Below are 121,896 nucleotides of genomic sequence, written 5' to 3' on the forward strand. Positions count from 1 at the left end.
TGTGTATATGTATGTACATATATATATAATGGTAAAGGTGTCCTCAGGGCAAATCTGCCTCAGCCCTGGTAGTGAAACACCAATGACCTTGCTTTTGTAAAATGAAAGTGAAAATACATATTCTTCTTGTTCGCTGAAGCTGTAGTGAAAATGCACACTCTGCCCTAGGTTTATTGAGTGCAGAGGGATCTGAAATTATAAACCACACTGCACATGGTGAGTAGAATAGCTTTATTCAGAGCATTATTATTATTATTATTATTATTATTATTATTATTATTATTATTATTATTATTATGTTCAATTGTCATGGTCCTCATTGGATTCATCCTCCCCATCATGAGAATCTGAGCTCCAACACCAAAACCAGCAGGCGCACTTCCACTTCTGACGCTGAGCAGGCTCAGGGATGTGTCTGGCCAGCTCCTCAGCTGGCCAAAGGAAACTCCTGCAGGTCCCACAATATCCCCGAGCTCCCCTCGTGTCTCACCTGGAGCTGCACACCTGCTACTGCCCAGAACTGCCCCGTGCAGCCCAAAACCAGGAAACAGGAGCAGAGGGAACAAATGGCTGCAATTGCAATTTTGGGAGGCATCTGGGAGCCCTGCTGTCCCCAGAAGGGACATGCAATGAAACAGAAACAGAAAATGCAAGCTACCTATGTCCTTCACCCTGAATGGGGACGGCAAGGCAGGAATGCTGCCTTGCTGGCTCTGTTGGGAATGTATAAAAAAGGGTGGTTCTAAAGCCTACATTGTATGTGCACAGCCAGCAGACAGAAAGCTGCTTTCTTCACTAGGAACTGGATTACATTTTTATAACTAATCCGCAGCTCTCTGACTGAAAAGATTTGCTAAGCCCCCACTTGCTTTTTCTTTTAGGTCTGTGCACTCCAAAAGCTTCCTTCCACCCTCTTCCTCCTGCTTCCCAAAAGTAAATGCATGGCTATTTGTCTGAACTTACAGTACGTACCTTTGTTTGTGCCTTGCATTGTTAAACAGGATTCACAGACGGGGAAAAGACCCAACACCCAAACAACTCAGTGCTTCACTGATCCATAAAATCATTATAGGCAACATTTCAGTTTCAACAAGTGCCAAAAATTCTCCTCCCTCCCCGAATATAAAAATAAAGCAGAAACAAAAATAACAAGGCTATTAATCTTTCATTAAGTTAAAGGGATGAAAAGGAATCGCTTAAAGTATCATTCTTTACTTGCACCACAAGATTGGATGCCCCCTGCTAACTTCAAAGGCTCTAAAAGAAGCTGGTTAATATTGTTGGCACTGAACCAGATTGTGGTTTATTTTAGTTTTTCTGATTTTTTTTCAACAAAAGAAAACATTAAGGGTTGGACACTGATTGCTGAGGAACAGCTATTGAAAGAGGGGGCCTTTTGTGCTGCTACCAGTAATATGTCAATTTTCAGACATGCAAAAGCTGCCCAAAAAATCATGTCAGTCTCTGCACGAGGGCTGAAGTCTGTACCACTGCTCCTGTTTGCTCTGTGCTTTCAGCTCAGATACAAATCCCGACTTTCCCCAGGTGCCACAGCAGTAGCTCTGGTGAAATATGGACTTTATGCATCCCAAGAGCAGTAACAGATCCCCCATAAGCCACAAAGTCCCTCACCTGGCCCTGCGGCTCCGTTTCCATTCCTCCCCAGCGCCGAGGTCTGTGTGATTGCAAACAGAGCTGATTGCTGCTGAGTGACAGTTCTGTGGTGCTCTGTGGTTAGGTCTGTGTGAGCTGCAGGCTGTGCCCTGCCTGGCACAGAGCAGCCAGGAGCAGGCAGGGCACAGCAGGTGCCTGGCACGGGTTGGGGATGGGCTGGGAGGGACTGGCACGGGTTGGGGATGGGCTGAGGGGTGCCTGGCACGGGTTGGGGATGGGCTGAGAGGGACTGGCACAGGTTGGGGATGGGCTGGGAGGGACTGGCACAGGTTGGGGATGGGCTGAGAGGGACTGGCACAGGTTGGGGATGGGCTGGGAGGGACTGGCACAGGTTGGGGATGGGCTGGGAGGGACTGGCACGGGTTGGGGATGGGCTGGGAGGGACTGGCACGGGTTGGGGATGGGCTGAGAGGGACTGGCACAGCTTGGGGATGGGCTGAGGGGTGCCTGGCACGGGTTGGGGATGGGCTGAGAGGGACTGGCACGGGTTGGTGATGGGCTGAGAGGTGCCTGGCACGGGTTGGTGATGGGCTGGGAGGGCCTGGCATGGGTTGGGGATGGGCTGGGAGGGACTGGCACGGGTTGGGGATGGGCTGAGAGGGACTGGCACAGGTTGGGGATGGGCTGAGGGGTGCCTGGCACGGGTTGGGGATGGGCTGGGGGGGCCTGGCACGGGTTGGTGATGGGCTGGGAGGGACTGGCACAGGTTGGCGATGGGCTGAGGGGTGCCTGGCACGGGTTGGGGATGGGCTGGGAGGGCCTGGCATGGGTTGGGGATGGGCTGGGAGCTCAGTGCAGCTCTGCAAACCCTGCTCAGGTGTGGCACAGGCAGAACACATTGCCTGAGAGGGATTCCCTCCCTTTTCAGAGACAGAAACAGCTCAGGGCCCATCACACACAGCTCCAGCCTTGTCCCTCAGGGGCAGAGGGAGGAAATGCAGCTGTGACCATGCAAGGTGGGGTCCAGGTCCTGCCACCTGCTCTCCCTGTCCTGGCTGTGAGAAAGTTCCAGCTGAGAATTTTATGAGGGAAATGTTCAGTGCATCTAAAAGGAGCAGGTATTTTAAAATGCAAACTGTGCAAACACAGGGTAATTGGAAGTATCTGCTTCATTTGATCCGTTGTCATTCAGTCCCCTAAGGCAGCACTCCTGGATCTGCCCTTTCCAATCCGTATTACCAAATAAAACAGATATATCCCATTTGTCCCTGGGAAGGTTTTTTTCTTCTTACATCAGGCAGAACAACTGCAAATAAATTTGGCTACATTCCCCAAAGTGTATTTCACCCAACATCTCCCTGTCATGCTTCTATCCATTATCTCTGCCAACTATTCCCTCTGGGCCACATTCAACATTCATCACAAAATTTCCATGTAATCCAGAAGTGTTTGCATAAGGTGTAGATACATTCCTGCATGTGCCAGATATGACAGATGTCTTAAATTCCTCCTTCAAAACCCTTCTCAGGAGAAGTCTATTACACTGTTGCTGTGATGGATAATGTCCCCCTGACTTCTAATAAACGATGGCTTTTATTTGTCTGAGCTAGTCCATAAATTTCTGGGGCAGGAGGAAAGGGCATGGCCATTATCCCTTTTGGGTGTTTTTCAAGAGGAAGCACACGTTTCCTGACAGAACAGCAAATGGAGCCAGCTGCACTGCTGGCAAGGCAGGTTGCCCAATGCCTCCTATTATGAGCCACCTTTCAGCTGCTCACAGTCCTGCCAGGCTGTGTCTGTTTGTCCTGATGTGTGTGACCTCAGCCTACTGCTTCAGTCATCTCTGGCACTGAGGTGAAGGATCACAAACATTCTGGCAAAGTGGCAACAGTGCTGTTATTTGTCTGAAAGTGAGAGCTGTGAGTTTAGAATAAGTGCTGCAGGAGTATCCGTTAGGGAAGGAACAATCCTGTCCCAAACCTGTCAGAGGGGTCCATGAAGTGGGAGGAACACTGGAGATACAGGGAGGCCCTGAACCACTGGGGGAGGCCTGGCTTCTCTGGACAAAATGCAGTTATGTAATTTTAACTCTGCCATAAGGTGTGAACAGCAGGAAGCTAATGCTGCTCCGCCAGCAGCACAGCTCCTGGCATTTTCTTGTTTTTAAGTGCCTCAGTTCAACCTGAATTATTTTCTTCCAATGTGTTCCTCTGTGTGTGTAATAAATAGTGGCAACCAATGCAAACAATCCAAAATGCAATTATTCCATTTGAGCAGCTGTGTGAACTGCATCTGTCTCAGGTGGAATGGCTCCTACACAACAAAAGGAATTCCTGCCCTGAAAAATTAATTTGCTCCATCTCAAACTTTCTGGTGGAGTTCCCAGTTGGACAGGACAGGGAAGAAATTCTCCAGCAGAGTCTGTGCCAGAACCTGAGCAGGGCTGCAGGACAAGAACGTCCCCTGGGTGTCCTGCCTGGACGTGGGGCTTGTGCAGTCCCACCAGCAGGGTTCATTCTGCCTTTGCCCTGGCAGCCCTGGCACAGGCACAGCTGCAGCACCAGGCCCCGGGATCAGCCCTTGGCCAGGGGGGTTTCAGCATCCCCTCTCCAGCCTGGCTGCATCCCTGCGCCTGTCACTGAATGCATGCCTCGCCTTGGGCAATGTCTATCTGGAAAAGAAGGGGTTTAAGCTTGGCAGAGCAAAAAGACTTTGCAGGAGGGGAATGGCTGGTTCAGCTTGAGACAGCTGCCTGTTAAATGTTCTATTAATGATAAATCCTAAAGGAGCTGGTCAGGGGTGAGCAATCTTGCTTTCCTTCCTTACACTATCTCTGCTGAAGTTTCTTTTCCACTTATAGAGAAGGGGAACAGTTTTCTTTTACTTTCTTTTTTCTTTTTTTTCCAGTTTTTTATCACCAGCTTCAACCACAGGGTCAGCTTTGATTTGGGTGAGTCAGAAACATATTTATCTCTGAAATTCTCCTCTGTGCCTGGGAATGAAGGGTTTCTCCTCATCTCAGAAGAAAGACACATACTTTAAATAACAGCAGTGCCAAAAAAAGAAAATAAAAGGTAATAATAGCATTTGTTTTACTTGCTACGTGGTAGGCCTGATTTATATGTTGCTGGTACATGTATGATTTTAAGAGACTTCTTCAGTTTCTCTGTGACAATGTTTTATAGTTTGTTTATAGAAAGAGATCTGTACTCCAGACTTTGTTCTAGCTCTGCTCAGCTCCAGCAGCTGCAGCAGATAGATTGACCCAGTCCTCACCCTGTTTAAGATGTGTTTTATTTTTGCAGGCATTCCATATTTGCAGGAAGCACTCAAGCCTTAATCTGGACCACTTGTAGGGTAGTGAAAGGAGAAGAACAACTCTGGGAGCAATCCTCCTGGAAAGCTGTCCCTGGAGGGCTCAGCAGTGCCTGCCTTTAGGAGCTATCTCCGTGTTTCTTCATGGAGTCCCATTAAGTTCCTGCCTGCACAGTTTGCATGGTGACAATGACTTCAAGAAGTCAATTTTGCTCAGTTCTGAAATAGATTTCCCTTCTGTCACTTTTCTGTTAGATCGATTTCAATTTAATTAAGTGGTCAAAATTTAAAGTATATTTTTTCCATCTTGAAAAATAAATCCTTCATTGCAACTTTACAGAAAGTTGTCTATCTAGGTCTTTATTTTTCATTTGGAATAAGTCTTGAGTTTTTACACTCCTGAGAGATTGTTTAAGGAACCATCTCACTTATCTGCTGTAAAAACAATATTTTAAAGATGCAATTTTCTGTGAGAGAAGCTGGTTCAGCATGTAACTCTCTTCTGTCTTTGATGGATCATTTGCTCAGACATAATGAATTCTGCTGGATCTGATATCTTTATTGCTCATGAAGTAATCACAGTGAAATAATGAGTTACTGTATCATCATTTCTGCTTTGTTTCTCACTGCTTGCCTTTTACACTTGAAACAAGTCCTTGAGTTCTTGATTAGTCTTCTTGGCTTAAAGGACCTGTCTTTTGCCAGGCTGAAAGAAAAAATTATTCAGATTCTTTACTTTTGATTCACCATTGCTCTGAAATAATGAATGCTAGCCTTCCTTATAATGACCCAGAACATCAAGGGTGGCTTCCTCCTCAGTATGAAAAGACCCAGGTCCAGCTTTTTCATTGGGATAAAGAACTTGTTAATAAAATCAGCACAGTGCCTCAGACACGTTCCCCTGCTAGACCTCCGACAGCAGAGGCACAGATCTTAAGAAGAAGAAGAAAGGGAAGGAGAAACAGAGATTCATGGGAGAAAAAAGGGGGGAAAATGTGATTTCAGATGGTATCAAACAAAAGAAAAGAATGATACTGTCAGTCCTCTCCCACCAAATTTGCCTCTGCCCAGTTCAATGCTGGGCACTGCTCAGGTCAGGAATTTATTAAAATGCAATAAAGTGACAATATTTCTGAAAACACAGAGCCATGGTGGAGCTACCTGAAGAATTCTCCTTAAAGGGACTGATTCCAACCCAACCAGGATCTTCTGCATTGATTCCAAGAGGCTTTCAATTACACCAGAACCCTGCAGGGTTGAAACAAATGCTGAGCAGGTTGTTGGCAACGTGTGGGAGGGAAGGCAGCACTGCTGCTGCTCAAATGGAGTTTGTCACACACAGGAACACACCAGCACTGCTCAAATGGAGTTTGTCAGGACAGGAACACACCAGCACTGCTCAAATGGAGTTTATTGCCGACAGGAACACACCAGCACTGCTCAAATGGAGTTTGTCACACACAGGAACACACCAGCACTGCTCCAATGGAGTTTATTGCAGACAGGAACACACCAGCACTGCTCAAATGGAGTTTATTGCAGACAGGAACACACCAGCACTGCTCAAATGGAGTTTGTCAGGACAGGAACACACCAGCACTGCTCAAATGGAGTTTATTACAGACAGGAACACACCAGCACTGCTCAAATGGAGTTTGTCAGGACAGGAACACACCAGTACTGCTCAAATGGAGTTTGTCACACACACGAACACACCAGCACTGCACTCACTGGCACCCTCTGCCCAGGAGCTCTGTGCAAAGAAGTCTGGCACAGGCCTGAGCTTTGTGAAATGCTTGAAGAGTTAAAATTCCTCACAAGTTTCAAACCTTTGTATCAAAACTTCTCACCCAGTCCATTTTACAAGTGCATGCCCTTTCCAAATGCCCTTGCACGTCCTATTCCCAGCACTGACCTCTACTGTCTGTGCTGGACCTGGGTATTATTTTTGACTAAAATGAGATCTCTTTCATCAGCTTTCAAAACATTGTGAACTGAAACTGCTCTTATTTAAAAGTTTAACTTTACTTTCATCAATTTATAATCAGAGTTCCTCTGGTATGTTTGATTCCTGACAAACAAGGATAAAAGTCTTGTGCCCCCATTGCTAATGAGATGATAAAACAGCAGGGATCAAGTTTTTAATTACTACAGGCTATGCACTGGAGAGGTACCAGTGATATTTTCTATTGCATGTCTAAGTTGTAACTTCAGGCTTATGACAGTCATGCTGTGTTCCTCTGCCTTTGATGATCACTCATCTTTGTCTCCTGAGAACATACAAAAATTTCTGAGCTGGGCTCCTGGGGGGCTGCAATTATTGCTGTAACCTGGCCCAGGTTGCAGGGCAGCAGCAGAGCTGCTCAGCCAGGAGAGGAGAGCACACACAACATGGGCAACTTTTCTTCTCACACAATCTGGATTCTCAATCTAGTTGTTCCTTTAATAATTATGCTTTTAATTAAGAGGGAGAATAATTTAATATTGTTCCCGTTTTTGCTTTTAGAAGCACAATCCATTACCTTCTCATACATAAAGCATCAGGGCCACAGGCACTCAGCAGTGCACGTTTTTGGCACTAGGGGACCCAGGTCTCGGAAAATCGGCAATACAAGCACGTTTTTGGAAATGATCATCATTCCTACCCGTGTTTATAAGCTTGTGGAGTGAGTTTTGTTTCCTTGAAAAAAATTAATATTGATGCAGGAGATCAAAATGCATTTCTAAGTAGCAAATCATTTCCTTGCTGGACAGAGAGCTGAGGCTGATAACGTTGCAGACCTGTCCCCCTCCCCAGCTGCAGATCTTCAGCACACCGATCAGCCTGCAGTGGCAATGATTCCACTTTTCACACGGGGCCTGCAGGGATGTGGCCAACACTGTGAAGTGAAAAAGGCGATGATTCCACTTTTCACACTGATGGGCCTGCGGGGGACATGGTGAAGTCCACTTTCACAGAAAAGCCTGCAGTGGCAATGATTCCACTTTTCACACGGATCAGCCTGCAGTGGCAATGATTCCACTTTTCACACCGATGGGCCTGCAGGGATGTGGCCATAACTGTGAAGTGAAAAAGGCAATGATTCCACTTTTCACACCGATGGGCCTGCAGTGGCAATGATTCCACTTTTCACACCGATGGGCCTGCAGTGGCAATGATTCCACTTTTCACACCGATGGGCCTGCAGGGATGTGGCCATCACTGTGTTATCCCAAGGCCTCTCTTGCGGGCCGTTCTGTGTCTCAGAGGAGGGAGCATGTCCCGGGAGGAGCCCTCGGTGGGCTGGGCTGCCCTGGGGACACCTGCAGGGCACCTGCAGATCACCTGTCCCAGCTGGCCCTGGGCCGCAGCGCTGCTCAGAGCACCACAACTGTGGGGAGGAAACAGCTCAAGGAAAAACACTGCAAGTATCTCCTCACTACAGCTCTGTGAGCTTTTCTCTGAGTACAAAGTCTATCTTCTCATGAAGGGGTTTGTGAAATCTGAGGCTGAGCCCATCAGGATTTTCAAATCAAGCAGAGGCTGTTTCCACTCAGGCCATGTACCCCAAAACTTCCTCTGAAGCCACCACTGCTTTTCTTCTGCCACAGCTGCACAGCTCTGCCACTGTTCCATGGCATCCTACAGACATCATTTCCTCTAAATTCCTTTATGCTGAGAGAGCACTCTGTGAAAAATTATTTCATCCCTATTTCGTGTTGCCTCTTCTGTTTAATCTCTGCTTGATGTGAGAGAGAGGTATGTCTCAGCCTTTTATCCAACTAAAATGAAGCTGCCATTCCTTTCCTCAGTTCCTTCAGTTCATACTTCCTCTCTGCAGCTACATCCCAACCCAGGAGAGAGTTTTCCCTCTGGGGCAGGAGTGAGGAGCACAGAAGCAGTGACATCTCCAGTGCAGTCAGCAAGGGGAAAGGACGAGCCTGGATTCAGGAGCAGGAGTCCTCCTTGAGAGCTGAAATACAAAAAATAAGGAATTACTTTTTCTCTGCCTGAACTAGGATTTGACAGTGGCATCATTTTTGCAAGGGTAAAATGCCAAAGGACGTGCTGGTGTGCAGAGGTATTGTAAAATACCCAGTGTGAGCAGCCCTCAAGGAATGTATTCATTGCTGTGAGAGCTGGGAGCTGGGATCTGACTGGGGCTCTCCGGGGACTGCATGGCAGGCATGCTGCAGAAATCAAGAGCCCAGCTGACCCACTTCTCTCTAGCTTGAGGATAAAACCCCACTGCTTTGGTAGCCCCATCCAGCCTGGCTGCAAAGAATCATTCTTAAGGAAAACACGGGGGTAACACTCACTTCAAAAAGTACTTCACAAATCTGAAACTTCTATTAAGTAACCAACCATGATTAATGCACTTGGCTGTAGAAATCAATTATGTTTTAAAAGCAAATCATGAAGGAGACTTCATCCTTGTTTTCTCTTACAACTGATATGACAGATCAAAATGCTAACACTACAAATACTGCACTGACTGGGACCCAAATAGACTGAAATGCACAGATTTATTTCACAAATGTAGGACATCCAAGTAGCAGACTATTGTTGTGTGGAGGAAATCCATGGCACTGCAGAACTTACAGCTCATGTCAACCCCAACCACTGCATAAACAGAATCGAGAGACATTTACTATGCTGCATAATAGAACTTGAAATGAAGTTGACCATAAAATGTGTGTAATCTAAACTGCAGAAATCCCTCCACTCTAATGATCTGTTCCCTGAAAGGAAAATGTAAAATGTTTAAAAGATTTAGCAAAATCTCTGCATAAATTGAATGAATCATCATGGTATCAATTATATCTTTAAAATGGTGTTCAGCTCTTATAACATCAAGGACTGGTTTTAATTATGGCTTCTGTGTAACTAATATTTTCTTAATTTTAATGACTGTTGTCCTATTATAGGATTAACTTGTGATGAAGCTGAAGAAGCCAGAATAATTTTCAGTGAAAAGAATTGCAAAGACCTTTGACAGGTACACCAATAACAGCAGATTGTTTTGAAGTACGTTGGATTTTGGCCCAAATGCTGTTCCAGTTTCTGACTCAGAGAGTCATCCCCTGGCAGTATGGCAAGTGAGACTTGGCCTTTTTTCCAGAAGTGCAGAAAGTAAATATTGCAGTGGGCTGCAAGGGCAGGGCTGTAGTAAATTCCTGCCTGTACCTGAGAGATCTGTGTAACTGAAATGATCCCAATACATCGCTGCAATTCTGACTGGGCAGGCACATCAGTGACTGCAGCCCTGCAGGTTCCTGAGCCCAGCTGTGGCTCCTGTTCAGTTTTATTTACATCCAGTGAGAGCCCCTCTGAGGGCACTGATGGAGCAGCAGAACTCCAGCAGCAAGGCAGGGTGTGCACTGGAATATTGGGTAAAGCTCAAAGAACCGCCTGGGGGGCTCCTGAATCTAAAACAAAACAAAACAAAAAAACCCTGACTTTGCACTTCTCATAATTTCAAAGCATTTTAATGTTTTATTATTGAGGAGGGATAGAACATAGGGAGCTGCAACCAGGGCAGAGAACCAGGGGTTGAGGAGTGCCAAGAGCCCATTTGTGGGCACTCAGAGTGTCCCCTCTTTGCCTGGCACACCCAAAGGTGACCATGGCCAACTCCTGCTGTTATTTCCAGGATTTTTATCTGGATCCCTCTTAGGCTACTGGCCATGAATGAGCTCTAATGTGGGACATAAAGGAGCTGGGTTTGTGATCCACACATGACTTGTGGGCAGAGCTGGGGTTGTGTAAACACGTGAAGTGTTTGTGCAGAGATTAGCGGTCAGCACTCGGCCTGGAAAATGGGCTGTGAACACAGGAGCAGGAACTTCATCTTGATTTTATACTGAGACTCTGCTGCTATGAAATTCAAGTAAGAATTCCAAACCGAAATATTCATGTTCTCAGAGCAATGAATGCAGTTCTTGAGGCTACACTCACCTCAAGCCTCGTGATTTCTGCGTGCTACAGACAGAAACATTTGCATCTGGCATCTCATTTTTCTTCAGCAAATTTATATCCTGTGCCTCTTTCATTAGAAGAGCTGTAGCGTGTATCAAGAATATTATTTTGCTTATACAAAAGGAAAACTGGATAATAAGTGCTTTTTATGTCTCCTGCTGCTGGAGAGCCATAATATTTAAGTCATAAATGGGCAAATGTCAAAGCAGGTGTCCCTCTGTGCCTGACTCCCTCTAATAATTAGGCGCTGTTTTATTGTTCTGGGGCTGAGTTGTGAGTCCAGCTGTCAGCTGACATAACTGGTAATGGAAGGACCACATTCCTCACAACCAGACAGCTCCCTTCAAAATCCATGGCATATTTACAGCCCTCAGGTTTGCAGGGTCAGGTTTCATGCCATAGCTGTGCACAGCAAAATAACATCTCAGCCCGTGTCACTGCACTCCTAAATGCATGAATCTGACTGCAAGGATTTATCTTCATACAAAATAAGGAGGAGCAGACTTTCCACCCAGCTGTGAGTGGGCCTTGCCTTTTGCTCCCCCATCCATGGAATCAGAAGGAAGCCCCATGGGAAGAGGACCTCTGTGGTTCCCAGCCACCACAGTAGACATTTGCCGCAGCAACCGACTAAAAAAATTCAGCAGCTTGCCAAAAAGGAGGAAAAAATGGTAAAAGTCACCTGCAAAGGTTGTTGGGAGCATACCCAGGCTCTGATTTGTGTTTGCCAAAGGAAAACCCAGCAGCCATTTGTGCCTCACCTGTGTTGGAAAGGTGTTTCACCATCCTGCCCCTTGTCAGGCTCCTGTGAACTCCTGGGGTCCCTGGGAATGAGGGGCTGGGGTCCCTGGGAATGAGGGGTTGGTGTCCCAGGCATGGACATAGAAATTATACTAAAAAATTTAACTGAAAAGAATGGTGATCTCTAACTCAGTAAATTCTAGGGGTTTACTAACAGCCATATATTGACCCTGGTGAAGATGTTAATTCACTTTAGTGTTATACGAATAGGAAAAAAGCACAGTGAAAAAAAATGAGAGAAAAAAAAAGAGGAAACAACGTAAGATATTTTTCTGCTTTTTAAACACTAACTGATCAATCAGCTGAGTTTTTGCTAGATAAGAAGTTACAGTGGTGGCTATTTGTAAGATACTTAATGCACAGAGACCTTTTCTAAAATTATTTTTGCCCAGGAGACAAATGTGTAACCATATGATTTTTCCCCCTGCTATGTTAAAAATGCATTTATATTTTTTTAAGCACACCCCTATTAAAGAGGGCACATCTGTTTTAAGTCCTTCTTTATGAAAATTACTGAGCTTCCTCTGAAAGCTTATCTTTTAATTTCAAAATTCTTTGTAGCAATAACTTAGATAATAACCAACCATATTTCTGTCTTCTTTAGAGGAGGAAAAAAAAAAGAGAGAGAGAGAGAGAGAAAGAAAGGAGCATTTGGAGCTTTGAACTCCCCCTCCCTGGGCTGGCCGGGTCTCTTTGAAAGGCCCCCCTCATTTGCGTTTGAAATGGATGTTCACGCGGGTTGATTAGCGTTGGTGCGGGATGGGAGCGGGGCGCAGCTTGAGCGTGCGGATTATTCATCAGCGCCCCGGCAGGGGAGCGAGCGCTCGGCTCTGCTTTCCACCGCCTTTCCCTCCTTTCCACCAAGCTGTTTCTCTTTTTATTTTATTTTTTCCCTCTCCCCCATGAAGAGGTTCCTTGTGTCCCAAGGCCGGGTCACCCCGGACAGCAGCGCCGGCCCTACTGACCATATGTCTGTCTGTCTGTCTGTCTGCTCCAGCCATTGTTCACGGCAAACATCATTTAAATACCTAAACTGGGACCTGGAGAGCTTTGTCATCATGGCCATAGTATGGCACCTCCTGTGTTTCTGCTCTCCTGGGTCTGACTGGGCAGTTGTTCACCCTTTATTCATTAGCAGAGCTGTAGAGGACGTTGGGCTGGGTCTATATTAGCAGGATTTCATAACTTTTACCATGGCTGCTGCCAGCACTTGGAACGCCAAGTCTGAGCCAGCTCTGAGCAGACTTTTACAAACCTGTTACCTGGCCTTGGCTGCCTGTGCCTGTTTGTGATATGTGGGTGCTGTTATTCCATCCCCACTGAGATGATGCCTCGGGACCAGTGAAAGGGGGTTGTCCTTGTGCAGAACAAAAATAAACAGCAGGTAATTTTGTGTGCCTGAGTTGTAGCCCAGATCTGTGTCCTCTGAGCTCACCAGGGAGGAGTTCTGGGCTCTCCCAGCCCCACTGTGGGCACAGGAGCCCCAGTGCTCCATGAAGGGCTGTCCCAGACCTTGGTGAGTGACACATCTCCCCTTGCCAAAGGCAAGCCTCCCTCCTGGAGCATGGGCACTCCGCAGGAAATTGTCACATCTACAGACAGGCAGAACGACTGTCTGAGCCCTGCCCATCTAAAGCAGGCACGAACTTTGATGATAGTTTTGTAGAATCTGTTGTTGATGGGAAGAAACCAGCACCTGCAGAATGTGGCCATCCACACCAGTACTTACACAGGAGAAGAATATCCTGTATTTGTGTGTGTCCTACTCCCATTGATGGGGCACACAGACCGGGTCTGGGGCCAGCTCAGCAGAGAGCTGGGAACTGACACTGAGCAAAGGAACCTCAGCACGGGAGAGCCCCGGGAGCCCTGAGGGTCACTGAGCTGTGCCCAGGCATGGGACGCTCCAGAAGCTTTGTCCACACCGCCGCTGGTGCCAAGCTCCTCCAGGTGGGATCTGCCCATCCCAGTCCGTGCCAGTGCAGCCAGGCACATCCTCTGCTTGAGAGCAGAAGTGCATTCCAATATTCAGTGTATCTGAAATGCATTCCAATATTCAGTGTATCTGAAATGCATTCCAATATTCAGTGTATCTGAAATGCATTCCGATATTCAGTGTATCTGGTACGTGCCAGGGTGGCAGCACGGCTCAGAATCCAGGCCAGAACAGGTTTTAAATAAAATGCAGTTGTTACACCTTAGATTACTGTTCCTGACGCCAGGATCTTCACCACCATAACCTCACCCTTTCCCAAAGGAGTCCATGTGCAAAGCCACTCAGCAGGAACATTCGTAACATGGGCCATGACATTTTAGAAGTTAAACAAACCAGAATTTTTTAAGTCAGTATCCACTGACAAATATTCCAAGGGAAGCAAGTGAAAAGGTGACAGATGTTCTGCATGTAAGCAAATACAAACTTGAACACAACATAAAAAATGTGAGAATGATTTAAACTCTATTGCAAAATTAATTATTGGAGGTTTAAAATAGTAAAGTACCATTTGGTCTTTAAAGAATGTTCAAAATAAAGAAAATAACCCAGGTATTTATTGTTTTGCTTCAATTGACATTGATGCTATAAATAGCTGACAAGAAATGATGACAAATCAGCTATTGTAACCCTTTGGGAGTTTATTAGGTCATTTGTGAGAGGTCTGAATAGAGTCATTTGTTGCCCTCAGGTGTTTGAGAGTCTCTTTACCCTTGGGAAAGGAATTTAACAAAGGAGTGTATTTCAAAGCAGGCACTCTGTGTTTTCCACCCTTTTTCTGAAGTGTTTTCAAACACACTCCAAGCTAAAAATCCTCAGAAGTGAGAAAAGGAGGTGTATATCAGATGACCCCTGAGGCAGCTGACAATCCCGGGAGCAGAGGTAGGGTCATGTTTTAGATGCTTGAATCCCAAATGCATTTTCACTATAGGAGGCCCTGATTTATTTTTGCCCCACCCACTGGGTGCAAATTTTGAAATGCACAATCCAGAGGCGTTGGACTAATGCCCTGCTTGCATTTTTTTATTTGGCTGAAATGTGACATGTCTTATTCCTTGTCTGCTTCCAAAAACACAGGGCAGGCCCTTTGTGACAAACAGACATTGCATCTGCCCTAACCTGTGCATCTCCTCAATCAGACACAGCATCAGCATTTGTCCAGGCTGCAGTGAAACCGGCAATAGCAACACAGCCATCAAAATGAACCTGGCAAACAGCTCTGAGGAAACCAACAGCTCCAGGCTGGACTGCCAGGGAGCGCCAGGGAAGCTCTGCCCCAAAAGCCACAGCCCAGCAAGGCCCCTCGCGGGATGAAGGAGAAAGGAAAAACGGAATTTCATCTGTGTCTGTGGGGTTTTTTTGGTCAGGGCAATTTTGTTCGGGGTCCCAAACAGGGCAGCATCACCCATGCTCTGCAGCTCGGGGCTCTGAGTGCAGGGGCATTCCTGACCCGCACCGGGAGCCGAGCACTGCCGGGGTGTGCACATAACTCATGGCAAAACTGTCCTGCTGGGGCAGGGGTTTGTGCATCCCCAGCAGCCGCCAGAGCTGCTTACAGAGCTTCCAGTGATCCCAGACACGGTCCTGCACGTCTGGCTGCTGTGCAGCTCTTCTGTCCCCACTTCCAGTAGAAACCAACCAAGTATCACAAACTTTACACCCAGTTTAGGGTCCGGGTGGAATGAATATGGGTGCTACAGTAAATGAGACTCAGGAGGAGTCCCAGACTGGCCAGCCTCACATCTTGTCCCCATCCTCTGTCCCCATCCCAGTCCTGGATGGACCCAGGCTGGCACTGCCAGGGAGCTCTGCAGAGCAGCACCAGGGGCTGCACAAGGCTCAGGGCTGTGCCACCACTCTCAGAAATGATTTCCTGCCCTTCTTCAGGGCTTCAAGAGCCAACTGTCATCCACTTGGACTCCACTTGAACCCTCTCTCAAGTGAATGCCCTGCAGCTCTTGTCTTCAAACAGTGCTGTCCATCCTTTTTGATCATCCCAGGCATGCAGATTTTTCAAAGGCAGAGCCGAGCTCACAGCCCCTCTCCTCTCCTGCTTGCTGATTTCTTGACTGGACTCACTGTGCATTCAGCTCACAAGCCATTCATGCAAATAAGGCACTGCCTGCTCAAAAGATGTCCAGGATGAGCAATAGCTGAGATCAGACTGCCCCTATTGGAACAATTCATGTAGCCCACGGATCTTTTGCTTAGGCTAAATTTGAGACCATACCAAACTTGCTTGTCAGTGGGCAAATATTTTAACTGTGACTGCAGCTTATTCTGGCTGCCACTCATTCCTGCTTACTCTATCTTTTTATGGGGCTTCCCACAGCTTGCCCCATTGTCCTGGATGTACCCACAGCCCACATCCATCCAGCCTGGAGAGACTCACTGACTCCTAAGCAGCCTCTGGTGCAAAGAACCTGAGGAGATTTGTCAAGCCAGTTTTTGTGCTGGAGAAGTGCAGAAGAGTAACTTGGAGTGCCTGAGGAAATCTGTAACCAAAAAGTTCTGTGCATTTGAAATTAGGCACCTTCAAGGACAGAGAGAAGCTGAGCAGGAGCTTCCAGCATCAGCCTGGTTCTCAGTTCAGATGACAAATGTGACTTCAAGTCTTGATAGACTTGAGGGAGGGAGAAATCAGGAACTTTGCAATGTCTTGGACACACTGCAGTGAAGTCTCTGAAAGCAATGAACCCTCATAGAAAGTCAACAACTGCTGGCCAGGATCTGAGAGCATCCACCAGTCTGGAATGGCACAGAACTGAGGGTGGGTCTGGAGGGCATTAAATGCTCACCCTGGCGTGGTATCACTGCAGCAGGGAATTCACAGGAGCCTGAACTAGAGCCAGTGCCCTGACAGGCAGCGGGGATGGGCTGTGCCCTGAGCACACGGGTGTCTCTGCTTGTGCAGGTGACAGCCCCTCTGCCTGCCCCTCTCAGCAGCTGCTCTGGGAAGCGGCACCTTACCCCTGCTGCACGAGTACCCCACGTTTTCAGGGGACAGCAGTCTGTTTGGGCACTGAATTGTCTCTGCATCCCCTGGTGAATGGAGCAGCAGGACAGGAGTCAGTTCAGCCACGCTGGAAGAAGTAGAGGCTCAAAGGCAAATTCCTCTGGAAAAGGTCAGGGAGCACCAAGTGCTGGGATTTTATTTTCCTCCTAAATACAAGAGCAGTTGCCTTGGTGCAATGAAATGCTCAGCTGAAATAATGGGAGCAGAGCAGAGGGTGTGTGGTTTGGCTGGGGCAGTAACCAGGTGCACAGGGCGTGCAGGAACGTGTCTGGCTGAGCTGAGCTGAGCTCTCCCACCCTCCCCAGCCCCACAGCCCACACCTCAGCAGCAAAGGGCTTCTGCTCACACTTTGCTGCTGCCCCGAGGAATCCCCTCTGCCTTTTGTAACTCGGGTATCACTCCTGATTCGTGCCCTTGCCATGGGTGTGTGCCTGTCAGAACCCGAGCCGTCTTCCAGAAGCTCTGGGAATAACAAAGCTGAGGATTCCCTGGCTCAGGCAGTGCTCTGGCTGTGCCCTGGCAGTGCCACCAGCCTGCCCTGTGCCATGCCCAGCCCCAGTGCCACCAGCCTGCCCTGGCAGTGCCACCAGCCTGCCCTGTGCCATGCCCAGCCCCAGTGCCACCAGCCTGCCCTGTGCCATGCCCACCCCAGTGCCACCAGTGTCTGGCAGTCCACAGGCTGTTCTGGCAGTGCCACCACTGCCCTGTGCCATGCCCAGCCCCAGTGCCACCAGCCTGCCCTGTGCCATGCCCAGCCCCAGTGCCACCAGCCTGCCCTGGCAGTGCCACCAGCCTGCCCTGTGCCATGCCCAGCTCCAGTGCCACCAGCCTGCCCTGTGCCATGCCCAGCCCCAGTGCCACCAGCCTGCCCTGGCAGTGCCACCAACCTGCCCTGTGCCATGCCCAGCTCCAGTGCCACCAGCCTGCCCTGTGCCATGCCCAGCCCCAGTGCCACCAGCCTGCCCTGTGCCATGCCCAGCCCCAGTGCCACCAGGCTGTGTCTGGCAGTGCCACCAGGCTGTGTCTGGCAGTGCCACCAGCCTGCCCTGTGCCATGCCCAGCCCCAGTGCCACCAGCCTGCCCTGTGCCATGCCCAGCCCCAGTGCCACCAGCCTGCCCTGGCAGTGCCACCAGCCTGCCCTGTGCCATGCCCAGCTCCAGTGCCACCAGCCTGCCCTGTGCCATGCCCAGCCCCAGTGCCACCAGCCTGCCCTGGCAGTGCCACCAACCTGCCCTGTGCCATGCCCAGCTCCAGTGCCACCAGCCTGCCCTGTGCCATGCCCAGCCCCAGTGCCACCAGCCTGCCCTGGCAGTGCCACCAGCCTGCCCTGTCCCGCCCCAGTGCCACCAGCTCTCCTGGCAGTGCCACCAACTGCCCTGTGCCGCCCAGCTCCAGTGCCACCAGCCTGTGCCATGCCCAGCCCCAGTGCCACCAGCCTGCCCTGGCAGTGCCACCAACCTGCCCTGTGCCATGCCCAGCCCCAGTGCCACCAGGCCACTCATTCTCGTGCACAGCACTGGCAGAGGTTTCCACAAAAACATTTCAAAAATGATTTTGCAACTTAAGAAAACATACTTCAGCAATTACCATTTCCTTTACCATGAAACCAAATTCACTGTACATTACAGCTTTAAAGCTGAGATCTAAGGTTCAGATCAACTCTTTAATCCTGACTGTGGCTTTGGGTACTTCCTGATATTTATGAGAAATGCTCCAGGCCTGCAGCTGGGCTTTGAACAAAAAAATAATGAACTTCGTTGACTGTGAACAAAGTTCTACACTATTTTAAAGAAAGTTAAGCTGTGACATTTTTTAATCCAACACTAAATCACATAACCCAAATTCTCTGCATAATTCAGGAATGTTCTCAGCAATAAAAAGACAATTAGATCAAACTGGGTTGCTAAATGAGCTGAAATCAATCTATCTAAACTTGAGAATTCTTGTCAGCCTCTCCCCTGAAACACTCCCATTTTACTGTATAGTATCTGAATCAAAACACTGTTCTATTCTAACATACTCCACACACCAACTCTCCATCTCCTCTTGCTAAAAATATAGGTAGTAAAGGATATCTTACAGAATACACACCTTACGGTATTTAATATTACCTATTGAATATGGTTCACAAATCTAATTACAGTATTAACATCTGGAGGCCTTGTTCCTGTCTGTGTACTGTGACCTCTCCATCTAATACAGCTGTTATTGAGAACATGCCAAATCACTTCTTGCTCACTTCATGCAGGATTTGCACACAAAATAAATGTCAGCTAGGCCTGATCTGAATTGTTAATATAGCAGGGAAAACCAAAGTTGAAACCTTTATTTTCTCTCTTCTTGAGAGAGTGCTTCCATGATATTTGTTATGCAGTTGTGTATTATCTCCTCAGTGGCAATTTTTTCTCCTTTCTGTCACATGCCTTTTGCTCTGTGCTTTGGGAGGCAAACACTGCCTTGCCTGTCCCCACACCCCAGCCAGGGCAGGGACATTGGCTCTTCTGTCCCAAGCTCCATTACAGGAAAGGTAATGTGTCCTCAAAACTTGCACTGGCAGAAGCAAGGCTGTTAGCTCATGTTAGTACTTCAGATACCACACAGTATCTGAACTTTGCCTCTCTCACTTTAGGAAAAAACAAAGTACAAGCTTTGCCTCTCTCACTTTAGGAAAACCTAATGAAGAATGTAAAAGCACTGTGGTCCAGACTCACAACCAGTTAATACCAACCACAGGAACATGAGTTCCAATGCTTATTTTTGAGAAATTCCTATTTGAAAATTTCTTAACAAATGCTTAATTAGATTCAGGTGCACCATGTTGGGCTTCTGAGAACCTGGCTATGCATGCAAGGTACTGAGTGCTGTTCTGAAGGATTCCTCTGGCTTCAGCACAGCAAATAATGGGGTTTATTCTTCTGTCTGGAGATGGTGCCTTCTCTGGGGTTGGAACAGAAAGAGCTGGTGGTGTCTGGTCATGGTGCTGCAAGAAATACACGAAGGGAAGAGTTCAGCCTTCCTTGTGAGGCATTTTAATACACTTCAAAATTCCACTAAAGGCAGTGAAGTGTTTTCCTCCCTGTGTGCACTGGAGTTTCTCCTTTATTTGCCATTCAGGAGCCCAAAGTGCTGCTCACCACGCAGCTGTCTGCTGGTACAGTTCCTGCCTCTTACCTCCTCAGGCAGCTTTTTCCTGTTTATACTTGTACATCAAATGGGCCTCTGGAAAAATCCCTGATTTTCCTTTGTTCTGTGCTCTTTGTTGTGTTTCCATGCAGTCCTTTCCCCTTTAGAGATGACATGGATGGGAAATGGCTCATTGTAGCAACAGGAGACAACAACAATTGCATCACGGTAAAGCAAACATCAAAGCACAGTCCACGCCAAAGAGCTGGGGGAAAAATTCATATGTGATACTCTGACGTGTGGAAGTCCAGCTTGGGAGGGTTTTTGGCAACGCAGAAATGAAGTGCAAGCAGTTACCATTTTCCAAACCTTGTTTGTCTTGGTGTTTCTGTGCAGCAGCCTGGGCTGAGGACACGAGGGACCTGCAGCCTTTCCACATTCCCTGTGACTGTGATGTCCTCTAGGGCCACCTGCACAGCCAGGCTGAACTGGATGGAATTGTTTAAAAAAAGCAGCTCTGAAAGACTGAACCAAACTGGAACCTGTCTTTCACTAAGCACTAATTAACTGTCTGACAGCCCACGTATAAAAATTAGAGTGCTTATTGTTGATGTTTATTTTCACTTTAATAAGGAATTGCTGTAGGTAGCCAGCCTGATTAAGTATTTTAACAACTCCCTTCTGAAGGTAATTAAGTTCTGCAGTGAAATGTAAGGAATTTGGCATCAAAAAACCATTAAGCAGGCAGATATTTTAAATGAATAAACAAACATAACTCTTTCCAACACACACATTCTGCTTTCTCATGATTTACATAACGCAAATGACTTTGACAACATCTTTATATTCTGTTTATCTTAAAATACTGCTGAGCCAAAAAAATCTGCATATTGTGCTTCTGCAGCTGTAAACCTCTGACCCACTGGAGAGTTCTGCAGGCTACAGAGCAATAAACGTTGCCACTGTGGGTGAAGAGCCCACGGCAAGGAGTAATCACTGCTCTTAAAAGCACTGAACGTGCCACATCTAAGTGTATGCATTGAGTTTGTTAAATGTTTATCCAGATTTATATGTGAATGATGGAGATCACATGCTAAAAGTACTTCAGCCGTCTTTAAGCAGCAACATCCACACTTCCACAGTTGGAAACCTCTGCTTTTTAACTTCTGAGAGAACCGAGTGGGTTGCTGGGCTGTCATAGTAAGCACAAGAAAACTGGCTTTGAGGGCAGACTGACAATATAAATGAAACAAAAAGAGATATCCCTGTTACTTAAGTATTAATGTCAATAGTATCACCCACTTCTACCTGGAATAGCAGAGAACAAGGAAAAGGAGCCTTGTTCACTGCAGGAACCTCAAAAACTGTAAATGACCTCACAAGGTCAGAGTGGTCTTTCACAAAAGTGAGTGTTTATTAGGGAATGTTCCCTCTGTCCCTTGAAGTCAGTGTCTCCAAACACACCACGGCCATTTACTCTTTAAGCAAAGGCACACTGACAAACAGAAACGGTGCATGTGAGCCCTGGTGCCATCTACACATCCTGCTGCTCATGGAAACGCTTGCTGGAGAGTTCATTCCACTTCTGACCGCTTCCCCCAACGCTAAGGTTTTCTGGTTCTGTTGTGAAGCCCAAAATACAAGTTCTGGTTCTCTGTCACAGCCACGGCAATTGGGTCAGCCTCAGCACTCAGCAAAAGGAGCTTTTGCCCTCTGTGTGGTTGCTGAATGTCCCTCTGGGCAGGAGGGGCAGCCACGGGGTTTGAGCTGGGGTGCAGCAGCAGGCTGTGTCACATCCCTCCTGGTGACAGCTTGCGCCACGCTCAGCTCCACTGCCACGGGGTCTGTACCGCCGTGGCAGCGAGAACAGCTTATGCTGATTTTTATTTATCATTTAATAAAGCCTCTAATGTAGTCAAAGTAAAAACATGTTTTAATAGATCTTATGGTAAGGGCTGTGTTTCATTGTTTCATAGTTCCATGTCAGTTTGATTAGTCACTTAAGAAATCACAATTTCTAGGGACTGATATTTATTTTATTGCTGTGGGATAGAGAGCATTAAACACATGCATGTTATGGGCATTAATTTGAAGCACTTTAAAATACTTTAAATGTATCAACAGGTTTCCATGTACCGCATCTGATTGATGTGAAATTTTCCAAAATATATTAATTTGGTAAATGTAGATTCTACCAACATAAATAAAGTCAGGGCTGATGGCAGGTCACTGGGGAGTGTGTGAGCCGCAGGCAGCGCAGCCCCGGCTCCCAGGGCGCCGAGCGAGCGCCCTTCGCTGGACAGCCAAGTTTCATTTCTTGTTGGACTGCTCCATCTCCTGGCGAGCCGAAATTCAGAATTCCACCGGCGGGACAGGGGAAATCCCTGCTAGCGGGACCGTGCTGCTCCTGCCCGGGACCGCTCCATCTCCTGGCGAGCCGAAATTCACCTTCGCACCGCCGGGACAGGGGGGAAGCCGCTCCTGGCGACCGTGCTCACCGGGCTCCTCTGGCCCGGGACACCCGGAGCCCGCCCGCAGCGGGGACAGCGCCCGGGGCCGGGGAACCTCGCCGTGCCGGGGCGCATCCCCGCTATCCCGGTGCATCCCCCGCCATCCCGGGGTGTATACCCCGCCATCCCGGGGTGTATACCCCGCTATCCCGGTGCATCCCCCGCCATCCCGAGGTGTATACCCCGCTATCCCGGTGCATCCCCCGCCATCCCGGGGTGTATACCCCGCCATCCCGGGGTGTATACCCCGCTATCCCGGTGCATCCCCCGCTATCCCGGGGTGTATACCCCGCTATGCCGGTGCATCCCCGCCATCCCGGGGTGTATACCCCGCTATCCCGGTGCATCCCCCGCTATCCCGGGGTGTATACCCCGCTATGCCGGTGCATCCCCCGCCATCCCGGGGTGTATCCCCCGCCATCCCGGGGTGTATACCCCGCTATCCCGGTGCATCCCCCGCCATCCCGGGGTGTATACCCCGCCATCCCGGGTGTATACCCCGCTATGCCGGGTGCATCCCCCGCCATCCCGGGGTGTATACCCCGCTATCCCGGTGCATCCCCCGCTATCCCGGGGTGTATACCCCGCTATCCCGGTGCATCCCCCGCCATCCCGGGGTGTATACCCCGCTATCCCGGTGCATCCCCCGCCATCCCGGGGTGTATACCCCGCCATCCCGGTGCATACCCCGCTATCCCGGGTGCATACCCCAGGGTGTATGCTATCGGGGTGTATACCCCGCTATCCCGGTGCATCCCCCGCTATCCCGGGGTGTATACCCCGCTATCCCGGTGCATCCCCCGCCATCCCGGGGTGTATACCCCGCTATCCCGGTGCATCCCCCGCCATCCCGGGGTGTATACCCCGCCATCCCGGGGTGTATACCCCGCTATCCCGGTGCATCCCCCGCCATCCCGGGGTGTATACCCCGCCATCCCGGGGTGTATACCCCGCTATCCCGGGGTGTATACCCCGCCATCCCGGGGTGTATACCCCGCTATCCCGGGGTGTATACCCCGCTATCCCGGGGTGCATCCCCCGCCATCCCGGGGTGTATACCCCGCTATCCCGGGGTGTATACCCCGCTATCCCGGGGTGCATCCCCCGCCATCCCGGGGTGTATACCCCGCTATCCCGGTGCATCCCCCGCCATCCCGGGGTGTATACCCCGCTATCCCGGTACATCCCCCGCCATCCCGGTGCATCCCCCGCCATCCCGGGGTGTATACCCCGCTATCCCGGTGCATCCCCCGCTATCCCGGGGTGTATACCCCGCTATCCCGGGGTGTATACCCCGCTATCCCGGTGCATCCCCCGCCATCCCGAGGTGTATACCCCGCTATCCCGGTGCATCCCCCGCTATCCCGAGGTGTATACCCCGCTATCTCGGCGCACCCTCGCTATTCCGGGCCCGATCCCCGCCATCCCCGCGGGCAGGGCCGCAAGGGGCGGTGCCGCGAGGTCGGGGCAAGCGCCTCCCTTCGGCTCCCTCCGGCACTCTCCGGCAGCTCTCGGCAGCCAATCGGCGCCGCGAGCGCCTTCCCGCCTCGCCCCGCTGTCGCGTGCCGTGCGGGCCCGGTGCTGAGGGCGCGGCGGGGCCGCCGCTGTTCCGGGGTTGTCCCGGGCCCGGCCCGCGGCAGCGGCTCCAGTGGGGACAGAACCGTGCGGGGGCTCGGGGAGGGCGGCTGGCTGTCTGCGGGCGGCTAGGAGCAGTGTCCCCGTGCGGCCCGAGGGCGGGCGGAGGTAAGGCCGCGGCCTGGTGCGGCCCTGGTGGGGTTTTGGCCCCACAGGCTGCGCGAGGCGGGCCGGGCCCGGGCCGGGGCTGGGAGTGCAGGAGATGGGCAGGGCCGGGCCGGGCCGGGCGGCACCGAGCAGGCCGCAGCGCCTCCAGGCACGTGCTCTGGAGAAGGAGCTCTGCCCCTGGGGTAAGGGAACGAACCGGCCTGAGCCCAGCCTCCGGGGGAGCCTGGGGGAACGTCCGAGGGCCTTGGGTTACCTCGGCTGAGGCCGCAGCTCTGACTGACTCGCAGCTTCAGCTTTGAGGCGGCCTGAGCCGGTCCCTGCAAACCTGACTGAAGGGCCTTGCCCACGCTCCCCTGATGGCTCTGTCAGTGTGGAGATCCCCGAGCAGCCAATTCTGCAGGGATGGGTGTGTTCTGCTGAGCCAGTTGAGATTAAAGCAGGGCAGATGCTCTAGTGCTGCTCATAGTATTTATTGGAATAAGGGTGGCAAGATAAGATAGAACACTAATGCTGTAGGTTGCTTGTTTTAGAAGATGACTGGAAGAGCTAGAGCCAGAGGAAGGCCTCCCAGGCAGACACCACTTCCAGCTGCGGTAGGAGATGCACCTGTGAGTTGGTCTTGTCTTTTCTTTTCTTTTCTTTTCTTTTCTTTTCTTTTCTTTTCTTTTCTTTTCTTTTCTTTTCTTTTCTTTTCTTTTCTTTTCTTTTCTTTTCTAATTTGAGATTCACCCCTCACCTACTTCCTATTTCAATATCAGGTAGATGTGTTCTATGTTTTATGTGTGTGTGCATATATTCTGCTGGGTGTACAGTTAATATAACTGTTTTATTAAGGACATTTTATTAAGTTTCCAGTAACATGAAATTCTGAATTGTGGGATTGCTCATGGCTTAAGGTTGCTGTTCTTCCAGCCACGACACTTTTTAATGTAACTTACTCACCAGCCACTAAAACTACAAAAGAAATTTTTATAGAATAACTAGTCAGTTACTTGAGGTATCAGAGGGACTGTAGAAAATGAGAAGTCCATAAATTTTAGTTAGAGCTTGGAAAGAGGGGATTAGTTAAATGAATAATAACTTTAAAAGTTTCTACACTCCAGTAATTTTGAGTTTCAGCTGTAGAACAGTAACACTGCTACTTAGTATAGGACAAAAAGGGTTTAAATGTCCATAACATAAATGCACATGAATGGGTTAGAATGTGCATCCCTCGTGCCTGGAGTGTGTGGATTCTCTCCTCAGTGAGTGCTCTGTTCCCCCAGTGGCAGGTCCAGCAGGACATGCCTGGCCCGCTGCGCGGCCGGCGGCACCTGCAGCAGCAGCAGCAGCTCCAGCACCCACAGCAGCTCCAGCAGCAGCTCCATGTTCCTCCAGCACAGTCGGAAGACCCCGGGGGCCACGGGCACCTGCGTGGCTGTGAGACCCCCCTGCAGGAGAGGAGGCCAGAAGGTGAGAAAGGCTGGGAAATCCAGTGTCCACAAGAGCACCTGTTCTGGAGAGAATCCAATTAATGCATACTTTAGACTGTGTTTGTGGTTTTTTTCTTTTCAAAATGAGATTTGAAAGATGTTTGCTACATAGTAAAATCTGAAATCTAGCATTTTCTGATTACATTTAAATTTGTCTTAATGCCTTTCAAGATTTAATTGCATTATACATTTTTATTTGTTAATATGTGATAGTATATGTGTTATTTATTGCTTAGTTGTGATTTTAAACAATAGGGTTACAGGTTTCCTCGGGACTCCAGGATTTGTCTCTAAGAGATAGGGGTGGACATCGCAGAGATTTCCATGACCTTGGGGTAAACACTCGGCAAGCCATGGTGCACGTTCAAGAATCCAAAACTGGTATGTTTAAATTAGACTCTAGACATGTAAGCAGTTTGAAATGGAGGGATTTCCTTTATTTCTGCTCTTAGTTTCCCCTAAAGAGCCAAGTAAAAAGAATCTTCAGAGTGTATTAGAAAAAGATAAGGAGTTGTTGCTGGTAGCTGAAGAGGAGCACAGAGCGTTGTCCTGGCAGCTGAAGCCTGTACAGGAAACTCCAGAGGGCAGATGAGTGTCTGATAACAGCGAGCCATAGCTCACGGGGTTAGAGCAGATCAGGATCACCACTGACCTCTAATCTTTGTCTGCCTGCCCTAGCTTAAAGAACTGTCTCAGCACTGTTGAATGGCTGTGAAGTGGTAACATTCTGTAACTGTTACCACGGTGGCTCTCGTTTCAGGTTTTTCAGGAAAAATGATCAAGCTGACCACCAACCACTTCCGCCTGACGTCGCGCCCGCAGTGGGCGCTGTACCAGTACCACGTTGGCTACAGCCCCGAGATGGAGGCGCGGCGCCTGCGCTCCGCCCTGCTCTTCCAGCACGAGGAGACCATCGGCAAGACCCATGCCTTTGATGGCTCCATACTGTTCCTGCCAAAGAAACTTGAGAACAAGGTATGATACGAGAATGCTGTTTGATTTTTTATCGTGACTTGCAGTTTGTTCTTGTTTCTCACTAGCTAGGTGAGGTTAGGGAATTGATGTTCCACCAGCAGTGTTTAGTTGGATTGAATATATCAGTATAAGCTAGTTTGTGTAGAGAAACTTGGTAATAAACTTCTGGTTCTAATGGTTAATTTCTAGAATCACCCTCTGCACAGAAGTGATAGTACATACAGTGTTTCTCCTTTTGTTTTCTTTGTACTTAAATCTTTTCATACCTTCTGTATTTTAACACCCCACATAATTGAAAGGGTGGATGAGTTGGGTGTATGTGGCAAGGTTTTGGTAGCTGGAGGGGTCAGGGTGGCTCCTATGGGAAGGGGTCAATGTCAGCCCTGTGTTGCACAGTCTTTGCCAGCCAGATTCAGAATGAACCCATCACAGGCTAAAGCTGAGCCCATCAGCAAAGTTGTTGGCACCTCTATGTATTTAAAAAGCAGGGGGAAATTGCAGAACAAAGAAAGATCTGAGAAGAAGGGAGCACCAGGGGGAAAACACCTCTGTACTGGTGGTAATCCCTGCCCTCTGTGCTGTGTGCCACTCCTTGCTTCACTGCAGGGACTGGGTGTAGCCAGTGCTGTTCACAGAGGGGCCAGAGGAGTCTGGAGTGAAGCTGAGTTTGGAAAAGGGAGAGGGGAAGAAGTTTTCACTGTGTGTGCTAATCTTTGTCTTTTTGCTTCCCAGTATCTGAATCAGTAATTAAATATAGATTAGTTGGCAATATGTTAGCTTATTTCCTCAAGCTGAGTCCTTTTCCTGTCATGGTAATAGGTAAGTGATGCCCCTGCCTTCGTCTCGAGTTCAGCTGCTCTGGGGAGAGCCCCATTCTACCCTTGAGCTGTCTTCTCCCTGATGAGCAGAGTCTTGCAGGTTGTAGTTCACAGTCCTAGTGGGAGATTGAATCTACATTTCAGTTAGTCTTGAATTATTGCTTGGAATAAAAATGGCAAAGTCCAGTTTTATATTACTGGAGCAAAATGCAGAGACAGCGCTGTTTGCTCTGGTTTTGTTAACCTCATTTCACTTTCTCAGGTTACTGAACTCTTCAGTAGGACTCGAAATGGGGAGGATGTGAAGATAACAGTCACACTCACTAATGAGTTGCCACCCACTTCACCTACTTGTCTGCAGTTTTACAACATCATTTTTAGAAGGTTTGCTGTACAAGTTATGTCTTTATAAGAAGTTACTCTAAAAAAGTTTTTGCACTCTGAGGAATAGCATACAACAAATAAGTATTGTAAATATAAATTTTTAAGCCTTTCTGGCTACTGTTACTGTGGGGCCAGCCACATCTGGCAATACTGTAAAGTGCAGTTGTGTGTATTTCTGGGCCATGTTAGTGTGAAAGGAGTTCATGCTGTTGTAGGCAGTTACAACACCCCACCTCCTTTTTGTGTGTGGGTTTGCCTCTTAAAGCAAATTACAGAGCAGGACACTGAACTGGAAATGTCCTCCTTTGTGACTGTAGTCTTCGCTCTTGACCCTGGTACCTGGCCTGTGTGGTTCACCTGAAACGTAGCCTGTTGGGACTGCTGCTTTCAGCTGGTTGGTGAAGGGTGGAGTTGGACATGAACTTCTCACCTGATTATTGTTAATATGTGTCCATGACCTTTATATTGAGTTTAATGAGAAGTTCATATTTTACATAACCAGATGAGCAATGAGTTTGTGCATAGGGATTGGACCATGCATGATTTGATGATTATGATGATGATGATAATAATAGTAATAATGCTAAAGGATATCAATTTTTCTATTTTTAGGCTTTTGAAGATGCTGAATTTGCAGCAGATTGGACGTAATTATTACAACCCCAGTGATCCAGTCAGCATCCCTAACCACAGGTTAGGCAGAACCCCTTGGTTTTGAGAGGGGTGCAGGGGCGTGGCTGATGGAAGGAACTGGGCAGTGTCCAGCTGGATAAACGGCTGGTCTTTTTGTTCTAAAAGTCTCCTGAATACCTACACACTTTGCCTCACACTTTATGAGATACTTAACAGCATGAAATGGATTTCTTAGCTGACTAAGATAGCTACCTGTAAAATATTTTTGATTTTGTTAACCTTCAAGAGCTTGTTTGTATTTGGATGATGGCTTCATTGTGCCATCACTGCTCTCTGGTGTCTGTGAAAGTGGGCAGGAATAAGGGGTCAGAATAAAGATGCTCTAAAGCACACTAAGATTTTGTGTGTTCTCTTTTGCCAGGCTGATGGTGTGGCTGGGCTTCACAAGTTCCATCCTGCAGTATGAGGAGAACATCATGCTGTGTGCAGACGTGAGCCATAAGGTTCTCCGTGGGGAGACAGTGCTGGATACTATGCACAGCCTTCACTCCCAGGTTGGAGAGGAGAGATTTAGAGACGCCTGTGCTAAAGAGCTGATTGGTTTAATTGTTCTCACAAAGTAAGTCTTCTTGGACTTTTGTTGTCTTGGAGAGTTCTTCATGCTCCATGTTCTGGAGTAGGCAATAAAACATCAGAAAGCCAGAAAATACTGTCATTGTGAAGCTAGCAACCTGTTCAAGGTGACAGCATTTGCAAAAGCAGGAAGTACACACTGGTTGTCTTTGGTTTTATTACAGTTTAGCTTGTGGTAGAATTGAGAACCTATTACAGTTGAAAACTTGAAGGTATTAATTCTGAAAGGGGCAAAACTTCCAACTAGCATGAGTACTGACAGTAACTTTGTCATCCCAGTGTATTTCTTTTCTATTTGAGTTAAGATTTAAACAAAAAGTGATGAAATGTTTATGTAGGTACAATAACAGAACATACAGAATTGATGACATCGACTGGGATAACAATCCAAAGAGTACCTTCAGAAAATCAGATGGTTCTGAGATGAGCTTTGTGGAGTACTACAAAAAGGTATGAAAATTTAACTGTGTGTTTTATGCTTTAACTTGGAATGTTCAGTCATCGTTATGGGTTTACTTAGGATGCATGGGTTTCTAATTCAAAGTATTTTAATTTAACAGAATTTTGTTTAAAGGCCACTGTGCAATCTGAGATCAGTAACTAACCTGCACAGCATGGTTTCGTGAGAGTAGTCCATCCCAGGGAGTGGTTGGTCAGGCAAAGGGCCAGGAAGGCTGCTCAGATGAGCACGGAGCTCTTGGGAAAACTCAGAAGGGAAGCTTTGGGAAGGTGGGAGCAGAGCCAGGTAATGTGGGAGGTACACAGATACATTGTCACAGCGTCCAGAACTGAGGTTGGGAAAGCCAAAGAGCCACGGATTGAGTGTGTCTGTCATGGGTGGACCACTGAGGCCTCCCTCTCTAACTGTCAGGTCTTCATGCAGACCAGCTTCAGCAGAAACAGGGTGGAGCTCAAGGTTATGGGAAGGCTCAATTTCAGAAACTTCACTTGGCAGCCTTGTTTGATTCTTGTGATTTCTTAAATTCAGTTGCTCTGTAGGGCAGGAACTTTGTCCATTGCTGAAGTGGAAGGAGCATCCCAGTATTGAGTTAGATACTCCAGATGATACTGCCTCAAGCAAGGCACAGGCTTTGTTTCTGTTGTCTCTTACACGTCAGTAGTTTGATGGCATCAGTTGAGAGAATAGCGCTTCCCTGCTTTGCCTTTTCTGGCAAAACCAATTCTTCTGAGATGTGCTAATTGAAAAAGGTTACCTGGTGGCTTTTGGGTTTATTTTAGGAACAATACTTGTTTTCTAAAGTGAGCATTATTATTCAGAAATAATAATGTTTGTTATGAGTAACTTGTTTGTTTGGAGTAAATTAACATGCAGTCTATATTTCTGATACAGCAATATAACATAGAAATTAGTGATTGGATGCAGCCCGTCCTGATCAGTCAGATGAAGAGGAAGAGAGGGAACATACAAGGATCTGTGGCTCTGATTCCAGAGCTGTGCTCCCTAACAGGTACTATAGCATTTTTCCATATCAAAGCATCTGTCAAACCATAATGCCTACTGAAAGAGGTATTTTGACAGCAGCTTTCTGCAGAGTTCAGGGGAAACTGTTTTGTCTGTATAAATGTGAGTTTAGGAACACATTTTGTAGCTACAAGATTGGATATTTAAATGGGACTGGAAAGCTTGAGGAGGTTTGTTGTTGCATAGTGTTTAGTTATGGTGTTCAACATCAGAACTCTGAAAAGTTGTAGAGTTTTGGTCGTAGAACTTCTGTTGGAAAAGAGCAATTTACTAGAAAATGATGATAATTTTGTAAGATACATAAATACATGTTTTGCACTAGCAGTACCTGAACATCTCAGCACTGTTTGTTTTGATTTGAAAACGGAACTGAAGAGCTGCAATGCCTTGTGTGGTTTCCTCTCAAGTGCAAAAATCCAGGATTTTTTTTCATGCCAATGGGAATGTATGTACAGGAAGCAACTGGAAACTTGGGCTACTATTGCCTCCACTTCCTGTGTCTGCAGGACATGTAGCACTAATCTGCACGAGCAGCAAGTTTAATTTTTACAGTCCTTCATCTTAATTTGGACTCAGAAAAGGCTTTGTTGTTGGCAGGGCTGACTGACAAGATGCGCAGCGATTTCAATATGATGAAGGACTTGGCCATCCACACACGGCTGCCACCTGAGCAGAGGCAGCGCGAGCTTGGCAGGCTTCTGAACTACATCCAAAAGTATGGCACCTAACGTCCTCTCTGTCTCATGAAAGATGTTATAACAAAGTTCTTGCAGTGAAACTTCTGAAATCTTGCTAGTTTTAAAAAAGTCAGCAGGAACAAATTTCTCACATTTTTCATTTATATCTTGTTTTTAAACAGAGATGACAATGTTCAGAAGGAGCTCCGAAACTGGGGTTTAAGCTTTGATAATAAATCAGTGTCCTTTACAGGAAGAATTGTTCAAGGAGAAAAGATCTTTCAATCAGGAGCCATGGTAAATAATAAATCAACTTCTAAAATCTTCTGGATGTCTCACTGATTAAACAAGTTCTTAAGGAAGGAAATAGTACTTTTTGGTTTATAAGTGAAAGATAGAGAGTGAAAATGTTATACACAAGTCTTTGTCCAAGCAGGAGATTTGCAGATTTCTTAAGTTGTTCCCAAGCTGTGGTTAGAAACCCTTGAAGGCACTCTATCACAGTAGGGCTATCCTTGGAGGACAGTCCTTCTGGTCAGGCACACAGTCCAGGAGAGCAGAGATGTTTGCCATTAGTTTCCGTCTATTAAAGAGGAGGTGCCAAGGCTTTGCGGTGAAAAGCCACTAATGATTTCAGCTCGGTAGCTAGAACACGGGCAGTGTGTGTTCAGGCACAGGTAGGATGAGCCATATGAGCAGTGGAGATGTGCATTCAGTCAGAGGCTGTTGTCAAACATGAGCTCTTTGCTCTGCAGTTCGATTACAACCCTCAGTTTGCTGACTGGACCAAGGAGACGCGCGGTGTGCCCCTGATCCGCTCCATGCCCATGGACAGCTGGCTGCTCATCTACACGCGCCGCAACTACGATGTGGCCAACACCCTGCTGCAGAGCCTCTTCAAGGTCACCCCCTCCATGGGCATCCACATGAACAGGCCAAGCATGTGAGTGTCCTCACTGAGCTGAGGGAAACTGTCACCATGTTGGGCTGTTCAGCGAGGGGAGGGTGTAGTGTGTCACACAGCCGATGTGTGGGAGGTTTTCAATAAAGCAGAGTTGCTTTCAGTATGCAGATTGTTCTGTTTTCTCTTGTGATTGGCTTTCCTTACTCATACTTCTATTTCTGAGAGCTTTTCATATGCCAAAACTAAGAGGTCTCAGACAGACAGTCATTGAGCAAACCCTTCTCTAAGGAGTATTTTCTGCTGACTTAGGATGTATTCTGATTCTGATCTGTTCTCCTTGCAAATATCCTCCCTTGAGTACCCGTACTTGCTTTTAATTTTGAATTTCATTGTGTTTGGAAGCCTAAGTTTGGAGGTGATTCCTTTTAATCTTCAGATGTGTGAAAGTGGTTTGCTAATAGCTGTAAATGTGACATTTCATATACTATTGATGCGTAGTGAGCTTTTATGCTTTTGGTGAAGTTTCAGTAGCTGTTAGCTGTTCTTTTTCTGTAAGAATTTTCTCTTTCTTTTCAGGATTGAAGTAGATGATAGAACAGAAGCATATTTAAGGGTTTTACAGCAAAGGGTTACCTCTGACATAAACATAGTATGTATTTAAATCCATAATTTCAAATCCTGTTTCTCTCTGTAACTGGTGTTTAGTGGGATTTGCTCTCAGAACTGCAACTTTGGGCTCCTGAGAATCCACTATGTACCTACTAATCCTCCTGTGCAAACCTAACAGTGACCATGGGTATCCTTCTGGATAAGAGCCTTTGGTTCTGAAGTACAGACACTGACACTTTGCAGTTCTTCCTTTCACTGTGAACATTTGAATATTTCTCTTGCGCATAAGAGCTTTTTCCTAAAGAACTGTTTAAGTGCTGTATAGCTCTGAGAATGCAGCTTCTTACAAAGATTTTTTTTCCTTCAAAGGTAGTTTGTATCTTGTCTAGCTCCCGAAAGGATAAATATGATGCCATCAAGAAATACCTGTGCACAGACTGCCCCGTCCCCAGCCAGTGTGTGCTGGCTCGCACTTTGAGTAAACCGCAGACTATCATGACTGTGGCAACAAAAATTGCCTTGCAAATGAACTGTAAAATGGGTGGAGAGCTCTGGAGTGTTGAGATCCCCGTAAGTATTTTCTTAGAATGGTAACTGCTCTTTATGAGGCTTTATTTCAAAAGCAAGGCCGGTATGCACCAGGTCCATGCTGTGTGTATTGCCTTGCAGCTGAAGCAGGTGATGATTGTGGGCATTGATTGTTACCATGACACTGTCTCTGGGAAGCAGTCCATCGCGGGCTTCGTCGCCAGCCTCAATCAGTCACTCACACGGTAAGAGCAGGCTGCCACAGGTAAAAAACCCCAAAACAGTAAAAAACCCTTTCCTTTGACTGAAAAACAGCTTCAATGGGGTGGTCCATCAGGAAAATGCAAAATTGGTTTGCTGTAATGGTTAATGTGAAACATATTGTGAATTTTTCCCACTGCACCCCTTGAAGGAGTGACATTGTCCCACATTGCTTGAGAGAGGGGTCAAGTGGTGGGATGAATAGAGAGCATCAGGGTGACAGGGTCTTTCCCCTTTTGTGTTGACTTGTGTGAAAGGCTGTTCTTGGTTGAGAAGAATTTTAAGTCATGCTGTAGCACTTTTACCGTGTTTTTATTTAGGGGGAATATTCTCCTAGAACCCCAGCTCTTCCTTGCCTGCATTGACTCACAACACCCATAAAGACTAAGTGGTCATGGGCATTTTAAAAATAAACTCATTGCAGTAAGCCTGGGAAATGCTTTGAAGGTCTCTTTCATTTTGTTCTTCACAGGTGGTTCTCCCGCTGCGTTGTTCAAAGTCGTGGGCAAGAACTTGTGGATGGAATCAAAACCTGCTTGCAAAGTAAGGGAAGGAGTTCTTGTAGAGCCAGATCTAAGAACTGACAATTCAGCTTCCTCAAAGCCCTCCTCTCCTGCTGGCCTGAGGGGAGGCTTTACCAGCCTGCACTTGGATAACAACAGATTAAACATTCTGTTATAAGTACTGCTAAAAATGAATAGCATCTTGTGTAAATCTTTCAATGATTCCCACATTCTTTTGCAATAATTAAAAACTACTGAGTAGTGCACTTCCAAGAATGCTTTAAGGGAGTCTGATTTCAAGGAGGGCAGCTCCTGCTATGAGAGAGGCCAGCAGAGCAGGTGTGTCCTTGGGTCCTTTCTGTTTGTGGGTGCACAGACAGGTGCAAAGCAGAGCTCTTCCTTGCAAGTATGTTTGTGTAGCTGGATGCTGACCCATTTCAGGTTACTGAAGGATTGAGGACCTTACTTTTCCAACTTGCTGGTTTTCTAGGAATAAAAATCTGTTTCTGTTTTGGAATGAATTGTCATTACAACTAATGGCTTTTACTCTTGTTTTTTTAAGCTGCTCTGAGGAACTGGTCTAAATGGAATAAGTCTTTGCCCTCTCGTATTTTTGTGTATCGTGATGGTGTTGGAGATGGACAACTCAATACTTTGGTTAATTATGAAGTGCCTCAATTTCTGGATTGCTTGAAGAGTATTGGTACTGACTACAGGTAAATCTGTTACTACCAACCCTCTTCTTTACACTGGCAGAGAAATAAACACTGGGATACAAAATGAGGCTATTTGTCTAAAGTTGTGAACAATGTCTTATTTAATCTGAATCAGTAAAGACTTACGTGTGAAATTAATGCCCTGGAACTCCAGAGAATCTATTCCTGAAATACTCCTAGTTCAGTTTTCTAGGAGAGTATTGGTTCTTTCCTTTTTCCTTTCTTCTAGCCCGAGACTCACTGTGATTGTGGTGAAGAAACGAGTGGGTGCCAGGTTCTTTGCGGAGATTGGGGGAGGACTCAAAAACCCACCCCCAGGGACTGTTGTTGATACAGTGGTGACCAGACCAGAGTGGTGAGTTCCTGCAGAGGTAACACACACTGCTCCAGCCTGGGCAGAAAGATAGATCCAACAGTACATGGACTGTAGGATCAAGTGTAAAAATACTTCCCACACTTGTGTGGCTCAGGGGCTGGAGAAAATGAGCAGTGTAAGCTAAGGGCATGTACAGGGTGGTTATCGGGAGGAAAGTGGGATAGAACAAATAGTTGAGGTTTATTATATGGACCAAGACTTGGTCCATATAATAAGGTTTATTCACGTTCCTCCAGGTCTCCTGGCCTTTCAGACACAGAGGAAGCTTTTGTGGCCAGAGCCTAGGCATCCTCCTGGGGTGCACTCAAGAAGCATGAAGTGAAGAAAACAAGCCAAATAACATGGGGACTGGCATTTTTCCAAGGCACACAGCCCTCTCAGTAACAGGCTGGTGGGGTGTTTCCTGTGGCAGGTATGATTTCTTTGTGGTGAGCCAGACGGTGAAGAATGGCTGCGTGGCACCCACCCACTACAACGTGATCTACGACACCAGCCAGCTGAAACCCGACCACGTGCAGCGCCTCACCTACAAGCTGTGCCACATGTACTACAACTGGTCGGTGAGTGCTCCTGCCAGGGACAGCCTGCATGCAGAATTGAAATCATTTCTTACCTGCAGAAGTATCTGCTCCTTTATGGAGGTGGAGCTGTGCTGCTGCATTGCCTTGAGGCCTCTGCTGCACACCCAACTCAGCACGCACTCAGCTCTGAGTGCCTGAGCTGTGCTTCAGCTTTGGCACTTCAGCAGCTGCACATATCAGACACGATATGTCCTACCTTCTGCAAGGCCCAGCACTGAATGTAAACCTGTGAAAGAGGTGGCAGGAGGGCACTGGCGTTGGGAAGTTTGGGGTTTTTGCATCTGTTCTTCTGTTGTGTTGGGGGTATGTAAAGGTATTTTCACAAATCAGCATACAGGCAATACAAATTTTACAAGTATGCAGACTTCAGAGGTCCAGGGGTCTTTGGTGCAGCGACTGCATGCTTATTTAAATTACCTGAAAATAAAGGCCTTCTTTTTCTTTTTTCCCCTTTCTGCAGGGCATTATCAGAGTACCTGCTCCTTGCCAGTACGCCCATAAATTGGCTTTCCTTGTGGGTCAGAGTATTCACAGAGAACCAAACCTGATGCTTTCAGACAGACTGTACTACCTTTGAAGCTGAGTTACCAGCCAAACAGAAGGGAGCAGTTCCTCTCTAGAGAATGTAGAATTGTCTTGGCTTTTGGTTTAGTTTTGGTTTTTCGTAAGAGACGTGCACAGGATATGCGCAGCTGTGGAAGTTATTTTATTTTCACTGTACCAAGGAAAAGCTTGAGATTTGCATTTTGAACAGGTGTCTGCTTGCTAGAATAACTAAACAAATTTTTATGATATTTGATACTTATTTTCTAAAGTTTTTCTCAGATTCTTCCCAAAGTTTATTGGTTGTTCTTATTTACATTTTGATAAGTCTTACACAGAATTACTTCTTGCATGGGAGATAGAGAGTTATGCAGACCAGAATCCCAACTCTTCCAGCTAGTATTTACCCTTCTGATTTTCAAAATGCTTCAATATTGTTGATTCCTTGTTTTTCTTGGCTAAAATGAGGGCCAGCTTTGTCTCCTGAGCTGTTTCATACCTTAAGAGGAGCTGACCAGGTGCTCTTGGTTACCAAGGCTTTGTCTGCAGGCCGCACAGCGATGCAGAACCTTGGCAGGGTTTTGAGCAGTTGTCATTGTGAGGGATTTGCACACCAGCCCCAAACTGTGGTGCTGCCCAGGGGCAGTGAGGGCTTTGCCAGGCTGGGCACTGAGGGGGAGTGCTGTGTACAGCTCCAGGGGCAGTGAGGGCTTTGCCAGGCTGGGCACTGAGGGGCAGTGCTGTGTGCAGCTCCAGGGGCAGTGAGGGCTTTGCCAGGCTGGGCACTGAGGGGCAGTGAGGGCTTTGCCAGGCTGGGCACTGAGGGGCAGTGAGGGCTTTGCCAGGCTGGGCACTGAGGGGCAGTGCTGTGTGCAGCTCCAGGGGCAGTGCTGTGTGCAGCTCCAGGCTGAGGGCTCAGCTCTGCAGAGCCTCACACAGCAGGGGAGGGCTCGGGCTGCCTGTGCTGCTGGAGCAGCTCTGGGGACAGGGACTGTCCTGGGGCCCTGCTTCTGCTTGGGCTGGACCTTCATGGTCACTGCCTGGTGGGAGGAGAGGGCTGGAGACAGCTGAACTGCTGGGCTGCTCCTGTTCAACACAGGCTCCTTAACTGAGAAATAGATTTCCATCAAGGAATATCAGTGCACTGGCAGGCTTGGGGTTTTTGGTTTTGTAGTTCCAAACAGTGGGAAGCAGCCCTGGTTTGTTCATGTCTGAGGTTTTCATTGGTCACTGTTCTGCAGTCCATTTTGTGAAACTAACAGCAGGGGTGGAGATGGAGGTTGATTTCAGATTTTTGCAGTAGCAGAGTCAAGATACTGCACGTGGAGAAATTCAGATTAGTGCTGGTTTTCTTAACCACCTTGTTGTGAACCTTGTTGCTTTTCTTTGTGAGATTTAAATAAAGTTGTTGCTGTAATCCTTGCCCGTTTGAGCCTGTTCTGTGTATTTCATGCTTCACCACTGGGTTTTGGCACAGATGGGAGAATTGCTGGAGTAACTTTGCGACCCTTTTTTACCTCTGGGAAGCCCTTGCAGATGGAGGAGCTTTTCTTTATTCTGCAGTGAACTTCAGTGGCCATGGACAGTTCTGCAAAAAGGCTGACACAGGAAGGCAGCAGCTGACACAGGGGATTTATAAAACATACTGCACTCTACAAAATATCAAATTATTTATTTATATAAAATATAATACACAACGACTGTACACATGCACACACCCACACAGTACTTTACCACAAATGTAGGCCAGTTATTTTCTTTAATTAAATGTTGTAATCTAGCACACAGTATTTTACAGTAATTTACATTGTTATCTGAAGACACAATGGGGAAGCTTTGATCATTCATTTATAAACCTTCCATAAATTACAAAAAGAAAGGCAGTCTGAAAAGTATGTATAAACAGTAAAAACAATTTACAAATGGACAAGAATTACAAAATAGTAACAGCCAATGACTGCCATCAGTGTGGAGGATTGGTTTTTGTGATATGCCAATGTTGCAATTGGGGTTTGCTAGAGCCTGGTGCAGCCTCATGGGGCTGTGGCTGTAACACTTTGTCCTTTCACTGCAGATGGACTTGCCTCAATCTGACAGCAGCAGAATGAAAATGCCTTTTAACCTAGGACTGAACCTCCACAGGAAAAAACTGGGGACTAAAGGGGTTTTGGTGTGCAGTTGGGTTTTTCCCAGTAGCTTAGAACAGGGAACCAGGAACCCCAGAACTGGAGGGTGGAAACGGGGTGAGGTTCTGAGTAACTTACACTGCCTGGTTCCCCTGGAATGAGAATGGCAAACCAGTCCAGGGGTTTGGTTTTTACTGGGGGAGCAAAAACTGAAAAGGGTTTAGCACAGCACTTGCACACTGCCAGGAGTCCATCAGACAGGGCTGGGGCAGTACCAGTGTTCATCTGGAATTACTGGTGGAGGGAGGATGGACACAGCTGCATACACAGTACATACAAAGTATACGCTGCATATTTATTAGACAGTACAAATCATTGTGCATTAATAAGGCAAAACATCAAGGCTGATTCAACTAGGAGTTTCAAGACCATTTTTGTTAATGAGTGGATCCAGTGGGGTGATCTCTGAACTAGCAATCAGTGAAGAGTTTTCTCCCCCCACTCATGGTTAAAGGAGAATAAAGGCTGAGATTTTTCCAATGGAGTTTGCAGGTGTTGAGATGACTTCAAATAAAACCATGTTCTTCTGGTCTTAATCCCATACCTTTTTTTTTTTTTTTTTTTTTTTTACTTTTTAAAAAATGTTTTTGCAACAACAAATCCATTTCCCTTTTTTCCTTGCTGTTTTGATTAAGCAATTGGCATGACTCTATTGATGTCAGAGTTAAAAATGCAACGGTCTGGTAAAGTACTGCATAGTCATGAAAGCCCTAGTTTTGACTTAAAAAAAAAAGGTACACAGACTGGAAGCTTTACAAGTTGTCCAGGAGCACAGGACTCATTTCACTGCACCAAGCCTTTTCAGCAGTTTCTTGCCTTTGGAAAGCAGCCCCTTTTTCTTTTTCGAGGCCATATCCCTGCCTCTCCCGGGGCTACCAGAGCCCATCACAGGTGACGGAGGAGACCCGGAATGGAGATGAACTGTGGGGGAAGGTGCTCTCCGGGAGGTACCTGTATTCTCAGGAGGAACCTAGTAGGTACATTGTTATCATTTATTCAATCTTTGAAAGCTTCAAAGCCATCAGCAGCAAGAAACTTGGTAACATCACTTGTCCCATTACCCACTTAAACAAAAGGGCTGGTTTCTTTCTTCTCTCTGGCTCAAAATACTGCGTGGGCTTATGGAAAATACATCAATTTAGAGAAAAAAAAATATTAATCGAAAACCCACCAATAAAGCCCAGTTTTGGTTATGCCTTTTTAAAGGAATTGTTGGATACGCTTGCTTTGCCAGAATTCTGGCCATAAAAGCCACAAAATTGGCTTTGGTTTTTCATTTCAGTACTCTGATAGTACTAAAATGGAGAGGGATACTTTCAGCTATAGATTTAAGAAAAATAAACATGTTAATTACTACAGATTAGCAATCTATAGAAGCCAAACTCTTTTCAGAAGAAAATACTTAAAATGCTACATGATCACTTACTTTTTAATGTCCTTTAAATGCCTTTTCTTTAAAATTGGCTAGCAAACTTTATGTACAGATTAGAGAAGATGGCACACTGGCTTAAAAAAAAAAAAAGGAAAAAGAAAAAGCTAAAATGAACCTTAATTGCAATCAAAGAAAGCTTAAAGGCCCTGAGTGCTTGATGTGTATGCTGCAGCTATGAGGTTGTTAGATGACAGCATTCCTAAATATTTTGAACAGCGTTTTTTTTTTTCCAGTCATCAAAAGCACTTGGATGAAAATGCTAAAATTACATATACTCAGCCTATCCTAAGTACAGTGGCCAGCTGGCAAAATAGTTGCTATCAATTAAGATGATATTTTCACAGTAGAATCCATGCTGTAGGGAGGCCTGCTGGCTTTGGTTGAGGTTAAAACGTCAGCAATTTACTGCCTTGTGCAACAGTGAGTTAAGCAAAGGGGCTTCAAGCCTACTTTGATTTTAATTCAAGGTCTAATTCTAATGAAAAAAAAAACCAAAACAAACCAAAACAACTTGGTAAAGCACCCCAACGTACACCTGAAGATACCAGATATGGAGTCTAATGCATTCATTCAGTGAGCTGCATGTTTCAGGTCGAGACTTTATTGCATTGGTAAACCAAACAGTTGCTAATATTGCAAACGTACGCTGCTAGGAAAATCCAGTGACTTGTACCACAGGAGGGGATTCTTTTCAGAAGTGTTGAATAGTTGGTCTTAGGCAAACTGGGGTATAATAGATTGTGGAAAACACATTTTAAGGCAGACAATTTAAGTAGCTGTGTTTGAGTGTAGTGAGTTCAGAACCAACTATCCCCTTGTAAACTACCGTCCGTGCCAGCGGCACTGCTGGTTCTGCAGGGGCTGCAGCTTTGTGCTTTTCTCTTGACACAGGAGCTTGGAATTTTTACATCCCAGCTTGGCTAGCAATGCAATATGCAGCTTTGTTTGTAGGGTAGTTAGACATCAAACTCTCCTCTCTATGTAAACATAAACATTGAGCTCGGGAAGAAATATGTTCCAAACGCTGACCTTCGTACAGGGAGGGCTGATGGATTTCAGAGGCTCCTGTTTTAAAGGATTTGTCTCCCAAGAAAGGAGTGGACTTGACTAGGTACAGCAAAGGCATACAGCCTGGTCTTCGGTGGCCAAGGGGTTTGGAGACATATTTCTTTTCTTTTCCCCCACAATTAAGTTTCAAGACTTGCATTAGATAGCCAGGTAGCTTTAATTGAAATCTCTATTGGTATCTTCAGTTGCTCACTTACGTGAAGGCTACATTGCCTTATTAAGGTGTGAAATGAACACTCTTCTTCTGTTTCCAAGCAGATGAGCAAAGAAATAAAAATATATATAAAATATATAATATATAAAAGTATTGCAGTGATGAAACAAAACCAAAAATGAGATACTCTAAACATGATTAATTCTTTCATGAAAGAGAAGTCTCTGAGCAATTAATTATCACCAGTTGGAACAGGAAGTTGTAAGGATTAAGAGACGACCACTGTCAGTCCATCAGCTGCAGTTACAGTTTGTATTTAGAGGAACACTGGTACCAGGCTTTTGTGCACAAGAACCTTTTCAGTAAGAGCAATTTAGAAGCTTTGGAAAATAAGTATCACCAGGAAAGAGCTGCTCAAATTCAGGTTATGAAGGGCGGTACTGCAATGACTGCAACCAAACAGTCCGTTCAGTTTCTCCATTTACAAACGTAACGAGCTGGCGAAGGCTAAAGCCATTTTCCCTCAGGATTTATTTTATATATTTGAAAGATAATTTTAAATGGGCAAATGAATTTAAACGTAATGTTAAAAGTAACGTCTAAATGATACGTGAGACAGAATGGAATGGCAGATGGGAGTTTAGGTGCTCCTTAGGGGCTGCTTACCCGTTTAGCCTTGGCTCGCATGGGCGCCGTCGGGGGCGTAGCGCGAGGGCGCGTCGGAGAGAAACACTTCCACATCGTCAGGCACTTCTTCGAGGAAGTTGGAAGGAACCAGCCCCTTCTGTCCATTGAGCTCCCCCTGCCAGCACAGGGAAGGAGCAGTGAGTGCTTTCATCCCACCACATCTATTCCCAACGAGGCAGGGACACATTTCTGCCTATTTCAAAGCTGGCGAGGAAGAGGAAATTCCCATCTCCGGCCCCTGGGGAGGCTGAGAGCTCACACAATTCCACATCCCCTCCCCAGGCTGGTGTTTGCTGGAGCTGGGAGCAGTTTGGGCTGAGCCAGCAGACCCAACTTACATAGTAAAATCCATCTTCATCGATCTCACCAAAGACAGTGATGATGTCCCCAGTGCAGAAGGTCAGCTCAGCCTGCAGGGGAGGAGCAGGGACAGGCAAAGATCAGCCTTTCTTTATTGCTAGGGAATCCATTCAGATTTCCCCCCACTCCTCCATGTTGTCACAGGTGAAACTAAATTGATCTTTGACAGCCAAACCTCTTGCTTTTTCCCTTGGGGTTTTTTCCTCAGCTTGCTATGCCCAGCGCCTGTCCCATTGTGTGTGGACACCCACAGGACTCCCTGTGACCAACAGGTGAGACATTCAGGCCTTGAAGAACCTGCACAAGCTTTGAGGCTTTGACTTGCAGCTTCAAAGGGTCCCTAAATCCATCCTGGTGGAGGGGGAGCAGCTCAGGGAGCTGCTCAGGGCTGCGAGGGAGCTCTGGGCATCGCCCAGCCCAAGCCCTGAGGCACAAGGCTCCTGCACTGCAGCTGTGCTGGATTGTCTTCAGCAAAACCTTCACAGTGGGCAGCTCCTCTCTGATCAGCACCCAGTGCACTGGGCTCTTTTAATTGCCTGTGGCTTAAATGCAATTAGGGTGGGCCTTTTAAGTTACATTTAATTTCCTTTGGCCATGGGAGAGAGAACAAACAAAATCTTTGCAATACATCAGCACAATTTATTTGATTTGTTGGCCAAACTACTCTGAAACACCATAATTTAGAAAAAGATTTGGTTCAATAATAAACAGAAAACAACCCAGGCTGTGTTTTAAAGCACCATGTCCCACATATTTCAAAATTTGCCTTCTCCTTCTACAATTGCCCAGTTAAAACCAAAACCAAACAACACTTTAGAGCATGACTGAGGGAGCTCACAGGCTGTGTGCCCCCAGCCCCACAGCTGTGCCCCTACCTCCACATCCACGTTGGGGGAGCTCTCCCTGGGGTCATAGTCGTAGAGGGCCACCATCCTGCGGGTGGTCAGCGGCTGCTGCCGGCCCCCGCGCCGGCCACGGGGCTCTGCTGGGGAGAAGAGCGAGAGTTACTGCCACGGGCACTGCAGGTGATGATAAATGTACTGCAGGTACTGCCATGGGCACTGCAGGTGATGATACAAGTACTGCAGGTACTGCCACGGGCACTGCAGGTAATGATAAATGTACTGCAGGTACTGCCATGGGCACTGCAGGTACTGATACAAGTACTGCAGGTACTGCCACAGGTACTGCAGGTGATGATAAATGTACTGCAGGTACTGCCACAGGTACTGCAGGTATTGATACAAGTACTGCAGGTACTGCCATGGGCACTGCAGGTGATGATAAATGTACTGCAGGTACTGCCATGGGCACTGCAGGTGATGATAAATGTACTGCAGGTACTGCCACAGGTACTGCAGGTATTGATACAAGTACTGCAGGTACTGCCACAGGTACTGCAGGTGATGATAAATGTACTGCAGGTACTGCCACAGGTACTGCAGGTATTGATAAAAGTACTGCAGGTACTGCCACGGGCACTGCAGGTATTGATAAAAGTACTGCAGGTACTGCCACGGGCACTGCAGGTGATGATAAATGTACTGCAGGTACTGCCACGGGCACTGCAGGTACTGCCACAGGCACTGCAGGTACTGATAAAAGTACTGCAGGTATTGATACAAGTACTGCAGGTACTGATAAAAGTACTGTAGGTACTGCCACGGGCACTGCAGGTATTGATACAAGTACTGCAGGTACTGCCACAGGTACTGCAGGTGTGCATACAGGTACTGCAGGTACTGCCACAGGTACTGCAGGTATTGATAGAAGTACTGCAGGTACTGATAAAAGTACTGCAGGTACTGCCACGGGCACTGCAGGTGCTGATACAGGTACTCAGGTGGTGATAAAGGCACTCAGGTATTGATAAAAGTTCTGCAGGTGTTGATAAATGCACTGCAGTTATTGCCAAAGGCACTGCAGTTATTGATAAATGTACTGCAGTAAATATTTCAGGACACAAAACCCACTTTTTTTTTTCCTTTTTGTTAATCAGAAAAGAAAGCAACAAGTGGAGCAGTGAAGCTGCAGGTCCCCATTTGCAGCCAATGCTATCACCAGGATTAAATATTAGTTCTATAAAGTCATCCAGACTTTACCCTGACCCAGAATGCATCCCCTGGAGCAGTAAATGACTGCAAAATGTGGACGCATCTGCATAAAAACAAGAGGCAAATGCAGCCAAGCTAAGAAAGCCAAGAGTCTGCAGGGAAATGTCTGTATTTCCCCTTACCTAGTTTCTCAATTGGAGTGTTCAAGGGAAGGAAACCTTGTTTAAGGAGCTGATCCATCATCTCTTCATCATCTGCCTGTATCTCAGAGACCATGTTACAGGGGATAAGGCCAACTCTTGCACAGGTTTCTCCACGGTAAAACCCATCAGCATCTTTGTCCCCATAAACCTGATATTCAGAGAAGGATAATATTGGTCAAAAAGGTTTTAGCATTTGGGAAGCATTTGGAAAATGCAGCAGCTCTGCTCTGGTACAACACCAGCACTTCTGGGGTTCCTCTGCAGCAAAGCTCCTCCCTGCAGCAGCCCTTCCTGCAGGGTTTGTGCCAATGGAACTTCAGAGTCACAATCTTGGGCTTAACCTAAACCTTTAATAAAGACTGGCCCTAACTATCCACAGCAAATTCGAGACTTTTGCCCATTTTTGTGATCATTTTTAAGCCCTCAGCACTCGATATTAATTGCCAGGTCTGGTGAGATTTACCCCTGAGCCTCTGAAGGAAAAGCCCCAGGGCTCTGACCACACAGGCAGCGTTCCCCCAAAGGAGAGCTGTCTGGAGAAGTGTTGTGGTTCCCTGCGGTCTCACGTCTCACCTTAATGATCTGTCCCTCCTTGAAGGGCAGCTCCTCCTCTGCAGCATCGGGGTTCGGGGACATGGTCAGTGGGTCGTAGTCAAAAAGTGCAACAAATATTCGAGTAGAAAGGTCTTCTGTGCCAGGGTCTGTTTCAGACTCCTCGTAAATGTCTGGGGAAAGGCGGTCATGGCCACCGTAGCCATCTGTGACAGCAAATCCAGGAAAGAACAATTCAGTAATACAAGCTGGCCTCATCATCCAACTCTCCCAGTTAATATTTAAACATGTTTGGCATTTCAGTGAAAAAACCCCAAACCTCACTGCATGTCCTATAAAGCTTGGTGGGTTTTTTGTTTTGTTTTATTTTTTATTATTAGCAAGTTGCTATTTTAAAAAAAGCTTATAAAGGCTGCACTGGAAGCTGGGCTGATTTCCTGTACCAGACTGACATTTGCACAGCTCACGTAGGAAAGCCATTTTTGTTAGGTTTGCAAGAGTTTGCCATGAATTAATGAAAAGAGTAGCCAAGAGAATGGCAGGTGCGCACAAATGACGGCTGATGGATGGCAGGATGCACGGCTGGGGGAGGCCTGCGTGGCCACACTGATTCACTGGCCAGCAGATTTCCCTGAGCTGAGACCAGCTGTGTGTGAGCTGGAACCAGCTCAGCAGGCGCTGAGCGCAGTGCCAGGCTCCCAGCAGTGCCAGGGACTGCCCTCACACCCCGGGCAGCCCCAGCCCTCCCGTCCAGCAGAGCTCAGTGTCTGCAGCCCATCTCACCCCCCGCAAACCAGGAGCAGCCTGGCTCCACACCAAGCCTGCTGCTGGTTTTTAATGCTTTTAACGCTTTTAATGCTTTCCTCCCCAGGTGTGAGGCTGCGAAGAACAGGAATGCACGGCTCTGTCCAACTAACCAATGGAGGGGACCAGCAGGGGCCGAGACCTTTGTGGCACTGCACTGCCATGGGAGGACCTTCGCCCTGCATGCTCCGCCCTGTCAGGCCGTCCTGCAGAGGCTGGGTTACCTAAAAGCTAAAAAACAACAGAGAGAACAGGCTCGTCAGTTCCATGCATGGCAACATCCTGCTCACACGGCTGGACACGAATCGGGTCAATCACAATCGGAAGCATAAGCTCTAAAGGCAACTAAACTTAGCTTTTAACTGAAAGGTTAGCTGAAAAGTGAGCACTGCTGCCTGGCAGACCTGCGAAAGAAAAAAAATGGTTCCCTGATTTATGGCAGAGCTTTGTAAACCAGCAGTCGCACGTCAGAACAAAAAGAAAAGAAAAGAATAATTTCTGAAATATTCTTTTGCCTTTGTTGTTGCGGCTAAGGTGGCGTTTGAGTGTCCTGAAGAGTGGCACGGGCAGGCTGAGGGCTGGGCAGGTGGGGCTGCCCTGGCAGCCTGGCACACCTGGCAGTGCCAGCCCTGGAGGTGCAGCAGGAGCCAGGCTGGCTCCTGGTGGCGCTGGGCACTGCTCCTGGCCCTGGGCACTGCTCCTGGCCCTGGGCACAGCTCCTGGTGGCCCTGGGCACTGCTCCTGGTGGCCCTGGGCACTGCTCCTGGCCCTGGGCACTGCTCCTGGCCCTGGGCACTGCTCCTGGTGGCCCTGGGCACTGCTCCTGGCCCTGGGCACTGCTCCTGGCCCTGGGCAAGTGCAGGAGGGCTCAGACTCCCCCTGGGCACAGCTGCTCTGCTGCCTGGGCACTGCAGGGGCTGTGGGAGCTCTCCAGAGCCCGTCCTGCTGCCACGGGCACCAGCACAGCCTGCTCACCACTCCTGCTGGGAGGAACTGTGGGGTCACTCCAGCCCGAGCTGGGAGGCTCCAGGAGCAGCAGCTGACCTCTGCTCTCTGTGGAACACGTGAGAATTCAGCGTGCACCCGGGGCTGCAGGCAGAGCTGGCTCTGCTCTCTGTGGAACACGTCAGGATGGAGGGTGCACCCTGGGATGCTGCAGGCACAGGGTGCAGAGCTGGCTCTCCTCTCATGTGGAATGTGCCAGAATTCAGTGTCACCCCAGGGCTGCAGGCAGAGCTGGCTCTGCTCTCTGGGGATGTGTCCCTCCCTCACACCTGGAGCTCCTCTGGACGTGAGTGGGCAGAAATGCAAACAAGGTGGTGCAGAGCATCCCTGGCAGGTGTGCATGGCCCTGGGCTCCCCTTGGCAGCAGCTCTGTGCCTGCATTCTCTGCAGAGATGCAGTCTGCAACTTCAAAGGCAAGAAGAGATGGTCTGACAAGGACGGCAGCGTGGTGACAGTGCGGAGATAAGGCAGAAAATAAAAATGATGAAGCTGTGACTCCATAAATCTGGGTCACTGTCACACTGGGGGAGAGTCTTGATTCTTGTCTTGAGGTGTTCCATGATAAAGAGCATATCCTGAAAATTCTGGGAATGAGATGAATAAAAACAACATGATGAAATGAATTCCTTGACAATAATTTAAAAAAAATTAAAAATATGGATGAAACATTTCTCCAGTTAAAAATGTAGTTGTTTTTTTTTTTTTTCTTTTAGAGCAACATTCAGATGGGCAAAATAAAGAAAAGCAATCTTTTGGAAAAATTATAGTTCAGCTAACCCTTAATTAAAATTTAGATTCAGTTGTCCTTTAATAAAAGCAGCCATTATTGTAATTTGTTTGGGGGGAAAATCATTGCAAAGCAAATTAATCTGATTTCAGCATGACTCAAAAGAGGGCCATAAATGAAAATGCAGAGTAATAAACCAAAATGAATGGGGAAGGAAAAAAAATGGGGAGAAAATGTAGCAGATGGGTCCAAAGGACGGAGTTTAAAAATCAATTTGGGAAAAAAAAAAAAAAAGAAAAAAGAACAAAAAAAAATGAAGAACAAGAAATAAAGAGAATAAAGAAACCAGACTGATTTGGCAAGCAGATGTTAGAAGGAAGATATTTCACACACCAGGGAGCCTTGTGCATCTCTGAGGGGTGGCTGTGCAAGGCCAGCAGCTGCCCTAGGCTCGGCTGCTCTGGGGAGGCTCCTCCAGCCCCGCGGCCGCTCCTGCTCGGCTCTGCGGGGAGCGCCGGGCTGCTCCAGCTCCCCGAAATCCTCCTCGATGCTGCTCTGCCGGGTCAGGGTCCTCCTGCGGGACAGCAGCGGCCGCGGGCCCCGCCGGCACGGACAGGGATCGGGGTCCCGGGGGGCTCTGGCACCAAACTGGGGCTCCTCTTCATCACCGCCCCTTTGGGCTCTGGCACCCAGCCGGGGCTCCTCTTCCTCGCTGCCACTCCTGTGTCTGACACCCAACCGGGGCCGCTCTTCATTGCTGCCACTCCTGTGTCTGAAGCTGGGCCGGGACTCCTCTTCCTCACCGCCCCTTTGGACTCTGACACCGCGCCGGGACCGCTCTTCATCGCTGCCCCACTGGGGTCTGACACCAAACTGGGGCTCCTCTTCCTCACTGCCACTCCTGTGTCTGAAATTGGGCTGAGGCTCCTCTTCCTCACTGCCCCATGGGGGTCTGAAATTGTGCTGGGGCCGCTCTTCATCACTGCTCCTTTGAGCCCTGATACCAAACCGGGATCGCTCTTCATGATTGCCCCTTTGGGGTCTGCCACCAAACCAGGATTGCTCTTCATCACTGCCCCTCTGGGGTCTGAAACTGTGCTGGGACCGCTCTTCATCACTGCCCCTTTGGGGTCTGAAACTGTGCTGGGACCACTCTTCATCGCTGCTCCTTTGGGCTCTGACACCGAACCGGGACCGCTCTTCATCGCTGCCGCTCCTGTGCCTGCCAGCACACCAGGGCTGCTCTTCATCGCTGCCCCACGGTGCCCTGCCGAGCCGGGGCTCCTCCTCCTCGCTGCCGCAGTCCAGCCCGCTGTCGGGGCTGCGGGACAGGGCCTGGCTGGATTTCCCTCCTCTCTCCTCCAGCTCCTGCAGCCCCGGCCCTGCCCTGGCCCGGGCCGGGTGCCTGGGGCTGTGCTGCTGCTCCTGATGGCAGGGCCTGCCAGCTCTGGGGCCTCTAGCTATTCGGGGGTTCTTTCTATAGGGCATACCTAAACCCTGCTTGTACAGCACTTCGGGGTATTCACCGTCCTCTTCAGCCACCTCTGGGATACTGAAAAGCCTTTTACTGTGGCGTGTCTGCTGGGGAAAGCCAGGCTGTTCCACAAAAGTGGCTTCAGTGGTCTTATTCTTATCGTACTCCTTAAGATTATGTCATGTCAAAAACCAGACAGAGAACAAAGAGTGTGTGACAAAAATAAAATGGGAGGGAAAAGGAAGAAAAGAAAAATAAAGACAGAATTAGTTTTAGAGCAATGGCAAACGTAAGACATGCAGCTTATATTATGAAAAGGATGTCATGCTTTGAATGAGGCTCTGTGAAAAATAAAGACGTGGTTAAGAAGTTGCTGGGTGCCAGGTACAACATGAGAGGTCAGCACAGACAACTGAGGGATGCTCTTAACAAGAATAAACTCATGCATTTGAAACGGAGTCATGGAAGCCACGTACAGGGTCCAGCATGGTGGATGAGAATGGCACTGAAACTCCTTCCTGCCCCGTGCCAAACTGCCATCTGATCTCCTCTGTAACCAGAACCCACAGCTGAGAATGACAGCTCTGCCCCAGCAAGCTGGCTTGCTTTGCATCTCCTAAAGCTTCTATGTAAGTAGTAAATATCTTCAGTCTCCTGTCAGAGGAGAGCTATTCCACAGCCATCATTAAGGGAGTTCTGGTTTCCTCCCTAAAATTCTAGAAAACCTGCACCATTTTTAAAGCTTGGCTTCCAGGGAAAGCCCCAAGGGACACAGGCTGCTCTCTGATGCACCTGGTCTGCACTGCCACCAAACCTCATCATGGTCTTGTACCTGCTCCATAAAACCAGTGCTTGCACATCAGCCTGGAGCTCAAGTAAAAGTCTCTGTTTGTGCCAGAAGCAGGTAAAAATCATCCCAGCAACTATTCTGGACATGCAGATACGTTTAGCAGTTTTCCTATTCCATTTGCACAAAGCACTGGGAGTGTCCTGGCTGGGCTCTGGGAGAGGGAAGGGAGCACAGGGCAGGAGCTGCTGGCTCTGGCTGCCAGGATTACTGATCCTGCATCAGAGATCATCTCTCCTTGTGCCTAATGCCCGGATCAGGGGCACCTCTGGGCTCAGGAGCACCCAGAAATAACAGCAGATCCTCCTGGAGATGTCAGCAGCAGCTCCCCCTGAGCGCTCTGCACTTGGCTGCGTTTGGACCTTGTCCCCTTCCAGGCAGAGGGAACTTTCCAAGTCACTTTAGACTGTTTCACCTATTTTCCTTTGTTTTAAAAATGTGTGTAACACCTGTGAAACTTGAGATAAAGCGCCACAGAAGTGAACGAAAGGTCAGCAAGCATGAACTACATCGAGAGAAGCCTGCAAACCTTAGCAGGTCAAAACAACTTCCCACAGCAGTTAAGGCTCTGGATCTTTCTCAATATCAACACTGGTAATACGATTTTAAATCCAAGAAGTAAATACACCCTCTGAGGCATAAAGAACAAGAACAGTCTGGGGGTTATTCTTTTTGCCAGGGGAAGGGGATACAATGGGCATGCAGAAGGATTTTGGTTTCAGCCTTTCTGCTGGTGCAGCAATACACACACTGGTAATTTCTGACACTGAAAAAGTACCTGTCTCAGTGCAGACAGTATCAGAATAAAAGGACTGAATTCACAGCACATGAAAGCAGTCATAGCAACGGTCAGAATTCTTGTATGCATGACAAAGTAGTACTGATTTTAGTTAAATAACAATCTACTGGGGAAAAGGTTAACCTGTGAGTTTGTGCTTTCTAAGAAAACCCAGTTTTGTGTAATTACTACACACATAAAGCAAATACAATTCACATGCACAAATATAATATGGCAAATATATATTCAGTACTGGGTGTGCTCAGTGTTCTGCATATGCTTTAGTTGTTATACTGAAGTTTCTTTCATGATGAATATTCCTGTACTAAAGCAATATTTCTGGAATGTATTTCCTGCTCTCTCTGGTGATTCCCTAAAATTCAGAGCACAAGGAGTTCTGATAACACATTGATCAAACAAAGCTGAAACAACTCCCTTTCTCACAGGAAGGCTTTAAGCCTGTGGAAGGGATGGGACCAGCACTGGGTACATGGACAAATCACTCACACAGGAAAAACAGAAGCTGCTTTGTAAGTCTTTACAAATCTCCTTGCTCAGAAACAACTCATTTTTCAGGGTGGCACATGCAGTATATCCTCACAGAGACAGGGGAAGGCCCCCAGATGCAGAACAGAAATTGCAAGGGCAACGATCACATACAGGAAAACAGTCTGTCAGTTAAAAGTTTATCTATCAAATAATGAAAAACACCTAAGGTAATAAATGCATTAAAGCAGCCCAGCTCTACCCTCCAGCACAGAGTGAGCTTTGGTGTCTGCAGCCTCTGGGGCAGCTGCAGGATCCCCAGGGCTGCACCCAGGGGTGCCCAGGCTCCGGGGTGGCTGCAGGAGCTCTCAGGGGTACCCAGGCTCACTGGGGGTGGCTGCAGGAGCTCTCAGGGGTGCCCAGGCTCCGGGGTGGCTGCAGGAGCTCTCAGGGGTGCCCAGGCTCACTGGGGGTGGCTGCAGGAGCTCTCAGGGGTGCCCAGGCTCCGGGGTGGCTGCAGGAGCTCTCAGGGGTGCCCAGGCTCACCTTGAGCGCGCCGTGCGAGCCCAGGCTCAGGCGCCGCCGCCCGCCCTCCTCCAGCTGCATCTCGGAGTAGAGCTCCTCCTCATCCTCCTCCAGGATGTCCGACAGGTCCGAGCCGCGGCTGCTCTCCGTGTGGTACTCGTCCCCCAGGCAGTAGTGAGCCTGGGAGGGCACAGAAAGCTCTGCTGAAGCTGCTAATCCTGCTGAGCCCCAGCAGCCCCGAGGAGCCGCCGCAGCCACAGCCCGGGCGGGCTCGGCTCTGCTGGACACATCCCTTGGAAATTCTGTCTGCCCATTTATGATTGTAATTCAAGAAACCCAGTCTCAATCCCTGTGGAAATTCTGTGCAAATTCTGTTTTGCCCATTCTGTTTTGCTCTGCTGGAGACATCCCATGGAAATTCTGTTTTGCCCATTTATCATCCTAATTCTAGAAATCCAGCCTCAATCCCAGGTGATGCAATAAAGGACCTCTCCATTCACAGCACCAAATCCAGTTTTAGTCTTGATTAAATTCCCCTTATTAAAGAGGTCCTTCATGCATCAATGGACTTGCTGATCAAACTGTAAAAGCCTGAGGATAATTCACATATCATCTGTTCTTTGCAGCTGTTTGTTACATCACATTATAATTTCAAAGTGGTCAGCATTTAATTCTTGCAGCATATTGCCACCATTGTGGACCCTCAACACAGGAGGCCAGGTCCTTGGCTACAGCTTTTTAAACTATGCCAACACATAAAAAACCCATCTCTTTTCTAGAATTTACATCTCTCTTGAAATGAATGTAATAAATTATCTAATAGTTGTTTTCAGTGGGATCAGACTAAAAGCCGGGCAGTTGTGCGAAACACAAGGAACAGGAGCATCCCTGCCCACGGCTCGGCCTCACCTGTGTCACCACCTGTGTCACTGTGTCACCTGTGTCACCTGTGTCACTGTGTCACCACCTGTGTCACCACCTGTGTCACCACCTGTGTCACCTGTGTCACTGTGTCACAGCCTGTGTCACTGTGTCACTGTGTCACTGTGTCACCTGTGTCACTGTGTCACCTGTTTCACCACCTGTGTCACTGTGTCACCTGTGTCACTGTGTCACCACCTGTGTCACCACCTGTGTCACCACCTGTGTCACTGTGTCACCTGTGTCACTGTGTCACCTGTGTCACCACCTGTGTCACCTCCTGTGTCACTGTGTCCCAGCCTGTGTCACCTCCTGTGTCACTGTGTCACCTGTGTCACTGTGTCACCACCTGTGTCACCACCTGTGTCACTGTGTCACCTGTGTCACCACCTGTGTCACTGTGTCACAGCCTGTGTCACTGTGTCACCACCTGTGTCACCACCTGTGTCACTGTGTCACCACCTGTGTCACTGTGTCACCTGTGTCACCTGTGTCACTGTGTCACCACCTGTGTCACCTCCTGTGTCACTGTGTCACCTCCTGTGTCACTGTGTCCCAGCCTGTGTCACTGTGTCACTGTGTCACCTGTGTCACCTGTGTCACCACCTGTGTCACCACCTGTGTCACTGTGTCACCTGTGTCACCTGTGTCACCACCTGTGTCACCTCCTGTGTCACTGTGTCCCAGCCTGTGTCACCTCCTGTGTCACTGTGTCACCTGTGTCACTGTGTCACCTGTGTCACCACCTGTGTCACCACCTGTGTCACCTCCTGTGTCACTGTGTCACCTGTGTCACTGTGTCACCACCTGTGTCACCTCCTGTGTCACTGTACCTCCTGTGTCACTGTGTCACCTGTGTCACTGTGTCACCTGTGTCACCACCTGTGTCACCTCCTGTGTCACTGTGTCCCAGCCTGTGTCCCCAGCCCAGCCCAGCCCTGGGAGTGCCCTGCCCGAGCTGCCCTCCAGGAATCCCTCTGCTCCTGCTGAGCCCCTGGCACAGCCAGGCCAGCTCCTCACCTGCCTCCCAAGCTCTGACTCCTTCAGGAACTCGTCCACCGAGGCTCCCCTCCGCTTCACCCTGGGGGAGTCGTAGCCATCCTCCTCCTCCTCGTCCGAGTACGGGGCTGCGCTGCTCCTCTCGCTGAAAACGCTCCTCCTCTCCATCTGGGGGACAACAGAGGGACACTGGGGACACCGGGGACACTGCCAGCGACACAGATACACATACAAACACTCCTCCTCTCCATCTGGGGGACAACAGGGAGCTGTGAGGGACACTGCCTGCGCCCACAAATACCAATATAAACACTCCTCCTCTCCACCTAACAGAGCCAAGAGCAGTGAGGGACACTGCCCTGCGCCAGAGACACAAAGACCAATATAAAGACTCAAGCACACAGCATTTAAAAGCTCTCACAGTTTAAAGCGCTGTCAGTTCCCCCTGGCTGGAACCCTTGAGGAGTTTTCACTAGGTATTTGCCTGTTTTATTACCCTCACTCTTTGGCAATTACCTGACTCTGTGAGTTTATCAGCTGAGCTGCCAGCTCTCCTCCCTGTTCCACTCCCCAAAATTCCGGTATTGCACTCAGAGGCTGCCAGCAAAGATGCTCCTTTCCCTGGCAGAGGCAGTGGATGCTCAAACCACAACAGCATCTGTGGCCCCAGTACAAAAAAGCCCCGGGATGAGGCTGTGGCTCGTGCTGTGCTCCAGGAGCCTCTGGTGACAGAGCCCATCAGCCAGCAGCAGGCAGGGCGGGCTCACAGCTCCTTCTGCAGCACTTACCACGAGTGAACAACTTGTACCACCGGGGACTGCCAGGATTTGATTTAATTTGGAATCAATTTGTCTGTAAACTTCTGTCCAGATTCCTGAATAAATCATTTCAGGCATCACTTAAACTAATGTAACCAAACATGGTTCAGAGCACATGCTGTGTCAGCAATTTTCCAAACCAGAAAAAGAATTTCTGTTCTCTTTCCCTGTGTGGTTCTTAAATGAACTTTCACCTCATAGGGCCAAAGAAACCAATTGTCTTTTCTCCCTCTATTCCATTCCAGTCTTATTTATAAACAAAAGGGAGATACATACAGATGCATACATATGTATTTATCAGACCTATTATCATTGATCCAGAATTATTCAGGTTCTCAAAAGCTGGCTCGATTTACCCACTGGACCAAATGCATCCCAAAACAGGAACAGCCAATCAGCTGGGGCTGCTAAAGCATGCGTGAACTGTCCAAATTAATGGAGCTATTTTGGAGATACAATGGGAGACTGAAAACCAGACATAACTGATGACTGCCAGATGAAGCACCAAGAAAATCTATGGAGTAAGAGACACTTGCAAGAAGTAACAGACAGTTGTGAGCAGCGTGTGATGAGAAAGTAACTGCCCAGGGCACTGGGAGTATTTCAATATTGCATGTTTGTGTGGAACACCCACAGCACGCTGTCAGGGTGCATCCACACCAGCTGCACTGACCCAGGAGCCCCACACGTGGGATTTAAATCAACTGGCAAAGACCTGAGCCAGTGCACAGCCTTGGGGCAAGGTGGTCCCAAAGCAGGGGTGTCCTTGGGCAGGGACACTGCTGGCAGCTCCAGGAGCAGCTGGAGGGAAAAGCAGCTGCAAACCTGAGTGAAAAGGGAGCCCTGAGAAGGGAAAATGTGTAAAATTCCCTGTGGATCCACGACAGCAGACAAAGGAGGGCTCTGCCAGCCCAGAATTCCAGCACTCTGCTTCTCAAGCTGTGGATCTTCAGAGCTGAGCAATGATCACCCACCCCCTGAAGCACATGATGAGCAATCTTTGGTGGCAAGTGCCACAGAGCCCAGCCCAGCCCAGAAAAGCCCCAGTGCAGGTGCCACGGAGCCCAGCCCAGCCCGGCCCAGCCCAGCAGGAGTTTGCCTTTACCCTGTTGCTCTCTGCCACCCTCTGTGCAGCTTCTCTCGCCATGGCTTTTGCGACGGTGTTGGGGACCGGAGCGCCCTGAGGCTGGGGCAGGATTCTGTTGGGGGATGGAGATCTCCTGCCCTGGAGGGGGCCGTGGAAGGCGGGTGGCTCCAGCATGTGTCCGTGCACGGGGGACACCGAGCGAGTCTGCTCCCAGGACTCATCCCGTTTGAAATGCGGCCCGAAGTGTTCTTCTTTGGTTTCTGGGGCTCCGGCACTTGCTAATGGCTTGGGTTTGGGAGCAGTCCTGGGGTGGGGGGGCGGAGGCACCAGGAGCTCAGGGGGAATGGCAGCAGGGGCAGAGTCCAGGGACTCGCCCTGCGCGGAGAGCGTCCGCACGGTGAGCTCGCGGGCGTCCAGGGCGACGCAGCCGCAGCAGCTCCAGCGCCGTGCCCTCCGCGGCTGGCAGGGCCACCTCGCACACCTGGGGACAGACAGACACTGTGAGCAACCAGCTGGGACAGACAGACACCTCTGAGCACCCTGTTACATGTCAGCACTGCGCCCTCCGCGGCTGGCAGGGCCACCTCACACACCTGGGGACAGACACACAGACACCTGTGAGCACAGACACCCGTGAGCCCCCAGAGCGGGGTTACATGTCAGTGCCATCATGTTTGCTTCTCCTGTGTTTTGCTGCTGTGGAATGTGGCTGGAGATTGTTTATCCAACGGGTGATTGTTCATTAGTTTCATGTGAATTGTTTTGAGTTAACGACCAGTGATGGTCAGGCTGTGTCAGACTCTGGAGAGTCATGAGTTTTTCATTAGTATCTTCCAGCCTTCTGTCTGCATCCTTTCTCTATCCTGTAGTATAGTTTAGACTTTATACTTTATAGTTTTATATAGTGCAGCTTATACTTTTTATAGCATTCTTTAATATAACATAGATCATGAAACAATAAATTAGCCTTGAGAACATGGAGTCAGACTCATCATTCCTCCCTACATGGGGGACCCAGGAAACACCCCACGTCCCTGGCAGCAGGATGCCAGCAGAGGTGACAGAGGTGACAGGGGTGACAGGGGTGACAGGGGTGACAGGGGTGACACAGTGACACAGTGACAGAGTGACAGGGACTCACCCGCTGCCCTTTGGCATAGACCCCGTAGCCTGTGACGCTGGCACCGTGGGACGTGCCCGTGGCTGACAGAGCTGGGGGCTTCCAGCACACCTGCAGCGTGCCCGGGGCGCTCCCTGCCCGCACACACACCTCCTGAGGCGGGGCTGGAGGACCTGCGAGAGAGGGCACGGCTCAGATGGAGCTCAGGGCAGGGCTCAGGCACGCTCCACAGCTGGGTACAGGACAGCTGGGCTCAGCCCTGCCTCTGCACTGAGCCAAAAACACACCCAGAACCTCTGAAGGCATTTAGTGTGTGCCAGTGTGACAGCACACCAAATACCTCCTTAATTAACAGGCAGGACCCTGCTGTAAATAGCTCTACTTTGGCCAGAAAGCCAAAGTAAAAATATCACAGAGATTATTAGTTCATGAATTTTTCAAGCATCCTGTTGTGTTAATTGAAGCAGCCGGCCCTGAGCAGAGGCTGCTGCTGCTGCAGCAGGGCTGGGCTGGGCTGCAGCCACTCTGCAGGGCAGAACACAGAGCCCAGCAGCTGAGATTGCTTCTCCCAGCCAACCAAACACAACCAGATCTGTTCATCCACCAAAAAGGCTGCAAATACTTCAAATGTGCTTGATACAGGTGCAAATATCACACCAGGCCCCTGGCGAACTGCCGGTGCATTTCACTGCTTTGCTGCCACTGAATTTCATCTCTAGTGGACGTGGAAATGAAACCATGGTCATGTTCAGGACAGTACAGGCACAAGGAAGGCCTTGCTCATACCATCCCTGCATCTATAAAGTATTTTTATCTTGCAAGTTGAGAGTATGCAAATTGACCTAATGCTATTCTTGGCCAAGAGAGATTTTGGTTCAGGGCTGAGTTTCAGCTTTCCTGGCCATCCTGTTTTACTGCCAGCCAGCACTCCCAATTCAGCAAGGCTGCTCAGCTTGCAAGGAAGAATGCATCGGATCTAACCCAGCATCTTGCCATGGCAATGACATTAATCTGCAGGAGAAGTCACCTTCCTTCCATCCTCCCACAAGCAAACAATCCCCAGGGTGTCTGTCTCGACCTTCCCAGGCTGTGCAGAGATAGGTTTAATAAACTGCAGTGCCCCAGGCTCAGCGTGGCTCCTATTTCCTCCCATCATTACATGGGAAATGATTCCTGGTGATTTTCGATGGCCTTGGTCATCAACATAAATGTTTGTTCTGGAATTCTGCTACACTTTGCTCCTCATGGGGGTTTTTACATAAATTAGCTCCAAAAACTGCAGCAGCCACATTGGTCCCAATCCTGTGCTTATTTCTATTTTTAGATCTGAGTGCCCAAGAGAGAAACACTTGTATTTTTATGTGAGCAATTCCATTGCCTTGATGAATCCAGATGAGTTCAATTGCATGACACTCTGTGATGGCAACTCCCATCACTGACCCCGAATTCATCTTTTCCTCTGCTCCAGTGACTCTGCAATCAGCCATCAGCCCCTAACGAGTTCACCAGCTGCTGTTTTGTTTTCTCTACACAGCCGTGGAAAGCTGGCCCGTTTCTCTAGAAGTGCTCCCAGTGGAATGAAGCAGTGGGGAAGGTTCTGGGAGCTTCACTGCGCCTCAGCTCTGAGCAGAGAGCAGCTCTGCGCTGCTCAGCAGGCTTCGCAGCTAGAGGGAGGCACAGCATGGGAAGTGCTTGGCCTGGAAAAACCTCACTAAGGCCTTTCCTAAAGAGCAACGTTGAAATAAATTCAGGCCAGCACCCAGGCAGTGCCTCCCACATCCCAGGGGTAAATGTCCTCTCCTCCCTGCACTGCCACCACTGCCACTGAGCGACCCCAGGACAATCCCAGGTGTGAAATGTCCTCTCCTCCCTGCACTGCCACCACTGCCACTGAGCGACCCCAGGACAATCCCAGGTGTGAAATGTCCTCTCCTCCCTGCACTGCCACCACCCCTGAGTGACCGCAGGCTGAAGAGCAGTGTGTGAGCAGAGGAAATCCCCCCTGGAACTGCGCTGGCACCCAAACAGCAGGCACAGAGCTTCACTCCCCCTGCCCAACAGCCCTGCTGCCCTCTCCTCTCCTCACCCAGGCCAGGGAGGGAGCAGGATGGATGAATTCCTGCCCCTGGCTGGGTCACACTCTGCAGGGACTGAGCAAACCCAGCTCAGGGGGCTGCTGATGCTTCACCTGCCAGGGGCCACTTGTGCCTGAGTGTCCCTCCAGAGGCACCCAGGGTCTGAAATACTGAATATCTGAGGGGGTCTCATACTTGGCCATGGTTAGATGACCTTGGGTAGGTGAATCTATAAGGAAAGGTACTCAGATTTTTTCAGGTGCTGCCACACACCCACAAAATTATGAGATTATCCTCCAAATTCACTGCTTTATTTCTGCTCTAGTTTTCAACACTGCTTCAATGTTCCTGAATAATGGCAAATGACTGACAACACTTACCAACACTCCTAATGCAAAAGCCAGGTGGGAAAAGACCTCAGACTTTCCAAAACACAACGAATCTGTTGGCTTTACAAATTCAAATTGTACAATGAGGTTGATTACACCTTCACAACCAAAATGCACTTACATCCCCTAAATGCTGTGTAGGTAAAGTATTTTATCTAGTATTTTCAGAGAATTTCAACTGAAGAATTTTGGGGCAGGGAGGAAAATATCAAACCTGCTGGCAACGTAGAAAATTCCACAAAGGCTTCCTTTTTCTCTCGTTGCTCCAAGGGAAGCTGCCAGGGCATCTGGTGGGGCTTTGCCATGACCTTCACCTTGTAGGCCATATTGGGCTTCAAATTAAAAAAATGGTACTTGTAGCTAGCAGCCTTGACAATGTCAAACTCCTCCTCGTTGAGGAAGATGACGTGACTGTAGTTGCTGTTTGTGGGGAGCCAGGAGAGCTCCGCAGAGATCTGGGTGATGTTGTCCACGCGGAGGTTGGAGGGGGCCACGATGACGTCCTTGCCCACCAGCAAGGTGCACTGCAGCTCGTCGGAGCTGCCCTTGCTGGTGATGCTCTGGATGGATATCCTGTAGGTGCACGTGGAGGTGTTGAGCTTTTCTATCAGGGCTTTGGTCCTGCTGCCCAGGGCGATGTTCATCCTGACCTCCTTGTCCACCAGCACGTTGTAGCTGCTGACGGTGCCCCAGCCGGGCGGCACCAGCGGCGGCTCCCAGCCCACGATGACGCTCTTGGCCAGCTGCTTGATGAGGGTGATTCTCCGGGGGTAAGGCACAATGTCTTCTCCGATCTCGTCGATGTTGACGTCCAGGGTGCCCGCGCCGTTGCTGAGCCCGCTGCTGGGCTCCAGGAGCCCGGGGGGGCTGAGTTCCAGCTCTGCCTCCAGCGCAGCCCCCGCGCGGTTCAGCGCGTTCTGCTCCTCCACGCTCGACAGCCGCGCCTCGCTGTCCTGCACAAAATCCACAAAGTTCGAGGGCACCAGTCCTCTCTGCCCGTCCAGAAGCTCTCCTGGAGAGAAAGAGCAACGCCATTAGAAACTCTGAAGGAGAATCTCGGGGTCTCTGCTGCTCAGCATGACCCCGAGATGTGTTAGAAAGTCTCTTTTCCCAGCCCGGCACATGAAGAAGGAGTCAGAGCCCTTAATTTCTCAGTGTCAAGGTTGTTTATTGTTTCTTATCTATAAAATCCTTTCTCCTGTCCAGCCGAGGTCCTCTCAGCGAGACAGTCAGAGGCACTCTGCCTGCCCCGGGGTCATGTTATCTTCTTATATTGAAAACTACGTGTGCAATATTTACCATAACTTCCCAACACCTATCACCTGTGTTAGACAGTGAGCTTCTACTCTAAACCAAACCCAGAGTGCCAGCATCACCCAGAGGATGGAGGCCAAGAAGAAGAAGAAGAAGGAGAAAGGCTGGACACGCCCAGATCCCTCCATCTTGCCTCCTGAACCCCCATTCTAAAAACCCCAAAATCTATTTTTTCACCCCATGATAAATTCACTATCATTCTACTTAAACTGTCGTGGCTTGTAATTCTTCATATAAGGTTGGTAATTTGCTCCATCATCCATAATGAAAACCACAGGGGTCTTGGGCTCCGTGCCAGGGTCTCTGAGCCCCCTGGCAGGGTCCTGGCAATCCAGGACAGACAGAGGGATGTCCTGAGTTCCGACAGGAGAACAGCTCGTCCATGGCAGTGCCTTGGGAGTGGCCAGGATAAGGGGCAGGGGATGAGTGACAGTGCATAAACAACATCCCCAGCTTGGGAGCAGAAAGGCTTATTAAGGGAAATACCAGAACTGCCAGTAAGCTTTTTTGTCAACTTCAGTCTTGCCAGTAGGAAAAGCTGACACTATGAAATATTTTATAATTAGCTCTGCCTGCAAGGAGCGGCTTTGCTGGTGCAGAAACTCTTTTAATTAACACCACGACGATAAAGCCAAATTTAGCAACCGGTTTCGGAGCAGAGGAAGGAGCGAATTTGGAGCGTGCTTGACAGAGGAGCTGATTTCAATCTGCATGAATTAGCAGGAATTCAGGGGCTCAGTAAGAAGTACCTTCATAGAAGCCATCCTCGTCCATGTCCCCGTACACGTAGAGGTACTTTCCTGCCGTGAGAGGCAGCTCGGCCTCGGGGTTCTCGTTGGGTCCATCGAAGGGGTTGTAGCTGTGGGGACAGACACAGAGCTGCTCAGCTCAGGGCTGCAGCTCCCCCGAGGGCTGCTCCCCCAGGCAGAGCCTTTGCATCCCTCCTGAGGCTCCTCCTCAGTGGGTCTGGGGCAGTCTGTGCCTGGGAGGTGCCTCTGTCCCTAAACCCACGTCCCTTCCTGCAGGATGCACTTAGACACTTCTCACTTAGGGCTCTTGGAAAACACTGGCCACAATTATCTTTATTTTCTAGAGTGAATTGAAATTTCTAGAGCGAATTAAAGCAAACTCAGTTGTGGAGGTCTTTTCCAGTCACTGTATCCAATTTTCTGTTCTTTTCACACAAGTTCATTAAACTTCTACAGAGGCAAGGTAAAAGAAGACAAAACCACTGAGCTACATCTAAGAGAAGCTACTGAGAGACAAAAAGTACTTGTGAAGTACTTAAATCTATATCCATCCTGAAAGAAACTCTTAGCCACTGAAATTTTTATCATGACAGTCCTTCATGCCTGAAATTTTAATGTGCAAAGCAGTGATGGACTTCAAATCTCCTCTTGCCTGAAGAAGTGATTGAAAAGAAGAGATTGAGACTCCTGTCTAGAGCAGGAGGTGCCCATTTATTTAATGTGATTTAGACACTGGAGGGATGCAGGGGGGCGGGAGAGCTTAGCTCCCTCTGCCAGCTGGGGCACAGGGACAGGCTCTGCTCTGCAGGTAATAATTCCATGCAGTAATTCAGTGTATGAATGAAGGGGAGCCAAAGCTGGGACAGGCTCTGCAGGCAGTGAAAACTGCACAGGCTCTCCAGAGCACCCTTTCCATGCAATAATTCAGTGTATTGCATGAATGAGGGGAGCCAAAGCTGCTGCTGAATGTTACAGCTGAGCGTGGTGTCTGTCAGGAGATGGGGCTTTACCTGTAACGGGCAATGCAAAGATGGACTTTCCCAGAATATCTCTGCTTTGAGGTATTGGAATTCTGATCATTATCCATCTGTGGGGAGGGGGGAGGAGAAAAAAGACAATGTGGTTACTAAAAAAAGAAGAATGAACAGTTTTCCTGGCAGGTGCTATCAATCAGTGAACACACAATATCAAGGAAAAAAGTTAAATTCTAACATGGAGCACAACTGGCTAATTTTACTTAGAAGGGCAGAATCCAGTGACTGAGTACTTAAAACAAATGCTGAGTTTAGAACTGGTGCAAGTGTCAACCTCCAAACACCTGGAAACCATGAATATCACACAAAATATACCCCTGGCCAACCCAATCCAACCCAACCCAACCCAACCCACAGCATCAGCATCTCTTGAACACCACCCTTTCCACTAACTGAAGGAAAGAACATATTTTCTTCAGAATTTCACACCCCATTGAATCCAATCCTGCACAGCCACACATTTATTCTATTACAAATGTGGTCCACAAAGCCTGGAGATTTAATTGTGGTGTTGAATCAACACAGACTCTGCCTGTTTCAGCTCTGCACGAGGTCTCTCACTGGTAAAACAATAATTTCAGCTGTGCTTTCAGCTAGCAGAGGTTCTAAAGTGAGGGATGAACTTCCCTCCACTTACTGTACAGTTTGCTGGGAGCCATTTCTGACAAAATTACCAATTTTTTGCCTGAGCTTGAGAGAGCTTTAATTAAGGCAGAAATACTGTGTTAACGATGGGATCAAATGAAATAAACTGTCCAAAAACAGAGCAAAATTTTACAACCCAGCCAGAGAGAACACTGAGCTGCAGCTCCCAGGTGTGAGCTGGTCCCTGCCAGGAGCTCTCCAGGAAAATTCCCAGCGCAGAGAATTTCCCTCTGAGTTGTCTCCTGAGGGTGGTTTAGCCCAGCAGGCAGCTCCAGCACCAGGAGCCCATGCAGCACGGGGGGATCCAGGAAAATCTGCCAGGATTTCCCCCTGGTACCTTCACATGGGATCCTCACTGAGCACACAGCCAGGAGTGGCCATTCCAGAAGGCTTTTTAACAGGAACAACCAGGGCCATTGCAGAGTATCGCTGATTTATTGATTGACTGATTGATTGCAGACTCCCCAGCATTATGTCTCATTTTTTAGATTTTCTTCACACGCCCTCCCTCGGGTCTGGGTATCTCTAAAGGGGAATGGAGCTTAATTTCTGTGTGCTTGCATAATGTGAGAGTGGATCACATAATTACACTCCAGAAGGCACAAAACGTTCAGCTCTGCAAAAGAGGGCTTGGCATTCTCAGCCAGAGATAACTCAAAAATAATAGAAAAGGGGAATTAAATTTGACGTTTGCTTCTCCTGTTCCTTGCTGTTAGTTCTGCTTCCCTAAGTCTCCTTGCTAAGCTGCTTTTTCTGTGGCCTCTTCAAAAAGCAGTGAATGTTTCCATTTTTCAATAATGCTGTTACACAAATATACACAAATATTTCCCCTGGATAATCCTCAGATATGCCCACGGAATTCCCACTACACAAAAATTCAAAAGGACTCACGTCTGAATCAAATCTGCATCTTGGGGTGCCAGATCGTGACTTGGGCAGGAAGGTGGGTTTGACAGACAGCTGCTCTGGCTTGTCCCCAGAGATCTGCAGGGGCCTGATGAACTCTGAGATCACACAGCGACTTCCAGAGGGGCTCTCATGGCCTGGCAGGGACACAGCACACAGGGTCAGCGGGTGCCCAGCACAGCAGCGGCTCACTGTCCCCTCTGGGCAGAAAGCACCCAGGCTGTGCTGGGCACACTGCACAGACTTTGGTACGCTGCTGGAACCAACAGCATGGAACAAAATCACACACAAAGCGGAGGCACCTCCATCCAAAGAGCCCAGAGGTGAAGTTTCCCCGGTGAAATAATCCACCTTGGTGCGCCTGGGGAGGCTGAGGGATGCTGTGTAACACACCCAGCACTGCTGCTGCTGCAGCCTCTGCTTCTCTGGGCACTCTGTCATAACCTGGAAATCAGAAGCAAGCCATGCATTTCTCTCCTAAAAGAGAGACTGGAATGCCAAGGGTGCAGCCGGCAGGATGTTCATTTTGCAATGAAGTTGTTTGGCTTTTGGCAGGCAGGGAGTGCCAGCAGCACTGCCTGGGGTTTCCTGGGAGCTCCTCCCTGACACCAGCACCAAACCACACCGATCTGATCCCAGGGCCATCCCTCCAGCTCCTAAAACATGGAAACTCAGACTGCGCAGAAGGAAACATCTCCTAAAATCCTTCTGGAATATTTCAAAAAGAGGAAAGGCAAATAGAGATTGTACTGCACATGCAATAGGCTCACAAGAAGCCGAACTCTTTTCTCTCCTCCTGACTCAGGTGGAAACCAGAGGGGAGAGAAGCCAAAGGAACAACGTGGTCTGTTCCAGGCTGCCAGAGAGGCCAATAGAGCTGAGTAAAAGCCACTTGCCCGTTTTCCCTTTGATGGCTGGCTTAGTCCCCGAGCAGGAGCTGGATTTGAGCAGGAGCTGCAGCGGGCACAGCGCTGCTGCTGCCAGCTCACATGCGCATCCTGCCTCTCATTAACACAATGAGCCGGTGCTCTAATTACCCAGCCCCTGAGCACGTGTAGGTTCAGCATTTCCTCTCCTGTTCTGCCAGAAATCTGGGCAGCAACGTTTTCACTGAATTTCAAGATTCCCAGTCCAGGTCACCAGGAATTATCAGAGGAACCTCTCTGTTCTCACTGCAGAGGAGAAAAAGCCCCAAGAATACCATCCGAGGGTTTTCTGCTGTGCTCATTAGCCCAATATGATTAATTTTCTCTGCATCACTGTAATTTACAGCGGGCCAGCTTCAGCACATTGACAGCAGGGAAATATACAACTCACCACACAAAAGATTAATTACAACCAGCCCCACTTAGAGCAATCCCCAGGCTGGAAAAGGGCACATTTTTTATTCTTGGAACCTTCCTCACGTCTACAACAGGGAAGTCCTCCCTGTTCAGGAGCCTTTAGCCAATTTAGCTCCTTCTGTTTGCTGTTAATGTGTTTGCCATCTCAGCCTGCCAGTGCCAAGCCATAAATAATTGGGCCAACTGTGATTATTCACTCACTGGAAGCCTCTGGTTGGTCTCAGACCTCCTGCACCCTCCAGGCCTTCTTTTCAAATTGCTGGCACTGGCTACAGAATGTGGAGGAAGGTTCTAGGAAGGGTCTAGGAAGGTTCTGGGGCCGTGCAGCCCCCGCTCTGCAGCCACACAGGATAACAAGCAGCACAGGAACACACGTTATCAGGAACCCCAGGAATACCAGGGGGATGGAAGGTGTGGGTCTGGTTCTTTCACCTGGGAAATAAGGTACAGAACATTTACCCTGAGTCCTTTAAGGACAGAAAGGTGTGTGGGGGCTGCGAGGGCACATCCCTGGCCCCAGGTAATTGCACTTGTGCTTTGGAGAGCGTGCTCTACTCTGCCACCATCACTGACAAAGGCTTGATCTCAATAATTGGTGCTGAAGCCATGAGAACAACCTGAGCACTGCTCCTTTGCAGGAGAAATGGAAGTGATCCAGCCTGGGTGATGCTGATCACACTCCTCACATGGAATAACACACAATTCAACCTGTGATTGACATGGAATAACACACAATTTAACCTGTGATTGACACGGAATAGCACACAATTTAACCTGTGATTGACATGGAATAGCACACAATTCAACCTGCGATTCACATGGAATAGCACACAATTTAACTTGTGATTGACATGGAATAGCACACAATCCAATGTGTGATTGATTCACATGGAATAACACACAATTTAACCTGTGATTCATATGGAATAACACACAATTTAACCTGTGATTCACATGGAATAACACACAATTCAACCTGCGATTCACATGGAATAGCACACAATTCAACCTGTGATTGACATGGAATAACACACAATTTAACCTGTGATTGACATGGAATAGCACACAATTTAACTTGTGACTGGCCTGGACTAACACATAACCTGTGATTCACATGGAATAACACACAATGCAATGCTGGAATTGATTCACATGGAATAACACACAATGCAATGTGGGATTCCCAAGGAATAACTGCACACAGACCCCTCCCTGCCCAGCAGAGACACTGAACATCCAGCAGCAGGAGGGAAGAGCAGATCTCTGTGCCCTTTAAATACTAGAGAAGAACCCTATAAAGCCCCACAAATTTTGTCCATGAAGTCTTTTCATATCTATATGTGCCTAAAATGGCCTTTATTTTCCTGACTGACAACTGTTTGTTAAGGGAGTCTGAAGAACACCCTATCAAAGAAAAAGGAAGAGCACCAGATCGAATTTAAATGTTTCAGGAGAATGAAATCTGTCTATGCTTACATTACAGTTACACTCTCCATTTTATTTATTGCAGTTGCAGATTCCATATGGACTACCTAAATTGTCTAGAAAGACCATTTAAATGAGCCTCTTAACTGATGAATAATAAATCTTAAGGCTTCTATATCTGATTGTGACATTACTGTAGGTTTAAAGTGAACTTTTTATGCTCTAATCCATCCTGGCTGGGTTTATTTCATTTCCTGATACATTCAGACATCACCAATTAAGGCAAAGCAGCTGGTCATAAACTGATCTCATTTCCATCATTTGCTTTGCTTTAAAGCTCTCCCTGTGTTCCCTCTCGTGTTCTTTCTTCCCCACACATAATAAAAATAATTTCACTTCTGGTTTGGAGAACTTGCTGTACTCTGCCATCAATCCTGAGGAAGGGCTGATTTCAGCAATCAGAAATCCTGCCCCTGGCTGTAATGTGGCTTTATTGCCATCAGTAAAGTGCATTCACAGGGAGCATCAGTGGTGTCCAGGCAGTTCTGATGGTCAGACACAAGAGCTGCAGGCCCTGGATTCCAAATCCCACAAAAATCAATGGGTTTGGAGAGAAGGCTCAGGGAGGAAGGCCCTGGAACGCCCTGGGTGCAGACCTGGCTGTGCTTGCTGTGGTTTTACTCAAGGGTTACTGGGAGAGCTCAGTTTGGCACCTTTGGAAGGTTTTAAAAAGGTTTTCCATTAGCATAAGAATAAGAATAAATTAGCTTGGAGAGTTTGACTGAGCACCTAAAAGATGTTCAGCTGATTTCCATTTTTCATTAAATCAATCTCAGTGATGCAGGCTGGACTTCCACTTCTGCCTGAAGGACAGCTCAACACCTAATTACCTTTCCTTTTAAATTAATTGTTGTGTGATTCACATGGAATAACACACAATTAAACCCGTGATTGACATGGAATAACACACAATTTAACCTGTGATTGACATGGAATAGCACACAATTTAACCTGTGATTTACATGGAATAGCACACAATTTAACCTGTGATTGACATGGAATAGCACACAATATAATGTGTGATTCACATGGAATAACACACAATTTAACCTGTGATTGACATGGAATAGCACACAATTTAACCTGTGATTGACATGGAATAGCACACAATATAATGTGTGATTCACATGGAATAACACACAATTTAACCTGTGACTGACCTGGAATAACACACAATCCAATGTGTGATTGATTCACATGGAGTACCACACAATTAAACTTGTGATTCACATGGAATAACACAATATAACGTGTGATTGACATGGAATTTGTTTTTAGCTGTCCTCAGGTAACTCCTGCCTGGTCTTTGTCCTCCTCCTATGAATAATGGATGGTTTACAAAGCTCTGCACCTGGAGCCGTTGCCTCTGGCAACAGGAGATGTCCTGGTGAAAGTTCAGCACAGCTCCTGGGTAAACACTCGCTGTTGGCTGTGCTGGGGACTGCAAGTGTAAGAACATCAATACAGATACAATTTTTTTCTCCTCATTCAGCAGGAGAGCAGAGCTGCTCCTGTGCCGGGGACAGGGAAGGGCTCCCAGCAAAGCCTGGCCATGCAGACAGGGGCGTTTTTACACGGAGAACAGGCAAATTCAACTCTGAACAGGTCTCCCTTCGCTACACTCAACAACAATTAGAGAGAATTTTGTTTGCAGTGAAGTCTGGAGAGGCTGAGCTGGAACAGAGGCTGGGCAGAGCTACAGGAATAAAGTAGGGCTCTGTGCTTTGTCTGTCTGTCCGTCCCAGGGGTGCTCTGTGTGTCCATCCCAGGGCTGTGTCTGTCCATCCCAGGGCTCTGTCTGTCTGTCTGTCTGTCCATCCCAGGGCTCTGTCTGTCCATCCCAGGGCTGTGTCTGTCCATCCCAGGGCTCTGTCTGTCCATCCCAGGGGTGCTCTGTCTGTCTGTCCCAGGGCTGTGTCTGTCTGTCCCAGGGGTGCTCTGTCTGTCCATCCCAGGGCTCTGTCTGTCCATCCCAGGGGTGCTCTGTCTGTCCGTCCCAGGGCTCTGTCTGTCCGTCCCAGGGCTGTCTGTCCGTCCCAGGGGTGCTCTGTCTGTCCGTCCCAGGGCTGTCTGTCCGTCCCAGGGCTCTGTCTGTCCATCCCAGGGGTGCTCTGTCTGTCTGTCTGCCCCAGGGCTATCTGTCCATCCCAGGGCTGTCTGTCCGTCTCAGGGGTGCTCTGTCTGTCTGTCTGCCCCAGGGCTATCTGTCCATCCCAGGGCTGTCTGTCCGTCCCAGGTGCCCCAGCCCTGCTCTTACCTTTGCCGATGGAGGTGGCGATGCCGTTCATCAGCTGTGCCAGGGATTTCCCGGGGGGCCCCGGGGGGGCCAGCGAGGAGGAGGAGGAGGTGCCCAGGAGCTCGATGGTGCCCGCCTGCTGCCGGAACCGCTCCAGCTCCCGCGACAGCAGCTTAAACTGCTCGCTCTGCGTCCGGCATTTCTGCTCCAGCTCCCGCACCTTGGCCTGGGACAGCGGGCACTGCTCAGACGGGCCGGGCAGGACAGGCCCGGGGCCGGGGAGAGGCAGGACTGGGGACACACAGCCCCCCAGGGTGGGGACTGGGGATGGGGATTTGGGACACACAGCCCCCAGGATGGGGATTCAGGACACACAGCCCCCCAGGATGGGGATTGGGGATGGGGATTTGGGACACACAGCCCCCCAGGATGGGGATTCAGGACACACAGCCCCTCATTCTGGGGATTTGGGATGGGGATTTGGGACACACAGCCCCCCAGGATGAGGATTCGGGACACACAGCCCCCCAGGATGGGGATTTGGCACACACAGCCCCCCAGCTCTGGGGTCCCTCCCTGGCTGCAGGCAGGACCAAGGGCATGGGCAGCTCTGGGGGGTCTCCATGTCTGACTCAAAGACAGCAAGAGCAGTGGAGACACTGCAGCAGGGAGCCCCTTTATCAGACCTGCACACTCACACACAGCCACATGAGGCTGTGATCATGTACCCATGCCAGGCTGGTGCTCTGTGGTGAGCAAACATCACCCTCCTGCATTAAACCCCTCTGCTGCTTAGCTCAGCAGCTGTACCAACAAAGCAAGTCTGGATGGCAATTAAACTCCTTCAGCTGAACTAAGAGCTTTGGCTTTCTACAGGAAAAAACATTCTCTGTTCGTGTAAAAAACCTGTACATTTTATATATCAGGAAAACAACCTGTATTACACAGCACCTATAAAGAGCTCCTAGCTGAAGGAAAATGCTGACAGCACCCAGAAGAACCCAAAAATCCAAATGTTCTACTATACAAGGTGGCACTGTTTGTTCCTCTTCTAACAAATACTTTTTCTAAATTTAGAGTCAATTTTAAAGATATAATTTCCTTGCATTCATAACACACAAATTAATTTATTTCTGCAAAAGAAATCTCAGGGTGTCCATCTGACTGAATATGAAACCAAGAACAGCAAGGGTCAGACATTGTGGGAGTTTTGCACAAACATGAAATGCTTGGGGTTTTTGTCTTTCATTTTTTTGCTGTGGTTTTGAGCAAAGAACAGTCTGAATTCACATCAGCCTCAGGAGCAAATAGCACCTGAAACTGTCCCTGCATTAGCAAGGAACAATCTGAAACAATCTGAATTCACATCAGCCTCGGGTGCAAATTTCACACAAAACAGTCCCTTCATTAGCAAAGAACAGTCTGCATTCAGACAAAACCCAAAAGGCAAAGAACAGTCTGCATTCAGACAAAACCCAAAAGGCAAAGAACAGTCTGCATTCAGACAAAACCCACAAGGTTACAGCCTTGAGGAAAGCACCAAGCCACTCCTGCTGGGCATGCTGGTGAGGGGCCGGCTGCAAACCAGGATGGGGCCCCGGTCACACCATGCCCAGGCTCATTCCTTGCACAAAAAGGATCCTGCTGGGGATGATTTGGTGCTAGGCAGTAATGCACAGCATGCTGGCATAGCAGCGGTTCCAGCACACATCCATGCAAGGTCAGGCAGGGCTCTGGTCCCATTCCAGGGGAGAAGTGCAGGGTTCAGGACAGGGAAAGGAGAACTGGCGCCCTAAAATACCTGCATGCTGTCCAGGGTGCTCTGGGTGAAGGGCAAAGCAATAAATCCCAAACAAGACACAGTGAACAAAGAGATGTGAAATAAACAAAGAAATAAAAACAGTTCTGGGTAATTTTTTTACATTTCAAAGCAGTCTCTCAGAAGAGCTACACGTGTAAAAACATGCACCGACACAAACAGCACTGCTGATCTGACACTGCACACGAAACAAAACCATCTGAAACTGCAACAGGCACACAAGATAAAATGCTAACAAACAACGTGCTGGTGGCTATAAAAAGCAAAAGCTTTGGAAATCTCGTTGGGGTTATGCGAATCAGAGGTTGCAGACAAATCAGCTAAATCAGAATTGTGCTCAGCTTGGGGGGTTAAATAATCTGCTTGTCTTGTTTCTGTTTTCCTGTGTCAAACACTTTGCAGCAGGCATTAAATAAAAACTTCAGCTTACAGTCTGGAAGCCAAAACAAACTTAATCTAAATGATGCTAATGAAAGCCTATGAGTAAAACACACCCTGTGCGAATATTAACTTGTATAGATAATAACAAACCACTGCTTTAATTTATTTTTTAAAAGTTGATCAATGCAGCAGGAAAAGCCCACTTTTCACTGAGGCACAGCCAGCAAGTACATCCAGAAATACTGTGGGAAGGTAAAAGGACTGGAAATGGCCTTGAGATAACAGCAAATCTCTAAATGGAATATTGCCAATGCACGTGCTATTATCTATCATATTTTGCACGTTCTTTAGGATATGGACATTAACACTTGGAACCATTGCATGCCTCTTCCTCAGGCAGAAAATGAAGTGCTCTCTTTCCACCTCACCCTTTGAAGGTTTCTGAAGTATCTCAATTCTTTCATTAGGTTTACAGTTTCTGCTTCTTTGACACGTTGCTTTATGTTCATTAGACAGTATTTAATTAGGAACCCTAGGTAACTGATTGATATTTGCTGCTGTATTTCCAGCCTAATAAATCAAAATTCTCATCATTAATCACTCCCTTTAACAGTATTTCACAAAAAATGGTACCAAAAGAGAAACACACATCACTTCCAACAGCTCAGCTTAATGCCCTCCTAACTGAATTATAAATCTTATAATTATAAGGATGCAATTATATCAGAAGAGAGAAAAAAACCCTCTTTGCCTGCACATTCCTTGAAATGCTCACAAGTGATGATTCTGTAAACTACCCTGCTCAGAAGGGAGCTGAACAAGCCAGGGGAGCCCAGGGGATCTTACCTCTAGCAACTGAACTGCTCCTTCATGTTCCTTCTTGGCTTCAACCTGAGCCTGGGTTTGTGGGAGAGGAAAGCGGAAAAGAGAGGGCAAGGAGGAAGAAGGAGAAGCAGTGAGTCAGGGCACACAGAGCCTGCTGTGAGCACACCAGCAGCGCCCTGAGCCCGCTCCCAGCGGCAGGGCGGCTGTGCCAGCCCCGCTGGGCACTCCCAGCCTGGCAGGGATGCTGAGCTGGGGCTGCGTGTCAGGGCAGGGGGATCTGCTGAGCTGGAGCAGCAGCACATGGGCTCCTGAGCACTCCCAGCCTGGCAGGGATGCTTATTTGGGGGCCTGGTTCTCAGGGATGCTGGCCTGGAGCAGCTCCACACTCTCCACACTGCCACATCCACTCCCAGGCTGGCAGGGATGGTTATTTTGGGGGGCTGGCTCTCAGGGCAGGGGGATCTGCAGTGCTGGAGCAGCACCACACACTCCCCATGCTGCCACATCCACCCCAGGCTGGTAGGGATGATTATTTTGGGGCTGGGTGTCAGGGATGCTGAGCTGGATCAGCACCACACGCTCTCCTGGGCACTCCCAGGCTGGCAGGGATGGTTATTTTGGGGGGCTGGGTGTCAGGGCAGGGGGATCTGCAGTGCTGGAGCAGCTCCACACTCCCCACACTGCCACATCCACTCCCAGGCTGGCAGGGATGGTTATTTTGGGAGGCTGGGTGTCAGGGATGCTGAGCTGGAGCAGCACCACACACTCCCCACACTGCCACATCCACGCCAGGCCTCTCTGAGCCCCCCAAGTCCAGCTGAAATGCAGATTGCTGTGCACACCGCAGGGCTCAACCCTCCCAGAGCAGCTGGGAGAGAGCGGCACAAAAGTTAAACTCATTCTTTCAATGAAGCAACAGGATTTATCAGCGAAGTTAAGAGCTCACAAAAAAAGGCAACCGTGGGACAGGGTGTTTAAAGAGGAGAGCAACACTTCAGGTCCAATCAACTGAGTCAAAGACAAAAAGAGGAATAAATAACGGCAGAAAAGGGTATTTTGTTCAGTTATCAAATTTTGGTTGGGAAAAGTCTAAACCTGAAAACCAAACAAACAGCACTCAGTAACTTTGGGTTATCTTAATTTTATTTCTATTTGAGTTTCCCCTGTCTCCTTCATTGAAGCTGGCCCAAGATAAGCACAGACTTTGTTAACCACAGTAGCATTCATTCTGCACATTCCTCACCAGGGAAAAGCCACAAACCCTCCTGTTCAGTGGAGGACAAACCCCACAGACTGTCTGATTCCATGTGCCACAGCCCAGCATGGACAGGGACACAGCTCTGTTTAACTGAGGATCAGGGCTGCCCATCCTTCAGGGGCACCTGGGTCAGGCCATGGAGTCACCACCAAAACCAGGGAGCCAGATCCAGAAACACAAACCCACAGATCAAGCCACAGACCCAGATCCAGGAACACAAACCCACAGATCAAACCACAGAGCCAGATCCAGGAACACAAACCCACAGATCAAACCAGGGACCCAGATCCAGGAACACAAACCCACAGATCAAACCACAGACCCAGATCCAGGAACACAAACCCACAGATCAAACCACAGACCCAGATCCAGGAACACAAACCCACAGATCAAGCCACAGACCCAGATCCAGGAACACAAACCCACAGATCAAGCCACAGACCCAGATCCAGGAACACAAACCCACAGATCAAACCACAGACCCAAATCCAGGAACACAAACCCACAGATCAAACCAGGGACCCAAATCCAGGAACACAAACCCACAGATCAAGCCACAGACCCAGATCCAGGAACACAAACCCACAGATCAAACCAGGGAGCCAGATCCAGGAACCAAAATCCACAGACTGAAACTACAGACCCAAATCCACAGACCAAAACCACAAACCCACAAACCCAAACCCACAGACCAAAACCACAGACCCAAATCCACAGACCCCGATCCAGAAACCAAAACCCACAGACCAAAAGCACAACTCCAGACCCACAACCCCACCCCACAGCCCCCTGCACCCAGCAGTGACTGTGCTGACAAGGGACACGGTGCCAGCAGCGCCAGAGAGGCTGGAGCATCCCTCAGGTCACATTTAATAAAGCCTGAGCTGAGCTCTGGTAAATGATGACAGAGCCCCCATCAATGTCTATCTCTCCTCAACATCAGACTGCCTTCTATGAAGGTTTGCTTCAAGAAAAAGGCCGAGCCCCCATCAACACACACAATATTGTGTTCTTCCTTCTGGGCTGACAATCTGATCAGCCTGTGCAGGTATTAAAACCAGAATGAACTTTCATTTCCGTTCAGGATGTGGCAGCAGAGGCAAGGGGCTGTGGCAGGGCTGGCTCTGCTCTGAGGTGCAGCTTGGTGCTCACCAGCCCTTACAAGGAACCCAGGTGTGCTGAGAAATGCCATCCTGCCACTGCCCAGACTTCCCCCTGCCCTTTGGAAACACTTCTGACAGTAAAGATCACTCCAATAGAACAACAAAAGGGAAGGAAGGATTTAACACACACTGGGTCCATTGGGAGGCCAGCCCCGGGTGAGGTGTGAGCCAGCAGCCCCTGTTAAAGCTGGCACTGATGAGCTTTAGCTCCTTAGATAACAGATTTATTTAAAATATTATCTTGAGCTTGTTGCACTGGGTGGAACAGCAGATCCAGCACAACCTGGGCTGTGCCTGGTGCCTGTCACTGCAGCTCAGAGAGGAGCACTCAGATTTGTGAGGAGAATGTAACAAAAGTCACCAAGAAATGCTGTATCTTCCTTTGATTTCTTTCCTTTGCCAGGGAATTTAAGTCCAAAATGTACGAGGCAGTTCTAATAATAACAGCTGAATATAGCTAGAAATGGCATTTTGCAGCATGCCCAAGTACACTCATTGAGAAAGACTAAAAGAAAATTAACTGGAAGATTTCATTTGGTCAACTACAGCGTTCTATTTCAAGCATCTATATTAGATACATCTTTCACTCTGCTGAGAAGGTCCCTCTTGCCAATTCTCTACCAAATTATCATTAGCAGCATTATTTGTGTTTTAATCTAGTCCAGCAATTGGAGAGATCAACATGAGCACTGAGACAATTGCAGCTTTAAGTGACTTTGGCAAAACTGGAACTCAACATCATGGTTTTTGTATTATAATGAATGCTGAGAAATTGCAGTGTGGGGAAAAAAAAGTCTTGAAGTGATTTGTGAATAAGAGAATGCCCTTGAAGTGAGGTGCTCAAGCAAGTGTTCGGTTTCTGTGCAGGGCACCAAACCCCTGCCACACAAACATGACGCATTCTTGAGGAGGAAGATCACTGTCATGTGTCAGGACCTTGGCAAGAATTTCTTTTCCTAATTTCCTGGGGAAAGGTAGAATTGCATGTCTGGAAGGGGAGGCCAAAGAAATCCCAGCAGCCGTGGATGTGTCAGTGAGAGCATCCACAGCGCGCTGGAAATGGCACAGAGCTCGGGTTCTGAGTGTCAGGAAATGGGGACTGGGCTCCTTTGTGGCGTTTAAGGAAAGCACAAGTGTTACCAAGCCAAACACGGAGGGGAGCAATGGAAATGCAAAGGAAACCCATGGGATTGTGGCACTCCTGTGCCTGTGGGGAACAGAAAAGCTCAGCCACAGAGGGGCACGTTCCAGGAGCTTTATCAGCCCTGCAGCACAGAGACCCTCTTGTTCCAGGGCCTGGACCCCCCAGGGCAGGGAGCAGCTGGCTGGGAGTCCCTTCAGTGCAGGGGATCCCACCCTGCTCCTCTGTCCCTGCAGCTCCTGCTCCCACCTGCCCGTCCCTGTCCCTGTCCCAGGTACCTTCTGCAGCAGCTCGATCTCCTGCCTGTCCCATCCCATCCCTGTCCCTGTCCCCTCCCTGTCCCCTGGTGCCTTCTGCAGCAGCTTGATCAGGGACAGCAGCCTGTCCCTGTCCCATCCCATCCCAATCCCTGTCCCTGTACCTTCTGCAGCAGCTCGATCTCCTGCCTGTCCCATCCCTGTCCCTGTCCCATCCCTGTCCCATCCCATCCCAATCCCATCCCCATCCCCATCCCCATCCCCATCCCCATCCCCATCCCCATCCCCATCCCCATCCCCATCCCCATCCCCATCCCCATCCCCATCCCCATCCCCATCCCCATCCCTATCCCATCCCCATCCCTGCCCCATCCCCATCCCCCCATCCCCATCCCATCCCCATCCCATGCCCCAGTACCTTCTGCAGCAGCTCGATCTCCTGCTGTTTGGCGTTGAGGACAGCCAGTGCTTGCTCATGCTCCAGCTCCAGCTGTTGCCGCCGCTCCGCAGCCTCTCGCATGTGCTGGGAGGAGGAGGAGGGGACAGCTCAGAGGGGACAGCCCCCAGGGACAGCTCAGAGGGGACAGCTCAGAGGGGACAGCCCTCAGGGACAGCTCAGAGGGGACAGCTCAGAGGGGACAGCCCAGAGGGGACAGCCCAGAGGGGACAGTCCCAGCTGCAGATGCCAGGCCAGGGATGCCCTGCTGCCCACACACCTGCTTGGCACCTGAGAGGCAGCAGGAAACCAGGGGAGGCAGGGGTTTGGTCAGGGCTTCAGCCAAAGGGAACTCAGGCATGTGGACATCAACTCCTGCCAGGACCCAGGCTCAGCCCTGCCAGGACCTGGGGTCTGACACTGCAGGACCCAGGCTGTGACACTGCAGGACCCAGGCTGTGACACTGCAGGACCCAGGCTGTGACACTGCGCCCTGCCAGGACCCAGGCTCAGCCCTGCCAGGACCTGGGGTCTGACACTGCAGGACCCAGGCTGTGACACTGCGCCCTGCCAGGACCCAGGCTGTGACACTGCTGTGCTGCTGTGGCTGGCTCGGCCGTGCTGGCCCAAAGAACAGCTCTGCTGGTCTCTGCTCGGCAGAACGTGAGACAGAAGAGAGCTGACAGGTGGGTTTGGGCAGGAGGGACCCCAGCACAGACTCCCAGCAGCTGTGAGGAGTGTTGGATGCTAAAGCCTCACAGCAACGTGAGCAAGGCTCCTGGAGGAGCACAGGCTCACAGTGCCAGGACACCCTCTGCAGATAGAAATCTTTTTCATTACAGGTTAATATTACTCCCCAGCATCCCTGTAGCTTTCAAACACCCTCATATTAAACAGGAGTTAAGAAAGATCTCTTTCCAGATTCTGATCTCTTCCCTGCTGAACCCGGTATTAAAGATTTTTATTTTCCAAATTACATGCTATTCCCACAATAGTGTCTGAGCAGAGGCACAATGCCTTATCTGCAGCACTGAGTGATTGCACACAAACCGGGGAGAAAGCAGCACTTGGGAAAACAAATGCATGGAGAAAATGGGCAAGAACAGCCCAGAATATCTCTTATTGTCTACGGGAGAGAGTTTTATCAAGCTCATTTCTAACCTGCAGTGAGCTGCTGCTCCCTGCACACTGCCCACAGCCAGGCTGAGCCCCTCAGCCTGCACATCTGCAAAAGAAGCAGAGTTTGGCCTCCACTTGGGATTTATTCACTTCTTGTTGGATTATAAACAACAACAACAACATTTCCCACTTTGTAAGTTTTCACCCTCAGCTATGGTTTGTTTTCTGGGAGTTTTGAGAGGATTTGATGTTTGCCTGTGGACATTTCTGCACTGCATACTGTACAGAAGTTCGTGGGCAATGTCTGCTCTCAGTATTTTACAACAACCAAGAAGAATGGCTCTGGTTCTCATCTCACCTGAATGAACATCACCCATTTTACCAACTAGTCCTCCTCATGATTTAAATTATCAGGAAGAAACTCTCATTTTACTCCATCAAGATTAGTATCAGATTGGCACAGGATATTTTGACACTGCTGAGCTCTCACTATTTCACACAAGCTACCACAGAGCATTTCTGGCTGAGAACTTTTCCCAGAGCACGGACTGAGCATGTGAGGACACACATGGAACACCACGGGCTGCCCCCCTGGGCATGGCTCAGGGCTGAAGGGAGCTCTGGGGCCCCAGGGTGCTCTGCCAGCTGGCTGGGCTCTGCTCAGGGAGAGCAGCTCTGAACACAGCCAGGATCTCTGCACCCACCAGAGAACTCCCTCTCAGCACAGGAGAACTTCGGAATGAGTTCTCAGGCAGGGCAGTGAGAGGGGCAGAATGCAGAGGCCACAGGAATATTCTGCAGCCAGCTGGAGTGGCAGACACAGCTCTCTGAAATGAAATCTCTGGGCAGCTTGTTATGCTCTCAGCCTCCCTCTCTCATTTTGACTGGAATAACCGCAGTGCAATGCCCATGCAAGTGCTGATAAATGGCAGATAAAGGTCGCTGGCCTGGGGCTGTGTACAAATCACAGATGGGATGGGGCTGCTGGGAATGGGCCTTGAGCTGTTGTATTTTCCAGCATCACTCTCATTCCATGGTGATGACAATGGGAAGATGCCACCAGCTCACATCCCAGGCAGCAGACAAAGAACTTAATGTCACAACTCACTTTATAAGTTTTTTGCCCAATCACACAAAGCAAAAGCACATTGACAGCAGTTCCATCCAACCACCATAAGCACACAGGTACCTTTGGTTAAACAATGCTTGCTTATTCCAAATACAATACCTGCTTGTGAGCCTTCAAACACAATGCACAGAGCTCCATTATTAAGCTTAAAACTTCCTAATATCTTGCTAGATAAACTTTTCTGCAGCTTAGGGAGTTATTCTAGACAAGCATTAATATACTGACCATTGTTCTATCTGTCCTTGCTTTTCTACAGTGTAAATAATTTTTCTGCTGACCAATCTCATGGCTGCTGCTCAGCTCCAATCCCAGTTCTGCTGTCTCTGAGGCCTGCCTTGTGCAGCTTTCCCAAACCCCTCTGAATTTGGGGATTCCCAGAAAGGGCTCTCTCTGTTCCAGACCCTCGCAGTGCCTGGGGCTCTCATTTCCCACCCTGACCCAAAGTGAGAGGGGCATTCAGTGCCTGGGTGGGCAGCGCTGAGCACAGGGACCGTGGGGAGCAGGGGGAGCATGCACTGATGGGATCTGGGGTCATACTCACCTTTAGGACCTGCTCTAGGTTCTCCAGCTTGGCTTGGAGCTGGTGTTTCCCCCCCACAGCCAAATCTCGTCCTTTGGTCACTCTGAGCAGGGTTTCCCGAGGGTGGTCATAGTCTGATTGTACCTGGGAAACAAATAGGGTCATTGCCAGGCTGCAGGAATTATTGCAAAAACAAACAGGGTCATTGCCAAACTGCAGGTATTATTGCAAAAACAAACAGGGTCATTGCCAGGCTGCAGGAATTATTGCAAAAACAAAAAGGGTCATTGCCAAACTGCAGGGGCACACATGGGCACACCTGGGCACACCTGTGCATTACCTGGCCATGCTGCAGTGCTCAGGGGCACACCTGGGCACACCTGGGCACACCTGTGCGTTACCTGGCTGTGCTGCAGTGCTCAGGGGCACACCTGGGCACACCTGGGCACACCTGTGCGTTACCTGGCTGCGCTGCAGTGCCCGGGGGCACACCTGGGCACACCTGTGCGTTACCTGGCTGCGCTGCAGTGCTCAGGGGCACACCTGGGCACACCTGTGCATTACCTGGCTGTGCTGCAGTGCTCAGGGGCACACCTGGGCACACCTGGGCACACCTGTGCGTTACCTGGCTGTGCTGCAGTGCCCGGGGGCACACCTGGGCACACCTGTGCGTTACCTGGCTGCGCTGCAGTGCCCGGGGGCACACCTGGGCACACCTGTGCGTTACCTGGCCATGCTGCAGTGCCCGGGGGCACACCTGGGCACACCTGGGCACACCTGTGCGTTACCTGGCTGCGCTGCAGTGCTCGGGGGCACACCTGGGCACATCTGGGCACACCTGGGCACACCTGTGTGTTACCTGGCCATGCTGCAGTGCCTGGGGGCACACCTGGGCACACCTGGGCACACCTGTGCGTTACCTGGCTGTGCTGCAGTGCTCAGGGGCACACCTGGGCACACCTGGGCACACCTGTGCGTTACCTGGCCATGCTGCAGTGCCTGGGGGCACACCTGGGCACACCGCCTGCGCTGCAGTGGTGGCACACCTGGGCAACCACCTGTGCGTTACCTGGCCATGCTGCAGTGCCTGGGGGCACACCTGGGCACACCTGTGCGTTACCTGGCTGCGCTGCAGTGCTCAGGGGCACACCTGGGCACACCTGTGCATTACCTGGCTGCGCTGCAGTGCTCAGGGGCACACCTGGGCACACCTGTGCGTTACCTGGCCATGCTGCAGTGCCTGGGGGCACACCTGGGCACACCTGGGCACACCTGTGCGTTACCTGGCTGCGCTGCAGTGCTCAGGGGCACACGCTGGCATGCTGCAGGCTCAGGCAGTTCTCCTCCCGCCCAGCATCCTTCAGCTGCTGCTCCTGGAACAGAAACAAAGCGTGTCACCTCAGCTCCGTGTCACAGCCTCGTGTCACAGCCCCAGGATTTCCACTGGAAACCCTTGCAGCAAGGAGAGGATGCATTTGTGTATCCTCAGTGTGTTTGGAAGTGACAGATAAATGTCAGCTTGAAATGTTTATATTGCTTGCTCAGAAAAATAAAGCATTAAAGAACAAAGAATGAGTGACTCAAAGGTTCTGGAGCAATAGCAGGTGGCAAAAGCCAGAAACCGAGCCAAAGTCTTTAAGTTCCAGCCAAGCTCCCTCCCTGAGCCGTGTCTTCTGGAAGTGGTCCAGGTCATAATCACTGTCAGGGCAGGAATTGCACAGCGTGGGTTCCAGGGTGTTCCCTGGAGGGTGTGTGAGCAGCAGGGAGCCCTGAGCCCACGAGGGGCTGGCATCAGCCCTGGGCACCGGTGCCCAAGGAAGGCACAGCCTGCCCAGGGCAGCCCCCAGAAACAGCTCCTGATTTCAGGCTGTGAAATACACCTGTGAAACAGCCCCTGTGAGATACCCTCTGTGAAACACCCCCTGTGAGATACCCTCTGTGAAACAGCCCCTGTGAAACAGCCCCTGTGAAACAGCCCCTGTGAAACAGCCCCTGTGAAACAGCCCCTGAGAAACAGCTCCTGATTTCAGGCTATGAAATACACCTGTGAAACACCCCCTGTGAGATACCCCCTGTGAGATACCCTCTGTGAGACAGCCCCTGTGAAACAGCCCCCGTGAGATACCCCCAGTGAAACACCCACAAAAACACCTCCTGAGAAACAGCTCCTGATTTCAGGCTGTGAAATACACCTGTGAAACACCCCTGTGAGATACCCTCTGTGAAACAGCCCCTGAAACACCCTCTGTGAAACAGCCTCTGTGAAACAGCCCCCAGAAACAGCTCCTGATTTCAGGCTGTGAAATACACCTGTGAAACACCCCCTGTGAGATACCCTCTGTGAGATACCCCCTGTGAAACACCCCCTGTGAGATACCCTCTGTGAAACAGCCCCTGAAACACCCTCTGTGAAACAATCTCTGTGAAACAGCCCCCAGAAACAGCTCCTGATCTCAGGCTGTGAGACAGCCCTGAAACAGCCCCTGTGAAACTCCCCTGCATTCTGCCAAGGATGCTTTCCCACCACTGCAGTTGGTGACTTTCTGTCTAACCCAGGGACTCCAGTGACCCCTCCCTGAACAGCATCTGCCTCAATGCTGCCCAGATCAGTTCAGTATAAATCTTCAATGGAAAAAGCCAAAAGTTAATCCCAGCTGCCCCGGAGCTACCCTGCACATGAAACAGAGTGTGACGGCGTTCACAGGGGTTCTTGGATTGGGGAAGAGACAAGGATCTGACTCCATGTGTCAGGAGGCTGATTTATTATTTATGATATATGTTACATTAAAACTATACTAAAAGAATAGAAGAAAGGATTTCATCAGAAGGCTAGCTAAGAATAGAAAAGAAAGAATGATAACAAAGGCTTGTGGCTCGGACTCTCTGTCCGAGCCAGCTGGACTGTGATTGGCCATTAATTAGAAACAAGCCCCATGAGACCAATCACAGATGCACCTGTTGCATTCCACAGCAGCAGATAACCATTGGTTACATGTTGTTCCTGAGGTCTCTCAGCTTCTCAGGGCAAAAACTCCTAAGGAAAGGGTTTTCCATAAAAGATGTCTGTGACAACAGAGATGTGAAATATTGCAATGTCCTGTCAGAGACTGTTTGCCTCCCAGCAGGTGGGACAGTCTGTGTTTGGGCTTAGGATGAGCACAGGGACCAGGACACGCTGATGGCTGAGCTGTCACTGAGCAGGGCTTTCTCCAAACCAAGGCATTCCCACTTTGCCAAGCTCTGCCAGCGAGGAGGCGCCCAGGAATGGCCATGCCAGCTGACCCGGAGTGGGCACAGGGATATCCCACAGCACAGAACATCCCAGCTGCCAGTGGGAGCTGGGGGTGCTGGAAAACCCCCAGCACGTTCCCAGGGGGACATGTGCCTCCCGACAGCCCCAACTCCCTGCTCCCTCCTGGAGACTGAATAAATAAATAAAGCATTTCTCCATCTCCCGTGCCTGGCAGCAGCACCGAGCCCACCACAGCAGGGCAGCACAGTGCTGGTTTGGGGGGTTTTGGGGCTGGTTTGGGGGGTTTTGGGGCTGGTTTTTGGGGATTTTGAGGGTTTTGAGGCTGCTTTTTGGGGCTGGTTTTTGGGGTGCCAGAGCCTGCACAGATTTAAAGGCTCACACAGCAGCACAAACTTCACAGAGCATGAGACAATTCATAAACAAACAGCTGGGGAAAATGAAGTATGAGAGACATCAAAAATAAACGGCGTTACCTCATGTATAAGTTGCATCTCTGAAAGTGCAGAAATGAAGGCACAAATGTGCGCTCACAAGGGAGCAAAAGCAAAATTCCTCCTCTGGATGTGAGGGCCGACTAAAGAATTCCCAGCAGGAGGACGGCTCTGGCAGATTTAATGCAATGTGACACCCCTGTCTGGGTAACGAGGCTCTGCCCCGCCTGCAGAAAGGCATCTGCCGCCCTGTGCGCTGCTTTGCTCATCCATCAGTTATTTTTGTTTTAATAAACCTTGTACCCTGTTCATTTATCTGCAGCTCTTTTTCCCTGGGAATCATTGCTGCCCGTGGCCTGGGAGGGCTGCACTGAGCCCTGTGATCCTGATCCCCTGGGATGGCTCTGGCTTGGGCGATGCAGGACACAATCCAGCCAGGAGCAGAGGGAAAACCTGCACGGACCCAAAGAGAAAATGAAGAACCTTCTGATCTTTTCCCCGTGTATTTTGGTCCTGCAAATGACTCACTTCAGAGGTCGGGTTCACCACCTCCAGCTCATTTTCTGTTTCTTCCAAGGGCTGGATTTGAAAGGCAAAGCTGACGCAGCCTCAGTGGTACAACTGCAGCCCTGCCATGGCCCCACAGCTGGGCTGGGGCACCAAAACTGCCTTTAACCCCTGGGGCACAGCTGTGCAGGGATGGATCCGGGCTCTGCACAGTGCAGTAAATGCAGCCTGCCCTGCACAGCTGTGCCCACAGGGCACTGGGCAGGGAGGAACCTGGGGCGGGCAGGGAGCAAAGGCAGAAAAAGAGAAAAAAGCAGAAAAAGGGAGAAAAAAACAGAGAAAGAAAGAGAAAAAGAAGAGAAAAAAAGGAGAAAAAGCAGAGAAAAAAGAAAAAAAAAGGCAGAGAAAAAAGAGGAGAAAAGGCAGAGAAAAAAGGAGAAAAAGCAGAGCTGCTGCTGCTGCCCAGGCTGTGCCAACCCCCTGTCTGTCTGTCTGACCCTGCCCAGCTGTGCCAACCCCCTGTCTGTCTGTCTGACCCTGCCCAGCTGTGCCACCCCCCTGTCTGTCTGTCTGTCCCTGCCCAGGCTGTGCCACCCTTCTGTCTGTCTGTCTGTCTGTCTAACGCCTGTCTGTCCCCGCCAAGGGACAGGGCTGTGCAGCCCTGCCTGCCACAGCTCCCCCAGCCAGCAAGTTCACTTACAGTAAATGACATTTCATGGACAGCTACTGCATACAGTAAGGAATACACCAGATAGCCTTACTGGTTTGGGTGTTTTACTATTTCCATTTGGTGCTTCCTCTCAAGTGCCATGTGAAGCACATGTTAGCAAGCAGCACAGGAAAGCAGTTGGACATTTTCTGAGGTTAGCACTTAAAAACTAATGAATTCCTGCAGAGAAACTAACAACATGAGTGTTTTCCACTCCCACTCCAAAGGTAAAGGAAGAGCTCCTCAGAAACGTTTGCATTTTAAACAAAATCACTCCACAACTGGATTTGCTCCGTTGTAAAAATAGGAACTTTTCCGTGCAAATGACACTGTTCTAACAAAGGAAAACAAATGCAGCTTTACCCCTCTAATCAGCAGGCTGAATTTAGCACAAGAAACACCACACGGAAATAGCACTTCTTAAAAAGCACTGCTAAAAAAGGGACTCGGGAACTGAGCCTTGGCCTTGGGGAGCACCAGAGTCCTGCAGCACAGCAGATCCTGGGCAGGGAACCCAGCATTTCCTCCCTGCTGCTGCTTCTCCACAGCCACAAACCCCTGCAGGGACCAGCCCTGCACACCAGCTCATTCCGTCGCCAACAACGCGTGTTTGTGGCTGGCTTTTCGCAAATATTAAAATGAATATTATATGTGTTGTGTTAGAAAGCCATGCTGTGTTAATTCTCTTAAAAATAGAGTTTTAGGTTATATCAAAATGTTAAAATAGAAACCATGCTGTGTAGGAGACTTTTTTTGCTAAAGAAAGGACTCTCAGTGAGATAGCAGCCACGGGGCACCTGAATCTTCCAGAGAAAGAGAATTTATTGCCCCATTATCAGGATGGGTGAGCAGCACTGGGAGCTGGGATGTCCCCAAAGGGAGCAGGTTTGTCCCCAAAGGGAGCTGGGATGTCCCAAAAGGAGCTGGGATGTCCCCAGAGGGAGCTGGGATGTCCCCAATGGGAGCTGGGGTGTCCCAAAAGGGGCTGGGATGTCCCCAAGGGAGCAGGTTTGTCCCCAGAGGGAGCTGGGATGTCCCAAAAGGAGCTGGGATGTCCCCAGAGGGAGCTGGGATGTCCCAAAAGGAGCTGGGATGTCCCCAAGGGAGCAGGTTTGTCCCCAAAGGGAGCTGGGATGTCCCCAGAGGGAGCTGGGATGTCCCAAAAGGAGCTGGGATGTCCCCAAAGGGAGCAGGTTTGTCCCCAGAGGGAGCTGGGATGTCCCAAAAGGAGCTGGGATGTCCCCAGAGGGAGCTGGGATGTCCCAAAAGGAGCTGGGATGTCCCCAAAGGGAGCAGGTTTGTCCCCAAAGGCCCCCCTGAGCCCGGGTCCCCCTCTGCTCCCCCAGCCCAGCCTCTCCATCTCCCATTAGCCTGTCCCCACAGCAGACATGTATTTATCTATTTATTCCCCTCTGGAAACGGAGGGAGCCGTGTCTGGGTCTGTTTCACTGATCCCTGCAACGCAATTAGCCAGATTGGCTCCCACAAACGCTCCTCAAAAAGCTTTTCCTTCTTGTCATGCACCAAGAGCAGAGAGCAGCAAACAAGATCAGCTGTTGCCATGGGAACACGGTGCCCCAGCAGGTGAAAAATTCACTCTGTGGCGCTGAAAAAGGATGAAATGTACTGAACCTAAGCGTAACATCAAGCACGGCTCAGAAAGCTCCGTGTTGTTCCCAAGGACTGGCAGATCTTCTAGCGAGAAATGCAGAGATGCAAATGTTAAAAGCCCTCCTGTGAACTCTGGTGACATTGGTAATTCTTCAGCTGCCTCACAGTCATTTCAATAGGCAGAAACTTATACCAATATATTGCATAAGTTTGGAAATCTCTATGAAAAGTTAAGCCCAATTTTTAGAAGTTATGAGTGACTTGAAAACAGAAGGTAATTTTTCATTTCAAGACAGACACGAGAAAAAAATGCTGAATAATTTTAAGGATTAGGTGCCAGAAGCATCATTCAAAAACTGCTCTTCATGCTCCAGAAACTCTGTTTTCAGAACAGATAATATTGCAGCCTTCAAGTCAGACTGCACAATCCATTTTTCACCTTCCGCTGAGCTAAGGGGGCACACAGAAACACTGAACACATCTGTGAGAAAAGCAAAGTATTTTGGACCAGTGCTTTCCCTGCACGCTCTTTAAGGAAAGACAAACATTGCTCCTGATATTTACCCACAGTTTTCTGTTTCAAATGGAAACAGCCCCAGAGCAGCTCCTGCAGCCCTTCAGCTGTGAATGAGAAGCTCTGGAAGTTCTCAGGAAAGGCTGCAGGGACAGGAGAAAAGAAAAAGGGAGGAACTCTGGAAAACACCAAGCACAAAGAATCTCTTATATTCTCTATTCCAAATTGCTGCTTATCAGAACTGAACAAAAACCACTGTACTTGACTGAAATAAGCCTCAGGTGTCACCTTTGTACAGCAAAATCTGCTGTAAATGCGCAAAATCTGATGTAAATGTGCAAACCCCTCTGCAAGTGTGCCAAACCTGCTGCAACTGTGCAAAACCTGCTGCAAATATCCCAAACCTGCTGCAAGTGTGCAAAACCTGATATAAATGTGCCAGACCTGCTGCACATGTGCAAAACCTGCTGCAAGTGTGCCAAACCTGCTGCAACTGTGCAAAACCTGCTGCAAATATCCCAAACCTGCTGCAAGTGTGCCAAACCTGCTGCAAGTGTGCCAAACCCTCTGTAAATGTGGCAAACCTGCCACAAGTGTGCCAAACCTGCTGCAAATATCCCAAACCTGCTGCAAGTGTGCAAAACCTGATATAAATGTGCCAGACCTGCTGCAAATGTGCAAAACCTGCTGCAAGTGTGCCAAACCTGCTGCAAATGTGCCAAACCCTCTGTAAATGTGCCAGACCTGCCGTAAATGAGCCAGACCTTCTGCAGATGTGCCTTGGAGCCCCTGAGCACAGCCAGCAGCAATCCTGCTGTAAAACACACCACAGCAAGCCCAAACCCTCCCTCTGCCTCCCTGGGATGCTCTGAGAGCTGCCAGGGCAGGAGCCAGCCCTGAATTTCTCCTTCAGCACAGCAGCACCGAGAGGGGCTTGATTCTCTCCTAAATCTCTGCATCCCTCATTAGCCATCCTCTCCCTCCATTAGTGCCTTGCTGCTGTTCTATTTTCTGAGCTCCCAGCAAATCGACACAAATTGAATTGCACAGGAAAGTTGTTGCAGGCTCTCTCCCCCACGCCTGGTTTAATCCCATTTTCTTCCCCCTAAATTTACGCTACATTTAATGGCGGAAATGATTTCTAAGATTGGTTTCTGATGATAATACTTATCACAGTTCAGAGGATTATTCTTCCTGTCTATTTTTAGCCAATTCTCAAAGAAAAGATTTGCTCTGGAACAACTTGTGAAGGCCAAAAGTGATATTTAAACAAAAGATGATTTCTTTTCCCTTCTGCCTCCCCTTTAGAGCAGCACACCCAGGCTGTGGCAGGAGACACAAAGGCCTCACTTATTTCCTCCTGTCATAAATAATGCCAGCAAATGGGGGAGAATGGACAGAAGAACTAGAAACAAATCAGTATTATTCATTTAGATAATAATTATAATTAATGATAATAAGTACTATAATTATAATAATTATAATTAGATATATATTATTAAACATTATTATATTATATATAAAATTATAATATATAAAGTATATACAATATATAAAGTATATATAAATTATAATAATACAAATTATTATAATTATTATTATTAGATATATAATAAATTATTTTCTTTATGGACAAACCTACCAGCAAAGACATTCCTCTACAGTTTTCATCTGCTCTGAAATTCTTTTAAGAAAAGAAAATTATTATTTACTGATGCTATGTCATGAATATAACCTGGTTTTAAAAAAATATTCTCCATATAAAATTATCTCTTTTTAAAGCCCTTTGCTTCAAATTGTTTGAAGCCTTTTGGGAGATTATCTGCTTAATCCATTTCTTTCACTTGGGCATTTCCAGATTTCATGCAGCTCTGCAAAGTCAGTTTGCTTCACAGACCTGTGAGGCTCCTCACCAAGCAGAACAGGAGTCAGGAGGAAAAATTGTACAGCCTGAGGGCGGTTTAAAAAGGGAAAGCGCAGAGAAATGGGGCTGCAGGGAGAAATGCTGAGTTAGTTACAGCTCTCACTGCTGCTGCAGCGCTGCAGGACCCCTGCTCCCTCCCTCTGGGGCTTCTGCTGGGGAGGCAGCAGCCCAGGGAGGCGTGGGAGCTGCATTTCCTGCAGGAGCTGCATTTCCTGCAGCCCAGGGAGCACTGGGAGCTGCATTTCCTGCAGAGGGACCCTAGTGAGTTGCATTTCCTGCCGAGATAACCTTGAGAGCTGCATTTCCTGCAGAGGGAACCTCCTGAGCTGCATTTCCTGCAGGAGCTGCATTTCCTGCAGAGGGAACCTTGTTATCTGCATTGCCTACTGGAGCTGCATTTCCTGCAGCCCAGGGAACCTTCTGAGCTGCATTTCCTGCAGAGGGACCCTAGTGAGCTGCATCTCCTGCAGAGGGAAGCCTGTTACCCGCATTTCCTGCAGAGAGAACCTTGGGAGCTGCATTTCCTGCAGAGGGAAGCCTGTTACCCGCATTTCCTGCAGAGGGAAGCCTGTTACCTGCATTTCCTGCAGAGGGAAGCCTGTTACCCACATTTCCTGCGGAGGGAACCTTGGGAGCTGCATTTCCTGCAGAGGGAAGCCTGTTACCTGCATTTCCTGCAGAGGGAAGCCTGTTACCCGCATTTCCTGCAGAGGGAAGCCTGTTACCCACATTTCCTGCGGAGGGAACCTTGGGAGCTGCATTTCCTGCGGAGGGAACCTTGGGAGCTGCATTTCCTGCAGAGGGAACCTTGGGAGCTCCATCTCCTGCAGAGGGAAGCCTGTTACCCGCATTTCCTGCAGAGAGAACCTTGGGAGCTGCATTTCCTGCAGAGAGAAGCCTGTTACCCGCATTTCCTGCAGCTGGGGTCCTGTTCCACCGCTGCCCAGCTGGAGCTGCCCTGGCTGAGCAGCCTCAGGCCCTGCCTCAGAGGATGCTGCACTGCCCAGAGACGTGCATCTCCTGCCAGCCCCTTTTGGGCTCGTGCCTGGCTCAGAAGGTCAGAGCCTGAGCCTTCCCTTCTGCTTTCAGCACAGCTCAGCATGACTCAGTGCTGGGGCTGCCCTGAATGGGCACGGAGCCCGTAATTAACCAAATGAGCTCCTTCCCTTGATTAGTTCCCTGGGTGCCTGTGTTACCTGTCCCTCAGCCCAGGCTGAGCCCCAGGGCCACGCAGAGCAGCTGCCCCAAACTGCCCCCAGCACAGGGATGTGCAGGCAGGGCAGGGCTGGGCCCTCAGCTCTGCCCTGGAAATCCCAGCCCGGAACATTTTCTCTCTGCCAGCTTGTCAAACGGCATCACTTCTTCTTATGTGCAAAATGTGTGCTGGAAGTTGCTCAAATGCCAAAGCTTGTCTGATCCTGCTGCAGCGTAGTAGAGAATAATTTCTAAATTTAGGAGGTAGTTGCTTTGCTGTCCAGTGAAACGTACACTAAAAAAATAATTTCCTCTAGGCAAGTCCTCATTTTAAACACCAATTCAGACTGCAGTGACAAGCACTAAACCTCTGGGAAAGGGAAGCTGTGCAATCCCATTGTTGCTGTTTTCTGTTCCCTTGCTGTTTCACAACACAATCCAAACAACATCAGCAGTGCTCAGATGTCATGCAGCACACCCTTACAAAGTGCTTGGCAAATAAAACCTCTCCGTTCTCCTGGGCAATATTTCTTTTTGTGGAGGATCCCGACTCCCCCAGCTGTGTTTCATTGGAATTCTGAACAAAAAGCTGACATTTCCAGCTCCTTTGTGCAGATGAAAGGAAGGCCAGGTTCTGGTTTCAGGCACTGAAACAGCCTGCCTGGCACTGCTGCCCTGGAGCAGTTCTTGCCAGCCTGGACCTTGGGGGCACCAAGACTTTGATTCCAGGAATTTCAGAGAACTGAAATCCCAGCTCCCAAAACCTGAAAGAGGCTGGAGAGAACAGCTGTCACAGACATCTTTTAATGAAAAATCCTTTCCTTATGAGTTTTCCTCCTGAGAAGCTGAGAGGCCTCAGGAACAAAATGTAACCAATGATTATCTGCTGCTGTGGAATGCAACAGGTGCGTCTGTGATTGGTCCATGTGGTTGTTTCTAATTAATGGCCAATCACAGTCCAGATGGCTCGGACTGTGTCCCAGACACAAGCTTTTGTTATCATTCTTTCTAATTCTATTCTATTCTTAGCTAGCGTTCTGATAAAACCTTTTCTTCTATTCTTTTAGTATAGTTTTAATGCAATATATATAATAAAACAATAAATCAGCCTTCTGAACCATGGAGTCAGATGCTCATCTCTTCCCTCATCCTGAGACCCCTGTGAACACGGTCACAAACAGCCAAGCAAACAAGCTGACAACAGAGCAGCTTGCTGCCAGCTGCAATGACTTCTGCGACAGCCCCACGAGGTGGGTTTGAGCCCCAAATCTGCATCCAGGTAACTGGCACCAGCCCTGCCCTGCAGGCACTCCCCACAAACAGCTCTGAGCCCCTCACAGGCCTGACGCGCCGTGAATTGCTGCTGGATTAAACATTCAGTGCTAGACACATCTAAGTTGGGATTTCACACCAGCCCTGACAGGGGAGGGAAGGGCAAACCGAAGTCCCAAACTCGCCACCAGTTTTTGTCAGTGCTCAGAAAGGACCCAGGGAGCCCAGGGTGAAGCTGCACAGAGCAGGCTGTGCATGGGACTCACAGAGCAAACAAAGGGAGACCAAAGGCTGTCCCCAAGCCTGAGGGTGCCTCAGCACCCCCTGCAACTTCAGGCAGAGCTTCTAAATGAGCACATCCAGCAGGAACCCCACGGTGCTCCAACACAGATTTCACAGTGCCTCCTGCCCATTCTCCCTAGGTTAGCAACCACGGTGTCACCCTCCCCACAGGCAGGGATTTCCCACTCACACTCCAGGGGCTGCCTGGTTTTAAAGTTAATTACACGGAAATGTGCTAAAAATGCTGCTACACGGGAGGAGGGCAGCCCCCCTCGTTCTATAGGTGAGGACCCAGTCCTGTTTCGGGGGAATTATTTCCAGAATCTGAATAGCTGAGATCTTGCACAGGGCAAGGCCCAGCTCGTCTGCCAATCCAAACTGGTCCATGTACAAGAAAATGCTGTCACAGGGCTGGAATCCAAGAAATAGAACTTAGAAATAGAAATTAAAATCCAAAACTTGAACTCAAAAAGCCCAAGAAGCCTCCCAAACTCTCCTACTGATACAGCAGTCAGCCAGCCTATCAAAATTACATGACTTTTAACACACTCTTTAATTGCTTTTAATTATTACCATTTACACTGCCCTCGAAATGAAAAAGTGTCTCAGCTGGAGTCAGGGATAAATTTTTAATAACGTTGGAAAGCAAAGCAACAAATCTCAGAGTGGAGTTCAAACCCCCCCAGCATCACCTGTGAGTATGTTCAGAGCATGTGGAAGGAGGGTCAGGCTCCCTGGGAAGGCTCAGAGCTCTCTGCAGGGCTGGCAATGTCCCTGAAGGCACCAGGAACTATCCTGCACACAAACAGCACAGAGATGCTTGCTTCTGTCTGAAATGAGAATTAGCAGCATTTAGCCTTAAAAAGGAGCCAGACTCACAACTGCCAAACGCTCTGATCCTCAAGGAAATGGAAAAATGTGGAAGGAAGATGGGAAAACTGAATTTGGTTCAGAACTATGGCTGGAGAATAAGCAAACCAGGTTCCAATTTCCTTCTGACCCTTTGGAAGCAAAGCTGCACCCAGCAGCTGCTCCAAATGCAAACAGTGAAACCCCAGGTGACAACAAATGCACAGCTCCAGCTCCACAGGACATGGTCTGCCAAAATTCACTGCTCAGCTGCAAAGCTGGGTCATAAGGGGTTAATTACACGAATGAAAAATGCCCAGAATAAATACACCTTCTCATTATTGTTACTTTTCTCATATTTAGGGCTTTAAAAAAATTCTACATTCTTCAGATCAAACTATTGCCAAATCTGCAAACTACATCACTCCAAATTTGCAAACTACACAGCATTCTATGGAGAAAAATAGGAGCAGATTCTCTTCTGAATACATTTTTGTCAGTCTTTATCTTTGACTTACTCCCAGCTTCACAACCTTGGTTTACATCTCAGAGTCTGACAGGAGCAGGGCTGATTCCAACTAAACCAAATTACAGGTATTAATTAATGGCTCGTGCTTGTTTGCCAGCTCCTGCAAGCAGAAGGGTGGATAGAAATGTATTTACAGCAGAATTTAATTACCCATTTTCAAGCCACTGGCCTCCTGGCAAAAGCCTCCCAGTGTAGTGCAGAATAGGACTTGGATTAAGAATTAATTTACTGTCAGGAGTGATCTGCAATTTAACAGCTTAATCGAGTTTGCTGTGAAATTGGTCAGGAGCTCTGGAGCCTGAGCTGCCCCAGAGCTGCTGCAGCCAGGCAGGGTCAGGATCCAGGAACCAGCCAGCAAACCAGAGCCTGGCTCAGGATCTATAGCTAAACCAGCAAACCAGAGCCTGGCTCAGGATCCAGGAATCAGCCTGGAAACCAGAGCCTGGCTCAGGATCTATAGCTAAACCAGCAAACCAGAGCCTGGCTCACAAACCAGTACAAACCACAATCGGGAACTCAGTATAGCTAAACAGCAAACCAGAGCCTGGCTCAGGATCCAGCTAACCTACTGGCTCAGGATCCAGGAACAGCAGGAAAAGATGGCTCAGGATCTAAAGCCAGCAAACCTGAGCCTGGCTCAGGATCTATAGCTAAACCAGCAAACCCAGAGCTGCTGCACAGGCAGGGTCAGCATCCAGGAATCAGCCAGGAACCAGAGCCTGGCTCAGGATCCACAGCTCAGCTCAGCCACAAAACCAGAGCCTGGCTCAGGATCTATAACAGCCAGCAAACCTGAGCCTGGCTCAGGAACTGCTCAGGATCCACAGCTCAGCCAGAAACCAGAGCCTGGCTCAGGGTCCATAAATCAGCCACCAAACGTGACCCTCTCTGTGCCAGGAGCTGCTGAGGAAACCTCTCTCCCATGGAGTTAGCCCGTGCTGCACTCCTGTCAGCCTCAGCCAGCGCCAGGCTCAGCTCTTCCCTCCGCGCGCCCAGAACAGCTCTGCTCCTGTGCCATCCCCTTCCATCCCCTGGCTCCCTGCCCAGGGCAGCTGTGGGGAGCAGGCAGCAGCACAGCCACCCCCAGCTCGAGTGGGAAGCCAGGCTGCAGCCCTCAAAATGCCAAGGCACAGAAAAAGCATGCCTGTCCCAGTTTCCTCGTGTTATTTTGGTACGCTTCAGGAAAAAACCCAACAACACGTAACTCATTAATTATAACCTTTCAAAAGAGTTTTCCTTCCCCCCCAAACTGCTAAAATTTAGCAGAGCTGCAGCCAAAGTTCTAATGGAACTAATTTTAGCTTTTGTCATGCACACAAGATCATGAAGTAGGTCTCATCCTTCCATTAATGCAAATGTATTGAAGCAGCCGGAGCAGGAAACTGCCAGAGATGCTGGTGAGTGTTCCTGTGGCCCCTGGTGTGTGTGCTGGGGTGAGCACAGCACTGACAGGCCAGGAGAATAACAGCAGCCTGCAGTGCCAGCAGGCGTGCACAGCTCCTCACCGACAGCCACATGCAGACTTTACTGCCACGTTTATCTATTGCACGGATTTCAGCGACCTTGTCACACATGCTGGCCTCACTCTCTGCTGGCCGAGCCCAGCTGCCACTGTTTTAAAGATGGAAATGCTCCTGGTGGTCACATGCACTGGCTCTCTTGGGAGAGGGCTCGGTGCTGATGAGAGGGACCAGGCTGGAGCTCCTGATATTGCACAGGAAAACAAGGCACAGGCAGGGCAGGGGCTCAGCCAGCCCCTCCAGTGCATCTGCACTGACGTCCCTGGGAGGAAAACCCAAACCAGCCCCACACACAACAGCTCACGCCCCTGAGCCGCCCTCTGGCTCTGCCTGCTCTCATCCTTGGCCTTGGTTTGATTTTCAGAGCAGGGAAGCAGCCAGAGAGAGCAGGGCCCTGCTGGGGCTGGGCTGTGCCAGGACAGGCCCTGGGCAGCTCACACCGCAGCACAAACAGCAACGTGCTGCTCTCCATTGCAATGTCAGCTTAATTCGCCATGAGAATCCCAAACTCTGCCACAGGAGTGTGTGGCTGTGTAGTTACTGCTGATCTAAACACCAGCATTCCGCATGACTTACCTTGTCAGCTTCAAACTCTTCACAAAAGGACTCGGTTTATTTTTTTTTTAGCCCAACATTTGTCAGTGAAGCACCTCCAGCACTTGGAATGTGTGCTGGGATCCCCAGACAGAGATGCAAATATAAAACATGCATGAGCACTAAGCAGGGATGGGGCAGCAATTTGTGAACATCAGCACACTCCAGTGTTCCTGTTCACACCCCTGGATTTGCTGGCTGTATCTGATCAGAAGGGACAGCTCACAAATGCAGGTTTAAACATCTTTTGGACACCCAATATGCTTTTCCCCAGCACGCCTTTTATCCCTGATGTGCATCACCAAGCCGTGGGCTCAGCACAGCCCCTAAAATCCATTTCAGACAGGGATTTAAACAGGAGTCAAGCTGTCCCCTCAATAACTTGTAAATTAGGTCTCAGGCCAAAACAGAAACCTGTCACATAACACACCTCTGAGTCCAGCAGCAACACCTGAAGGTTTTGGTATGAGCTTTAACATTCACAATTTTCAGTTTCATCTGAATACTTTGCCTCCAATCACTGTACTGGACAAGAAGCCTTGCAAGATTCTGCAGTCTGACTCATTAGGACAAAAGTTAATTAAATCACATTCTCTCCTCAGACATACCATTTTGTCTTAAAGATGATTAAACAAGAGACAAATGTAATTAGGGCAGGAAAAAGTATAAGCCAAACGTTAATCTTATCGTGTGCTTTAGGAAAATGGAGCAATAAATCACCTTGCTGCCTGTGTTTGGCAGTAAGTGATACACAGAGAGCCCTCAGCCTCCCTGTCTGATACCAGCATCACTGATGGGGCAGTGGGGAGGGAGCTGGGCTGTGGCAGCAGATATTCCAGTTAGAGAGACAGGGAACATCTGAGCCTGGCTCATGGAGATGGAGCCTTCCAGAGAGGAATCAATGGCAGCAGATATTCCAGTTAGAGAGACAGGGAACATCTGAGCCTGGGTGATGGAGATGGAGCCTTCCAGAGAGGAATCAATGGCAGCAGATATTCCAGTTATAGAGGGAACATCTGAGCCTGGGTGATGGAGATGGAGCCTTCCAGAGAGGCATCAGTGGCAGCAGATATTCCAGTTAGAGAGACAGGGAACATCTGAGCCTGGCTCATGGAGATGGAGCCTTCCAGAGAGGAATCAATGGCAGCAGATATTCCAGTTAGAGAGACAGGGAACATCTGAGCCTGGCTCATGGAGATGGAGCCTTCCAGAGAGGAATCAGTGGCAGCAGATATTCCAGTTATAGAGGGAACATCTGAGCCTGGGTGATGGAGATGGAGCCTTCCAGAGAGGAATCAATGGCAGCAGACATTCCAGTTAGAGAGACAGGGAACATCTGAGCCTGGGTGCTGGAGATGGAGCCTTCCAGAGAGGAATCAATGGCAGCAGATATTCCAGTTATAGAGGGAACATCTGAGCCTGGGTGATGGAGATGGAGCCTTCCAGAAAATCAATGGCAGCAGATATTCCAGTTAGAGAGGGAACATCTGAGCCTGGCTGGTGCGATGGAGCCTTCCAGAGAGGAATCAATGGCAGCAGATGCCCTCTCCTCCCTCCGCCCTGCCCAGCACAGCCAAACCAGAGGCATGTGGCACTGCAAGTGTCTTTATCAATTAAAAAGGCCAATTTTGAGCCAACAGCCATTCCCAGCAGCGGGAGTGAGGATGTTGTGTTCTCGGGGGGAGAGGAAAGGTCAGCCTGCTTTCATGGCTGCTAATTTAATCCAGTCTTACACTGCACATGTCTCGCTTTTTGGGCATTTAGATATCCTTTCCTCATTCAGAAATGTAATGACTTGCTTGAAATATGATTAGGAAAAAATGCTTTTTAAACCCCATCAAGATCTATTTTTGATGGAAGTTTCCTCCATGGCCTGCAGCTAAGAAAAGCTTTTATGATGCTGGCACTGTATCAATAAACTCCAGACAGAATTCTGCACTTGCACAGGTGATGGCTGATCTAGAAAATGCCACCAGCAATGGAAAGCTGCACAGGCCACTGCCATGACACAGGGACAAAACTGGGGATGGAACAGATGCTCAGAGGGGGCACAGGGGGACTGCAGAGAAACCCTGGGATTTCAGGGGAAACCTGGGATTTCAGAGAAACCTGGGATTTCAGAGAAAACCTGGGATTTCAGAGAAAACCCTGGGATTCCAGAGAAACACTTTTTGCCTGCTGAAGGCACAAATCCTAGGTGTGGAGGAACAACCAGTGAATCCCCAGCGTGCCCCAGGTGGGTTTTTGTGGGTGTGGGTCTGCAGAGAGCCCCTCCCTTGCCAAGGGCTCCTGCTCAGGCAGCCTGACCCTGCAGGAAAGCACTGACTCCCCCTTTCCACCAGGCCTCAGCACTCAGCTCACATCACTGCTGTGTAATTATTCTTTTCAGGAGCAGAGATGCAAAGGAGGCATTAACAGCCGTTCCAAATATCACATTTGTGCACTTTTCCCTTGTCATATTAAATATAATTACTTCTGATGCAATCAAACTCATAGCCTTCACATGGATAAATCCAGCACCAAATTTAGAACCCCGAGCTTCAAACATCAGGCTCTTAAAGCAAAGCTTTAAGCCTTTACTTTCAGTTCAGTGAGGTACAGAGAACAGTGAGAACATAAGGTTCAAAAATGGTGTTTTAAAATGAAATTTCTTTAAATTATTCTGTTAGTTACTGGTGGCACAGGGCTTTGAAGATCAAAGGTGAGACGTGAACTCCATCTGACAGCTCAGCAGCAGGAGATGGGGATCAGCTAGCTGACCAAGCCTTCCAGAAGGTTCCTCTCTAAACTGCAATCAGAGCATGTGCAAACACGCAGAGATGCAACCAGAGAAGCTCTGCTGCTATTGAGAGTCAGGATGGGAGCCCCAAACCAGACTGGGATGTGCTGGTGTGTCACAGACACGTCTTATGAAAAATCCTTCCCTTAGGATCTTTCCTTCTGAGAAGCTGAGAGGCCTCAGGAACAAAATGTAAGCAATGGTTATCTGCTGCTGTGGGATGCAACAGGTGCATCTGGGATTGGGCTCATGTGGTTGTTTCTAATTAATGGCCAATCACAGCCCAGCTGGCTCAGACTCTCTGGTCAGTCACAAGATTTTATTATCATTCCTTTCTTTTCTATTCCTTTCAAGTCTTCTGATGAAATCCTTTCTCCTATTCTTTTAGTATAGTTCTAATATATCATTTTCTTTTAATATCACATATATAATAAAATAATAAATCAGTCTCCTGAAACACGGAGTCAAGATTCTCATCTCTTCCCTCATCCTGGGACCCCGTGAACACCAGCACACTGGGATGGGGTCAGAGCCACAGGCTGTGCCCCGGGCCCTGCACTTGCCATTCCTGCAGCCAGAACTCAGCCCTGCAGTTATTTCTGTCCCGTTTTTGGCATTGACACCCCCATTTCAGGCTGGGGCTGCCCCACAGGCGCAGCTGGGTGTGCTCAGTGTGGGCGCAGGATTCAGCAATCAGGGCAGAGCAAACTGCAGCCAGACCCTCCCAAACCTCCCGCAGAATCCCCCAGCCCTGGAGCTGTGCGCACACAGCCAAGCGCAGGGCCCCCGGAGCAGCCCCCGGGCTGCAGAACAAACTCTGCAGCTGCAGCAGGCTGGGGAGCAGAGCCAGACTTACTGGGAGCTGCCAGGGATGGCTCTGGAGTCAAGGCGCTGCCGTGGGACTGCAGGTCTGTGTCTCTCCTAGAAACCAGCTCTGATCAGAGATTTCCTGCGAAGCTGCGGGCATGCTGGAGCATCTCCAAACTGTGCAGGATAAAAGGAAAGCAGTCAGTGGCCAGTTTCTTAGAACTGCACTCATCTTCCAGTAGCCCGAGGGTTTCACTGCCTGTGCCCCAGAGCTGCAGCAAAGTCAGGGTTAATTACCACTACATACCATAAAAGCCAAGCTGAATTAATTAATTCAGCCGTGCTGAATAAACAGTTTTGTCATGGCAGGCAACAAGGCTGAAGTCCAACAAAAGCTCCAAACTGAGCCTTAAATTTGTGCTCAAACCCAGAGTGGAACGGAGGAGGGAAGAGGATGAGAAGCATGAATCAGTTCTTCCCAAGACTTTATTTTTTCCCCTGGCATGGAATTCTAAAAATACCTTTGGATGGTGTCCCTCCACACCCAGAATGGCAAGGCACAGGAACTGCATCCTGAATGCACCAGGAGCTAAATACCAGAGCCTGCCAGATTGCACAGGGTAATTAACGACAGACCTGCCACCCATCCCCACACGCCGCCAGCTATTTTAAACGCCTTTACTTACATCACGGCTGGGGTCTTCAGCAGCACAGACCTAATTCACATCGGGGCTGTGCTGTGGGACAGGGAATCGCTCAGGAGGGCATGCACCCCAGATCTGCGGGGCTGGGGCCACACCTTTCATTATTCACGAGCTCCCCGAGCAGATGCAGGGCTGCGGGGATCGTAATTCAATGCCCTGGAAGCGCCTGGTGACTCACGGAGGTGCCTGCTGGAGAGCCCTGGGCACAGCCTTCTGCTGTTTTGGGAAGGCACTCCATGCAGAGTGAGTTACCCAGCCCGCTCTGGAGCCTGCCAGCGTCTCCTAAAGCCACAAACAAATGCAGAGCAGCAGAGCCACGCACGGGGGTTTGCTGCAGGGGCTGTGTCAGTGGCATGGGGATGCTCCATGGGCACGGGGCTAAAAATGCAACTTCGCAGCTGCAGCCGGTGTTAAATCAAACACAGGATCTGCAATCCAATGCAAGATCACACTGCAGCCTGTGTTCAAATCAAGCACAGGATCTGCAATCCAATGCAAGCTCACAGCTGCAGCTGGTGTTCAAATCAAACAGGAGCTGCAAATGCAAGTTCAGAGCTGCAGCCTGTGTTCAAATCAAGCACAGGAACTGCAGTCAATCAAGTTCACAGCTGCAGCTCACACTCAAGCCCAGGATCTGCAATGAAATGCAAGTTCACACTGCAGCTGGTGTTCAGATCAAACAGGATCTGCAAATGCAAGTTCACAGCTGCAGTTGCATTCCAGCACAGGATCTGCAATCAGCGGCAAGTTCTCAGCTGCAGCCTGTGTTCCAGCCCAGGATCTGCAATCCAAGTGCTGTTTTGCAGAGTTATGACCCCTCCTGTGGAGTTCCAGCCTTCCCTGGGGCTCTCTGAGTGTAAAAGAGAAGGAGTTCCCTGCAGCAGTTCCACAAATGCCCGGCTCTGGTGCCTGCAGGGGCTCCCTAAACGCAGGTGAAAGTCCATAACCTCATGGTTGTCACCCTCACAGAGCTCCCACCGGGAAGGTCTCGGGTGACAGGGGCACAGGAGGCGCTGACCTTGCCCAGAGAGCCCGAGCAGCGCACACAGGCAGCAGAGTTTGCTGGAGAAATGGAAAGTCTTTCTAGGAAATGCCTGCAGAGCCAGGCTCTGCTGGGCTCAGCTCTGTGGGATGAGCTGCAGAGCCCAAAGGAGCCACATCCCTGACAGTCACTCAGCTTGTTTTTAACAGTCAGTGATTTGAAAGGTGCTGTCACTGCCTTGTATGGTCTCTAACTGTACATGAGGAATAACTCAGCAATGGAATCTTGTATGGTCTCTAACTGTACATGAGGAATAACTCAGCAATGGAATCTTGTATGGTCTCTAACTATACATCAGGAATAACTCATCACTGACTTTGCAAGTGAGGAATGGCAATCACAGTCAGCAGCCAGGTTACAGAGCACAAAAACATCCAACATTCACCATGCCAACAGCTGCAAGTTATCCCTCTGCTGAAGCAATGCTTGAACGTTGAGCTTGTCATGTGAGACACTTCAATAAATCCTGCACAAAACACATTTCAATCTTTCCTCTCGAATTGAAGGGATTTTCCTGCCCTGCCTCTGCTTTTAACACGTCTTTTGCCTCTGTCAGTGTTCAGTATTAGTGAAATAATCAGCAATATTACAATGTGCAGTGCTTGTGCAGCTCTGCACCGTGTGGGTGTGTGCAGAGATTTATTCAATACAGATACTAACCTGGTATAGTTTATTTACTGTCTATAATAATTTATTGCAATTTATTTCTGTCCCAGTAAGTGTAAGTAGGTACCAATAAGATAAGCCTTGGATTAGGGGCACTGTTAAATGTTAGGTGAAAGATCCTCCAGACCCATCAGCTGCACTGTGGCAGTGCAGGACAATGGGGCACAGATCCAGAGCAGGGAAATAAATGCACCAGGCTGTACCCAGGGCACAGAAATACTGCAGATCCCAGCCCTGCCCAGGCTGCCAGGGGCATCTGTCCCAGCAGCTCTCATGGAGCTCCATGGACAGAGGAAAAGCCTCTTTTCCTGTCCTGGGATGTCTCCATGCAGGATGAGGGTTTGACATCCGTGTAAAGTCAAATACCATCCCCAGCCCTGGCACAGCTGAGAACAGGGATGATTTGATGATATTTGTCTTCCAATCTGAGAGCTTCTTGGTGTGTGGAAGAATCCCCAGTTTTGCCCCATTCCATCACATTTCAAAGTCTCAAACCAAATTAATTAGCAAGATTGTGGCACCTCCTCCTTAAGCTCATTAGCAAAGACTAATGGCTACAGAATCAATTATTTCATGCAGACACTGCCTCACCACCACCAGCCTCTGCATCACACGGGCTCATTCTGAATTTCAGTTCTGTTGTAATTTACTCCACTGGTTTAATTACAACCCTTAATTAAGTCCCTTCTTTAATCAACTGTATAGCTGTGTCCATTCATGTATGGCAGCATATAAAATGAGAAACACAGAGCAAATAACAAAGCCATGGGGCCAACACCACAGCTGTGCCAGGACTTGGCTGGCCCCAACCTCTGCTCCAGGAACTGCAACCATTCCTTCCTTTGAAATGCCCACGGTGAGCTCAGAACAAACACAAACAAGCACACAGTTTAGCTAAGGTTTACAAAACCATGCTTCAATTTCCATCTTGCAGTCCCTGAAAGTCCAGTGGATTTGTCATTACACTGACACACTTCATTGCTTACTCTTCTGTCAGCTCAGTGTCTGGGGGTCTGCAGGTGCTGTATTTTCCAGAATAGACAATTTCATTTCCAAAGCAATCATTGAGATTTTCCAGCTTCACTCTCCACTATTATCACAAACAGTTTGCATTTCCTTCCAGCGCAGTGTGGGAGTAACAAGTTTCTCCATTGGTCTCAACACATTCCTACTTTTGCTTTTTTTTGCTGGGTTTTTTCCCACAACAGTAAAAAAAAACTTCTTATCATTTCCTGATAAAGAACCCAAGTGGTTTTTCTCTTCAATTCTATCTTTCATATTCTCATGCATAACTGATAAAACTATCCAGTGACTTTTCCTTAAGACCTACTAGAACAAATGTACCAAAAGGGAATTAGCCACAAGAATGAGAAAAGCCAACACCCTCTCTGTATGCAAATTTCTTCTCTTAAATACAAAAAATGAGACCACGGGAATCCTATTTCAGTGAGCAAATTAACAAAAGGTCAGAAAGCTTGATCTTTGTCACTGGTGTACTCTGTCTGAAAGCTGAACTGCCATTTAAATATTCATCAGGGAGAGCTGTAAGTGCAGGTTGAGAGCTCTGTGTGCACAGGAGAGGAAACTGAAAATATTCATGGCATGGGAGATATTCCACCAAAGGAAAATCCGGGTGAAGGAAAGGAGCCCTAACCTGGAATTTCAGTAATTTATGAATCCAGACACATGAGGAAGTGTCCTAAAGCCTTTCACTTTTGGGGTCTGTAATGGGACACAGACACAGGAGGGAAATTCAGCCTTCACCAGCCACTGGAAACTGAGGGGAAAATTGGTTCCAGATGATGGCAGGAGCACAGGCAGTACGCAGAACCACGCTCCATTTTATCAATATATTTTTTATGAAATAAAAAAGAACAAAGGAGGAGAAGCAGCTGCAGGGACATCCAGGTGGAGAAGCAAACAGAGATGTTCAGCCTCTGCTGCAGCCTGAGCTGGGCTTGCCACCAGCACCAGAGCCCCCTCCCAGCAGACTGAGGGTTCTTGCCACATAATCTTCCTGCCTGGCTTTAGTGCTTTAATTAAACTGAATTTACACTTCTCCCTGTAGTTTAATACCCAGTTTATTGAAGCTTCTGTTCAAGTTTTTCTCTTTGGCAGCGCAGGAAGCTCAGAGATTTCCCAGCCAATTCCTCCCGCACAAACAAATACCAATGGTCCTCTCTGCATCCTCCCCCCGTGCTCCCTTCAGGCCCAAAAGTGCTTTTCACAGCCGGGGAATGTCCCCTTTGGGCCATAAGGAAATTCCCTGCAGGCACGGGAAGCCCCAGCCCAGAGCTGCCCAAATGCACAGCAAAGGGCAGCGCAGCAAATCTCACAAGTGAGATCACGTTCTGAGAGGAAAATGCTCCAAGGACTGCCTTGCAATAGCCTGGAGGCTTAACGGGAAGCAATTACAGCATAAATAAAATCTGCACTCTGTCAAAAATGCACACGGTGAGCTCGACAGGAATTCTTCTGAGCCATCGGAAGAGAAAGAGCATTTGGCTTTCCAGAAAGGAGAACCATCTGCAGGGTCCCTGCCCAGTGATCCCGTGCAGCTGAGGTTTTGAAAGCAAGCTGCCATTGCAAATGGAAAATGGGCTCCAAAAGAAAGATTCGCAGCTCCTTGTTAAATAGTTTTTGGAAGCTTGTAACAAAAGATGCTCATTGGTTAGACAAGGCAACATCCCAAAATACCCCACTGATGACACCTGGTGGAGTTGCACAGGGTTTTCTGTCAGCTCTCTGAACACATTTCAGACTGCAGGTATCAAACCGTGGGACAGTGGTCATGGGAGTGGAGCTCAACTCTGAATTAACTGGATGTTTTTAAAATGATATCATGTTCCTCCCATTCCAACAGCCACCTCTGCCAGCTGTGCCCCTGCTCAGCTGTAACCCCAGGCTGGTCTGAACGTCCATTATCCATTATCCAGCATTTCAGCTGGGGCTGCAGAGCAGGTAAAGATTGCCCTGGCTGGAGCATCCATTCAGAGCATGTTCACACTGAGCCTTCAGCTGAAAAGTGCATCCCCAAAATCGGGGTCCCAGACTCACAGAACCCACAGAATTCGCGGTTCCAGGCTCACAGAACTCGGAGTTTCACACTCACACCACTCCATGTTCCAGAGTCACAGAGCTTGGGGTTCCAGTGCCACAAAACTCCGGGTTCCAGACTCACAGAACTCACAGAACTCACAGAACTCGGGATTCCAGAGTCACTGAACTCCATGTTCCAGACTCACAAAACTCCGGGTTCCAGACTCACAGAACTCCAGGTTTCAGAACTCGGGGTTCCAGAGTCACTGAACTCCAGGTTCCAGACTCACAAAACTCCGGGTTCCAGACACTCACAGAACTCAGGGTTCCAGACTCACAAAACTTTGGGGTCCCAGACCTCACCAGCTCTGCCCTGCTGAAGGGAACCCTCAGGGCTCGTTGGTCAGAGGAATGAGAGGTGAGATTCAGGTGAATGTCCTGGGTCAGACGGACAGGCACAGACAGACAGACACTCCTGTGCTCCCTGGGGCTCTGGGCTGGCAGAACGTGCCACCCACACCCCTCACTGCCCTGTCCAAGGTGGCATTCCTGAATTTCACCTGAATTTCATTCCTGAATTTCACCTGAGAGCCTGCCACGCAGTGCAGGTGGGCAGGACAGAGCTCAGTGACAGCTGGGACAGAAAGTGACCTGCACCCTCCCGAGCAGCTGGAGCTCCAACCTGCAGATTTCAGCTGAAGTAGAAACCCTTCCTCCTGCTGAGCCCCAGCTCTGGGGATGGACAGGATCTCTGCTCTGAAAATTTTTTACACATTTCCTGAGACAGCAGAACCTTTAATAATCTTGTTTTCCCCCAGCTTGGGCTGCCAGTGAAACCACCCTGGTGGCTGTCAGCTTTCACAGGATCCAGAATAGATGAGTAAGATGTGTTTGTCACCAGACAAAAACATCCTTGTGTCTCTGTTCCAGCATCCTTCCAGCATCAGCCAGACTGAACAATTCCCACCACGACAGCAGAGAGGAAACACTGCTGAAAATGCAAAGTTTGGCTTGTGGCTAATTATACAGAGCCAGCTTTGGGTGAATGGTGGTCTTGATTGTGAATGGGAAGATTGTTGATTTGATTTTTTAATAAATAAATTTAAAAATTAGAGCTCACTTGTCACTTGCAGCTCAAAGTAAGGAAGAACAATAGGCAGTACTGGAGGCTGTCCAGGCATGCAATCCCAGCCCTGGAACACCCAGAGCCTGCATCCCCAGAATGATAAAATTAATGCAGACGGTTGACAAGGAAAAAACCCTGATAAGCAATAAAATGCTCCCACAACCAATGGAAAACACTGCAGAAAAAGTATGATTTACCTTGATTTGGTAAGTGAACTATGTGGCAAAGTGAACTGTTTCCTTCAAAAATCAGCTAAGGACTGGGCTTTTCTTTTTTTCTTTTTTAAATTGGAACAATAAAATCTTCAGCAACTGCATTAACTATATATTAACTATATACTATAAACTATATACATATATATATATAATATAAATGATATTAACTACAAACTATTAAACTCCTTTTCCACGCTTTTTTCCATGAAGGTCCCCATGGCTCTGTGCTCCCCCTTTTTGAAGCTGACCCTCTGGAGGCTCCTTGGCACACAAACCTCCCTCCATCAGTGAAACTCCACAAACCCAGCTCTGCTGGGAGCTGCACTGAGCCAGCTCCTGCCTGCAGAACTCCTCCTCTCCCTTCACCATCCTGCCCCGAGTTCCCCTCCCTGATGCACCCAGCAGCACATCGGCCTGCCCTGCCAGTGCAAGAGCTTCTCCATCACTCTGATCCTCACCGTGGCTCTTGCTGGAGCTGACACCAATTCTGCAAATCACTGCAGTCTGGAGGGCTCCCGTATTTTTAGCTACTGTGCCAAATTGCTCTGAATTTAATTAGTCAAACACCTATCTGCAGAAATCTATCCCAAATTCAAAGTGAGAGTCTGCTGTCAAAGTTTGGATGATAAATTCAGAGCAACTTTGGGACCTTCTGGGCAGGAAGCTCTGATGCAAGTGACTCATGTTGCTGTGTCAGTCTAAAAGCACTTCTAGCTGAAATCTCAGAAAGCAGAGTATGGCAGAAGGTGCCAATAAATCCTGTGGCCAGAGCAAGAAATGGGATTCTTGGGAAAATACCAATCTGGCTATTAGAGGGAATCATTGCTTTATTTATTACTCTTTATCACTGATATAAAGCTTACAAGGATAAGCTAAGATAAAGAGGCAAGAGACACGCCCACACTACTGAGATTTCTTCCATAAAGTATCAAATAATTTACCTCATTTACAATTTAAAAAAAGGTTATTGAGCTTTTCTGGCTGATTTCTCCCTTTTATTCATGCTGCAAATATTGGCAGCCTCTGTGTCCTGGAAAAGGGGGGTAAGAGATGCCTCCTGTGCTCAGAATTCTGCACAGACTGAAGGAAGCTTTGCACTGACTCAACTCAAACCTGGCTAAACCTCCTGGCTAAGGAAAGAAATCTCAATGAACACCAGATACCCATTAATGCTGAATCTTCTAGAATGTTCTTTTCAAAGAAACTCACATCATCTCATATATTAACACAGATTTCACCCGCAGGTTCCACCGAAGCACACAGGATGAGACAAAGCTGCCACAGCTGCAGCCCCATCAGCAAAGCTTCTACACCTCGGTTTTTGGCCAGTGTCACTCTGCAGGAGCTCCATCTAACACGTACAGTAAATACATAAATACAACATCTCTCTTTTCCATGGGGCTGCTGGGTTTTATGTAAATGAATCGTGTATTGGCCAGACCAGTTTTCCTTTCACTTCACACATGCAACTAATGTATTTCTTGCTGGAATTATCCCACAGTGATACTAGCACGAGTCTAAGGAGAATCAGGCCTTTAAGCCCTAAGTATTATCAACATAAAATGCAAATCCTTTAAAAAGGATTTGAGGTGGCTTTTTATGAGAAAATGGCAGTCAGGAAGATGTCTGACTGCCTCTGACATAAACAACAGGACAAGAGCTGAAGATTCATCGCTGTGAAGAAATCTGAAACCCAAATGAAGCCAGAACTCATCTGACAGCAGCTGCTGTCTCTCAATAGCCAAACCATCCTGCACTGAAATCCTCCTTTTGGCAGCACAGAAGCCTCCTTTTGGCACAAACAGAGCCTCCCCTCATGAGGGGATCAAGCAGCATCTTGAGCCTGTCTTGCACAGCCCAGGCTCTGTGCACCCTGTCCAAGAGCAGCCCGGGGAACGATTCTGGGCAAAAAGGAGCGATTCTGGGCAAAAAGGAACCATTCTGGGCAAAAAGGAGTGATTCTGGGCAAAAAGGAGTGATTCTGGGCAAAAAGGAGCGATTCTGGGCAAAAAGCAGAACAAATCTGGGCAAAAAGGAACCATTCTGGGCAAAAAGGAACGATTCCGGGCGAAAAGGAACGATTCTGGGCAAGGAGCAGAACAAATCAGGGCAAAGAGCAGAACAATTCTGGGCAAGGAGCAGAACCATTCTGGGTGAAAAGGAACAATTCTGGGTAAAAAGGAACAATTCTGGGCAAGGAGCAGAACCATTCTGGGTGAAAAGGAACAATTCTGGGTAAAAAGGAACAATTCTGGGCAAGGAGCAGAACCATTCTGGGTAAAAAGGAACCATTCTGGGTCAAAAGGAACAATTCTGCTCCTCCGTATCCCCAGCAGCCAGCACCAGGGCTGTGCTGATCACTGTAAATGATGCCAGCCCAGGTCTGGAGGGATCTGCCAAGGCAGAAGTGGCACCTGCAGGGAGGGAGCGTGTTCTGCCAGGCCAGGCTGTGCCAGAGCCCTGCAGGCTGCCCTGCCCTGCCCTGCCAGCTCTGCAGGCAATGCTCCGTGCCAGGGGAGCAGCCTGGCAGGCACTAAAGGCCCATCAAAGCTCAGCTCAGCCTGTGGACAGGAGCCAGACTCAGATGTGTCCACACTGAGCCCGACTCCTCTACAGAAACACAACTTCCTTCAGGCAGGGAGGGTTTGGGATCAGCTATATGGAAATTGTAAATGATGCTTCAACATTTTATTAGCATCAACCATTTTTCAACATGCACTGCAGTTACTGAGATTAAAGATGCTCATAATTAAAAATGAATCAGTTTATTATACAAAATTGACAATATAAATCTTCGTGGGATTATTTTGTTTCTCATTAGAGGTGTATAAACCCAAGTTGTCTGGGCCCTGTGACACTGAGTGAAGAAATGGGCACTGCAAGGTGTAATTTATATCCCTTCTAAGACAGATACTAGAAATAGAAACCTTTCTTTCTCCATCTGACTTGTGTAAGTTATTACTGCCTGAGCATTAATGTAGTGGTGCTAAAGCTGCCCCTTTCTGGCCAGCTAACAGCAAATTGACCTTGGCTTCCCTCTTGCTTTTCTCATGGAAAGAAGAGTCACTTAAAGCTCACCTGCACCCACACACCTGTGCTCACACCCTCACATGGGACTGTGCCTGGAATTGCTGCAGCCTCCTGCCCTCCTCCAGGGGAGCTCTCTGAATAAAGGCAGCTTAAAGAACTGCATCATCACAGGTCCAGAGCCAAGCCCAGGAAGTGAGGATCAATTTACTTTGACTTCCCTATTAAGCTGTATGAAGATCAGTTAAAGGATTTTCTCCGTTCTCCATCTGCATCCTGCATCAGCAGAGGGGTGGAACTGCTGATATGCAAGTCACATCCACCTTCCTCTTTGATCCACTTAATCAAAGTGAGATTCCTTGCAATTTCCTGCCTTCCACCTTTGAAGGAACGTGGTCACTTTGGAGATTCCTTGAAGCTTGCAGTTTATTTCCTTGTAAATTCTGTTTCTCCTGGATATCTTACTCCTTTCACCAGCGCCAGTGTAAGTTGTTAATACACATCTGTATACAAACATTGGGGCTGTATACAAACACAGGAATTCATCCTTCCACCTGGAAATAAACCCAAAGCCCCACACCTCGCCACCTCCTGCAGTCTGTCCCTGCCGTGTTCTGCTCACATGAGCCCCGTGAGGGAAGCCAGGGGAGCTCCAGGCAGGAAAGGCTCGTGCTGCTGTGCTGGGGCTGGGCTCTGCAGCTGATTAGCCTGATGCCTGCCATGTTCCAGCTATCTGCAGCTGCGTGATTACATCAATGAACTTCCAGAGCTGACAGCACGCTAAATTCAAGATGCTGCTCATGTAGGAAGAGAATGGATGACTTTAAATACACTTTCTCTTCTAAACCCCAGGAAAGAAAAAGGCAAACCCTGGCCTGATTTTCCCCAGAAGAATCCTTCCTTAGAAACCTCCAGCAGCCTCCTGACTCTCAGCAGGGCTTTTGGGACCAGGAGAATTCCCTCTCAGCTGAACAAAGCATTTTCTCTTTATTTTTAAGGTGGTTAAAAGCTGAAGCCCAGCCAGACAGATGCTGTGCAAAGGCTACACTAAAGCTGAGCAGCTTTTGGCATTTCTGAGCAGCTTTTGGCATTTCTGAGCACTTCCCTCATCCTGGCAACCTCTGGGTGCTTGAACCAGAGCACTCAGCACTCAGTCTGTGCCTGAGTCAGCATTAGTGATGGAATCAGACCTACCTTGTCATTTTGTCACTATAAGACAACAAAGAATAAGCTCTTTTAGTGTTTCATAACATAAGCTCCCCAAATTCCTGGTTTATTCATACAGCCCTTTCTTCTCCTTGTTCCAGTTCCAGCTCATCCTTCCTGAACACAAATCCTACACTGACACAAAAAGCCAAAGCTTGAAGGTGTGTTTTGAGAATTCCACTCTCTTTGTAAATGGTTTTAATTATTGATGATGGCAATAATGGGGCTTGTTTCTCCCACCTCTCGGACTGGGGTATTGTGATATTTGCCCTGAAGTATTTACTTGCTGGTTTTATTATTTATGTAGTAGTGGTCTGTTACCAATCCAACAATGATGGATAGTGACAGTGAACATTCCTGTGGGTCTTCATCCCTAAAGCAGGTTTGATGGAAGCATGGAAACCCAAATGCATTTTCCCACGCACACTTGGGCTGGATTGCAGCAGAGGGACTCGTGCACATGAGGAGATTTACCACAGATCTGAGTAAGATACACTGCACCAACGCATCGTGAGAGAACCCCAATCCAGCCCTGAAGTTATCCCAGTAAATTGGAAATTCTGTTAATAGGAGTGCCATGGACCTTAAAGCACTGCAGCTCACAGGCATGCATTATTCTGCCTAGGAAATGCCAGCAATTGTACTTTTAATGAATGTTGCAGGGAACAAAAACTAAATAGTGCCACATCCTCAAATCTGCATTTTCCTAACAGCCATGACTGCTATGAAAATTCTGTTCTCGTGGCAATTGTTACACAGCACAAACCAAATCTCATTTTCGCCCCTAGGCAATGTGGGGCCAAGGACAGCTCCTTTCTGCTTACCTCGAGTTCAGCTTGGAACGGGAGCACTCCACAGATGACAAGCTTGGGAAAAGCTAAATTGTGCTGTATTGCTGAGGACAAAGCCAGCACCAAAGACAAGCAATTAGTAAATTAGTAGAACTCACCAGTGTTTAACAAAGAGCATTTCTGAACTCACATTCACCAAACGGTTTTAAGAAGCAAGTCCAGACAGACAACAGGGGAACCCCTTTACACACATGGAAAACAAACAGATGCTACCTTTTAATTCTCTGTTTTGCACTCCACCTTCCCACTGGGTGTTTTTTCAACCTCTCCATCTCTTCCTTCCTCTTGCAGTGGGAAATCCTGCAGGATCTGATCTCACTTCAAGGAAGCACTCAGAGCTGAAGGGGCAAACCAGGCTGGTAAAACCCCAAAGAGAACCCCAGGGCAGGTGGATACTCTGCGCAGACACCTTTCCTGGTCTTTCCTGTCCTTCTCTCAAACACCAATTTCCCATTCACTGCAGCCAGTTCCACCCTCACATCACAGTGCATAACCCAGCTGCACCAGGGGAAATTCCTGTTTCTTAGTTACAGCAAATCAGAGTGAGGAAACGTCCTTCTCAACAGCAGCACGGGCCCTTAATGCTATTAAATAGAGGGATATTAGAAATCAATGCTCTGACGGAATGTTCTGGTAGTTTTTACGTGCCAGACTAAATTTTGGTTACAGGAGGCACAAGGGGTGAGAGGGAGAAGGCAGCACAGCTGAGAGGGCTCAGGCCTGGGGCGGGGATGGAGGAGAAGGATTTGTTCTGTTCTCTAAATCCTTCTGTCTCATTTTAGACAAGAAAAAATGGTATATTTACAACACTTTTATCGTTACGTTATAAAAATATCAGCAGCTTGAAGCTTCGTACACTTCATTTCCTTGTAGCAGAAAATCAAACAGATTTTTCAAAAGGGAACTGAGGCTGCAAGCTGAGCACAGGGTTTGGGGTTTATGGTAATTAATAACTACCAATATCCAAGGTATCCAAAGTGGCCAAGCTCTCCCTGGCATGGGACAGCGGGGATTCCAGTTAATCCAGGAGCCACCAACGATGGTGACACAGCAGCATGAACTGTGCTCCATCTTCACATAAACCAGAGCTACTAAACTCACATATGGGAAATACATTTATACAGCAGATTTAAGGCTGCTGAACAGACACCCTTCCAGAGAGACATTTATAGCTCTGTACACCCAGCAGGGGAACAGGCAGCCCTTGGAGTACACAAACCGGCTGTAGCCACCCTGATTTGTGATAGTAGTAATTTTTTAAAGATTAATAGATTTGCAGGCTCATTACTATGAGTAGCACATGGCCAGTTAATTTAAAATGAAACAAAAAAAGGTCTGGTTTTAGAAGATCAATACTTCCCCCTCCTCCTTTCTTATACAACATTTAATTAAGAGAAGCAATACAATGGACAAATGTTAGAGCAGGTTCTGCAAACAACACCCATGGATTTCCATTGACCCGGCTGAATGACCCTGGGCACATAAATCTGAGGCACACTGAAAATTTCCCACCTGCAAAACAGACAGAATGATAGCAAACCATCATTCTTAAGCACTCAGTAAAGAGTTTTCCCACTGGAAAGTGCCATTGCAGACTTAGGGCTTCCCTAGACAAAATGCAGGTTCACACAATTAGATTTCAATATGAGATTAGAAACTTGTAAACCTGATATTCTTTAAAAAAAACAACAACCCAACACCCAAAATTTCATCCAGTTCTTCCTCATTCCTAATCACAACTTTCACTGCAGACCACAGCAGCTCATTGCCACTGAGCCCTGCCAGCAGGTGAAGAGAGGGAGGCAGAGATCTCCTGTGGTTTATCAGAGAGCACAGCCAGAGCCACAGACAGACAGACAAACCCACAGACAGACAAACCCACAGACAGGACTCAGCCTGCGAGGCCATGCCCGGGCCAGGAAACTAGAATGGGACTGGATTCCCATCTGATTCCTGCAGGGCCCAGCCTGGTCCCTCCATGGAGCGCTGAAAGTGCACTGGAGAGGGGATGAAGATGGATAAGGGTCTATAAAAGGTATTAAGGGTGTATAAGGGTGTATAGAAGATGTATAAAGGTATACAAGGGTGTACAAGGGTGTATTAAAGATATATAGGGGTGTATTAAGGATGTATTAAGGGTGTGTAAGGATGTGTAAGGATGTACAAGGGTGTACAAGGGCATATAAAGGTGTACAAGGGTGTATTAAAGATATATAAGGGTGTATCAAGAGTATATAAAGAGTGTGCAAGGGCGCACAAGGGTGCATAAAGATGTAGAAGGGTGCACAAAGATATATAAGGGTGTATAAGGGTGCATAAAGAGTGTTCAAGGGTGTACAAAGGGTGCACAAAGGGTGCACAAAGGGTGCACAAAGACATGTAAGGGTATATAAGGGTGTTATATAAGGATTTATAAGTATGTATAAAGATGCACAGAGGGTGCACAGGGCTGTTTCAGGCACCAGGAGCGTGGAGCTGTGTGTGCAGCGTGCCCAGGAGGTGGCTCTGGCTGCAGGAAGGAGGATGAGCTCTCACTCTGTGAGTGGACACGTTGCTGCCATTTACAAAGGCTCCCTTGGCAAACCAGGGCCTAATGAATTACCAAGCATTAAAAATTGATGGTCCCTACACAGCATTTCTGAAAGCTGTATTGATTCACGTTTTCATTCTGCAGAAAGCACCGGGGCCCAGCTGGGACCTGGGGGAGGCGGAGGGACACACGGGGAGGATTCCTGTGCTCGGGTCCCTTCAGAGCTGGGTGGGCAGAGCTCTCAGCCGAGCACAGGGGCCCCTGGACGCTGCATTTAACGGGGCTTCCATCATCACCTGGTTACAGGGGGTTACAGCCAGCCCTGCCCGCAGGGATCAGACAGAGCACAGCATCCCTGCCAGGGAGCACAACTGACCCGACCGCCCAGGGCACAGAGCTTGTGCCAGAACAAGCCCTGCACAAGATTTCTGCAGTCAGCCCACATAAAAAACCTGCTCAGGCTCCAGACAGAGCCTTATGTCAGGCCCACTATGACACAAGCACATTTCCCCCAACTACTTAAAGGTTATGTAATGGAGATCTGCAGAGCATTAGCTGTCACATGACAGCCCCGTAAGATTCCAAACCGCCACCTACCAAATTTAATTAGCAAGCAGTAAACAGGGGAGAAGGGAAGGGAGGCACTCCTGCAGCTGGCAGGGAATATTCCTGAGGCTCTGAACTCCAGTTCTGGGGCAGGCAGGTGGGGAGGGCAGCAAGCCAGGCTCTGCCAGCAGGGGGAACGGGGAGTGCCACAGAGGGAGATGCAGAGCACAGGGGCCAGGGCCTGGAGTGCTGCTGCAGGGACAGCTGGGAGCTCCTTGCCCTGAATTCTGAGCACCAGCAGCCCCCTGACCCTGATCCTGACCCTGACCCTAACCCCGATCCTGATCCTAACCCTGACCCTAACCCTGACCTTAACCCTAAGCCTGATCCTAACCCTGACCCTGACCCTAACCCTGACCTTAAACCTGAACCCTAACCCTAACCCTCATCCTAACCCTAACCCTAACCCTGACCCTAACCCTGACCCTAACCCTAACCCTGATCCTGACCCTGACCCTAACCCTAACCCTGATCCTGACCCTGACCCTAACCCTAACCCTGACACTGACCCTAACCCTGACCCTGACCCTGATCCTAACCCTAACCCTGATCCTAACCCTGATCCTAACCCTGACCCTAACCCTGACCCTGACCCTGATCCTAACCCTGACCCTGATCCTAACCCTGACCCTAACCCTAACCCTAACACTAACCCTAACCCAAACCCTAACCCTGATCCTAACCCTGACCCTGACCCTAACCCTGACCCTAACCCTGACCCTAACCCTAACCCTGACCCTGACCCTAACCCTGACCCTGATCCTAACCCTAACCCTGACCCTAACCCTGACCCTGACCCTGACCCTAACCCTGACCCTAACCCTAACCCTAACCCTGACCCTAACCCTGACCCTGATCCTAACCCTGACCCTGACCCTGACCCTGACCCATCTCCATCCCTCTCCAGGCAGTGCCAGCCCCAGCACACGCCCAGGGACCCTGTGCTGTGTCCCCCCCTGGCACAGATCTGTGCAAATCCTGCCTGATGAACATCACAGAGCCCCCACAGTGAGAGGGGCAGGGCTCTCACTGCATTTCCCATGGTTTTCCATACAGGAGTAACAAAGAGCACTTTTCAGCTCTGCAAGAAGGAGGTGCAGAAATATTCAGCAGCAGCTGGAAAGGTGAAGTCACAGAATAAATTCCCTGTTCTGGAGGAATTTAGCCTCGATGCAGGACTTTTCTAAGCCAACCCTAAACAAGTTAACCTGCCTCAAGAAAGGCTTATTTTCCTCTTGAAGCTGGCAAGAGTTGGGGGTATAATTGTAATTTTTCCATCACATATCCAAAGTAAAAACTTGATGAGGCTGTCTGTAAAAATGATTGATGCTCCTCAGTGAAAGAAAATAAATCAGTCCAGTTCTAGGGGAGGTGGAGCATGGGAGGCAAGGGGTGCATTGATGGCTGCCCAGCAGCTCCCCGTGTTCACACCAAACCCTGAGGAAGAGGGGCTGGTGCAGGGTGGTCCCCAAAGGAAAACTGGAAAAGGGTTCTGACTGTGATGAGATGAGAGCAGGGAATCTGTGCCAGGCTGTGATTTTCTCAGTGCCTTCCTGTGGTTCACAGGAACAGCCTGCACTGCTGCTGATCAGCCAGCCCTGGGCACAGCAGTGCCTGCTGCTCTACAAACCAAGCCTGTGCGCAACAGAAAATAAACTTTATGACAATTATATTATATTTTAAAAAGCAAAAATCCACCCCCCTGTCCCATTCCCTGAGTCCTGGCACTGCACTGCAAATGTTTGCACCAAACCACTGCCACCAGCAGGGGAATGAGGCTCTTCACGCCCACCTGGACGTACCCACCAGCACCACAGAGCTAACCAAATGCTATTCCAGAAACCCCAGAACAAATCCAAATTCTTCTGGCACTCAGCAGTATTCTTCTATGGATCAGCAACACACAATGCAGGCTGTCAAGTGATTTATAAGTAGCATCTAGAAGCCTCTGCTGGGATTCAGCATCCTGATGGCGAAAACAGAATTTGGTCTGAAAATCTCATTTCCTAAGCAGATAAAATAAACAGAATGTAGTGGAAAGAGTTCATTACCATTCCCACTTAGAGAAGGAGAACAGAGCCCAGGAGATGCTGAATGCTTTGCTCAGGGCCATTCACAGGACCTGTGGCAGGGCTGGAGGCCCCACTCTGATTTCTGATCAAGCACCAGAGCCTGTGGAGCACTCGTTTCCTCACAGGATCCCAGCCACAGGGGGCTTTGCAGTCACCTTTGGCTTTACAGTCCCCATTTACAGGGTGGACACAGCTGCACACATCGTTCACCAGGATGGGTGCAGTGAGAGAGAGCCCTCAGTGCCCACTCAGGCTGCAGCCCCCAGCTGCTGCAGGGCCGGGGCACCCCTGCCCAGAGCCCCTGGCTGGAGCCGTTTTCTCCATCCCTGAGCACCCCTGCCCAGAGCCCCTGGCTGGAGCTTTTCTCCATCCCTGAGCACCCCTGCCCTGCCCAGAGCCCATTGCTGGAGCTTTTCTCCATCCCTGAGCACCCCCTGCCCTGCCCAGAGCCCCTGGCTGGAGCCCTTTTCTCCATCACTGAGCACCCCTGCCCTGCCCAGAGCCCCTGGCTGGAGCTTTTCTCCATCCCTGAGCACCCCTGCCCTGCCCAGAGCCCATTGCTGGAGCTTTTCTCCATCACTGAGCACCCCTGCCCTGCCCAGAGCCCCTGGCTGGAGCTTTTCTCCATCACTGAGCCCAAACTGGGTCCGTGGCACCCTGCTTGGGAGCAGCTGCATTTCCCCAGCGCTGTAGCTACACTCCAGTTCTATTTTTATTCCTGATATTGGGATATATTTTTCAATTCTAACAGCAAGTGCTGCTCTAACAGAGGAAATGCTGCTGCCAGCAGCGCTCTGTGACAATCCTCATCTGTGCTGGGCAGGCATCTGACACAGAACAGCAGCAGTCTCAGTAATCACCAGGTGCTGTCCATAGAATCTGAACAGATTTCAGTTCCTTGGTCCTGTGCACAGAGACTTTCCAAACACAGAGAGGAGCTGGTGTCTACACAGCTTGACACGCTATCAGAGTGGGATATACAGGCTGTGAAAGGGGGAAACAAAGCATCGACACAAAATTCCAGTTAGTCAGAACCTTCTGCTGAATAAGAACCCAAAAATAAGTCCCAGGAAAGTCGTGACTAACAGACATTTCAGCTGCTGTGACATATCTCCTAGCAGTGAGGAGGGCCTGAAACACTTTCAGAGAAATGACAAAGAGCCTTGACTGTCAAACCACGCTGCATTCAACACGAATATCGAGAGGAAGGACATGACCAGCCAGCTTCTCTTTACAGAGCAAAGTCAGAGAGATTTTGCATATTTAACTCTGATCTATGGTGGGGTGCTTGACACACAGAAAGGAAACCCCCTAAAACCCCCTAACCCCCGAGGATGTGAATTACCCACTGATCACAGGCTTCTCACTTCTCTTGTGGCAGCCCAGGAAGGCTCAGGGTTTTGTAACAAGAGCATTGTTGGGCTGGAATATTGATTTAAGGCCCAGTGTCACACAATGGGTGTACAGGCATGGATGTACAGATCTGTTTGGGCAGATGCAGAAGTACATCCACAGATTGTACAGGTAAGGCTGTACAGGTGTGGATGTACAGATTTGTTTATGCAGATGCAGAAATACATCCATATTTGCATGAAATACAGGTATCGATGTAGAGATTTGTTTATGCAGTGCAGTACATCGGAGCTTATACAGGTGTGATGAGGTGTGGATGTAGAGATTTGTTTATGCAGATGCAGAAATACATCCAGAGCTTGTACAGGTGTGGATGGACAGGTATGGATGTACAGATTTGTTTATGCAGATGCAGAAGTACATCCAGAGCTTGTACAGGTGTGGATGGACAGGTATGGATGTACAGATTTCTTTATGCAGATGCAGAAGTACATCCACAGCTTGCACAGGCACCGGACTGGTCACATCTATGGAGAGATGCTTCAGGTTTCCGAGCTTGCAGTTGTCAGTTAACTAAAGCAGCACTTAGCAGATATTCAGACCATTTTCATGCAGATATCTGTGGCACTGCCCAGCCCCATATTTTGTCCCGCCTCACTCTTCCTACCCCTAAGACCCACGTGCTGTTTTAGAGCTGTAACTTGGTTTTAATTCTAGAAATTTCAACACGCTGCCTGTCTCAAAAAGGTGCCCCAGGTAGAGACAAATACATCAAGCTGGATGTAATAGCAGAGCCTCTCTGTTCTGTGCCTCCAGCACGCAGTCATGCTGTATTTGAGCAGGCTGGAGCTCATTCAGGTACCTGAGCAGGGAAAATCAGGGCTGCTCTCCAGCCTGCAGCCAGCAGGGCCTCTTCACTGGTGTCACTTAGAGCCAGTCTTTCCCCTTTTAAAAATAAAACAGTCTGCACAGAGCCACTGACCAGGACCATCAGATCAAAAAGGAACAACAAAGAGGCACCTAAAAAAACCCCAGCCTCCTTTAAGGTACTGGAAGTAGCACAGATGTGCTTCAAAGGCTGTCTACAGTGCTGAGTCCTGGCTGACATCCGTAACATTTGATCTGAATTGCCTTCTTCATTTGTCAGCTGGGTAGACAGCCCTCCTCTAATAAAAATGTAACACCTCCCCATCAAAACCACCAAAATACAAAGTGACTACAGCAACTTTCCTATCAGTGCCATATCCTGCTATTTTTTATCCTATTGGCTTTATGGGGATGCTGTATCTTCCCCTCTGCTGCTTGGTCTGTGTTCCAGTATTTCTGAAATACAGTATTGGTCTGGTTTCAGTATTTCATGCTGTTTTCTTAAGGCCCTCTTCTATCTTGCCAAGCAATATTCCTTATTTTTATTTGGATGATATCAATCATGGTATTCTTCCCCTGTCACAGAATACTTGGTGCAATTCCTACTGTTACAACCAGTGGCTTTGAATTTAGGTATTTCTTCAAAATATATCCAATCCCTTAAGAAGCAGACTCTGTATTTACCAGATGCAGTGCCAAGGCTCACTAATAAGTTATTCTGCTGAGTTATTTTGTGTACAAACCCTGCATCACTACCTGCACTGGACAGAACAGCCCAGGCAGTGTTTTACCACTGAAAAACCAGGCAGCAGGAGCTTCAAAGAGAAAAAGCAAAGCTGTAATGTGCCCGGAGGTTCTCCTCGGCCACAAGTGCACTAAGGCCGGCACAGCTGTAATGTCGACCATCACATCACGGTGGCAAAGACACACCCCCGAGCCCAGCCAGAGCCAGTGTGGGGAGAGGTTAATAAAACCCTGCAGTGTCTCTGTAACGCTGAGCACAGCACACTGCTAATTCACCGGCATTTATGGAAATGTGCACTAATAAATGCTGTTATTCTGTTGTACGCGCTGGCCTGCAGAGCAGACCTGCCCCAGTCCTGCTGTCTGTAGTGCCCGTGTGTCTGTCCGTATCTGGGTACCGATCTCGCCGTTCGGTGGGAAAGGACAAGCTATTTCCTTGCAATCGGTCTGGTTTGGCGTCAGATGCCAGACGGACGGCACGTATTCGCAGGGGCAGCGGCTGTGCGGAGCAGCGGCCGTGATGACTTTGCCATGACACCGCAAGCCACATTTGCAAAGCAAACACATTCTGGGGAGCAGCGCCGTGCCCGGGGCTGGGGGCAGGGACAGCCACCACCAGCTCTGCCCACGGACACCACCGGAGCAGAAACACAGCCATCAGACCTGCCAAAATGGCTTTTGTTCCATCGGAAACCCTAAAAGCGACTGGGAAATGACATCAGATTAAACATCAGTCGCAGGGAGGATGGAATAATCTAGCAAGAGTTTAATCCCTTTACCTAGTGCTCGTGCACGATGCACATTTTATTATTCACAGCAGCACCTAGGAGGGAGGATGCAGTGAAGGGCATCGCCAAAAATGCTGCAGAATAATAAAGTTTGCCTGCCTGACATACGAGTTACCGATGCCGGAAGGGGACTGTCCCCCCGCACACGCATCCCCATCCCCATCCCCATCCCATCCCATCCCATCCCATCCCATCCCATCCCATCCCATCCCATCCCCATCCCCATCCCCATCCCATCCCATCCCCGCGGGCCCGGAGCACCGCGGCCGTTCCCGGGAGCGCTCCCCGCGTACCTGCGCTCAGGCGGGGCCGAGGGCGAGCGGGATCCTGCGGGAGCGGAGCGGGGCCGGCAGCGCCGCCGGGGCCGGGCAGCAGCTCCGGGAGGCGGAACGGGGCCGGGCAGCAGCAGATCCGGTGTCGGAGGGAGCGGAGCGGGGCCGGGCAGGAGCTCCGGTGTCCGCAGCAGCCGCAGCTCCGGTATCGCAGGGGAGCGGGGCCGGCAGCAGCAGCAGATCCGGCTGTCGGAGAAGCTCCGGGGCCGAGAAGGAGCTCAGGCTGTCGGCGGCAGCCGCAGCTCGGGTATCGGTAGCAGCAGATCCGGGTGTCGGAGCAGCTCGGGGCCGGCAGCAGCAGCGGCTCCGGTCCGGCGGCAGCCGCAGCTCCGGGGCCGTGCAGGAGCTCAGGCTGTCGGTGGCAGCACTCCCGGTCTCGAAGCAGCTCCGGGCCGGCAGCAGCCGCAGCTCCGGCGGCGCTCGGCGCTCGGTGCCGGCGCTTCACGGGCGCGCCGCGGGCGGGCAGGCGGGGAGCCGAGCGAGCATCATCGCCGTGCCGGCCGCCCGGAGCCTATGAGGCTCTCGCAGCCGCCCAAGATGGCTCTGGTGGCTCTGCCGGTGCCCGCGGCGCTCACATGGCCCTGCCGGGCCGGGCCGGGCCGGCGCGCCCGGGAGCGGCTGCGGGCAGAGCCGCGGGGCTGCGCTGGCGCTGGAGCCGCCGCCGCTGCCTCGGCTGTGGCCTGCTGGCACGGACCAATGAACTGAACATGCCGGCCCAGCCCGGGGCTTTCCGCCGCCCCGCCTGCCCAATGGAGGCGCAGGAGCGCCGGTGCAGAAGGGAATTAAGGCGGATTACCTGGAGCATCCCCAGCGTTCTGCGCTCCTCTTCCCGGGATAACGGGGGGCACCGCGTTCCCACAGAACTCCTGAGGTGCAACAACATCTCCCCAGCAGGCAGAGGGAGACGCTCTAAGGGGATACAGGGAAAGATTGTCAATAAATCAAATTTTAGAAACCCAGCTTCAGTCGTTTTTCTCATTGTTTCTTGCTCCTAGTTTCTCCTGAGCACAGGTGATCTGAGTGACAGAATCTGATCTCTTTGGGAGTGCGTTCACAACAACATAACTGAATCCCCCAGGCTGATGAAGGTTAAACAATCAAGAAAACATCTGAATTATACTGAGTGACATTTCTGTATTTTCCTTCTAGTATTTTGCAGGGGAAGGAAATATTGCACTCTCAAGGCAATATTTTATTGAATTCTGCTAAAGTATCTAGAGAAATACATCCCTCAGTTCAATGCTGTCTTTCCTACAGTTCCTTTTCAGACACCAGCCTTCCTCCCATGGGTTTACCCACAGACAAAATGAGGAAGAGCAGGAGAGTTTTTGGAAAAGTTTGGCATTAACAAAAGAAGGCAGATTTCCCCTCAAGCCCAGTGGTTCTCTCTGAAGTTGAAGTGCATGGGGAGTACCCTGCTCTCCAGAACTGCAGCACCTGATGCTTCCCTGGAAGGAATGAGGAGCCATGGGAGAGGGAATTCTCAGATGATCTGTCTCTCAGGTTCTGTGTCACCTGCATTTCCAGCCCAGTTGAGCCCCTGATGGTCCCTGAGCAGCTGGGGAGCCTCTCCCACCTGGCCTTGTCAGGATCTCTGGAGCAGCAGCTCCCTCCCATCCTGTCTGAGCCCCCGAGCTCCAAACCACCGCCCCCATTTACATGGAGCACGTTTCTCCTCAGGGTTTGGGGTTCAGTCGTGGCCACAGTGTGACCTGCAGGGCAAGGCTGCTGCTGAGAGCCCTGTCCCTCCCTGTGGGGATGAAACACCCACATCTGAGGTCTGAGATCTGAGCCTGGCGCCGCCGCAGGGGGAGCAGATGAGGAGAAGGTTCACAGACAATCTGTGCTGCCTTCCCTGCAGATCTGCGCTGGCACCGTCCACAAAGAGTCTTCTGAGGGAGAACTCCAAAATCCAAAAACAAGGTCCCCAGACCCCTCTGTTGTGCAGATCTCAGCCCCAAAGGACCTTCCCTGAGATCTCTCATGACTGCAGCAGAACAACAAAACTCTGGCATTTGCTGAGGGAAGAGCTGCTCCCAGCCAGGTTCCTGTGTTCATTCCCAGGTTAGATTATGGCTCTGATCATCAGGCTAGGCACTCTTACTTTTATAACCACTTCATGCCATAAATGGCTTCTTTTTTTTTTTTTTGAGTCTAATTTTGGCTAGTCAGATTTTCCCCTCAGCTGAGCTACATTTCAAACTGCAATGTTCCTTCTGACAGCACCAGCCCTGAGCACACTGTGCTCCAGCCCCAGCTCAGATCTGCAGCTCGGGATCTCAGCTGCACCAGAATGTTCTGGCACATTCTGCAGCTCTGGCTTGCCCAGGCTGGAGGAACGTGGCTGCTCCTCTGTGTGCATTTGTACAAACAAAACAAAAGTTCAGCAGGCCAACCTGACCCCTGAAAGTCTGTCAGATCGCTGTGAAACGGAGTTATTGACGTGCTGCTCTGAGCCAAACCAGCTCTGCTCCTTCCCTGTCAGGGTGGGTTTCAAACATGAATACCTGTACAGGGGGGTGTGGGAACACACAGGGATAAAATATGTAAATTGTCATAAACTTTCTGAAAGCCTTCTTTTAAAAATATGCAAACTTATATTAACAAATTTGATTAAGTCACTCTGAAAGTAAAATAGCAAGTAGTTTCTTAAACTACCAGTACAGACCCACTGCTAGGAAGGTTTTAAAACATATTCTTTATCTCAAGAACATGTTTAGCAATTTGAGTCATAAAAATTTGACATATGCAACTTGTTATGCTACAGCAGATGAGAACTGACATTTTACTGGAACTGTGAGATGTTAGGATTTGTTATCATAAACATTTTATCATTGTTTTGGTAGTTTGTGTGGATTTTTACCTACCCTCAGGTCTCCCAGCTGATTTTGGAGCTCTTCACACCCCTTGCAGCAGTTGGATCTCCAGATCCTTGATGCTTTTGGATTGGTTGTTGATGTTTTGATGATGTTGAGACTTAGCACTGACAAGGTGCATTTTCTGCTGCGGAGGCAGAGTTCTGGAAATGGTTTTGTGATGCCAGCAGTGTTATTGGATCACAGTGTCAATGGAGATGAAAGGTTGACAGCCTGGTAAGGAGAAAATACATTTCTCATTTTACATGTCATTCTTGCTAAAGCTTTGTCTGAGGGGAAGAATTTAATTCAAATTCTATCAGAAATCACAGCGTGAGTGCTTTATTTGAAAGTTTTCTTCCTCAGGCATTTCATTCCAGCTGTAAGTGAATAAGAGACAACCTTGCCTGATCAAT

At 48.9% G+C, this 121,896-nt stretch overlaps 2 protein-coding genes across 2 annotated transcripts; one reads left to right on the forward strand and one right to left on the reverse strand.

The window, feature by feature from the left end:
* The first annotated feature begins 24,006 nt into the window (after window positions 1–24,006).
* Window positions 24,007–36,205, forward strand: PIWIL1 (piwi like RNA-mediated gene silencing 1). The gene is made up of 21 exons (XM_030958991.1): window positions 24,007–24,075; window positions 24,606–24,683; window positions 25,347–25,527; window positions 25,803–25,928; window positions 26,308–26,522; window positions 27,603–27,724; window positions 28,337–28,417; window positions 28,779–28,976; window positions 29,329–29,440; window positions 30,342–30,459; window positions 31,071–31,188; window positions 31,333–31,447; window positions 31,906–32,093; window positions 32,631–32,703; window positions 33,033–33,233; window positions 33,333–33,436; window positions 33,925–33,995; window positions 34,518–34,671; window positions 34,901–35,026; window positions 35,460–35,607; window positions 36,089–36,205. Exons 2-21 carry the CDS (start codon window positions 24,609–24,611, stop codon window positions 36,203–36,205), a joined length of 2,643 nt encoding a protein of 880 aa, XP_030814851.1. The 5' UTR covers window positions 24,007–24,075; window positions 24,606–24,608.
* A 1,672-nt stretch (window positions 36,206–37,877) lies between these two features.
* RIMBP2 (RIMS binding protein 2) lies at window positions 37,878–119,108 on the reverse strand. The gene is given in 24 exon segments (XM_030959240.1): window positions 37,878–39,327; window positions 41,678–41,704; window positions 41,706–41,813; window positions 42,037–42,108; window positions 42,934–43,043; window positions 44,295–44,463; window positions 44,889–45,073; window positions 45,785–45,902; window positions 51,535–51,693; window positions 53,455–53,601; window positions 55,357–55,758; window positions 55,760–55,819; window positions 56,480–56,631; window positions 59,137–59,934; window positions 60,986–61,095; window positions 61,996–62,072; window positions 63,556–63,707; window positions 68,656–68,860; window positions 71,681–71,731; window positions 75,897–76,001; window positions 78,704–78,826; window positions 79,966–80,055; window positions 97,507–97,634; window positions 118,587–119,108. Coding segments are annotated over 20 exon segments (3,396 nt in total). The 5' UTR covers window positions 75,999–76,001; window positions 78,704–78,826; window positions 79,966–80,055; window positions 97,507–97,634; window positions 118,587–119,108; the 3' UTR covers window positions 37,878–39,135.
* Window positions 119,109–121,896: the final 2,788 nt, after the last annotated feature.

The sequence above is a fragment of the Camarhynchus parvulus genome, chromosome 15, assembly GCF_901933205.1.
Source record: "Camarhynchus parvulus chromosome 15, STF_HiC, whole genome shotgun sequence".
NCBI classification, from domain to species: domain Eukaryota; kingdom Metazoa; phylum Chordata; class Aves; order Passeriformes; family Thraupidae; genus Camarhynchus; species Camarhynchus parvulus.

Bases quoted from the DNA above. Each gene is read 5' to 3' on its own strand.
- PIWIL1 (XM_030958991.1), top strand. From the start codon at position 24,609: ATGACTGGAAGAGCTAGAGCCAGAGGAAGGCCTCCCAGGCAGACACCA. The intron at 33,234-33,332 runs GTAAGTATTTTC...ATTGCCTTGCAG, and splicing joins TCTGGAGTGTTGAGATCCCC to CTGAAGCAGGTGATGATTGT. The intron at 33,437-33,924 runs GTAAGAGCAGGC...TGTTCTTCACAG, and splicing joins CTCAATCAGTCACTCACACG to GTGGTTCTCCCGCTGCGTTG.